This window comes from Mytilus californianus, unplaced genomic scaffold (genome assembly GCF_021869535.1).
Source record: "Mytilus californianus isolate M0D057914Y unplaced genomic scaffold, xbMytCali1.0.p SCAF_4, whole genome shotgun sequence".
NCBI classification, from domain to species: Eukaryota; Metazoa; Mollusca; class Bivalvia; order Mytilida; family Mytilidae; genus Mytilus; species Mytilus californianus.
The window spans coordinates 48127967-48272145 of record NW_026262690.1 but is presented as its reverse complement, the minus strand read 5'-3'; the positions used below and the strand labels follow the sequence as shown (position 1 = coordinate 48272145).

General features: G+C 32.4%; 4 protein-coding genes across 8 annotated transcripts in view; 2 read left to right on the top strand and 2 right to left on the bottom strand.

Annotated features, from left to right (window-relative positions):
• The window catches only part of LOC127738183 (uncharacterized), a 22940-nt gene extending 9062 nt beyond the window's left edge, over positions 1 to 13878 (top strand). The window contains exons 2-3 of the mRNA XM_052249339.1: positions 11775 to 11957; positions 13307 to 13878. Of these exons, the coding sequence (XP_052105299.1) occupies positions 11775 to 11957; positions 13307 to 13782 (659 nt within the window). The 3' untranslated portion in view covers positions 13783 to 13878. The remainder of the gene's footprint in view (positions 1 to 11774; positions 11958 to 13306) is intronic.
• Positions 13879 to 21300: 7422 nt separating this feature from the next.
• Positions 21301 to 25516, bottom strand: LOC127738180 (uncharacterized). 3 transcript variants are annotated; one of them, XM_052249335.1, is made up of 3 exons: positions 23999 to 24531; positions 22092 to 23477; positions 21301 to 21423 (listed from the first exon to the last, which is right to left on the bottom strand). In XM_052249335.1, the coding sequence occupies exons 2-3, from the start codon at positions 23463 to 23465 to the stop codon at positions 21421 to 21423; spliced, it is 1377 nt and encodes a 458-aa protein (XP_052105295.1). In that variant the 5' UTR covers positions 23466 to 23477; positions 23999 to 24531; the 3' UTR covers positions 21301 to 21420. The 3 variants fall into 3 exon arrangements, with proteins under 3 accessions (XP_052105295.1, XP_052105293.1, XP_052105292.1); XM_052249333.1 differs by lacking the exons at positions 21301 to 21423; positions 23999 to 24531 and adding an exon at positions 25355 to 25516 and having other exon boundaries at positions 21430 to 23477; XM_052249332.1 differs by lacking the exon at positions 21301 to 21423 and having other exon boundaries at positions 21430 to 23477.
• A 12116-nt stretch (positions 25517 to 37632) lies between these two features.
• On the bottom strand, positions 37633 to 115401 carry LOC127738169 (baculoviral IAP repeat-containing protein 6-like). 3 transcript variants are annotated; one of them, XM_052249305.1, is made up of 59 exons: positions 115052 to 115401; positions 111341 to 111522; positions 110391 to 110525; positions 109252 to 109502; positions 108848 to 108976; positions 108102 to 108175; positions 106219 to 106268; positions 105173 to 105268; positions 99788 to 99900; positions 96340 to 96440; positions 94622 to 95863; positions 93453 to 93650; positions 91758 to 91977; positions 90564 to 91041; positions 89797 to 90020; positions 88234 to 88401; positions 87527 to 87652; positions 85844 to 86098; positions 84846 to 85515; positions 84274 to 84400; positions 83422 to 83636; positions 82110 to 82909; positions 81039 to 81178; positions 80544 to 80651; positions 79506 to 79765; positions 79057 to 79278; positions 77963 to 78146; positions 77440 to 77601; positions 76445 to 76688; positions 75763 to 75964; positions 75257 to 75400; positions 73769 to 74188; positions 73365 to 73492; positions 70069 to 71021; positions 69074 to 69238; positions 68378 to 68578; positions 65627 to 65903; positions 64373 to 64629; positions 63901 to 64006; positions 63099 to 63323; positions 62091 to 62662; positions 61497 to 61693; positions 61061 to 61208; positions 59870 to 60106; positions 59174 to 59290; positions 58550 to 58711; positions 58017 to 58145; positions 55260 to 55543; positions 53950 to 54154; positions 53405 to 53619; positions 52377 to 52577; positions 51370 to 51728; positions 50893 to 51071; positions 50052 to 50159; positions 49469 to 49683; positions 48816 to 48977; positions 46148 to 46225; positions 43042 to 43365; positions 37633 to 40227 (listed from the first exon to the last, which is right to left on the bottom strand). In XM_052249305.1, exons 1-59 carry the CDS (start codon positions 115230 to 115232, stop codon positions 40009 to 40011), a joined length of 14544 nt encoding a protein of 4847 aa, XP_052105265.1. In that variant the 5' UTR covers positions 115233 to 115401; the 3' UTR covers positions 37633 to 40008. The 3 variants fall into 3 exon arrangements, with proteins under 3 accessions (XP_052105265.1, XP_052105269.1, XP_052105268.1); XM_052249309.1 differs by having other exon boundaries at positions 59216 to 59290; XM_052249308.1 differs by having other exon boundaries at positions 79057 to 79257.
• Positions 115402 to 115435: 34 nt separating this feature from the next.
• Positions 115436 to 131415, top strand: LOC127738168 (tubulin-folding cofactor B-like). Its single transcript, XM_052249304.1, has 7 exons — positions 115436 to 115625; positions 118222 to 118365; positions 121686 to 121779; positions 124010 to 124154; positions 125484 to 125539; positions 128065 to 128137; positions 129512 to 131415. Exons 1-7 carry the CDS (start codon positions 115509 to 115511, stop codon positions 129633 to 129635), a joined length of 753 nt encoding a protein of 250 aa, XP_052105264.1. The 5' UTR covers positions 115436 to 115508; the 3' UTR covers positions 129636 to 131415.
• Positions 131416 to 144179: the final 12764 nt, after the last annotated feature.

Here is a 144179-nt window from a genome sequence, read left to right as displayed (position 1 = left end):
TGAACTTTTACTGCAAAAAGTAAAATAACAAAAATACCGAACTCCAAGGAAAATTCAAATCGGAAAGTCCCTTATGAAATGGCAAAATCAAAAGCTCAAACACATCAAACGAATGGAAAACAACTGTCATATTCCTGACTTGGTACAGGCATTTCATTATGTATAAAATTGTGGATTAAACCTAGTTTTATAGCTATCTAAACCTCTCACCTGTAGGACAGTCGCATAAAATTCCATTATATTGATAACAATTTGTGAACAAAACAAACAGACATAATAGGTAAAAATAGGGGTACAGCAGTCAACATTGTGTTATAATCTTAATCACTATAAAACGAACAAATATGTCAACCCAAAAAAAACAAAATGGCATATAGACATATCGCATAAGCAAGAGAGAATACCTATGGCATATAAGTATAAACTTTCCTACTGTGAAAACTCATTATATATTTTATTACATTTATAAATTATTTACCTATCTGAAAAAGAAATATATATGAATTAATAATTCTTTTCTGGTGTCTGTTTTCTCTCTTCTTCTTTAAACTTATACTTTTATTTTATTTTTTCACTATAAAATACAAGGCAAATATAGTCTTCACAGAGATAAACACAGGGTACGATTATATCTAGCATTTTTGTATCAGGCATTATGCGTTTTCAGTTTTCATTTCAAAACATATTTGCCGGTTTTATCTTTCATTTATTAGAAATTCATTGGTGTACATTTTTTATTATAAAATGTTATTTAGTTTTTAATCTTGTTTTCGTTGACTCTCATAATTGGTTTACACGAAATTTGTTTCAATGAAAGAATTCTGTTATGTAAGATATTAAATTATAAACAAAAAGGACACGGGAACAAGCAGCATTGCTTATTTTAATCTGTCTCCAAGTTCTCATAATTAACACTGAGTCATTTCAATTCGATCATATATGTGAATAAAATGTATCCCTGTTTCTAACGAGCTGGCGTGAATAATCAATATTTGAAATAAGGGAGTGTAAATATTTTAGTAAATATAGTAAAAGACTCATACCAACTCCATAATATTTATAAACATGTTTAGAACTAACATGTCAATTAAGTTGTATGGTAATGTTTATACGAACTATATGTTGTGCTTCGTATCAATATAAACTAAAAGGAAATATGTTTTTTAAAGGTTTCTGTCTTTGATATATACCACACAAGTGTAGAAATCTATAGAGAACAACAAGTGTTTGCACCTTGGAAATTCATTCAAATTTTAGTCTTCTTATAGTATTTTTGATTACACAAATTGTTCCCATATTTTGCTTGTATATCATTTTGTTCTATATGTTTTAATGTCCATCCTTATTTTTGCTTGTACTTGTATATAGTTTTTTTCTATATGTCTATATGTTTTAATGTCCGTCCAGTATTTTGCTTGTACTTGTATATAGTTTTGTTCTATATGTTTTAATGTCCGTCCTGTATTTTACTTGTATATCTTTGTGCTTTATGTGTTTTAATTTCCGTCCTTTACTTTACTTGTATATCGTATTGCTATATATTTTTTTAATGTCCGTCCTGTATTTTGCTTGTGTGTCGTTTTGTTCTATATGTTTTAATGTCCGTCCTGTATTTTGCTTGTATATCGGTTTGTAGAATTTAGACCTTTTAATTTGCTTTAGTGATAGCGTTTGAGTGTATTTGATGTAACAATCAATACTAAGACAGGATGTATTGACGAATGTCTTGATTGAATAAAGAAGCCTTGTTTGTTTTCACTATATCTAATTCATTTAATACATTCAATCTATGATATATTCGCACCCTTATGATCAAATTAATGGGTAGGAATGATTAAGGTTGTATTCTGATAATTAGTTTATTTAGTATTAATGATCCGTCTTATCATATGAACCAGGTCAGATTTATAGTACTTTAAAGTGTGTCAAAAGCGATAGATAATGAAATAGTCAATCTCTCACAATCAGTGTTCTTTCTAAAAGTGTATTCTATTATCAAGTTGTTGCTTGTCGTATATTTCGATGAATACAACCATCTGTGAATAAAATATTTCCTCATGTACTAGAATTGAAATGGTTCTAGGTCGTTTCGTTTTAGTATTAATTATGATTATTTTTGCGTGAACCCCCTGAGCATCTCACAAAAAAACGTAATTAATATTTTACAATAATCATAACAAAATTTAATTACTATGTTTATCATTTATACTGTTTTAGTAGGGATTTATAAGTCTCTGCTTATATTTTGTTAATAAGCAATATATTAATATAGTGGAATGTTAGACTTCAAGAAGAGATTGATTTGATAAATAACATGTCCATCCGTAAATACTTGACATTTGTGTTTATTGATATTATATTCTAACTTTTTGGAAACTTGAAAATCATAAATAGGAATGTATGTTAATTATAAAATTTAAGTACTTTTTTGGTTTGTTTGTTTTAATAGTTCAACATTATAGCATCTTAATATTTGCACTATGGTACGATTTTGAAAAGTTTATTCATTGTGTTGACCAGCTATCCTACACGTCTTGGTTCATTATATATCACCCTGTTCACAAGCACACTATCGGCATTCTCCTGTTTTCATTGGATATTACGATCACGTGTTTCAAATAATATTTCATGTATCTGAAGCCTTGTTTCTATTTTTAAGTATATTGACGCTATGTTTCTATTTATACGTATATTGACAGTCAATATCAAAAATATGTGACGTTACACATAACAATCATGGCGGAAGCGCCGCAGAGTACGAAAAGAAAATTTGCAAGTAAACTGAAATGAGTGCCATTTGAATTCTTATTTGTTCTAAACAGAAAAAAATGCTGTGTTTTTGTTTACAATAAAACAAGTTAATCTTATCTATTAATATTTTCAATAGCATATTAAAAATCTTGCAAAAAAAAAATTTAATAAAAACACATAAAGAACATTGAAGTCCATTTTTCTAATACATTATTTACATATGTCACATATAAATTAAGGACTTTCACTCAGTCAATACGTTATATATGGACCTGTTAGATTATATTGACACTCGGACTTCGTCCTCGGTCAATATAATCTGAACAGGTTCATTTATAAAATATTGACCTCGTCAAAAGTCCATAATTGATAAATAGGACACAGGAACAAGCAGCATTGCTTATTTTAATCTGTCTCCAAGTTCTCATAATTAACACTGAGTCATTTCAATTCGATCATATATGTGAATAAAATATATCCCTTTTTCTAACGAGCTGGCGTGAATAATCAATACTTGAAATAAGGGAGTGTAAATATTTTAGTAAATATAGTAAAAGACTCATACCAAACTCCATAATACTTAAAACATGTTAAGAACTAACATGTCAATTAAGTTGTATGGTAATGTTTATACGAACTATATGTTGTGCTTCGTATCAATATAAACTAAAAGGAAATATGTTTTTTAAGGTTTCTGTCTTTGATATATACCACACAAGTGTAGAAATCTATAGAGAACAACAAGTGTTTGCACCTTGGAAATTCATTCAAATTTTAGTCTTCTTATAGTATTTTTGATTACACAAATTGTTCCCATATTTTGCTTGTACATCATTTTGTTCTACATGTTTTAATGTCCGTCCTGTATTTTGCTTGTACTTGTATATAGTTTTTTTCTATATGTCTATATGTTTTAAAGCCCGTCCTATATTTTGATTGTACTTGTAATTAATTTTGTTCTAATACATTATTTACATATGTAATATATAGATTAAGGACTTTCACTCAGTCAATACGTTATATATGGACTTGTTAGATTACATTGTATATTGACACTCGGACTTCGTCCTTGGTCAATATAATCTGAACAGGTTCATATATAACGTATTGATCTCGTCAAAAGTCCATAATTGATAAATATGTGATGACGCAAATGCGTATTATTATTCAGAGTATCAGTGTGTATGCTTTCTATTTACTATTTCAATAAATACAACATGCATGCATAAATATTAATTTCACTCGCGAATGTGAATTTTCGCTTTTCTTATCTAAATTCAGGACACGACAGTAAGAGCTTGAGATGTGACTTTAAAGCACGGTCATCATTACATAGGTATTCTGAACTCTAACTGTTTCTCTTTTCTTTTCTTTTTTGAGTTACTGTCCTATTATAACCTTTGACATTTTCGAAATGCTAAGGATTTTCTACCCCAGGAATAGATTATCTTAGATGTATTCGGCAAAACCTTTGTTTCAAAATTTTGGGTCCTGAATTTCTTTCAACTTCGGACTTTGTTCGGCCTTTTAAACTTTTTTTATTCGAGCGTCACTGATGATTCTTTTTAGACTTAACTCGCGTCTGGCGTATAACATTTTAATCCTGGTATCTTTTTATATCTTCATATCTTTTTATATAAATTGTTTCGTTTGAGAGTGTGTTCAGGTATTCACAAAACTTCTGAAAATAAGTTATTCTTCAAAACCAAGTTTTCCTGTAGAATATTTGGATTGATTTAAGTAAAATCAGGAAATCTTAAAGTTTGTGATGTTTTGTGAGACCAAAATAAGTCTCTATATAAGAGGTACCAATGAAGCTGGTGTGTTACTCTCTAGAAATATATACGAAACCTTCTTATAAGTTGCATACCACAGGGTTTCACTTCACATGGAAATTGGACTTTAAATGTATCTATACAACATCTACCATGATTACAGACAGCTTCAATAACGAGTTAAGAATAATTAAAGGCATCCAGGAAACAAAATATGAAGATATGATAGATAGTATCGTTTTCATAACAGTGTGGACGAGACCATTTTTGGCGCGCTCAAGTCTGCCATTGACTGGGTTAAATTAGGTGAACTTTCGTCTGTAACGCCCACTTATCACGTCGTATTCATTATAGACATTAAACTGTGGGGTCACCAAAGGTTCTCAACGCCTGACTCAAATAATTCGAAAACTAGTAAAGGAATAACCTTTGTGTTTTGATTAAATTAATATTGAATACTTAAACGTTCTTTACTTGCGTTTTTTTTATGTTTCGATCAACAATTTCATTTTATGTATCGAAATGTGTAACAAGTGTTTATCTAAATCACCACTGGAAGGCCTCTGTCAGACTGTGCGAGCGTAAAATCATTGTTATCGATAGCCGACGACAAACAAGTTGAAAGGTAAATGATTCAGTAGTATTAACAACAAAAGTACTACATTTGCCCACACTGTTACGGGAAAACCTCTAAAATAAATGCATCCAGATTATAAAGCAAACTGAGTGCTTCAGTTTATATTGCGATTGGTTTGTGCAATTTTCATTAGACATCCGGTTTGCAGAAACTGGGATATACAATAGGAATATGAAAAATGATGTACACTTCCAAGTAATAAATAAAATAGTCGAGCCTTAAAATGTATATTCAGATAGTAGCTGTATAGATACACTTCTCTATTCACAACTATCCAACATTGCTTTCAACTGACTTGTGCAAGAATCTACATACAATTATATATTTTTGATAAAGGTGTTTTAACATCATCATTGTCTTATTCTATTCATTGACAATCATTTCAATTCAAAAGCAAACAAAAATTTAGCAACAATTTTGGTGACCTGTCAGCGGTCTTGGGTTCACGTATTGCTTTTCTTTTTTTCAATAGGAAAACCGTTTTTATTCTTTCAATTATTAATTTCCATATTTCCGCCGTTCCTAGAAATTTCCCTTATCTTTTTTTTTTATTGCATTCAATGTCCATTATTAGTGGTCTGTAAGCTGTTTTGCGGACACCCTGTAGTGTTAGCACTAATCCCCGCTTTAAATCTCGATTAGTACAAAAGTTACGTATAAATTTACAGTGGTATATATATTACAAACCATAAAGACTTTAACTCATGAATTGAGGTGATTTGTCTAAAACCTTCAAGCTGAGATAAATATCAATAGTCATTTTTACATTCTATGTCTGTACCTTTCCTTTTATAATTACTGTCCAAAACAGTAAAAGTAGAAGAAAAGCGAGTTGGGTCATCGTGTTAAGTCGTTAAAATCACAAGTCTACTACATTTGGTTCAAAGCTGGAGATCGTATACGAGTTATTCATCCTGGAATTATATCATTGACATATTTATTCACAAAGACAATCGAAGCCACAAGCAGAAAAGCCTCCTGATTAAAACCCTACTGGTAAGTTGGTGTACTACTGCTCTAACTACCAATGAGGGTCTGACGCGGTCGTCTGGAATAATTCCTCACTCAAAGGGAACACAGGGGTATAGAAATTGACTCAGATTTCCGACTGAGAGATACGCACAAACCTCCAGTCCTTCTTTTCAAAGGGCGTCTGTGAAATGTATCAATTAAAAGCCGGAATCTTCATTTATGGTTATACTATACGTAACGCTCATTACTTTCACTGCTCCAACATTTCCCATCAGAAGAGAACAAAATAGACGCATTAAGATTCCATGTTAATTTTTCTCCGTTTATCCGAAAAAGTCCTTCTGTATGTAAAAGTTAATTCGAATATAATATCATCTGTATATCTACACCAAGAAACCAAGTCTTAATGAATAGAAGGGCAAAAACATATGTTATGTTCATTATAGATATATAATTCCATAATGTATATGATATATATATATATATATAGGGGTAATGTGCCGTTTACTTCGGCAATGTGTATGTTTCTGCATTATAGCAGTGAACGATACTAAAGTTATCATGTTTAAATAGAAACAAATCATTTGGCACTAGTGAATACGACAGAATAATGCAACATTATATTTACATAACACACCCTGTGTACAAAGAAGAAAGATTTCTCTCATATAACTGCTTTAACAGGAATCAAATGTTTTCCAGTGTTATCTTAACTAATGTTTTGTAAATCTACATAAATACAGCTTCCATTAATCGAACATTTATGAAGTACATACATTTCTTAGTTTGTTTGATATACACGTGTTTGCTGTTAAGTCTGAGATTTAAATGAATGTTATATTTTCATTACTAAAGACTGTTACAAAAGGGATACAAATGATCACAAATTGCTCAATATTATATTACAAATATAATTTACTATATCAAAGTATGATTCAACTAACAGGATTTAATATTAAATCTGTGCATTTTGAATGTAAGTGTGTGTGTATTTTATAATTTTATTGCTGCTGTAAAGCTCATCGTATTATTTATTTACAGTTTGAAAGACGGTTAAATGTTTGAGTTATTTTTTTTACATCATCTAAATTCTGTACACCAATTTACTTCGGGCATTGCAAATACTATTTTCTGCACTATTCATGACATTGTTATATGAAATATATTCGGAAGTATAGCCACCGATATAAAAGTGTAAGAAATATGATTTATATCACAGCATAATAAGTAATCTGAGCTTGGCTTCGTTAACACAAAGTTTTCTTCAATACGTTTTTTTTAACTATGTTTTTGCCATCAGTAACGCCAATATTATAGAGTGTACATTCATCAAAACATATCTACTATAATTCGCTAATCGGGATAAACAAGGGAAGAGGTGACTTATGCAGAAATTGGTTAATACCCGGCCATATGTTAATGCCTGTCCAAAGACGGGAACCTTGTACCTTGTATGTGGATGTCTTTGTTAATATCTAAGCGTCAATTACATATGCTATCGATACTTTTCTGTAGTTGAATATAAAATAATAAGATGTGGTATGAATGCCAATGAGACAACTATCGAACAGAGTCCAAAATAAAGCAGCTTTAAGCAACTGCGGGTTTTCGTAAACAATGAGCAAAATCCGTGACGTATAGTCAGCTATTAAAGGGCCCGACATGACAAAATGCGAAACAATTCAATCGAAAAACAAATATGACACTTAGCAACTAACGACAACCACTGAATTAAAGGCTCCTGACATGGGACTGGCAATTATAGAACGTGGTGGGTGTCAAAATGTTTGTGAGCGCTCAACCCTCCCCTTATCTGGACCAGTGGTGTAACAACACAATATAAGAACGGACTATAAAATTGAAGACCTGTTGGTGACCTTCTGCTGTTGTCTGTTCTATGGTCGGGTTGTTGTCTCTTTGACACATTCCCCATTTCCATTCTCAATTTTATAAAAGTTAGCTGGTAATGGCTCGACTCATCAGATCGACACGAAGTACAAAAAAAAACCCCAGCTTAATGACTACAACTAGTTTACCTGTATGGAACTAGTTATCCCCCCCCCCCAAACCAAAACCTGTTTTTGTTTTTGTTTTGTTTTGATTTAGATATCATGTCTTTGTCTTAATAATGTGCTTGTCGTCATGGACATGGTTTTGCATTGGTCATGTGCCAGTCTTCGTGGCCGCGTCTTTGTCCCAATTATGGACTAGATGACTAAGTAAAAGTTCAAGTCGAATTCTAAATTGACAGATCGCAAAATGGTCATGTTTATTTTTTGTTTGTTATATACATAATGCAATCGTATAAACTTTAAAAAAAAACCAATAAAACTGAACATTGTAATAATATTTTCTTTAATTTTAAAGTTATGTCTTACGCTATATAAAGAGTGGCAAACTATAAATCGTTTAATAATCATTATTGGAGATTTTTATTGACATTTTTAGGGATACGAACGTTACGAGATTTTTTACCACCAATTTATATTTCTAGAACGGTAAACAGACAAGAAAATCGAAACTTGATGTTTTTGCATGGTAATTTGTTCAAATTAATGAAAATTAACGGAGATATGGGTTATTCGCTAATGAGACAGAAACCTAACGACGGAAAAAAATCATTTAGAGGTCAACATAATAGACACAATTTAAATGTCTGTATACTTTGTCGAGCTCTAAAAATAGCCCCAAATCTTGAAAAAATATGAAGATTTTCTGATAACACCATATATATAGGACAAAAATACTAAGATATATTTGTGAAGACATCTACTGACGAGTTTCCTGCCTTAGGACAGACACACTGGGTTTTACTCTTCTTTGAATCTGACAAAAATACGCGGAAGAACGTACAAAAAACGCCGCACTTAACAAAAATATCTGTATGATAGGCAACAAAAGACACAGACAAACACGTATGTTGTTTGTGCTGTATTTAGACCCTTGTACCAAGAAATTTGTTTTGCATGCACACGTATAAAAATTGCGTTTTCTATCCAACGCAATCATAGGTTTGAACGTTATTTTCAATCTAGACTTCCCGTTTGAATGGTTTTACACTAGTCATTTTCGGGGCCTTTTATAGCTTGCTGTTCGGTGTGAGCCAAGGCTCCGTGTTGAAGACCGTACTTTGACCTGTAATGGTTTATTTTTACAAATTGTGACTTGGATGGAGAGTTGTCTCATTGGCACTCATACCACATCTTCTTATATCTATTGTTTATGTTTTTTCGTTTGGGCTTGTATTATATTTGCCCTCGGGTTTATATGATCCGTTCATCCTATTTCGACTCTTCAAAATTCAAGAGTCTATCCTAAATTGAGGTAAATTATATGGTCTTCCAAATACCGTTTCTATTCCTAACATCACTGAAGAGGCATAAATTGTCGAAATCCGGATATGGTGTACTAATTTTTGCACCTTTTGTTTGCGGTATACCATCTTTTCCGCAAGTTTATTGTTTTCTGTTTGGTATTAAATTAAAAGTTAAGATCCATTTTGTTACATCTGGTGATCCGTTTATTTGGCAATCGCCAATGGCAGTCAGCATGGTTTAAGAACATCCATTTTTTCGACCTGCTAGTCAAATGCGTTTTGTTAAAATATTCTTTTTCACTTTTTAGGTCTTTTGGAAAATGTTGTTTGTGCTGTATTTAGATCCCTCTACCAAGAAATTTGTTTTGTATGCACACGTTTTTATCCAACGCAATCATTGGTTTGAATGTTGTTTTCAATTTAGACTTGTTTATATATATATATATATATAAGAGCAATGATAAATAATACTTATCAAAGAATGTATCTCAGTTACCGAAAGGTAAGAATGTATGCTATCCTACACTCTAATATCGATAGCTGTACTTCGGTGTATAAACGTTGTATAGCAACGTTTTGTGCAATGACAAAGCAATTTTTAAAGAATTGAATGACAGAAAAGAAATGGTAGAAACATTTCGGTTTTGACCAGCGAATTAATGTTAATCCCAAAAATACGCGAATGATTTAACTGGCAACAACGATATAATTTATATTTATATCATACAACAGTTGTGACATGCTGGTTGTTCCTTTACAATCAACCTAAAGTAATTAACGCTTCAGTATTTACTACATCGCAAATAAATTATTCAAATCGACATCACGTTGTTATACTTTCTTCAATTGTGTTTTATTATTGTTACCTTATGTAATATTTATAGAATCTATCTGGTAAGACAAGCGATTCTATAAGTATAAAATCCAAACAAGAAGTTTGCTACTAAATAATACAAATATGTTACATTGACAAAATACATTTTAAGTTTGTTTGGTTTTTGTCTTTTATTAGTTTTAAATGCTAGACATTATCCCTCTTCTCAAATTAGCATTACAATTAATAATTATATATGGAACATTTATAAAAAAAGAGGAAATGCAGCTTACCTCTTACATACTTATTCTTATATTAGGTTATTCAACAACAACAACAAAAAGTGTATGATTCGGAAAATGCGCGATGAAGGGCACGGTTATTTTTTTTTTATGAATCATTAAGTGTTAACTCCTTTGTCATGATAAAACATTGTATGCTGTTATAATTTAACTAGAATTGTTTTAGTGACTTAAACATATTTGTTCCACCCCCTGAGTTAATCAAATGGAAATAAACGACATCAAATGTAAAGAATGAAGCATAATATGTTCTTGTAATTTAGACATATAAAATATACAAAAGAAACAGTTCAAAGGTTATGTTCTGTTGTACGCGACACATCGTCTATAAATGATGTCATAATACCATATATATATGGTTATGTTCTCTTGTACGCGACACATGGTCTATAAATGATGTCATAATACCATATATATATGGCTATGTTCTCTTGTACGCGACACATGGTCTATAAATGATGTCATAATACCATATATATATGGTTATGTACTCTTGTACGCGACACATCGTCTATAAATGATGTCATAATACCATATATATATGGTTATGTTCTCTTGTACGCGACACATCGTCTATAAATGATGTCATAATACCATATATATATATGGTAATGTTCTCTTGTACGCGACACATCGTCTATAAATGATGTCATAATACCATATATATATGGTTATGTTCTCTTGTACGCGACACATGGTCTATAAATGATGTCATAATACCATATATATATATGGTTATGTTCTCTTGTACGCGACACATGGTCTATAAATGATGTCATAATACCATATATATATGGTTATGTTCTCTTGTACGCGACACATGGTCTATCAATGATATCATAATACCATATTTATATGGTTATGTTCTCTTGTACGCGACACATTGTCTATGAATGATGTCATAATACCATACTTGACTAAAGATAAAACAAAAGTTTTGGCCCGAACACAAAATGGTCCGCAAAAAATCCAGTATTTGAATTTGAGGTCATGTGTCATCTACAACGGTACGCGACACAACGTTTTGAGATGATGTACTTGTGTTCCAAATATCAAACGCCTATGTCAAAACAAAAAAAAACTATGACTCGGACAACTTAAATAAATAATAATTTGATCTTGAGGTCATAGTCATATGAAGGTCATAGTCCTATGTAGTTTGATTTAGTTTTTCACTACGTTGTTTTGACTATTTTTCTTCTTTCAGGTACATTATTATCGGGATTTTCGGTGCTATGTTGTTCTAAAGTGCGATTAAAGGACCAAACAAAACAGAAAGTTGTATTAGTGAATAGTTGGGTAGCATTACTTCAGTTTATTACCGCCTTCATTCTGTTACTAGGATGGATATGGAGTATTGTATGGGGAATGTCTTTCATCACATATTCTCGTAAGTTTAATCGGACTAAGCATTTAACTTTATATAGATATAAAATCCAAACCAATAATTGGAATCAACTGTGAAATGAAACATAATTGGACTAGATTTCGTTAAACATTTTTTCTTGATCGTAGATATCAATTCCTTCAGAGTAAAACATGTGGTTATTTAATTACTTCTTTAAAACTGTAATCTCACATTTCAAAGTGTTCAACATTTTATATCACTTGCAACTGTTTTCAGCGATATACTAACACTATTCTTATTTTTATCAATCAATGAAGGATATGTTTAATTTGATCGAAATAGATAAGGAAAAAACTGGAGAGACTTTAAGGAACAAAAAGATAAGCACCCGACATTTGATAATCTAGTACAGGTATCTCAGACTATCAAAAATAGGACGAATCAGGTCATTTGGCAACAGATGAAAAGGGAAAAATCTTTGATTGAATCATCCCACTAAAATTAATATAAAATCGGTACTGCTAGTATTGAATTTGTTTTCCAGATTGGGAGATATTTATAGTTAAATTAAAAGCATTGTATGAGATAAAGTTTTAATCAAAATATATATCGGAAGAGAAAGTGTGGTCAAGATGCCGGAGAGCATTAGCGCTTTGATATCGATTGATGTTTAATTCAAAATTTCCCTCTTTTAGTACCTTAACTATATTGAAAAGAGGGAGAATATAACAAGGAGGCTGTATCGAAACCTTAAGTCGAAGAAAAAGCAGATAACACCATGACCAAAATGAAAAACAAAAGAAAAGACAAACGAGTCTAAAACATACTACATAGAAAAATGAAGAGCTTTTCTTTACAGAATATCTTTTATTTCATTTCTTCAAAGATACGAGAAAAGGAAGAATAAGATACCGTATTAAGGGAGAAATATCAAACACCATAAGTCACAGAAAAAAAAACAGGCGACACTATGGCCAAAGGAAAAACGACGAATAAAACAAACAACAATAACCAAACATTACACACAAATCTAAATATTGGGCAACACGAACCCCGTCAAAAATCAGGGTGAGCAATTCCTTCTTCACATGTTGCACCCTTTGTGTTGCAAGTATAATTCCGATAATAAGTCTAAAACGGCAATGTCACAATTAGGGAAAAGATGTGTCAGTTCTAGTTAATATAGAGAAAAGTTTAATTTGTTTTTGTCTTGTAAATTTGCAAGAGATGAAGGCAACTGTTTAAAAAGTTCAGTAGTGATTTCCTCAACATGTTGTTCAGTTCTAATTTACAGATGGTAAAGTAGTGGGTTGATATTATAGTATCCGTCGCTTATTTTTGTAAGGATTTGTATTCCCATTTTCTGAAATATTAAGTTACATGTTTTGCAGGCGAATATTACAAAACAATCATCAAAGACGAGAAAAAGACTGCTATTGAAAAAGAAAAAGAAAAACAGACTGAAGTAATAAATAATAGGCCTCAAAGACAATTGTCTCCTCATAGAGAAGAAGAATATGAACATATTCAAAATGGGTCATATGCAAGTCATCATAGAACGCATTCTTTAAATCTGCCAGGTTCGGCTTCCGAATCGCAACAACCAATTATAGTTCTACAGGAACTCCCAGTAGTTAGCATGCCGGGATCTTTAACACAGTCGTCTTCGCGTCCAATTTTAAATGCAAGGACGAGACATGAAAAAATTCTCAGACGACAAATGTCTGACAATGAATTATCGCCATTCAATCTTACAAATGAACAATTAGAGGAAATAGTTATCCATGCAGCTCCATTGCCGCGACATCGGAGTAACCCAGATAACACCATTCCAGAACACGCAGGACCAAGCGCTAACCCCAAATAACGCTGGTTTTGGTCATTTTGTTTTGATGGTTGTGACAAATCTTTTGTGTAACCCTGTAGGAATGAAACAGAGAATAAACTTAAATAACCATAAGAATGTGTCTACATATTTAATATTTGTTGCTTTCCGGTGATATTTGTACAGGGAAATATGTATTTATGGTGGTATACAAGTCATGCAAATGATAAGATAACTACTGGCTTGGTCAGTGTACAAGCACGCTGACTGAAAGCATAGTCAACAGCATTTATAGAAAAGGGATAAAAAAAATCACAATTTACACTGCACACCCACGTGTTCTTTTCTATTGGTAAATATTTTTATTCTTATCAAGTTTGCTGGGAACGTAAAGTGCCCTCTTAATCCATAGTTTGGTCATTTTGCGTTTTCGCTTTTGATATTTCATAGGGCGAATAGGCGAGAGGATAAGGCTCAAAGGCTCATAATATGGTTACCAGATGTGTCCAATTTGCGTTTTCGCTTTTTCACTCTATTTAATACCAAAGACGTAACGCGAATGGACTCATCCAGCCATTATATTAATATGTATGCGACTTCTGCATATCATATCGAAAAAAAATTTCACAAAATGTATGACTTTTAGCGCGGTATTTAAAAGGTTCACAAATTTGATGTGAAAATGAATCCTCATCCGCCTCCGAAGAATCAGCTACTGTCATAATGAAATTTAGTTTTAGTTTAATTTTCCTACTATAAACCTTTCCCTTTTTAGCAACAGTCCTGTACCACCTAAATAAAGAGCATACACTAGCAGTAAACTGCATTTGATACGTTATCCAGTTTGTACTTATTCCCAGGATTCAGAATTTAGTTTTTGATAAAAAAATTAAGTTATTGCGTCAGATATTTTTCAGTCGCTGTCTTGATTATTGATTGTTAAAAATGTTCCATTTATCGCAGTTATAATATTGTCTTCTTATCTTCGTTCACAACTTATCACTGAATTTCTTTTACATTTTTACGACACGAGAGGTGCCACTTATGAAGCAGGCATTGTTTTTTATGTTTTTTTTAGCCATAGTGTTTTGATTTTTTCAACATATTTGTCATGTTATCTTCTTATTTTCTTGTAAGTTACATAAAGAGGAAGAAAGAACGTCGTTATAGACATCGATGCCATGTTTATTCCTCTGGGATAGCGGAAGATGGCATTAATCGGTGGTCATCATTACGTTGGTTGACTATAATGAGTTACATACGTTTTTTTCAAGTTTACATTTAACGATAACAATTTCGATCACGATTGGCACATGCGCAGAAAATCCATATATTCTCTTAATAGCAGACTTGATATAAAGCAGTTTCCTCTTTTCCCATATGTGATTAACATTCAATAAGACACTTTTCGCCTAAAAAGAATGACTTCCTTCCTTTTCCGATATAACGCTATACCTGCAGGTCTATATGGTATTTCGCTATTTCACAGCTTTTGGTTTAATTTTGCTTCATTGACGGGTACTCGTATGTCAGTTTGATTTAAAGACGCCGAAGTTTAGCAGCGTTAAATAAACAGGCATTTTGAAAACTCATTCAACGAATGCCTTCTTCCATGTAAAGTTTTTAATAAACTAACTTGGACATTTTGCGTGTAGAATTGTATCTAGAGGCTTGTACAACATACTTTTGTCTGTCAGACCCGTAAAAAAATTCTAGAATTTTAGCAAAGCTGATTTAATATAGCTCCTTTCTATGATGTTTTTTTTATAAAAAAGCGCTTCAAACATGCTTTGCTTGGTTACATCAGTAGAAAGACACACATAGTATGTAATTTATTGTTTTATGTCTATCTTTTAAAACAAGCAGTTAAAACATGTTAGGTTTTAGTTTAATGACGTAATCTGATAGTTTGAAAAGTCACGCAACCCGTAAACGATTACAATTTGTTTCATCGAACTGGTATGTTTTGTTTCCGACTTCAGTGTAATTGCCTTCTTCCTGTAAAATTGTGATGCTATTTACGCTCATTAAATATATTTTTTTTTAATTATATCGATTTCAGTTTCAGTATTCCAGTATAACTGTTTAGACCGGATTCAAGAAACATTAACGTTTTATTGAAGACGAGAATGGTTATGGGACGTGACTGTTTTTTAATGGTTTTCCGGTGTCACGTGAATGTATCATGATGGTTTTCCCGGTGTCACTTTAATGTCGTTTTCTGGTTTTGTGGTCTATACGTGATATTCATCAGTCACAATCTGTAAAGACAAGGCACAAATATATGATATCTCATTCTGTGTCTTTTTAGACTGAGGATGCATTTTTCGACAACCTGAAAGTCTATTTTTTAAAAGCAATCAATCTGTCAAAGATAGTAAGTGTTTATCCAAAGATATTAGAAGAGTAGATGGTTTAGAAACGTTAAACAAATAGAAATCGGAATTGAGATAAAACATGTACACAATTAAACAAACACAAAATAACCCTAGGAACCGAATTCAAAACTAAGGCAATACGCCGTAACCTAGCCAATGTGTGCTTATGTGGTGTTAAACTGCCATTAATATATCGACCTATACTTGCGTACATCCATACCCATTTGAACTCGGGTAGATAGTTTTTTATTGGCAATCATAACACATCACATTATTTTTATAATAATAATTGTCGACTAAAGTCAAGATAATGACAAGCAAAGAAAAAAGTAAAGTCACAAACGTGTCTTGACCATCAATGATTTCTTTTTGTCAGACACTTTTAACATGAATAATTGTGAATACCTTTGATAGCCAACTACTTAGATTGTGACATAATTCTAAAATAAAAACGAAGTGTCAATTCTTTATCCAGAATTACTTCTCTTTAAGGTGTCAGACCACCAATTCACTCATATGTAAAAGTAACCCTTCCTTGACAAAAAATAGTGCTTTTGATGTCATTGTTAACTTAAACTAACCAACACATTTGCAGAAATGAAACTGTTGATGAAAGAGAAATATATAGAAAGTTGATACATGTACAATTCAGGATATACCTGGTTTTTATGAAGTTAAACTTAAGGTAAAATATTTAGAAATCTCTGAAAATTGAAAAAAATGGTTGAATAGATAGGGATTTTGAATTGGTGGTCTGACACTGTAGAATAAGTAGGATCGGTAAAAGTACCCACACTCAAAGACCCCTTTCAACAACACACACACTTTCTTTACAATGAAACCACTCAGCTTCTTACAAAAAGATATCTGAATATGACATCATTAAAAAGCCTTAGGATTTGATCGACAACATAATGACAGTCGTCATTTCATGGGAGCCACCTGTGCTCCTGTTTTCGCCAGCCTTTTTCTTTATTCGTATGAGGGAGACTTCAAACGCGGCCTTTTTAATAGATATAGGAAGATGTGGTATGAGTGCCAATGAGACAACTCTCCATCCAAGTTACAATTTATAAAAGTAAACCATTATAGGTCAAGGTACGGCCTTCAACACGGAGCATTGGCCCACACCGAACAGCAAGCTATAAAGGGCCCATAAAAATTACTAGTGTAAGACCGTCAATGTAAAGAAATTAGGAATATCCTGTGTCTATTTAATGAATTATGTGTTAGTGACTATGTTGACCGAAATTATTCCATTAAAACCTGCAATAAAGTATACCACGGATACAAGTATCTCTACATGTAGTTAATATCTTTGGGTTACACATAGACCATGAGAGTGATTATAGGTCAAAGTACGGCCTTCAACACGGAGCCTTGGCTCACACCGAACTAGGCTAGTTTCATAACAGTTCTTCATGGGTGCCAAATGGATTTCTATCTAAAAGTTGCATGGTGATCCGATATATATTGATCATGTGATTTAGCAAAACAATAGGAATGAACTGGAATGTTTTGAGAAGAACCGTTTAGCCTTCAAAATATTCATTAGGAGGCAAAAATGCCCAATTTTGATATAGTTTGTACCATTCTCACAGATGATATAAGATGATCTGGGATTAACAAAATTAAAATGCTTTTGTTTTAAAATAGGTTTATATAAAAATAAGAAGATGTGGTATGATTGCCAATGAGACAACTCTCCACCACAGACCAAATCACGTACAAGTTAGCAAATATAGGCCACCTTACAGCCTTCAAAAATGAGCAAAATCCATAACGTATAGCAAGCTATAATTGCTCCCTAAATGACAAATATAAAACAATTCAAAAGAGAAAACTAATGGTTATGTATGTACAAAACAACAAACGAAAAAAAATGATATGTACAACAAACGACAAATACTTAATTACAGGCTACATATGTCTATATATATAACCATACATTTCAGTCTTTAACTAGGCAGCAACGTCTTTTTATCGGATACTAGTCACTTTGGCTAATCTACAATTTTCTGTAGATAAGAAAGACGCATTCATCCAAGGCTTGACACTTTACGATACATTTGATAGTACCAGACAAAAGGCAACATTTATTTTTATTAAGAAAAGCAAGCGATATCGAGTACAGCATTTATAGATGCCAGTAAATTGGTAGTAAGGAGCTGACATGTTTCAAATCTTCATGTGGTCACTATATATAACCAATTTCTTTATTCGACCATATTTACAAGCAAATTTTCATTTTTCAATATTTTTCGATGCATTTTGAAAATACAATCCACTTAAAATTTTTATAATACAGTATTAAATGATAATCGAACGAAGAAAATTGTAAACGTCAGAACAGGAAATTTGTTTTCATTTTCAATATTTTTCAACTCATTTTGACAATACAATCCACTTAATATTATTTATAATACAATATTAAATAATAATCGAACAAAGCAAGCTGTAAACGTCAGACTAAGATGTTACTGCAATTTATGAACGATTATAACCATCAGAATGATGTATGGCGTGAGATAATGTTATCTTTTTATGTTGATCGTAGTATAGTTTCTAAAGAAATAATAGGATCAAAATCAAATCGAATTTCTATTTTGCATGGATATTGATTTCGTTTTAATTTCAACATTGCCACCACACAGATGCGATTTGTTTTATTGTTGTATTATGTTTACGTCAAAAGTGTAAATTTTGTACGGAAGAAGTATAATTCTTGTCACGATTTGTATGAAGTTGTAACACTTGGAACCGTCTGTAGTATAATAAAGATGGATAGTCTTTATGTCTAAAGACGTATAACACCCCAAGATATGTCCCTACTCTCCAACGTGACTAGCCATCCCAAAATGGTACTAATTGAAGTTAATTGACGTCAATTTCGTACAGCCCAAATGTTTTAAATTTCTTTGTCGAAATGGCGTGTCTATTATTGTTAATAACCAAAACGTGCGTTTAATGTAGAAAGGCAACACTGTGCATAGAGTAATGTTAATAGTACAGTATTTTGAATCATAAAAGACTACAGAATAGAAATCCTGTTTGTCAAACAGTTAGAAGATTTTCAACATTTTTGGTCATCATATCTGTCTACTTGCCAAGAGTCATTGACTGAAAGGATTCTATTTCTAAAACGACTTTTGAAATTGCTTGATCCTTTTAAATTATACTTTATAGGAATGATAACTGGATACTCCTTTTTTTAAAGTTGTCAATTTCGTTCTGAATGGGTGAAAAAATGGTTTATCAAATAGAGAAAGCTACCACGGGGTATTCAAAATTCATAAGACAACACTAACAATAAAAACATACACCAATAATAAAAACAGACAACACCAACAATAAAAACAGACACCAATAATAAAACCAGACAACACCAACAATAAAAACAGACACCAATAATAAAACCAGACAACACCAACAATAAAAACAGATACCAATAATAAAAACAGACAACACCAACAATAAAAACAAACAACACCAATAATAAAACCAGACAACACCAACAATAAAAACAGACACACAATAATAAAAACTGATAACACCAACAATAAAAACAAACAATACCAACAATAAAAACAGACAACACCAACAATAAAAACAAACAACACCAATAATAAAAACAAACAACACCAAAAATAAAAACAGACAAACACCAACAATAAAAACAGACAAACACCAACAATAAAAACAGACAACACCAATATTAAAAACAAACAACACCAATAATGAAAACAAACAACACCAAAAATAAAAACAATGAAAAGACAAACAACCATAACAGAACATTACATTACATAGAAAACGCCAGATTGAACAACACGAACCGCACTATAAACCGGGGGTGAGTTCAGGTGCTCCGGAAGGGTAGGTATTTTCAGTTTCAAATGTAACATCCGTCGTACTGCTAATGGAAATACAAATCCGCTGATAAGTTATATTCGATGATGTCACTATCGACGAAAAGAAGACGGAATTGTTACTACGACAATCGGGACATTTGAATTCTATAAATTAATTTTCTTTCTTTATGAGCTTCGGTTGCTTCTAGGTGCAACGATTCCCTGTTTGTTTATTGGGAGGTATATAAGTCATATGTTTTTTAAGCCATATTATCACTATCCTCCCTAAAGCTATAAGAAAATGGTCTCAAAACATAAAAAATAATTTCTGGAATTTTCTGTATTGTTTCAAAGGTAAATTATTTGATTTGGTTCTTAGCATGTAAACCACAGAACGAATCTCTCTCTATATATACTAGACCTATTTGTCCAAACGTTTCTAAATACTAGCAAAATGTTGTACGAGTTTTAGTCCACAGCAAAATGCTAAAGCAAAGTATATTTAACAATATTTCGGATTTTGTTGAAATTTTGTATGCATTTAGAACTCGCTGAACTGTATCTGAATTTCTAAAAATGATGTATGTAGTATTTATAATTCCAGAGAAACAGTCAATTAACAATTTGTGAAAAAGGTCTAGAATATATGTCAAAAAGCGTGCTGCAAACATTTCTGTTTTAATAATATGAAAATATAAGAAGTGATTCGTTTTGCTGTCAAAGGCATTTAGGTATAAGTGATGTGTGAAAAAAACACGAAAAAATACGTTGCGATTATTTTGTCGTTTTTATCTCTTTCACACTACATTTTGAGGCTTATTGATTTCTACTGAAATACGAATAAGATAACCCATAATATTTTCACATCATTTAAACTAAAATGTTTACAGCAATAAAATATAATTTTTAAACAAAATTCTGTGGACGGATTTTCGAGAAAACGCAATATTTTTTGCCGCTTTTTACGTACACTATTTACGTTCATAGACATATTTCACAACTTTTCAATTAAATATATCTCTTGCTATAAATGCTACATACATTATTTTCGATATTCAGATGCAGTTAAACAAGTTCTAAATGGATACAAGATTTCATCAACGTCCTAAATATCGCACCTTCACTTTCTTTGCCTTAAGTCTTTAAACTACATATCTCTGAATGATTCAGATGAAATATTTCCGTAGATGTTAAAGCCAAAATACATTGAATGGGTTTTTTCCCCTTAAATCTGTTGAGATAAAGCCGAGAGTATATTAGAGGTAATGCCATTTTCAAATATTTCATTGTCAGCACAGAGTGAATAAATATGAAAGTACTATAAAACTGGGTATCAATACAATTTTTATTCTCAATGTGCGAATGTCACTTCAGTACTTCAGTCAAGCATACTGTTCGTGAATTTCAAAGACAGCATTCCAATGTAATGTTATTTTTTTGTATGCAGATGGTCACTGAAATAAAAAAAAACAACATATTTTAGTCTTTTACTACGAAATGGTAAAACACAAAAACAAAACACAACATTATGCTACAAATATGTTTCCGAAGCTGTAACAATTACTGGCCATTCTTAAAGTTGGGTGGATATGAATAGAAATAGATGTATTTGTCAACAGGACAGCAGCCCTTAAACACAATAAAACGGAGAGAAGACATGTACATGGCAACATACAGTTATAAACAACAGAAAATTGTTTAAACCGGATGTCGAACTTTAAATGTTTACATCAAGTGATATTGAAACTGAATATTCTGAAACTCATCAAAGATACCAGACTTATAAGTTGGTACACCAGATCATTTTCTTAATCTTTACATTGTTACCTAAACAAAAATTATTTAATTACTTTCTGAAAATTGTTTAAAATGGTTATAACTCTAATAAGATGTTGTTCTATGGCTGTCGACAAACATTACTAAAGTAATATACAACTCCAAATGACCAATAGAACAAGTTTCGTAATAATATCATTTGACGTTTTCATATAGATATAAAGTATATGTTTGAATGTATTAGTTACCGTGTAGCACTTGCAATCTTTTGATACCTTCACCTTTCAAAAACTAATGAAACTAAATGAAATCTAGCAATAATTGAAGTTATCTGTAACAGTTTTACCTGCAACTGGCGATGTTTGTCTTGACTATTATGAAGTTGTTGCTTTGACAATTGGTTATTTGTCGTTCCATTGCTTGTAGCATAGGGCTTTTCATTCAACTTTGAAGGGTACTGAACATAAGCCGGTTGGTTATGTGTTAAACATTTTCCATCGCTATAACCAGATACATGTTGTCTGTCCTTCCAGTTTATGAATGTTGAATTTGGCGTAGCATTTTGTAGGAAAGAAGAAAATTTCCTTTGGGTGTTTGGAGAAGACACGTTTGATAAACTTGGCGTAGACAAGGTCCCTGGGTTATGCATTGAATATTGCTGTCCTAAATTGTGAGAACTCGTGATTACAGAATTCCCATGTAAATTGCTAGATGACGTTGCTCCGCTGTACTGCAATGATGGGCTGAAACCCCATGTCTGATTACCATGGTAACCAGGACTGGTAGTTCTTAAAATGTTGCTAGGATTAGGAATTTTTGTAGCCAAAGCGTTGATTGGATTGGTTGTATTTCCCTGTACATTCGATGGATTTGGTAATACTTGTAACAGACTTTGCATCTTAATTGGGTCATTTAGAAGAAGTATCTCCCGGAATAGCAAAGAATACATTTGTGGTAATGTTTCTTTTATTACAGATTCTCTTATATGGGCTATCATGCTATCATCTACTGTCAATCTTTTATTACAGTATTCAGAACTTCCATTGCTATTTCTGTCTGGAGATCTTCTTCTCCTTGGTGACAGATCGGGTGATCGATTACGCTGTCGTGATGAGTGTCTTTCGCGTGACCTACTGCGTCTTCGGGGTGAATCGCGATGACGATTTCGAGATGAAACCGTGTCTCTACCATAAAGTCTTTCACTTGGATGTCGACTGCTACGTAGATTTTCTCCAGACTGTTCATAACTTCTGGAAACCCTGCCATTTGATCGGCTGCTTGATCTCTCTCTTGATTTTCTTTTTTTATCTAAAGTACTTGCAGATTCTAATGCATACTCATATTTAACGTCTGAATAATTTGTTTCACTACATGGTGGGTGCCATTTTTTATTTTCCTGTTTTGACAATTGAACGAGAATTTTTCCGCCGAAAAGTTCTTTACCGTTCATTTCTTTAATTGCCCGTTTAGCATCATTTGGATCTGCATAGTCAACAAATGCATACCCTCTAGAGAAGGGACTTCTAGCTATCCAAACCTTTACTATTTGGCCAAATTTTTCAAACTCTCTCTGTAGTTTGTCGTTCCCAATATTATCGATAAGACCTCCGATGTAGACTTTAGTTGATTTATCGTCGTCGACGTAATAGCCGCGTTGACTCGTACCGTCGTCGATATTACAGCCATACTGTCTTGTACCTGTACCATCGTTGAAATTCATACTTTAATGCAGCTGAAAAGTTAAATATGAATAAAAGGAGATGTAGGTTATACGTCAATGAGTCAGTAACCCAATGACAAAATAACCAAATTAAATCTAGTATTTAATTCTCCATGAAGGCCTTTTTATTATGACTTGTGGATAGATACGTTTGAAATAATGTTTCATATGCAACCAATTTGAGCCATTGAATACACATTGACTGTAGCCAAATGTTAACAAAGAGGTTGTTTAAGCATTGCTTCAAAACACCCTTATCTTTCCAGTACTTATCATGACTATTTAGAAATAATTGTAAATAGTCAGACAAAACATTGAACACTAAAAACATATAACAAGCAGGACTTTACTGTTTACTATACACAAGAATGTTATCCAACTTGATTATTTAATTTGAAGGATGTTCCTGCAATTGGAAATGAAGAGTACATTTTGCGCACCTTTCATATATTTGTTGAGAACACAATATTCAGAATTATAGTCGTTACTATAACAAACTATGCTAAAAATCGTCTACATTTAATCTACTCTACCTTAAATTTCTAATCCAATCCAACACCCATAAAGCAAAACAATGAAATTAAGAAAAGTAATATTACATATTCGTGCTACGAATATTAATATCGGGGAACAAAGGATGACCACATTTCAAGTACAGCCTTGTCCATTTATAATATGTCATCGATTTTAAATCGTCATGGGAGGCAGTATGACAGAGACAATGTTTACGAGGCTAATAATGTGCATTCTCTTAGTAGTTCATTTTTTATTGATTTGTTGATTTGTTGATTTGTTATATGTTCATGTTATTACCCCGTCCTTTTTCTGTGAACTTTACATTTTCTGATGCATGCCACCATCTAGATGTGAAACTAATTACATTTATTTCTCATAGTGACTATACAGAAATCCAATTATGCTATGAATTTATTTCATTAGATTAAATGTTAGGAAAAAGAACACAAAATAACACAAATCCTACTTTACAAATATTGTATCTAATGGGTCTATTTTACACGTTTGTTCACAAGTTATAATATATCATAATACAAAATCGATTATAGTTTATGAGTAAATCTGTATGGTGTGCATTTATTTATTAAACATGATCCACTTTTAACCAATATCATCGTCTACGAGTAAACTATTGAAATGACGGTTTAGAAACATGGTGCCGAGCGGGTAAGAGTTAAGCCCTACTGATACAGTGTTTTATACTTTATTGCAATGTTATGCTGCTTTGTAGATATTTAAATGCGTACTGTTTTTATCACGTTTGACTTTTAGTATTAGAGTTCTATTATCACCGAAACTTAAAATTGCTTGATTTGTTGATAAATATTTAACTCCAATGGCAAATATTAGATGTATATATTCAGGACGAAAACAAAATATATGTGATTGATATACCCTGCTTTGTACTAGACTGACACACTGAGTCGGGTTGTTAACGTGCTAGCGACATTTTCTTGCATTAGCAGTGTTTTGTTTGTTGGTTTGGTATGTTGAACGATACGTCGCTCTTATTTGTCGTGTTATTTACTAACTACTTCGAGAAGACAAATTACAATGTGAATGGACTTCAACGTTCCGGTTTCCGGGGATGTGGGCTTGTAAAGAATAGATACACACTAGGGTATTTCAATTTGTTTCTCCCCCACAGAATTTGTATATAGATTGACTTTCTATTATCAAGATTTTGTACAAAACAACATTATCATTATCATTATATCGAATATATATATATAAAAATAATTATAAATGACAAAACATATATTACTTCTTTAATTTCTCTTATTGAAATGGGATAATATCGAGTATTTTCAGATGAATTAAAACATTGAAAGCTACAAGTAAACATACAAGTAATCTTATTAAATTTTACTTACAATATATTCTTTTCGTTATATCTCGGTCCAAATGTTGTAAGAATAACGATTCTTCTTAGTTTTATCCGTTGAACACATAATTATAATCTTTGTTCATATAAGAAGAAAATGTATTTGAGATTAAGGAGGTTTAAGTTAACAACAGATGCTAGTAAGTCAAACTTCGTAGCTTAAAAATCATTAAATCAAATCAACAATTGTTGAAACTTTTGACGTATAGAAGAAAAACAAGGCAAACGGAAATGCTATTTAAACATGTGTATACAGTAAAATATTTAACCATGTTTGTTTCTTTTGTAGTAATGTACTTTCAAAGGTTAGGAAATTGTTGAACTATGTACAGGGAAAACTGTCCATATACTAAGCTGATTACAAATAACAATTATAGATGCAAATAATATTATCTAAATTTCTAAACTAGATGTCTCTTTGTTATTTGTGTCGTGGGATTGATTTCTCTTTGTTATTTGTGTCCCTGAGTTGATGTCTCTTTGTTATTTGTATCGTTGGGTTGATATTTCGCTGAGGTATCTCTCATCTCCGAATCATCACTTGCATTTACTAGACTAAAATAAATTTTGATGAAAATTTCGTGCACTGCTACATTAAAGCCTGTAGATTCATAGTTTTGCTGATATGTATAATATATATCGTTACTTTCATCCGCGTCTTTTTTTTTAATTGATAACTTTAGATTAAACATTGCCTCTTAATTTGAGTATCTTTAACCTAAAGGTTACCTACACACCAAAGACTAAGTCAATCGATTAAAGCTTGAGTGAACCATATATTAAAGGGGCACTAGCTGTCAAATTCATGTTCACCGATTTGACTCAAATTCTCATATTTGATTTAAAACATACTAAAACTTATGTTAACATTACAATAAGTCTGGAATAAACAGTTAAAAAAGCATGTACTCGATAATATATATAAGAATTTCGTGTATATTTTAGTCTAGACGCCAACTAATTAACTATCGAGATGACCTCCGAATACTACCGACGGTCACATAACCCGATATAAACATAAACATAAATATAAATAGATTGCGACCTCGTGTAATTGGATTATTATTGGTCTGTTTGATTTTATGTTATAGGTTAACAATAGAAGCTAATGAACGTTATTACCTGTATAAGAATGATTTTTTGTGGATCGAATCAGTCAACTAAATGGTTCACCTTTGTTTCACTTTCAATGTTGACATTCTTTTCCTTTTAATGGCTGAACACGACTTATGCATGCGTAACCAATCTCTAGCTAATGGGTTAACTTGCAAGTGAATAATTCATCAGCGATATTTCTTTGCTTATTTTGACAAAATTATATATAATTGGATGCTAAAAGCGAAATATTATTTCATTATTTCACTTTTATTAATGAACGAACCAAACGAAATTATATTCTAATTTTTTTCATATCTCGTAGCTAGTGCCCCTTTAATGCAACCTTTATCTGGCTATGAATGGTTTCAATAACTCACCGGGTTGTACAAATAGCGAGAAGACACAAAGGGCGGTATAAACCACAAGTCGAATAAAAGCAGAAAAGACCATGGCCTTAAACTTTAGCATAGCATTATGTATTACCTCAAACTATGCAAATTAATACAAATATACTGCGCAAAATAATTAAAGGATCTCTTCCATTTGAAAAAAAATGTTATATTAGTTTATAGAAAAAGTCCATTCTTTTCGATTCCAATTTTTTTTAAGACGGTATTCTTTAGATCACGTTTTTTTTTTGGATTTCACCAAAATTGAGTTTCAAGAGGGTTGACTGAAGTTTCTGAGAGAAAAAAATGAAATAACCAAGGCTTGACATATATATATATATAAGGATGAAATAGTTGTCTCTGTAATTTCAAAATAGTCATATTTAATAATTTTTTTGTTCATTGATATAAATTTTCTGTTAACAGTAAAGGGTGATTGGTTAACGTTCAGTGGCAAATATTTCATGCATATTAAGGACGAGAACAAATTCAAACCTAATACAAAACTAGCCACGGTCGACCGGGGTAAAGGGGAGAGAAATTTGGACTGCCAATGGAAACTTAAAAGTGTATTGTATATTTTCACCAACGAAACCCACCGCGATTTGTTATGATAGTGTCATCATTCCGAGCGGAGGTGTCGAAGTCCAGGAAGTACCATATTTTTATTCCACAGTCAACCCGGCCGTGAGGTACAAATTGACTGAACTTCAAATGTTTTTACCATTACAGAAAAAAACAGATACTAGTATTCCATATTTTTAAAAGCTCAAACTAAATCTAATTTTCCCAAAATACATCTAGCTTTGAATATTTTTTTTTAAATTCCATTAACTTTATTGGCTTCTTTTACGATTTCCTATCCAAATCCTGTAAATCTGCATATTTGATGAAAAAATGGAAGATATCCAGACCCTTTACTCGTGATACTTATACCGAATATTGGCTTGATATATTCAATAGTTTTTTCTTGGCATTTTTAGAAATGAGGTGTGATATGTTAGAAGTTTTATCACTGTACTTTTAATTTAAAATTTTGAACTTCAACCTTCTTCAGGTCAATTGAGCGAATAGATGACACGTTGGACCAATCTTAAGACAACTCGGACCACTTTTTAAAACAATTCGGACCACTTCTGAAGACATCGCAGAAATGTTTGAAAGAATGTCGTAATGGAGGTACCTTCACGATGAATAACAACGTAACAAATAAAAAATGTTGCCACTGAATAACGTTAACGGTATTTTTTTTCTGTTTTGACATTAACGATACATTTTGGAGCGTGACGATAAAGAACAACTTTGTGAAATAATTTTGATGTAACCATTTGGAAAAGATACACTGGAAGACTGTATTAGTTATCCCTGTAGGTCCTAATAGGCCCAAATAAGGAAATCACAGAAAACAATGTTACATCTTCTAAATAAAAAACAGTAGAGAGGTGTGTTAATCAGCTGGATCGGCTCATTTAAACATAAAAAATTTAGACGATTAAAGGGGCATTAGCTACGAGATATAAAAAAAATCAAAATATGATTTTACTTTGTTCGATCATTAATGAAAGTGAAATAGTGAAATAAAATTCGCTTTTAGCAGCCAATTTGGTTCAATTTTGTCAAAATAAGCAATGAAACATCGCTAATGAATTATTCACTTGCAAGTGAATATTTCTACCTCATTGAATCCGTATTCATGTGACCTATAATTTAACCCCTTAGCTGGAGATGGGTTACACATGTATCCAGCTATTAAAAGCAGAAGAATGTCAACATTGAAAGTGAAACAAGGATGAATCATTTGATTGACTGATTCGATCCACACAAACATCATTCTTATACAGGTAAAAACGATGATAAACATACTTTTCATGCTACAATTTGCAATCAAACAGACCTAGAAAAATATAATTACACGTGATCGCTATATATTGACATTTATATTAATATCGGATTACGTGACTTTCGGCAGTCTTCGGGGGTCATCTCGATGGTTAATGAGGGTGTGGATGAGGGATTACAGAATAGAGAATAATGGGCAAAAAATATAAAGAATAGAGAAAAATGGACCAAAAAGATAAAGAATAGAGAATAATGAGGTGCTAAAATATAAAGAATAGAGAATAATTGGCAAAAAGTATAAAGAATAGAGAAAAATGACCTAAAAATTCAAGAATACAGGAAAGAAGGACCCCCCCCCCCCCCCAATCCAGACCCTCGTTAATTAGATGAAGTCTAGACAAAAATACACACGAAATGTTGATACATATAATCGAGTCCATAATTTGGATATAAGTTTTAGTATGTTATAAATCAAATATGAGAATTTAGTCAAATGGTGAACATGAATTTGACAGCTAATGCACCTTTAAACAACCTCTCTTAAATGAAATTTTTAACTTTTAAGAGTTTAATGAATATTTCGAGCTATTGTCCTAATGCTTGTAGTTTAAAGGTTTGGTTGGTTTGCTTGCTTTGCTCGGGCTTTAGCTTGTATACATTATACTCTGCATTATACTTAACATCCAATACTATTTGAGTAAAATGTATACGAGCTGAAGCCCAGCCTATCTATTGATTGCAGATGTCAATCTTAATTACAATGCTTGCGAGCCAACCAAACCGTTAAACTACAACGGACAATAGACAATACTGTATTATTAAACCCCAGAAACATAGGTGTACAAGAGGACATCATATATACAAATAAACACATTTGTATACTCAATATATTTACACTTAACATAATAATGAATGCATTAGGAAAATAGCTCTAAACGAAATTCTTTGGGGTCTATACTTTGAAATGTTTGATTTAATTTCAATGCTAAAATGTTTATGTATAAAACAACTTCATTTAAATCAAGACAAAAACAAACAAAAATCATATTAAACGTTAAAGCCACGAAGAGCCACTGGTCTAAACAGTGGTTCAAAATGGTCCGGGTTGTCTTTAAATTGGTCCGTGATGTCTTTGTCCGATTTGTCTTTGGTCCGAGTTGGCCTGATTCTGATGGAGCTGACATTTTGTTATCAAAGCCAGCCTGAAATAAGAAAATGTTAACGCCAGGTCAAATATTTACTGCAAAAATAAGTTTTTAAGCATCTGCATTTTCCCTAAAAAGGACGACACTTATCGTGTCTACTGCATAGACTTTTTCAAAGATTTAAAGGCTTAGCAATCAATTAATTGATTGATTGATTGATTGGTTCATTGATTGTTTGATTGATTGCTGTTTGCTTAACGTCCAGTGTCAAACTTAGCAATTAAAGATCGAAACTTTTCCAGCTGTATTATTAAAGAGCATCCTTTGAAAAAAATTTGTGTTGGAAACCTTTAATAACAGAATTGCAATTCAACTTCACTTCACGTATAGAGTGGGTGGCCTCATATTCGCCGTTTTGCGATTTTCTCGGGATGCATGTCATGATGGGAGTTGTGCGCTATTTGTTCGCTTGGACAGCAGTCAGAGCTCAGACATAAACAAGTCTTTTTTTTTTGGTTTCTGACTCATAGAAGTCAAATCATGTATTTTGATAAAATTGTGTTTAGTTATTTAGTAAAATTGAGAATGGAAATGGGGAATGTGTCAAAGAGACAACAAACAGCTCAAAGAGCAGAAAACAGCCGAAGGCCACCAATGTGTCTTCAACACAGCGAAAAAATCCCGCACCCGGAGGCGGGCTTCAGCTGGCCCCTAAACAAAAATATGTAATAGTTCAATGATAATGGACGTCACACTAAACTCCAAAACATATAAATGAACTAAAATTAAAAAGCATACAAGACTAACAAAGGCCAGAGGCTCCTGGCTTGGGACAGGCGCAAAGTGCGGCGGGGTTAAACATGTTTAGTGAGATCTCAACCCTCCCCCTATACCTCTAGCCAATGTAGAAAAAACAAACACACAGCAATACGCACAGTAAACCTCATTTTAAAAGAAGTCCAAGTCCGATGTCAGAAAAGGTAACAAAAGAAATTCAGCAAAATGACAATGATACATAAATTAACAAAGGACTACGAGCAGTTACTGACATGCCAGCTCCAGACCTCAATTAAACTGATTGAAAGATTATGTCTTCATAATATGAAAATCAAGCACACTCCCTCCCGTTAGGGGTTTAGTATCATACCATCATAAAATATATGAGTAGAACATAACCCGTATCATGCCAACAACTGGTTTTAGAATAAATGTGTTTATTAAGTCAATTTATGCTTCGTATAACATGAAGAAAACACATTTGTTGACTCTGTGGTCAAAGTACATTACCTATGACAATACAATCTTGTATGAGAATTAACAAAGACCTGAGCACAATAAATAATCTGATCAAACAGTTTTTTCTTTAAATCTAAGTTTTTTTCCAGTTTTAGTGGTTATAAATGGTTTCAGCAGAAAGTGAATGAACATGATCTCCGTTTTTTAGAATCAAACTTCAGAAGACAAAGCAGTGCCTAACAATGTCTCAATTTCATATAGATGCTTGATCTTTTTATATTTGTGCATGTGTTGCAGGTGAAAACTAACTGTTTATGCGGCAAATATGGGCGCCCCACTCTATCTTTTGATTAACAAATAAAGGCCATGGTTTTTAAAAACAGATCATTTTTATTCATTGTATTGTATTCCTACCTACAATGAATCTGATATTTGGTAATAAGATAAGAATCATTAGGTTAATGAATGAAAGATATAGACTACTATAAGATACCTACCCCCCCCCCTCCAAAAAAAAAAAAAATAAAAAAAAACTAAGAAATAATGGCCTCCTTTTTCTTCAGAGCTCTCAAGCTCTTTGATTATTAAAAAATTGTCCATTTTGACAAACATCAAGATTGCGCAGTCAAAATCTTCCATTTAATTATTTGGAATTCATGTGTTGATCATCCTTAACATTTTTTGTTCAGTATAAACAGAGACATTTAATATTATTTTTCTCTGGTATATATGACCTGATGATAATCTTAATCTGATTTGCTGAAGTTAGTTTGATCTCCCTGGCTGAAGGCAAAATGTATAAAAAAAAGATAATAATCATTTTAATTCGTAAAAGGTAAGGTCTTAACATTTTGGATTGATTTTTTAGTTTCTAGTTAAACATACATAAAAAAAAACAGATTGGAACATGTGTGAAGAGTTGCACCATGTGCTTGCAACAAAAACTGCATAACAGTTGTGTATCTGATTTGCTACATGACCTTAATTTGTCAATATACAAGAACGAATATTAATAAATTGCTTCGCCGAGCGCAGCTGGATACGACCGCAGAGGTCCAACCCTGAACAGTTGGGGCAAAAATGGACACAATATTCGCGCTTGATACACGTCTGAATTTGAATTGTAATTAAATATTTGACACATAATAGGTTTCTGACACAGAATAACTGTAGTCAAAGAACTTAGAATTGGTTATATTTGAATTTATATTACATTTTTTGCTTTTGTGCAATACACTATGCTGTTGCGAATTGACCCCCCCCCCCCCCAAAAAAAAATGTACTCCCCCCTTTTTTTTTTGCTTTTGTGCAATACACTATGCTGTTGAGAATTGACCCCCCCCCCCCCTTTTTTTTGCTAAAAAAAAAATATTTGAAGAAATTTCTGAAATCTGAAATGAGAAAAAATTGTCCCCCCCTCACAATTTCTTTTTTATCCATCCCCCCCCCCCTTAAAAAAAAAAAAATTCTTTCCCTCAAGATATGGTCATAATCTCAATTTGAAATGGAGTTTGCAACCATAATTACCCATTTGAATACATCATAATAGTCTTAAAATAGAAAATGACATACATAATCATGGCTAGAATTAATATTCCTTAATCAGCATTTTTGAATAATAAATTGTGAAAATAAATTGACAGCTAATCACCTCAAGACAATACAACATTTCTTTACACATAATTTAAAAGCAGTGTAAGGGAGGTGATCCAAACATAACATTGTACTTTTTTTAATTGTCCTTTAACCAGGAAACCCTTGTTTTTCCCCCTTTTTTGCCCCTAATTCCTAAACGGTTTGAGCCATTACCCCCTAAAGTCAATCCTAACCATCCCTTTGTGGTATGGAAACTTGTGGTATAATTTCAGAGAGATCCATACACCGTTCCACAAGTTATTGTCTGGAAACTAGAAAAATGCTTATTTGGGCCCTTTTTGGCCCCTAATTCCTAAACTGTTAGGACTATATTCCCCCAAAATCAATCCCAATCTTCCTTTTGTGATTATAAACCTTGTGTTTAAATTTCATGGATTTCTATTCACATTTACAAAAGTTATTGTCCGGAAACCAAATGTCTTAAATGAAAAACAAAAGCACTTTAAAGGAACATATTAAAATATGAGAATTTTGGAAAGGAACTGGTGTTTAAAGTTAATTTGTTTATTCATTTTCGATCTTTAAACCATAATAATCTGAAGATCTCTGTTGTTTTATAATAAAATGCACACATGAATAATTTTACCAAGCACAACAGATATGCATACTACATGAAAACCATGTCAAGATGACCTTTATAAAGATATATGGTTCTGGACTTTTGGTTGACTGCTCTAGATCATTAAATCATCTTTTCATCTTATTGAGATTTGAGGTTTCTCAAACAAATACAGTACATTCAGTAATTCTTCTGCCAAAACTATTATGTGAAATGTTTTTGGCACCAGCAAACATGTTTAACATGCCACATTCTGTATGTGCCTGTCCCAAGTCAGGAGCCTGTAATTCAGTGGTTGTTATGTTGCTGTATATCATATTTGTTTATTGTTTATTGTTTTGTACATAAATCAGGTCGTTAGTTTTCTCTTTGAATTGTTTTACCTTTGTCACTTCGGGTCTTTTATAAATTACTTTGTGGGTATAGGTATTGCTCATTGTTGAAGGCCATATGGTGACCTATAGTTTTTAACTTCTGTCATTTGGTCACTTGTGTAGAGTTGTCTCATTGGCAATCATACCACATCTTCTTAATTTTATATTATATTTATTATGTGTACATGTTGAAATGCCTAGTCTGCTTTTCTGATCATGATAAAATTAATGATAAGTTTAACTATAGATATCACATACATTTAACATTATCAATGATCCAGGAAAATGAGGCCAAGGTCAGAGGAACCTTTCCAGACAGATATGAAAAACCTTTTTCCATCCACAAATACAGTTGACCTTTTGCTTATAGTATATGAGAATCAGAATTAATCACAAAAATTAAGTGATCAATGAACCTTGAAATTGAGGTTGAGGCTTCAGTGAAACCTGCCAGACGGACATGTACAGCTTACAACCATTCCATACACCAAAGTTGTATATTTTTTCACCCAAACAGAACAAAATAAGACATATTCACGTATGACCTTTCGATAATTATTTCTGCCAAATTTAGTTCAGATTCACATATTAGTGTAGAGTAGAAGATGAAAATGTGATGTCACACTGCATGGGTTCAATGGAACTTTTGTGGCACTAATGCTTCTTTGAATACCATTGAGTCAGCTTGAAATAAGGAATCATTGGAAATTATCATTCCTGAAATAGTTCAAAGGTTGAGCCAAGAATTTTCAGAGGAGAAGAAACTGAAAGTTAAACAATAAGAATACTGATTTGCTTCTGGTAGCCACATTTTTTATTTTTACTTGATTAAAAAGAAATGAAAAAAATAAATGTGGATAGTGTCCACATGTGGACACAGATGAAGCCCCTGCTTGCATATCATATAAATATAAAGGGACATAACTGAAGAACGGTAAATTGACGCTACCCAAATTTGAACTTGATCTGAGTTTTGTGGTAATAAGCATTGTGTGTAAGTCTCGTAACATTTGGTTGAGTCTAACTTAAGTAGAGAACAGAAACTAAAAATTCAGCAATTTTTATGTTTGTAAACACGCATAACTCTAGAACGGTTGTGTATAAGCTTTACAACATTTGGTTGAGACAAACTAAAAAAATCAGCAATTTTTATGTTTATAAAGGGACATAACTCAAGAATGGTAAAAGTGTCGCCCCCCAATTTTGTACTTAATCTGTATTATGTAGTAATAAGCATTGTGTATAAGTTTCATAACATTTGGTTAAAGGCAAACTAAAGTTAGAAAACGAAAACAAAAAATTTGTACTTGATCTTAGTTTTGTGGTCATGAATATTGTGTATAGGTTTCATAATGTTTGGTTGGGGCAAACTTAAGTTACAGAATGGAAACTAAAAATTTTGCAATCTTTCGATTTATAAAGGGGCATCACTCAATAATGGTTAAAGTGACACTACCCAAATTCAACTTGATCTGTGTTTTATCAGTGGAAGTCAAAATTAAACATTGCAATGTATAAAGCATTGATTGTAGTTGATTCAACTATGATCATGGACAAAGGAATATAACTCCAATTTTAAAAATAAAATGCGCCGCTGGGGCGCAGCTTGATACGACCGCAGAGGTTGAACCCTGAACAGTTGGGGCAAGTATGGACACAACATTCAAGCTTGATACACCACTGAATTTGGATTGTAATTAAATATTTGACACAGCAGACACAGAATGAATGTGGTCTAAGAACTTAAAAATTTTAAATTTACCTATTCAAACCATATCATTATTATTTGTTTTTATATATAAATCATAAATAACCAATTTAAAATAGAAAATTTTAAAGAATAAAGGGGGAAAAAAAATCCCACCCCAAATTTTTTTAACCCCCTTATGATTCATCACCCCCAAACTCAATCCCAGCCTTCCCTTTGTGGTATGGTACATTGCAGTACAATTTCAGAGAGATCCATACACTTGAACACAAGTTATTGTCTGGAAACTAGATAAATGCTTGTTTTTTGGCCCCTTTTTGGCCCCAAATTCCTTAACATTTAGGGCAATTACCCCCAAACTCAAACCCAGCTTTCCCTTTTTGATGTGGATCCTTGTTGTACAATTTCATAAAGATCCATACACTTACTAACAAGTTATTGTCATGAAACTAGAAAAATGCTTGTTTTTTTTGTCCCTTTTTGGCCCCTAATTCCTAAAACTTGGAGGCAATTACCCCCAAAATCAATCCCAGCATTCTTTTTGTGATATGGAACCTTGTGGTACAATGTCAGAGAGATCCATACACTTACACACAAGTAATTGTCATGAAACTAGAAAAATGCTTGTTTTTTATCCCTTTTTGGCCCCTAATTCCTAAAATTTGGACGCAATTACCCCCAAAATCAATCCCAGCAATCCCTGTGTGATATGGAACCTTGTGGTACAATGTCAGAGAGATCCATACACTAACACACAAGTTATGTCTGGAAGTTACAAAAATGCTTATTTTTGGCCCCTAATTCCTTAACTGTTGGTACCATAACCCCCAAAATCAATCCCCACCTTCCTGTTGTGGTATTGAACCTTATGGTAAAATTTCATAGAGATCCATTCCCTTAAACTAAAGTTAGAGTGCAAAAACCAATGTGTCTTTGGACAATGACAACAACGACGCCAACGTCATACCAATATACGACCGCAAAATTTTTTTGCAGTCGTATAATTACTTGATATTTAGAAGAAAATAAAAAATTTGCAATTTTTCCATTTATAAAGGGGCATAACTCTAGAACGGTTAAAGTGACGCCACCAAAATTCCAACTTGATCTGTGTTTTGTGGTAATAAGCATTGTGTATAAGTTTCATAACATTGGTTGAGGCAAACTCAAGTTAGAGATCGGAAACCAATTTTGGGATGTACAGACGGACGTACGTACGTACGTTCAGACAGACAAGGGTAAAACTTAATGCCCCCACCGCTACGGCGGGGGCATAAAAAATGTATACAAAGGACCTTCCATCAAACTTCTTTCTATTGCCACTTAAGTATCTGATAATGACAGATGATAGCTTGCAAGTGATGGTATGAGCTCACTGGCCCTTTGGGCTAGGTATGCTAACAAATAATACTTTGAGCTTGTTGTCAAGTACTGTGAACATAGTTTGATACGGTATTCTTTATTATTGTTTTGTTTGGTCTTGGGTTTTTGCTACATTGTATCTTTTATACCATTATTATAGTTTAAAGTGCTTTTACTATACTATAGTTACTATTATTGTTCATTATTTTATGTACCTTTTGTAAGATTAGAAAAGAGGAGAGTGAAGACCACAGAAAACTAGATTAACCCTGTGATGTGTCTATCCAAAGTAAGGAACCTAATAAATGATTTGACCCTTTTATATATCTACCCTGTGATGTGTCTATCCAAAGTAAGGAACCTAATAAATGATTTGACCCTTTTATATATCTACCCTGTGATGTGTCTATCCAAAGTAAGGAACCTAATAAATGATTTGACCCTTTTATATATCTACCCTGTGATGTGTCTATCCAAAGTAAGGAACCTAATAAATGATTTGACCCTTTTATATATCTACCCTGTGATGTGTCTATCCAAAGTAAGGAACCTAATAAATGATTTGACCCTTTTATATATCTAAGTATTATTGTCATTTGGAGAATTCAATGTTGAAGTTAGATCTTTGATTGCTGACAAATTATTAAACTGGGCAATTAAAAGTTTGTCAAATGTAAAGACATGAAAACGGTATGCTGACCTCTTATGTTTTTTTTTGTGTCTTCGGTTTCTGTCTCATTAATCTGTACCCCACATCTACTTTTGTCTTGTTGGGTTACTACCTAGCATAGCCAATGTATTCCACGCTTCAAATTAAGAAAGTAATTAATGTACAGAATACAACATAACCCCATTACTGATGCACTTAATCAGATGTTTTATATAAACAATAAAGACACAATGATAATTTCATATTTTAATAGAGATGTTCTCATCTTTGACATACAAGCCTGATAAAGGACAAAAAATAAATCAAAGGAAATGTTCACACAACAAGGTTCCAGTCTAAAACACTGGTTGATTATATACATCCTTTAGAATTCCTTAATAAATCAGAAGGAATCAACTGGTATTCTCAATATGAAGATTTTGTCCATACAGCAACAGCAAAATAAAACAAGGGGGATGTATAAGATAAATATACAAATACTGTACAATAAGAAATTCTTAGATATATTTCATGCACGAGTTTAATTATAGTACAAAATGGAAATTGTGCAAATGGGAACACACTGTAAAAATTCTGAAAACGAAATGTTGTTTCATTTTATTCTTCAGTGTGAAACAAATCCAAGTTTATGACTGAAATGTTGAATTATCTGTTGTTAAAAAATATTATTGAATGATTTAATTTTCTTTCCATGCACATTCTTATACACATATTACAATTTTGTACACAATTTTAACATTTATGAATTGTAAAAATGCATAAATTTACAAATAACAATTCAACAAACCAAATTATTTCAACTTGTGAACATCTTTTAACATCACAAAATAATGAAGAATGTGCATCAATATAAAATTCACAAAATATGTATGATGAAACATTTTATACAACTATTTAACATGAAAAAAAGCTGAACTATATTTTAATCACAAAATTATAAATCATCAACAAATGAGAGTTCACCAACAAATTACCAATAACACACATATACTCAAAAATACACAAAAAATTCAGAGGTTAATTCAATGTCTGAACAACTGTACACAAATAAAACAATAAATCTATCTATCACATAGAACATATGGACATTTGAGGATTGCATTTCTGAAGTTATGTATATGTAATTGAGACTATGTAAATTTATATTTGTAATCAATTTTCAATTAATAAATCAATGTGTTGTCATGTTGTTGTTCAATTATTTATAGTTTTCATAAAAGAAACATCTGTTTTTACAATTAAAACTTTTAATAAGAATTTGAGTGATTGTTACAATAAACATTTGGTATAAGTTTTGTTGGCAGAACGTATTTGATTCAAATTTTCTAAGGTAAACTTCAAATGAAAACAATATTTAAATATCCAAATATATACATTAATAACAAAACTCTATTTTAGCACTTTAAAAAGTCCTAAAGCACTTAGCTAATTGAAATAATACTCAAAGGAATATACTATTAAAGTACCTTTTAAGTTGAACGACTGATTGCATGCTTGATATATGGTTGTGTAATTAAATCACATGCAACTAATCTCACTTAATATTTAAGGAAGTGAACATTTAAATTTAATTATTTTATTATTTTTCTACTCTATGGATTTATTTCTACATCAGTATTCACACTAATCTCCCTTGCCAATATGATGTTATAACTATTATTAATTTTTTTTAAAAAGCTCTATGTCTTTGATTTTCAATTTCCCCATGTGTATTTTACATCAGACCAATCAATGCTACATTATAGTAAATGGTAGAGATGATTTTAATAATGAATAATAAATGTAGACACTTAGTAGTCAAACATAACATCATTAAATTTTTACAAGTTTATATATGATACTTTGAAATTGTTAAAAGCAAACTATTTTGAAATCTTTGTTTCAAAAATGCATTATGAAGATCATGGAGGATTTAAAATATACAAAAATAATATATATACTAGTAATTTTTTAGCCATCTAAAATTTTTCACAGAAATAAATATTGATTACTATCAACAATATTCATAATGATTAAAATATTACAATCTGCAAATAATCTACTGCAATGTAAAATAACAAAATCTGATATTGAAAAGCAGTAAAAATCAATGAAATCCAGCTTTTTTTTAATAAATAGTTCAACCATTAGTAATACACAGTCTGTTTTTCTGTTATTGAGACAGTACAAATGCAAAAAACATATGAAAATTTGCTACCTGAAAAACAATGTTTTGAAAGGCCCTTATGATTGGTGATGTCAACACACTCATATTATCTAACATAATTTAAATAATGACAATGATACACTCATACTGTCTATTTTATTTAAATAATGACAATGATACACTTGTACTGTTTATTTTATTTAAATAATGACAATGATACACTTGTACTGTCTATTTTATTTAAATAATGACAATGATACACTTGTACTGTCTATTTTATTTGAATAATGACATTGATACACTTGTACTGTCTATTTTATTTAAATAATGACAATGATACACTTGTACTGTTTAAACCATAGAAGTATAAAATGTGAACAACAATTTACTATATACCAATGAATCACAGAAAACATATTTGGCATCAATATTAGGTTAAATTGACTACTGTTCAGTAATTATCATAAAATTTCCACAACATCTTCAACAATAGTATTAGAATTAGAATCCATTATGCTGCCATCAATGGGTATAGAAGATCCTGGCATATCACATAAAGAAGTACTCATAGAAGACTCGGTTGAATAAATTCTCTCCTGTAGGTCAATTTCTGATTCTTCCTCTAAATCTTCAGGAGGTTTCATTTTTGATAATTCTTCTCTTAATTGATTATAATGTCTCTGAAATTCACAAATACAAAAAGATATTATATGACAGCTGCCTATACAAAAGGGTAATGTTTAAGGACACATTTAGAGAAGTTTATTTCTTAGCATGAATAGTCAGTTTACTATGCTTGGCACACAGAAATGGAAAAATGCCACATATATCTTGGTAGTGGTCAAGTTTTAAGTGTTGAAGATCTAAGGCAAAATATTTGTTACTAAATCCATTTTATCTTACTGTGAAAGTACTTGTATTTGTGGGTAACATTTTTCGTGGTTTGAGCAGAAGTTGCGCCATCAGAATCGCAGATTCTTGAAAATAATCATATGTTGTTTTACAATGATTTGTGGGACATTACAAAGTAAGGTGTACATTTTCAATTACTTGTTCATCTCTCCATTACTGACAACATTCATCAAATTTAAATAAAATAATTGCTATCGGAAATAAGCTGATTCATCTATGCTTTACAAGTTAACATTTGTTGCACACATTTAATCAGTAGTGATGACACTTACTAACCCAAGATCAAATGATCAACAGATTAACAATCATCAAAGGTGTAAACTGCGCCATAAACATGTCACTTAAAGAAAACGGTTACATAAAAAAATGTTACAAATGTACTTTGAATTGTGAATTAATCCTTATGACATATAAAGCAAGCCCAATATGAAATTATTTTTTTTTTTTGTATGAGAATTTTAGGAAATAAAATGAACACTTCATCATTGCATATAAACACAAAAAGTATGACTTTCTTCGATTAAAACTAATTTTTCAGAAGAATTACAAGGTGAAAGTCATACGGTTTATGTGTTTTAAAGATTAAATGGGTAAAATCCTGTCTGAAGTTGTATATATAGTTCATAGTGTGTTTGATGATAATTGATGTATTCTCTAAGACTCCATGTAGTCAAACTTACAAGGGAATATTTCCCGGTCTTGATTTGGACAACAGTTGTTATTTTCTTTGGACATTTAAATTCATGTATTAAGCCATCCACGAAAATTGGTATCTCATGAACAAAAGTACTTTCACAGTAGTTACTTTAAAAGAGTTCAGTCAAATGTGACAAAAAGTCCAGGGAGAAAATTTTCATTTGGAATCTATTTAAAAAGAACAAAAACATACGAACAAAATTAGGAAAAACCAGAAGTCCTTTTACCTTCCTTTGAGCTACAGCTACACAAGGCAGGGAAAAATAACAGTGTCTGTATGCCCTTGTAGTATGATTACTTATGGACATATAAAATGTGGAATTTTTGTTAGTTGATCAATACAGAAAGAGGTAGTTTCTACTTCTGTGAATCTTATTTAAACCCCCAATAGTAGGGCATCATTCCAGTAAATCTGCTCAGAAAAACATTCATTGTGAGCATCTAAATACTGTATGCATGAGAGCACTTACAACAACATTTTTCGACTTGATTCATATTTCAATGGATGCATACTACAATCAAGTTTTTTAAAAACCATATTTAGGATTTATTTTCACACTCATTGAGAAATTGTAATTTAAACCATCCTTATTCATTTCATTAAAATCCATCAATACTTGTAAGGGTGATGACATTCACCTTTACAAAGAATATTTCATACTTATAATCTATATTTCTAAGGGAAATAACTCCCATTTTTTCCCTACTTGCATTGCTTTTTGAGCTCAATCAAGACATTGTTGATATAAGCCATTTTAAATTAATCAAATTATGTAAAGAACTGTAAGGGTTCCTCGTAAAACTGTATTAGGTACAGAGATGAAAACAAGATAAACAATACTCCCAGTAAACCATGCCCACATAAAGTACATCAAATTTTTAGAAGCTCTCATTTGTAGTTCCTGAGAAAAATATAACTAAAAATTCATACATGGCCATTATGTGAAAGACTAATAAATACTCAGTTGACAAGAAGTTGATGTGGGATGAAGATGAAAATGCATCACACAATAAAGCATGCTCATATGAAGCTTTATACAAAATTTCAGGTACTCTGATTCATAGTTCTTGAGAAAAAACAAAATATCATACATGCCCAATACATGTATGAGTAAAAACAGGAAGTTGACGAGTGACAAATGTGAAAATGTTTCCAATTGTATATCAATGCTCATAAGAAGCTTTGTTCCAAATTTTTTTGAAGCTCTGATTTATAGGACTCCATTTTTATGAGATGGACAAACAGAGAAAAACAAGTAACCACTTTTTTTTGAGAAACCATTAATTTTTTTTAACCCTTTCTTTTGTTGAAATTCAAAAGTTTGGATTATGGTCCCTTTTGAACCCTTTCATCTAAGATACAACAAGAGACATCTCTATTTCACTGAAATATTATATAATGGAAATCTAAATGGAGTATAATGGACACAAATCAGTTAAATGTCAAGATTTTGTATCAAAATAAATGATACCTTTTTTATCCTACCCTTTGAGCGATTGTATTGTGAGCTTGTTTTATTTGTTTATCAACTATTTTAAGGACCATAGAACTAAGAGGTATAGTTTTTAATGAGCTGTTATCCTGCCTTCAGAGCCATTGTACTGTGAGTTTGTTTTATTTGTTTATCACCTATTTTAAGGACCATAGAACTATGAGGTATAGTTTTTAGTGAGCTGTTATCCTGCTTTCAGAGCCATTGTACTGTGAGTTTGTTTTATTTGTTTATCACCTATTTTAAGGACCATAGAACTTTGAGGTATAGTTTGTAATGAGCTGTTACCCTACCTTCAGAGCCATTGTACTATGAGCTTGTTTTATTTATTTGTCACCAATTTTAAGAACCATAGAACTTTGAGGTATAGTTTTTAATGAGCTGTTATCCTACCTTCAGAGCCATTGTACTATGAGCTATAGTTCTACCCGTCCTTTTATCAGTACTGTATCCTTCCATTTCTGTTATCCAGTCCTCACATTGTTTTAATATTTCTTTCCTTTTGATCCAAAAATGTCTCTGTATGATATCCTTCAAACTTGGACATGGGTTTTTGAGTTGCTCTAACATGGCCCATTTCACTGTAGCCTGTCTTATGTTGGCATCATATTCTCTAGAGTTAGCAGTCCCTGAAGGTGTTCCACGGGACCTTTCATATCCAGGTTCATTAAAATAAGGTTCAGAAACGAGAATTAAAGACTGTATTGATACAAGCACCTGAAAGATAAATTAAAAGAATAAAACTTGTATTTCATTTCTATGAAGGAGTAATTTGTACATATCTCTATAATTATTCTAATTAATAAAACATAAGAATTATAAAGTGATTGGCAGTTGCAATATATATTTCCTTCTTTTTCAAGAAAATAGAAAAAGAAGGCGATATTGTATGAATGCCAATGAGACAACTATCTTTAATTAACTCTATATAGAAATGAAATGAAATTGATCACTTGAAACAATATGACAAAGTTGAGGAAGTTTTGTGATAATTATTATCCCAGTAAATAGGATAACAGACTGAGTTTTCAACATTAAATATGAAAGAATAACTCAAGAACGGTAAAAGTGACGCTACCCAAATTTGACCTTGATCTGAGTTTTGTGGTAATAAGCATTGTGTGTAAGTCTCATAACATTTGGTTGAGGCTAACTTAAGTAGAGAACAGAAACTAAAAATTCAGCAATTTTTCTATTTGTAAACACGCATAACTCTAGAACGGTTGTGTATAAGTTTTATAACATTTGGTTGAGACAAACTAAAGTTAGAGAACGGAAACGAAAAATTCAGCAATTTTTGTGTTTATAAAGGGACATAACTCAAGAATGGTAAAAGTGTCGCCACCAAATTTCGTACTCAATCTCTATTATGTAGTAATAAGCATTGTGTATAAGTTTCATAACATTTGGTTGAGGCAAACTAAAGTTAGAAAATAGAAACAAAAAATTTGTACTTGATCTTAGTTTTGTGGTTATGAATATTGTGTATAGGTTTCATAATGTTTGGTTGGGGCAAATTTAAGTCACAGAATGGAAACTAAAAATTTTGCAATCTTTCGATTTATAAAGGGGCATAACCCAATAATGGTTAAAGTGACACTACCCAAATTCAACTTGATCTGTGTTTTATCAATGGAAGTCAAAATTAAACATTGCATTGTATAAAGCATTGATTGTAGTTGATTCAACTATAATCATCGACAAAGGAAGATAACTCCAATTTAAAAAATTACTTAATATTTAGAAGAAAATAAAAATTTTGCAATTTTTCCATTTATAAAGGGGCATAACTCTAGAACGGTTAAAGTGACACCACCAACATTCAAACTTGATCTGTTTTTTGTTGTAATAAGAATTGTGTATAAGTTTCATAACATTTGGTTAAGGCAAACTAAAGTTAGAGAACGGAAACGAAAAATTCAGCAATTTTTCCATTTGTAAAGGGGCATAACTCTAGAACAGTAAAAGTGACGCCACCAAAATTCAAACTTGATCTGTGTTTTGTGGTAATAAGCATTGTGTATAAGTTTCATAACATTTGGTTGAGGCAAACTAAAGTTAGAGAACGGAAACCAATTTTGGGACGTACGTACGTAGGTACGTACAGACGGTCAAGGGTAAAACTTAATGCCCCCTCCGCTACGGCGGAGGCATAATAAAAAATATATCATTTTTCAAAAAGTCTGGTAGTATAAAAGCATAGGATTGTTCATATATCTTAGTAATGCACACAGTGACTGTTTGACAGCAAGGCTGTCACCAAGTATATTTTTTGCTTGGAATCATCAGCAATAAGATATTAAGTTTATAAAGTAAGCAAAGTACCAAATAAATTGCTTCGCCGAGCGCAGCTGGATATGACCGCAGAGGTCCAACCCTGAACAGTTGGGGCAAAAATGGACACAATATTTGCGCTTGATACAGGTCTGAATTTGAATTGTAATTAAATATTTGACACATAATAGGTTTCTGACACAGAATAACTGTAGTCAAAGAACTTAGAATTGGTTATATGATTTGAATTTATATTCATTTTTTTGCTTTTGAGCAATACACTTTGCTGTTGTGAATTGACCCCCCCCCCTCCCCCTTCCCAAACAAAGAAAAAACCTTTTTTTTTGCTTTTGTGCAATACACAATGCTGTTGCGTATTGAACCCCCCCCCCCAATTTCCAATGGAGTTTACCCATAATCACCCATTTAAATTTACCATAGTGCTAACTTAATCTATTTTATAATAGAATTTAAAATATGGCGTTCTTACATATGGATTCTTTTGTAAAATAAAATATGCAACATTTGCAGATATTTTTACTGGTCTTCCTTTATAAATATGCATTTCTTCATACATAATTTTAAAGCAGTGTAAGGGAGGTAATCAAAACGTTGTGTTTGGATTACCTCCCTTACACTGCTTTTAAATTGTAATTGTCCATTAACCATTTCTTTATACATAATTTAAAAGCAGTGTAAGGGAGGTAATTCAAATGATGTGTTTGAATTACCTCCCTTACACTGCTTTAAATCATGTTTTGTACTAAAGTTATTGTCCATTAACCTGGAAACCCTTGTTTTTCCCCCTTTTTTGCCCCTAATTCCTAAACAGTTTGAGCCATAACCCCTCAAAGCAAATCCTAACCATCCCTTTGTGGTATGGAAACTTGTTGTACAATTTCAGAGAGATCCATACACCATTCCACAAGTTATTGTCTGGAAACTATTTATTTGGGCCCCTTTTTGACCCCTTATTCCTAAACTGTTAGGACCATAACCCCCAAAATCAATCCCAACCTTCCTTTTGTGGTTATAAACCTTGTGTTTAAATTTCATAGATTTCTTTTTAATTTTACTAAAGTTATATGGCCGGAAATCAACTGTCTTCGGACGACGACGTGATACCAATATACGACCGCAAATTTTGCGGTCGTATAAAAAACTGACAGAATCACTAATTCTGATCATTTATAAAAGACCATATGTAAACAGATTTCTAAATTACCTGTAGAAAACTAGATGTCTGGGAATTCCATTTTTCCTCTGGTCTGCCATGCCATGTATTCAACACACTTAAGCATACCTAGAAATGTAAAACATGGACGATACAAATATATCAGAGACTATTTTATATAGTCTCTTATAGCAAACCAAACTACAGAACGAAAAAGAATGTGTCCGTAGTATACGGATGCCCCTCTCACACTATCATTTTCTATGTTCAATGGACGGTGATATTGGGGTCAAAACTCTAATTTGGCATTAAAATTAGAAAGATCATATCATAGGGAACATGTGTACTAAGTTTCAAGTTGATTCGACTTCAACTTCAACAATCAAAGTGCTGGATAGCACCTCTACCTCTAGGAAGTTTGCAACTGTAGATGTGTATTATTTCAAATAGGTTATAGATGTGTTTTATTTCAAAAAGGTTATAGATGTGTATTATTTCAAATATATTTAAACACAGCTTTGATGTTTTAACTAAACCATTTTCTTTTCTGCAATTACCAAAAATCACATTTTTTCATATGTTTGTCATATAAAATTTGGATATTTTCTATTGCAACCTTAAACTGTAGATCTAAAATAATCAAATATACAATAAGCTCTGTTAATTTCTTTATGTGCCCATGCCATATCTAGGGCCTGTGATTTTATAGTATTTTTTTCCATATGTAACTGGACATAACCCTAACCATAACAGTAAAATGACTGCACCAAAATTCAAACTTGGTCTTGGTTTTGTGGTTAAAAGTATTGTGTATAAGTTTCGTAACATTTGATTGAGGCACACTAAAGTTAGAGCATGGAATTGAAAAAATTTGTACCGGTAAGCGTTCCGCGGAACCTGGTGTCTCGCCTACTTTTGCTGTTAATCACAGGCTCGACAAAAATGAGGAAAAAAAATAATAAAAATATTCCTCTCTATACTATCCTTTGATTGTATGAAGCTTCTGTCCAAGTTTGGTAAAAATCCAGGATAGTTTATGAATCTAATAAAAGTTTTAAAAAATTTAACTTCAGACTGTATATAAAGTTAACTGGAAGAAAAGCTAAGTCCATTAATAAGTAAAATACGGAAAAACAAGAACAAAATTTTAACTAAATTTCCTTCTAGATACTAGCTTTTGATCATAAACAAGCTTCTGTCCAAGTTTGGTACAAATACAGGATAGTTTAAGAAAGTTATTAAAATTTTAAAAACTTTAGCCACAGAGTGAATGTAGTGTTTTTTCTGGCAGAAAAACTAACTCCATTTATAAGTAAAATACTGAAAAAATGGAATTTTTTTTTACAAAATTTACTTCTGGATACTATCGTATGATCATAAAAAAGCTTCTGTCCAAGTTTGGTAGAACTTCAGGATAGTTTAAGAAAATTATTAAAATTTCAAAAACTTCAACCACAGAGTGAATATTTGTGGATGCCGCCGCCACCGACGACGAAATGTAGGATCGCTATGTCTCGCTTTTTCGACAAAAGTCAATGGCTTGACAAAAATCAGCAATTTATAAATTTGTAAAGGGGCATAACTCTAGAACAGTAAAACTGACGCCACCAAAACTCAAATTTAATCAGTGTTTTGTGATAATGAGCATTGCGTACAAGATTCATAACATTTGGTTGAGACAAACTAAAGTTAGAGATCGTAAACAAAAAATTCAAGCAACTTTTCCATTTGTTAAGGAGCATAACTCTAGAATTGTAAAATCGACACCACCAAAATTCAACTTGACCTGTGTTTTGTGGAAATAAGCATTGCGTACAAGTTTCATACAATTTGGTTTAGGAAAACTAAAGTTAGAGGACAGAAACGAATTTTTTGGGATGTACGGACATATGTACAAGTAAGTAGTGTTTGTGATTCTCATTTTCAAAATGAAGTTAAATTCACCTGAATTGTCGGTGAACATTCATTCCTTTTTTATTCAAGCTGTAATCTTTTCAAAAGGACTCAAAATTTCAAAAGCATCTTCCTAGAATCAGCAATCAAACACTAGTACTACATTATCTTGGAGCAGAACATTTGCGACAGTCTGTCACGGGAAGTTTGAGGCCGACGCCTTAGGAAAATATTGCTTTAGCAAACTTCCCAAAAACTACCTTGACCAAAAACTTTAACCTGAAACGGGACAGACGGACGAACTAATGGACCCACAGACCGAAAAACATAATGCCTCTCTACTATCGTAGGTGGGGCATAAAAAAGTGAAAGTTACTAAAATTCAAATTGTCTTTACGTTTATCTACTCTAAAATATCTTAATTGAAAAAAATTAGGGAAGCAAGCTAAAGTTCATGGCAGAAGTAAAATATGTTTGGAAAGAGAAATTATTATACCATTTTTATATATAGAGAAATTATTATACCATTTTTATCAAGAGTTACCCAAACTTGTCCATTGTTTGCAGAGATGTTTCTAAAAATTTAACAATGTATACAAATTTATTATGATATGCAGCTCATAATGGTCTGAGCTAGAAATTACCTAAATTCAAACTTTTATAAAATATAAATAAAAACAAAAAGTAAATAAAAGAACCAAGAATACCTAACTTCTGATAAGAAAGCAGTACCTTAGAAAATGTAGATCAAGTGCATCAACTTACTTTTTAATTGTTTTGAATGAGACTTTAAATCATATCTTAGTGCCCTGTAAAGGATTCTTACCTTTCCATCATTATATAAATTAGGATTAAATCTAACGGTATGATTTCCTGTTGTTGCCAGGTTTATAAATGGTGGTGAATTAGGATAATCCTGAGGGAAATATACATCAAATTCAAAACAACCATTAGCATATGGTGTTTCTGATGGTCCTGTTATTAACACCTGTAATATAAGAAACATACAATTCCATATAAACATCAAAATTTAAACCAGCATATGTTTCAGATAAATACACCTGATTTGATGTTGTTTTTATTGGTTAAAGATCTCCAGCTTCCACTGTTCTGCATTCTGGAGTTTTAATTCTTCTCTGTTGACTGACTGAGAGCCTTCACCTCAAGCACCAAATATCAAATATATATTCTGGATATAATGAAGTTTTGCATTTATAATTTGTGATAAAATAGCAAAGTTACAACTGAAAAGTACATAGTGGTGGATAGTTGTTTCATTGGCAATCATACCACATCTCCTCATATTTATATGGAAGCAACTGAGTGACACAGAAAATGACATGTTGACATTTATACAAAACAAACTTATATTGCAGTTCATTTAAAAAAAAAACATGGCAGTTTGTGGGATATTTAGTAAAATTTATTGTTTGTAGAAATAAAAATATCCATTTTATCAATCCAGATATAGCCACTAACCTTCATTACATCAAGTCGCTCTTCATCACATCGTACAAATACACTACTGCCTGCCGACAGAGGTAATGAGGTAGATAGAGTAACTGCCTCCTGAGCGAGTCGTCGAGTACGTGCAGGATTACTGTTGTCACCTGCAGTCCTGACATTGTTCTCATAATGATGTCGACAGTTAAACTTGATACCATTACCTTCATCTTCTACGATTTGGAAAACATCTAACAAAACATTAAAGAACAAATAAAACGTTATGTTTTTTATTAGACTTTATATATCACCTAGATAGACAATTCAGTAAAAGCAGAGAACAATAAAGTGTGGGACTCTTATATTCTAGGAAATTCTAGTTTAGTAATTACTGAATAATTTGAGAAAGTTAACACATGGTTAAGATTAAGTGCCATCTTCAGACCATACTCCTCTTTGTGTGAAGATTATTAGTCAATTTTACCATACTATGCAATTAGATGTAAAAGATAGGAACCATGTTTTCTTTGTTACTATGCTCAGTAATATAATTGGCCCTCTAGATCATCATCTAAATTTTTGACTCAAAACTACTTAAAAGTAATGTATATTATCTTACCAAACTGTAATGGTTTCATGACTGCCATATACTTCTCATCAGTATTATGTTTAGCTGCAGCAGAACTATTACCAGCTTCCATATCTTCACTCTTACTATGGTCTGCCCCTACAAAACAACATAACATTTAAGGATTTTTAGTATATTAATATCATAAATGATAATTATAGTTATGCACTATGAATGAAAATTTCTATCCCTGACAATATTTCTTTGCAACAGGATTTAACGGAAAACTGAATAAAGATTACATTTAAAATTGAACATCTTTATGAGAACAATTTTTGACAAACTCTGCAGTTAAGGTTTTTTCTATAATGCAATATAAGTTTTTATTATTTTACTATTTTACTAATGCAAGTAATAAAGCATAAAAAGAACACATGGTTTGTCCAAGAAAACTGATATCTAAACATGAGTAATAAACAAGAATGTGTCCATAATACACGGATGCCCCACTCGCACTATCATTTTCTATGTTCAGTGGACCGTGAAATTGGGGTCAAAACTCTAATTTGGCATTAAAATTAGAAAGATCATAGCATAGGGAACATGTGTACTAAGTTTCAAGATGATTGGACTTTAACTTCATCAAAAACTACCTTGACCAAAAACTTTAACCTGAAGTGGGACAGACGGACGGACTCACAGACAGAAAAACATAATGCCCCTAGGTGGGGCATAAAATCCTATTTTATGTTTACCATTAATAGTTTATGTGTGTCTATACAATAAAGTTTTTTTTATACATTAAACTAAAAATATATGCATTCCATATGTATATTTTTTATAATTTTAGTTTTGAAGAGATAAGTTTCATATAAGAATGAAGAAAACCTACCTGATTCTTGTTGTAATCTATCAGTAGCTATTTTAACAATTCTAGCTGTTTCCTGTATATTAGGTATCAGTAAAGCCAGACCCTCATTCTCTTCTTCCTCCTCTGTAGATATCACATTACTGACAACACTACTGGTTATTGTGTCATTACCATTTGACCCATTTTTACCTTTGTTTGATCTATCACAAAAAGAAAAGAGTATATTGTCATTTAAATGGGCTAAAAAAAATTCAAATCCTTCCTGTTTTGTATGTTGATATATAATAAATTTAGTTAATCATAATTACAAATAATACAATAAGACTGAAAATTATGGCAGAGTGATAGTAATATGCATATTCAATCTTGAAGGAGAAACTGAATATTTTTGAATTTATTAATTAGCAGCTGAAATCTAAAATATAGTGTTTTATAACGTTTATTACCTCAAACTAATACTTGTCATTAGTAATAAACAAAAAATAGCTATTAACTTACTTTAATCTACTAGCATATGTGTCAACACATTTTCTCATTTTCTCCAGTAGCAATCCTATGGATGCCGCTGTATCCTGGTTATTGTCTTTATCTAAAGGCAGTAACAGGGGTACCAGGGCAGGACATACAGCTATTCCTCTCAATAGTTCTAACAAAGATCTGTACATAGGGATGTGTCGTGCCATATCTAATACAGAATCATTCCGTAAGTATGATGAAATAGCTGGGATCAGACAGGATTGACTTAGCAGTTCTGGTATCATGTCGGGGAGCAACATTTTCTCCGACGGACAAGTGTAGCTACTATTATCAAATTCTGATGGAACCTCTCCACCTGGGTTCACATAGCTAGCTAACACCTAAAAAGATAAAGTTACATGATTCTGAATGTTGTGCATTCGTGCAACATATCTGTTTTAAAGCACTAAAAAAATAGGAACTTTTGTGATTAATTTTAAAAGTTTTTTTCAATTTTCAAAATTTACTTTCTTAAAACTAAATTTTTATTGTATAATTTATATTCTTATTTTATATAAAATATTATTAAATGTTAGATCTACATATCTTATTCATGCTATACAGTATACTGCCTTGTTAATTTTCAGAGGTTATGAAATCTTACAAAATATTTATAAAATATTTAAGTTGTCAAACCATATTTACTGTCATACTTGACAATACTTCTCAAGTTGAAATGACTTAACATTCTCTGCTTTTATCCCATAACTGTTTGTATGGTTGTAGTCACTGTTGATTTAGAGTTCACTATTTAGCAATGGAAGTGAAATATTCTTTATCACATGTTTTATATAATTCCTTTTATAGGTATAGCAATAACAAACTATGATATAAAGGGATACAAAAGACATCTAAAACCTAAGATATTTATTTGGCTCATTAGTGTAGACTGTCCATTATCTTTCAGGGTGAAAATGAAAAAGAAATTCCACTGAAATCTCCTTCTTTGCCAGTTATTTATGTAATTTATGCCCTTTATATCTAATTACCTGCAACAAACAAGCTACATGTTCTTCTTCTTGTTTCTGTCTAAGTAAAGCCTGTTCAGCATCCCAACTTGATGTTGTTGATCCTGTACCAAACCCGGTCCCCTTGGCCCAGTATTGTTGGGATTTCTCCTCTGTCTGAGCAGGGGCTGTTGTAGTAGTTGTTGTTGTAGCCGTCTGCATAGCTGTCAATATCATCTGAGCCTAAAAATATTAGTATAATTACATCTACCATTCCAAACTGATGGTTTGTACTTTTAAAAGAAGTTGGTAGAGAAAGCTTTAAACAGAACAATATTGGAGGCTGATATTTTTACAGCGAAAAATGTTAACAAATTTGCACTTTTGATGTTTTCATTTATCCTCGTCTCATAGGTTTTCGTGCTATTAAGAATGCATTGTGACGTCACAATTTTCATTGAAAAAGCATGCATAGTACGAATTCATATGACCTACAAAAACATATGACCACCATAGTAGTAAATGCTTCTGAGTTACTAGTTAGTGGACTGTAAATCCAAAACATACATCAGCAAAAGTGTAAATCAGCAAGTACTATTTTGACTGATTTGCTTAGTATGTTAAATTAAAATTTTCTTCACAAAGGCCTAATTGACTACTGTAAATTCAGAAATTATTGCAAGGTTTTTATTAATGCAAATAATGTGACTAGGTGAGTATCGCAATAATAAGAACTTGCATTTTGATAGCTAAAACATAAATCGGTATGTAGATTTTTCTGAAATCGCAATAAATAAACTCGCATTCTTGTCCTTTTTTGAAAAATCGCAATAATAAATGCACGCAATAATTTCTGAATTTACAGTATTAGTAAGACAGTATTAAAGCAAATTAATATTGGAGCCGAAGATACCTTGTTGAAGTGTGGTTTCTAAATGACAAACCCAGTGATGACAGGCTAGAGATCACTGAAGATGAACTACTTAGACCAAATGGCCACCAATGCCCCTCAATACAGAGAACAAAATGAGTACTAGATATAATGAACATGATACGAATTCTGAACTTACCTCTTGCTGGAAGCCTGGCATTGATACTCTGGGTAAATGGTGACTCAGTACAGATAAACAGGCTAATATTAAATGTATTGCCCAGATCTCTAGTGACATCCTCCTCAATAATACTCCATCATCAGTTGTCAGTGGCATACTATCATACAGAGATTTCAACACCAAGAAAGGCAGAGTTGGTAGTGAACTAGCTATGGAGGATGTCAATATATGTCCTGTATAAAATAAAACATTTTTTTTCAATACAAGATTCATATCTTATAGCTATCTTTCCCATCAATATTTATTTGAATATATCTGCTGGGATAAATACTGTCTAAAATATTGTAGTAAAAAGGCAAACAATGTATAAAATTAAGGACATATATTATTTGCTTTACCAGAAACATATTCAACTATGAAATTCAGTTACTATGAGAAGTGACAACTACCCACAAGAGTTCATATGACGTGGTGGTAAATTAAGCAATTAGCATGTCAACATTAGTTTTGAGGTAATATAAACATATTTGATAATAGACAACATAAACTAAGATTGGACAAACCTCCATCTCCATCATCAGTAACACCTAAGACAAGACGTAACAGACACTGAGCTTTCTTCCTCTCTTTAAGTAACACTTCAGCATACCCTGGTAGTCGTAAGAACAAACCAAACGCTATCAATGAATGAGGTGGAATTGTTGGGAAGGCTAAGGAGGAGTTAGCTGCCCTTTGTACTGTTGGAGCTGGTGAAATTGGCTCATATAACTGTAAAATAGAAAGGATTGAATTAATTGGTATGAAATATAAACAATACACCAACACAAGATAATGTAAGAACTGTAATTGTGATATGCAAATAAACTCATTCAAATTTGTAAACAGAATTACTTTAAATACTTCTGCAATTTTCTGCTTTCCTCATATCTAACTAAATGTAATTAGGCACTGTTAAGTCCTGTATAAAATCATGTTATTGTGCTGACATGAAATAGCATTGATATGTTCATTTTCTGTTAATTTACTGTTAATAAAATGTCGAAAATATTCAAAACGTTATAAGGTTTTCCTATCCCCTAGGTAAAGATTGCCTTATCCATATTTGGCACAATTTTTTTGAATTTTCATTTATTTAATGCTCTTCAGCTATGTAAGAGTGCCACTGATAAGTCTTAAGTAGACAAAATGTGCATCTGGTATACTAAAATATATGCTTGGTATCTTTGATGAGTTTTTCTTTAATGCTACAAAAAACACTTACGTATATGTTATTTATCTAAAAATAAGGAGATAGGGTATGGTTATCATGAGAAAACTACCCATGGACCAAAGGGTAAGGACATTCAATTCCTCTGGGAATGGTTCCACCCATCTCATAGAATTCCTGAGGGAACATTCCATTGTAATCTGATCATACCTAAAACATTAAATTCCTCATGGGATAGTTCCATTGATAAACAAGTTATATCTACCTCATAGAATTCCTCTGGGAATGGTTCCATCCATCTCATAGAATTCCTGAGGGAACATTCCATAGTAATCTGATCATACCTAAAACATTGAATTCCTCATTGGATAGTCCCATTGATAAACAAGTTATATCTACCTCATAGAATTCCTCTGGGAATGGTTCCACCCATCTCATAGAATACCTGAGGGAACATTCCATAGTAATCTGATCATACCTAAAACATTAAATTCCTCATGGGATAGTCCCATTGATAAACAAATTATATCTACCTCATAGAATTCCTCTGGGAATGGTTCCACCCATCTCATAGAATACCTGAGGGAACATTCCATAGTAATCTGATCATACCTAAAACATTAAATTCCTCAAAGGATAGTCGCATTGTTAACAAGTTATATCTACCTCATAGAATTCCTCTGGGAATGGTTCCACTGTTACCCAATCATCAACACCCATGGTATTAGACACAGATTTACTGGACTGTGTACTACCCTCCTGGGAAGTTGGCTGTCTAGTTAACTCAGGGTCATACAACAAGGGCAGGTGTTCTGCCAGCAGAGCTAGACCGCCTACACTAGCAAAGATCTGTAGTGCTGATGGAAAACTGGGTGTTGTCAATAACAAGGTATGTGACATTTCATTTTCCTCCTCAACAGTTTCTGTCCAATCATCTGGCTGATTGCAGGCTAAATTTAAAAGAATTAAAATTTTCAAGAAATAATTTCTTAAATGAATTCTGTTCAGCAATAAAAGTTTTTTTTACAAACATACTCTTAAGCATTAAAGGATGGAATACAATTGTGGGTACTGACATATATTAACCTCTTACTTAAGGAGTAATAATAATTTCTCTAAGCACAAGATTCCAAGTATAGTATGAATAAGATTTTTTTTTATAACCTTAGAATAAAATAAAATGCTTCGCCGAGCGCAGCCTGATACGACCGCAGAGGTCGAACCCTGAACAGTTGGGGAAAGTTTGGACACAATATTCAAGCTTGATACTGTCTGAATTTGGATTGTGATCAAATTTTTGACATGATATAGGTTTCTGACACAAAATAAATGTGGTCATAGATCTTAAAAATTTTGAAATGGGACATTTAATTTACCTAGTATGGTCTGATATCCAAAATCCTAACAACATTGTTAGATTCAGCATAAAAAAAAAAAACCAAAAATCTAATTTAGTTTGAAATCAAACAAAGTTTAATTTTGGACCCTTCAAACCTTAATATGGACTAATTTGAATACAGGGCCCAAAATAAAAAATCTAACTGCACATTAAGATTTCAGCATATCATAGAGCCGCAATAATTCAGTTTTTGTTGAAATCAAACAAAACTTTGGACCTTTTGGACCTCAATGTAGACCAATTTAAAAATGGGGCCCAATATCCAAAATAGTAATACAAGGTTAGAACCCCCAAAAATTAAAGACTTTAAATTAATCCCAATGAAATTGGTTAAAAGATTTGTATTTATTTTCAATTGAAGATTTCTTGCTATTGCGCAATACTGTGCTATTGTGCAATAGAAGATTTCTTGCTATTGTGCAATACTGTGCTATTGTGCAATAGAAGATTTCTTGCTATTGCGCAATACTGTGCAATTGAAGATTTCTTGCTATTGCGCAATACTGTGCTGTTGCACAATACTTAGTTAATCCGTTATATATAATAATTTACACACCCTGTTTGGTGTGTATCTCCTACCATATCAGTATTTGTTGCTTTTATATATAAATCAGAAATAATCAATGTAAAATTGGAAAATATTTAGGAAAAAAATCCCCCTAAAAATTTTTTTTTGAAAAAATTTGAAATTTTGAAAATCTTGAAGAAAAAAAGTATAAACCCACCAAAAAAATCCGCCCCCCCCCAAACTTTTTGAACTCCCCCCCTTGGATTAATTACCCCCAAACTCAATCCCAGCCTTCTCTTTGTGGTATGGAACCTTGTAGTACAAATTAGGGGAGATCCATACACTTAAACACAAGTTATTGTCTGGAAACTAGAAAAATGCTTGTTTTTTATCCCTTTTTTTATCCTAATTCCTGAACGTTTGGGGCAATTACACCCAAACTCAATCCCAGCCTTCCCTTTGTGATATGGAACCTTGTGGTACAATTTCAGAGAGATCCATACACTCACACACAAATTATTGTCCGGAAACTACAAAAATGCTTGTTTTTGGCCAATAATTCCTAAACTGTTGGTACCATAACCCCCAAAATCAATCCCAACCTTCCTTTTGTGGTATTGAACCTTCTAGTAAAATTTCATAGAGATCCATTCACTTAAACTAAAGTTATTGTCCGGAAACAAAATTTTTTGCAGTCATATAAAAATAATATGATGCAGTACATTTTCCAACTAAACAGCTCTCCATTAAAAACTATAGAGTCAAACCTTTACATGAGGTTACCCTCAGGACAACAGAAAACTGATCTTATAAGAGAGATGGCCTTTGAATTAAGGTCCAAAATGCATAAGCATTAATAAAGTGAGTTAAAAAAAGTGACATTACAAGACAGCAGAGCCACAAACAAAGATCCCAATCATCTGTTAACACTTTTTTAGATATCAGTATTTCTTTTTTTCTATAAATTTCCCAATGAAAATCAAAATAAATGAAGAATGTGTCCATGGGATACAGATGACCCCGCTTGTAAGTATTCTGCAATTTTTTAATTTACAAAGGGACATAACTCAAGAACTGCCAAAGTGACATCTCTCTAATTTGAACTTGATTTTTGTTTGGTGGTGATAAGCATTGTGTATAAGTTTTATAACATTTGGTTGAGGACAAGGGTAACACTTATTGCCCTCTATGTTTCCGCAGGATGTGTGGGTACAACACAAAGCCCACACCTCCCCAAACCCCTGCCTAATTGTAAAATGCTTATTCCTGGGAATTAAGGGCCTAAAATATGGGAAAGACTATACCTATGTCCTGGCCATTTGGTGGTTGGGCCCATTGTTGTACTTTGCTCAGTTCATCAGACTGATACTTTCAATTGTGATCAGCATTTTTCAGTTGGTTTAATTTGCTCAGCTCAGCAATCTTCACTTACAACTGTGACATGTTAGCTTTCTTTGCTCGACATATTTTATACTTTTAATTGTGACAAATATATCATAGAGCATGCTTGACTTACTTTGCTCAGTAGACTTTTTACTCTCTAACTTAACAGTAAACTCCAGTAAACTACTGCCATGCTGTAATCCTCTTAGATGTAAAACCTGTAGTAGCTGGGACAAGGTTAAATCTCCTGGTAGTGGTTTATCTATAACAAACAGTATAATTATTATAATAAACTATTTTCAGAGATATGTCTCTCCTATATAACCTAATAACAAACTTCAACAATTGTTGACACCATATGTTATCGCCAACACTTAATTCTCACTTCTAAAATAAAATGTCAGCTACTACACAATAATGGATGGATATGATAACGCATCACAAAATATAGCATCACAGTTCCTGATAAAAATGGAACAAAAATTACATACATGGGCATTGTGTGTAAGAATATATAAGGAAGTAATTTAGTAAACTAGTTAAATAAACCAGGTAATAATTTTGTACATCAGATGTGCCATTCATTTACATGAATCTAATTTTTTTTTTTTTACAAATGTAACAATCCTAACTTATCATTGAGGTTTTTGTCAAATATGTACTTACTTGGTAATAATGGATGATACAATGTAAAGTTTGGAGGCTGTAGTTGTGAACTAACGGTGTCAGCAGTATATCTTCTCCTCCGTGTTGGAGGGCGGGGAGGAAGACCTTTATTGCATAATTTATCATCTTTCTCACGCTTTTCTTTAGCAATCAGACCTGAAACTAGAGAAAGAAGACAGAGTAACAAAGAGTGTACATATACTGAAAAACATCTAATTAATGCTCATGTTTCTTAAAGGATGACCATTATCATAACTTTTACTGTAAATTAAAATATTCATACAGCATTATATTTGTTTTTGGTGAAAAAGCAGTCTTTAAATCTTTAAAAAAAATGTTACAAGCATCTTTTAAAAGTGAACTGAAGGTCCTGTTAAATAAATTATTGACACAGAGATATGTCTCATCTGTATGTTATTTTGATAGCAAAATGCAAATAATGAAATAAAAATGGCAACACTTTAACATGTAAATTCTCTAATGTACCTCAACAAAACACACACACACACACACACTAACTATGGTAGGTGAAATTTGAAACTTAGGCAGATAGGTCCAGGAATGAACTAAATTTTTGGATCACAATATATCAGAATAGAAGGAAAGCTGTGCAATATTAATTACCAACAGTGCTGGAGATATCTGTAAATTCAGAAGTAATGTTACCAAAATCTTTCTTGGCATCGTCTGATGGTTTCTCTGATGGTTTGTCTATAAAATGTCCTGGCAAAGAATAGGATTCTGAAAATATTAAAATTACATGTTGATTTATGAATGTTAAGGTATTTATTTGCATAAATCCAAGAATTTTAACATAAACATGCACCATGCAAGGATTCTAGACTTTGAAGTTTGTACATGTGACCTACTTTTCAATAAACAGTTTAATAAAAATCCCATACCATCAACCTTGGTGTATAAGAAGTGAACTCAGATATGGCTGTTGTATATTAGTTTCTGAGAAATGCCTGGATACTCATATAAATCTCCTCAACTTTGTTGAAAAGAACTATAAATATTGAGAGGACAAATGTCACAAAATTGATGTTAGAACTTTCACTTTTGCCCCTTTAACAAAATATCTATAGAGGCATGAGCAAGTCTTAGCAGAGCATCATAGTTATATACTCAGTAATACAGCAAGTTCCCAAAGTAGCCAGTATTTGGACATAAGTTTTATATCATACACCTCAAGGGTTATTACATATTTTATTCCTAATTCTATGGAAGAAGGCACCTGTCTCATTGACAATTATACCATATATTACAAAGGTTATAAATATATTTATCTAAAGTTCATTATATATTAACTAAACTTACCTGATAATTTCTGCAACAGTTCTGAACATGTTGTGTGTAGACTAACCAACATACATTGACAACTCCTACCACCACACAGCTTAGGATGTTCCATAGGCATGGCATTCTTACAAGTCTGGATTTTCTGTTGTTGATTCTCTAATTTCAATGACACTAGAATTTTTTCATCCTCTAGTAGAACTTGAAGAAATAAACACCTAGCAAACCCTGACAGAGGAAAGTTATTACTTGCTGGCCCTGTAAAGTAATTATTCTTTTAACATTACAATGAAAAAGACAGTGTATTTTCTAATACTGTGGATTCATTATTATTTGTGGGATATCAATTTTCGTTGATTTCGTGAGTTAAGGTGAATCATAAATTTAAATGTTCAAAGAAGTCAAATATCAACAAAAATTTGTACCATTGAAAATAAATAAATGCAAAGTAACTTTTGAAGAAAGATTAAACATTTAGAGAACACAGAACAAAACCAAGATTTATAACATTCCCCAATGTTTAAATATTTGAAAAATATGGATAAATAAAGAGCTGCGCCATGATACGCCCGTCGCTTTTTCAAAGAATAAAGTTCCATAACTCCTCAATGTCATATCAGAAATTTATAAAATACTAAAGGGAGGTTATTCTAATATAGATATAAACCAGTCACCAAAGTTTCATGAAAACTGCTAAAAGAACTTTTGAGTTATTGTCCGAAAACTGGAAAATCCCCCCTTTTAATGAATATAACCCCACACCTCCGAAACGTAAAATCTAAAATTTATAAAAATTGAAAGGGAGCTCACATCAATAGATATAAACAATTCACCACAATTTCATGAAAACTGCTCAAAGCATTTTTGAGTTATTGTCAGAAAACTGGAAAATCCCCCTTTTTTAATGAATAAAACCCCATAATTCGGAACATAAAATCCAAAATTTATAAAAATCAAAAGGGAGCTCACCTCAATAGATATAAACAATTTACCAAATTTTCATGCAAATTGGTTTAAGTGTTTTTGAGTTATTATCCGACATGTTGATGACGGAGGGACAGACGGACAACGGTATACCATAATACGTCCCGTCAACAGGCGTTTTAAAAAAAAAGCTTAAATCGCTTAATGAATCTGGGTGCACCTTTAACTTTTTCAATACAGATTACAAATCCTGACAAAAACTATTGCCACATATTCTGGCCCACTCACCATTTTTAGGACCTATAGATTGTTCTTTGATGACTTCACACATGACTTTAGCAAACAATAACTGATTGACTAGATGACAAGAGATCACATGATTAAAGAACTGAACAGCAGATGTTTCTATTGAAGTCCTATCTTCTACTGACATTGGCTGAAATAGAAAATTAATGTAATAACTTTTTATTTTAAATAACATTATAAATTATTTACTGCATCACACAAACATTTAGTTCTTCAATGAAACATGATGATTAGAACATCAACACTTAAATGGTTCCGTCTTAGTTAAAATAGCAAGAGAATAAAAATTCAACAGTTTTGACCAGTAACATTGCCTGCCATAACAAATTCTGATTTGTTTCCTGTTGTTTTAGACTGTCATTGTCTGTAAAGATTATACAGTAAAGTCGGTGATTTTTCATGTCGAAACAAATATTACCTCTGACTTATTTCCTGCTTGTTGAGCGACAGTGGCAGTTTGTACTGGAGCATTACATAACAATGTCAGTAATGACGGCCAAAAGATGTTGCCTTCAGCCTCCCCTAACCAATCTTTCATCAAAGGTTCAGCGGACAGTTCAGCAAAGAAGTGTAGCACAGCACCAACTAAATCTGCAGTTATCCACAATGATTTGTCTGAAAAGAGAGTTAAAACAATATGAATCCTATTACACTTTTTCTTGACCATTATGGTACAAACATGAGATGCAAAATAAATCATTTATCTTTACTTAAAATGACAAAGTAATATCTTGTTACATATGTCCCTAGTAATAGAGAATAGGAATTCTATTCAAAATAATATTAATCAGTCTAACTTAAATGTGAGCAGTGCTAAGAAATTATACCCTACTGGTCTCATATGTACAGATGAGGTAAAATGAATGATATGCTATAGGCAATCCACAAAATTATCTAAATCAAAAACTACAAGAATTTACAGTTATAAAAGTTTGATGGCTGAATGAATGAACAAACATAAATGCAAATGTATCCTTTCCTTTAAACAGAGTAAAAACAAAGTAGTACTTACCTAGACTGGTACCAGATGAACTATGACTTGTAGAGGCATTAACAGATGCAGACTCGTCACTCATTGTTTTACTGGTGTCAGTCAGACCTTCCATACTGACACAGTTATCTGAAAATCTGGATATCATCTTATTACAGAATTCAAATAAACCTTGTGCCAACACTGCTGGGAATCCAGAGTCTAATAACTGTCTAATAGCAACAGGTGATTTACATGTATTAGCTAATGTAGTTAAATGTGTCTCTTCCAAACTGATATGTCTGAATTCCTTTAGATATATTGATGGCAGGTCCATATAGTGATTTTCATGTATAACTGTTTGTATGTTATGACTATTGGCTTCTTTACTATCGTCGGTCATGGATTCTATATGGAGGTGGGAACTATCCTTAATATCATCAGATACTGATTCTGAAAAACCATTTCTTTCTGCAGTAAAACTGATTCCTACCCATGTTAGGATCTGGGTAAAGAATTCTGGACTAATATGACAACTAGAACATAAAACATCGTCCACTGCTTTCTTCAATGTAGATTCTGCTGTTAATGTTATGGACCATTCATACAAAGAACTGAAATTATCAACATATGTTTATAAAACAAATCGTACTTAATGATATCTCTTAAATCAGGTAAAACAATTTTACAAGTTTTGTTGACAGAATACAACTTTAACATTTGTCCCTTTTACAACAATATTTTCAATTTCTCAAGCATCTTCTGGTCATTAAATCAAACTGAATCTCATTTTTTTTTTTTAAATAATTAAGCAATTGCAAAGTTCAATATTGTATTATTCATCCTTTACACCATCTTCCAATTTTCACACAAAAAATGAGCAAAAGCATTAATTACGTTTTGTTACTGAACAAATGGTGATTTTCTTGTTGCATTTATAATGGATACATTTTTTTTTTCACTTTTGTTTTAACCCTTTGCATCTGCATCTAAAAGCTTCTATAGATCTGAATGAACATAGTTACTGAGCTTCCTCTTAATAACACCTACCTGATTAAATCTTTAGTAATAAGAGCATTGAGATTATATTCTACTGGTAGCTGATGACTTTGCCACAGTATAACAGCTACACAATGTATGTGTGTAGGTGCTGGACTAGGTAGAGACATGAATGTTGTATGATGAGGAATTCTGCTGTAACCATCATTAGAGTAGGCTGTTTTCTGTAAAGCAACCCTTGCACTATCTCCTAACCAATTCAATAATGCCTGAACTCTGTAAATGAAGAAAAAAATGTATGACAAAAAATAAGTCTATTTTATACTTAATTATAAACTAACTTGCTATGCCATAGTGAAATGCCCAATCTGCTTTGTAACCGTGCAATATAATAGGCTCAAGGATAGACTGCAGAACAATAGCAGACATTTAGAGGGTTGTGACACTTTCTTATATATTACCGTAACACTGAATGATATTAATAGTACATTGTGTTCAGCAACAGAAAATGGAATACATACTCATTAAAAAGACATTATAAATAAATAATTCATGACACGGTTGTAATGTTAAGATAGATTAAAAATGGTCAAATTAAAAAGGCAAGATAGTATGGTAAAAATAAGACATGATAGGTTTTGAGGAAATTATGGGACCTTGACTATTTTCCATTGATTGTAGCATAATGACATCTTGTGAATGATACTCTATGATACCATTTGACTGAAAGCTTCATACTTGGTAGGATTGTCCTCGTGTATTAGTATTTGGTAGATGGTTAACAGATGTGTCTATACAGGTAATGAAAGATAGGAAATAATGAAAATCTAAATTATATGTGTGAGAGACTAACCTCTTACTAGTGCCAGGATCCTGAGTAATGCCAAGCTGATATAGTAATTCTACTGTAGAATCATTAGCTAAACCACTAACTTTACCCATGAATGGAGTCCGCAGATCTACAATTCAAAAATCTAAATTCAGAATATTTTCCCAATAAAAAAAAAAACAGAATAAAATCCAACCTAAGAAAAAGAAAAATACTGAACAATTATACAGGTTTCTTTTTTAAATTCTGAACAATTATACAGGTTTCTTTTTTTTAACTCTAATCAGTACTTGGTATATAGACCAAACAAAATTTGTAAGCATGTGCATAATGTCTTAAGCTATAAGGACAGCTCTCTAGTGAGATGAACATTAATATAACTGTTCCCTACTGAACTAAAAGTCAAAGAGTTATTTGTTTTAATTCTTTTAGCATGTCTGAAAAATTGATCTTGTTTACATTTTTTATTGACCTTTATATGAATTAGACGTATTACCTCTCTGTTGTTGAACACTTGGACTCCTTAGTATATTATCAATCAAAACTAGTCCCATCTGTAATGAATGTAGACCTAACTTGAGTAATACAGCCTCTATGTTATAGTAGTATACTGATGAAGCTGATACAGGAGATACCAGGAGGGCAGAACAAGTGGTAAGTAGACTGGATGTTGTGGCTGCTGCTGCTGCAACTAATTCTTCTACTTCTTTGTGGCCTGTCAAACAATGGTGTAGAAGTCTGATCCATCTTACACTGTAATTAAAACAAGAATGATGAATTCTGACTGATGATAATAGAAAATTCAATATTTATACATGAACTCTAATGATAAAATCATTTAAAGTGCAATTCGTTCTCTTATACTTTTACGCAGATGGGTAATTAACTAATTTGTAGGAAGTACTTTTCTATATATTCTATGAATACCTTATTTAACAAGCATTCTGAGAGTATTGCATGGCAATACATAGTCCCCTACCGGTTAAAAATTCATTGTACTGGAGCAAAATGCTTACTTGATCTTTAACTTGTCATGGTGTAAACTATATAACAAATATCAAGTCAATATCTTCAAGCTTGACGAAAAATAGTGTTGAAAACTGATTATTCAAGTGAATTTTCTAAGTCCAAGGACCATAACTCTGCACAAAATCATCAGACCGGAACAAAATTTGAACTTGATCTGTAACTTGTCATGATAAAACCATATACCAATTATCAAGTCAATATCTTCAAGCATGATGAAAAAAAAGTGAGGAAAACTGATTATTTGAGTGAATTTTAGAAGTCCAAGGACCATAGCTCTGCACAAAATCATCAGACCGGAACAAAATACACACTTGATCTGTAACTTGTCATGATAAAACAATACACCAAACATCAAATCAATATCTTCCAAGCATGAAGAAAAAAAGTGTGGAAAACTGATTTGTCGGACTGACGGATGGACAGACAGACGGACGGAGTGCAAACCTAAAGTCCACTTCGACTCTGTCGGTAGGGGACTAAAAAAATACATATTGCAGTAGGAGCTAATCACCAATAGTTTAGAAGGGTAAAAAACAAGGTACCACCTTTAATGTAAGGCCTGCTTTCTAAGTTCCACACATTGTTATATAGAATGTTATTGAGTACTCTTAAACCATAGAAAATGCAATTGGTAAATTAAATGCAGAAAGTCAAAAGCATTTGTTACCCAATAATTATTTTTTGGTAGCATGAGATAATGTAAAAGAGGCAATATATGTACCTTGATTGAGAAATAAAGTCCACAGTTGGTAACAATATGTTCTGTGTAGAACTACCCGTATAACCAAATGCACTATAACCCATCAACATAAGCTGTGACAGACCAATAGTCATAGAGTCTCTAGCCTTATGTAGTCGGATCGTTAGTGTTGTAGCTATCTGTGGTCTCTGCAGTTGTAACTTGATGAAAGCAAGACTACTAGTCATCAATGGCTGACACTGTGGTGTGTTGGTGACTCCATCATGGCTGATCTCAAGAGAAACATAGGCTGGGCATGCTGTAAATACAATTAGGAGTCAGAAAAATGTTTAATGAAAGCATAATTTGCTTCTATGTCAAGTCTGGAAGGTAATAAGTCACCATATTAGACACAACTGATTGTTTCAAGATCCAGATGATGCTGTAGATTGTAATTTTGAAATGGAATGTTATAAATTATCCTACACATTGCTGACATTAACAGAGTTCGCGAAAATGGTCGGTCCTGTCGGTCAAAATGAGGCTCAGACCAGTATTTTGAAGGCTAGTGCCGGTCCCGACGACCGATGTAAAAACGGCCGTTGTAGTGCATATTTCGGCACTTTTTTACATCGGTTATTAGATTTACCGCAACTGTTTCCAATAAGTGTTTACATCGGTTATCAGATGTACCCGCTGCCAATTTCCGGTACTGGTTTACAGATTTATTATAAACAAACCAAAGCGGCGATCTACACGTGGCCTACTAAATTTGTTCATAGAGCCAATCCCACACAAACAATCGGCGATTGAACCCTACAATGGAGCAAACAAATACTGTAACAGCCGAGAAAGTGATTCATATGATGAAATGGATAGTGAAGATGACTTTAAATAAGAACAATCAGAAGACCTGAACTGGTCCTTCATTGTTAATTTGCCTGTGGGTGCGAAGAATAAAACTAATATTAATAAAGTTATTTTTCGATAAAATATGTTACTACTTTTATTTCAGGATAAAATTGACAGATTTTGTAGGACTAGCTAAAATTTTGTAGGACTGACAAATAATCATGCTTTGTCGGTCCCATGACTGACGGGTCAAAATAAGTTTTCGCGAACTCTGCATTAAGAGCCAGAAATGATTGATTGATTGATGCATTTTTGCTTGCTTTAAGTCCAGATAATTAAGGTGATATTATGTAACAAGAGTGCACACACTGAAATGTCTCGCCTTCTTTACTAATCATTGATATTATGTTGATAGTCCTAAATATAAAGCTTTATTACAACTGTCACATAAACTTAACATTAACCAAGTAAACTAAACATTGACCAATGAACCATGAAAATGAGGTCAAGGTCAGATGAACCATGCTAGGCAGGCATGTGCAGCTAACAATTCTTTCATACAACAAATATAGTTGACCTATTGCTTATAGTTTAAGAAAAACAGACCAAAACACAATAAAATTATCTTCAATCTTTGATCAAATCTTATTTCATATGTATCAAAAATTAGTAAATGTGATTCTGTTGTGCAAACAAAATTTCAAAAGTTCTTCAATCTGTACATATTCAGCCAATTAATCTTTATGAAGGGACTGGAGTGAACTGTATTCTATGTTAAACATTCATGCATGAGTGACCTTATTTTAACATTTTCACACCTTCCAATGATTTTGTTAATCACGGTTTAGTAATGATCCCTTAAAAGTTTTTATTATTTATTATCATTATTAATGTTATTTAAAGATTTTTATAAAATAATCTATTTCAATGTAAGTAATCAGCAGTTAAATAATAAAATACATTCCATACACCAAATATAGTTTACCAATTACTTATAGCATCTGAGAAGAAGACCAAACAACAGAAACTTAACATTGACCAATGAACCATGAAAATAAGCTCAAGGTCAGATGAAACCTGTCAGACAGACGTGAACACCTTACAATCATTCCATACACCACATATAGTTGACCTATAACTTATAGTATCTGAGAAGAGGACCAAACAAGAGCAACTTAACATTGACCAATGAACCATGAAAATGAGGTCAAGGACAAATGACACCTGCCAGACAGACATGTACACCTTACAATCATTCCATACACCAAATATAGTTGACCTATTGCTTATAGTATTAGAAAAACAGACCAAAACACAAAAACTTAACATTGACCAATGAACCATGAAAATAGGTCAAGGACAAATGACACCTGCCAGACAGACATGTACACCTTACAATCATTCCATACACCACATATAGCTGACCTACTGCTTGTAGTATCTGAGAAACGGACCTAATCACGTAACTTTAACCTTGATCACTGATCCATGAAATGAGGCTGAGGTCAGGTGAACCCTGTCTGATGGACATGTAGACGTTGCAAGGAACCCATATACCAAATATAGTTATCCTATTACTCATAATAAGTGAGAAATTCACATAACAAAAAAACTAAACTTTTTTTTCAAGCAGTCGCTGAACCATGAAAATAAGGTCAAGGACATTGGACATATGACAGACGGAAAGGTCGTAACATAAGGTATCTGCATACAAAGTATGAAGCATCCAGGTCTTCTACCTTCTGAAATATAAAGCTTTATACAAATAGTTTACGCCGCCACCGGATAGTAATACCTATGTCTCACTTTCTGCGACTTTCGTCGCAGGCGAGACAAAAATGAAAGAATTTATTTTTTGTCAAAGAAAAGACAAAACATTTACAATAATTACTTGCAGGTGACCAAAATCTACATATGAAAGCATTTGTAAAGCTAACTTACTTGTAAGAGAAGCACTATGAGGCTGGATTTGTACTTCACTCAGTAAAATTGCAAAAGGTAACTGTACTGTTAAGTCAACCCATGCTTCATCTGGATAGAAATGGTAAGACCATGCTGCAGAACGAGCTCTCCTGTGTGGAGGTGCTGCCTGTATTAATACCTCAGCTGGACTGGCAGTGGGACTACTTGAACTTACTGATCCTAAAATATTAACAAGAATGACACATTAGAATCTGACAATATCATGAGACATTTTTTCAAACTCATTTTTCAACAATAAAATAATGCTTTAATAAAAAAACATCCTTACTGTATAAAATACAGAAACTAGTCTTTTGATAAATAATCATTATTTGAATATCATAGCAAAAGTAACTAAGTCAAATAGTAAAGTCTTTTGAAGTTACTTGCTTGAACAGTTGATTAATCAAGTTATAATTAACTTCCATTATAAAGTTTCTATAAGTTATCTGGCCAAAACAGGCACTAGTAGAATCTGATCAGTTACATAATGAATTATGTAAGGAAACAGTGACATTTTGAAACACATGCTTTAAATGAACTGAATGCATGTTAGTTTTCACCAATTTGCATAATTTATAACAGATGTCCTCATTCAAAGATGAAAAAAAAAAACAAGTGACATGACGTCTATTTTCAATTTTTCACCAAAAGCAGATATAACAAATAATTTACCAAATGGCGCAAAGTTTTGAAGTCCATCGGCAGAATCTGAATCTGAACGTTTGTCTCTTGTTTTACCATTCAGATTCTGCATTATAGTTGAGATCAGGCTGGGAGAGGTATTGATGATACGACTGTTTGTATTGACTAGATTCTGACAAATCACTTCTATACCGTCTGAAAAATAAAGTATGTACATTGTATATATTTGTGCATTCATAAGCTCATCGGCTCTATTTCTACTGAAAAAAAAACTTCAAAATACAGTACACAATATGAGTCATCTTCCTAATTGTATACTATATCAGTGAGACTTAAAAAAAATATATATTTTTGTGATTTTTCACAAACTTTTTGTGAGAAAGAAACAGAATACAAATGATACTACATGTTCTTTTGTTTGCTGGATTGTCCCAGTCAAACCACTTTGTACAATTTCAAGGGACCTATTTATTGGTGTGCTCAAGATAAGATGTCCCTCTTAGGGTGATCAATGAAATCTCTTGTATTAAACTATTTTCAATAACATTATTATATTTGCCAATCTTTGTAATTGTTGGAAACGAATATACACTAAAAGTCTAAAACATTTTAGATTCTCTACTAAAACCAGTGTAGCAAATAGTATAGAAGGATTCAAATCTAAAAGAAAATTACATTATCTTAAGGAAAATTAAGTTAACTATCACAACATTTGTAAACATCTTTCAATAGAATTTGATCATATGTTGCTTGTTGTAACTGTCATGACTGTGTGTAATTCATTCTTTTTAGTTGTAAAAATTTAAGATTGTATGTGTTTCATCTGTATTGGATCATACAATGACTGTCATGCAAGTAAAAACATATGGCACAGTAAGACCTACTTTAACAATTTTATTTGAGATAATCTGTACAAAAAGTTTAGATAAGGGTAGTTATCATAAAAAGTCTTTATTTGTTAGTGAAGTTGTCATGTTGACAGGTCTCCTCTTTTAAGTGTAAATATTATTTCTTACTATACTTACTCATATCAAGAAACAAGCGAACAGCTTTTGTTGAATCTAACACTTTTAGTGCAAACCATAACAATGGTTCTGAAAGTCTACATAGTGACCCTGATGCAAGACCTAAGTAGCTACCAGACATGTATTGTAGTAACGATTCCAACACTAACTTTTGGTCTGAACAATGTCTTGATAACGTCACTAGTATCTGATAAATTCCATCTCCTACAGATATAGGATCACCACCTGTGAAGGTCTCTTGCATATGACTAGAAATTTCCCGACTACCTAAAATAGCTGCCATTGTATTACTGTTACAATAGCTGAGAGCTTGAATCAAATTGTTCATAATATGTCTATGCCCTAGAATTATATCAGTCAGATAAGTAAACATCGGCTCTACTGGTGCATTGTTCCGAGTTTCTGTTTTCTGTTCATCTGTTTGTTGACTTTTGTCATCATCACACATAGTAAGCATAGGTGTTGAAGTTGTCATAGAAACAACTGGAGTAGAAGTAGCTAGAGCCTGAGATAATTTAGTAGAATCTGTCACCGGTTCCGACAGACTTATGTTCGTTGGAGTATGTGGGTCTGATACAGCATCATGAGTCAATGTTGTAACTTGATTATTTCTTGACCCTAATTTGATTTGAATCAAACTATTGACAAGTTTCAGCAAACTGCACATAAGCAAATCCCTACTAGAATCTCCCATTGCTGTTTTAGAGTCACCCCCTCTTAGCAGACTTGCAAACAATCCACCAAAGCATGATCTAGCATTGATACTGTTCTCAGAAGAACTCCTACAAGTCACACGCTCCTGAGACATTAAATGTTGATCTACCAATGTACTAATAGACTCTATCACACTTATAGCATTACTAATATCAACTTGTTCAAAGGAAATCTCTAGAATCACATCCATGAATTTACACTGAGCATCTAAAGGTCCTAATCCACAATGAATTGCTCCTCTGAAATAATAAGTTCAAATTATGATATACAATTTGTAATTCATTTTCAAACTAACCAAGTACTTTAATATTGGAACATATTAGCATTTTCCTGACTGTCAATGATTTCTACATGATTATATCCCTGATCTAAAATCTTAAAAAATGTGAATGACTGATATAAAAGTTAGAAGTCTGATAACCTTCAATTGTCTTATATATATGTATGCCTAGTCAAGGATTTGACACTGATAATGCATGTGTGTTATCTATTGATAGGATATGTTGTCAGCAGTGAGTTCTTCAACTATAAATAACCTTGCAGTATAATATATCTGTTATTTTTTTTTTCATTGATGAAAGTGTACATTTCAGAACATCATCATAATTAGAGGACTTGAAGATAACATAAGTATTGGTCTGTGTGGTAGTAGAGAATTTTAGAATCACCACAGATCAACACAAGTGGACAGGCAGAAATGTCTCACTTGTATATTTGAATATGACTCAGTAATATATTGGAAGTCTTTTAGGACAAAGAGACTATTAAATGACAACACCATATTCTCCACCTCAGAATACAGTGAATGGAAAGGAATATGATTTACTTATTCATGACATAATAAAAATAAATTGCTTCGCTAAGCGCAGCTGGATATGACCGCAGATGTCCAACCCTGAAAAGTTGGGGCCAAAATGGACACAATATTCACGCTTGATACAGGTCTGAATTTGGATTGTAACTAAATTTTTGACACATAATAGGTTTCTGACACAGAATAACTGTAGTCAAAGAACTTCAAATCGGTTATATGATTTGAATTTATATTTAATTTTTTGCTTTTGTGCAATACACTATGCTGTTGCGAATTGACCCTCTCCCCCCAAAAAAAATTTTTACCCAGGTTTTTTGCTTTTGTGCTATACACTATGCTGTTGAATATTAACAACCAAAAAAAAAAATATTTGAAGAAATTTTCTTTTGATTTCTGAAATCTGAAATGAGAAAAATTGTCCCCCCTCCAATTTTTTTCACCTCCCCCCTTTCCCTTATTCCCCCCAAAAAAAAATCTTTCCCTCAAGATATGGTCAGTATCTCAATTCAAATTTCTAATGGAGTTTGCAACCATAATTACCCATTTAAATACATCATAAAAGTTTTAAAATATAAAATGAAATACATGGCTAAAATTAAAATTAATTAATAGTAACTGCTAAATATAAATTGACAGCTAATCACCTCAAGACAAGTGTTCTTTTAATTGATTTGGATTACCTCCATTACACTGCTTTTAAATTGTCCTTTAACCAGAAAAACCCTTGTTTTTCCCCTAATTACTAATTGGTTTGAGCCATAACCCCCAAAAGTCAATCCTAACCCTCCCTTTGTAGTATGGAAACTTGTGGTATAATTTCAGAGCGATTCATACACTTTAACACAAGTTATTGTCTGGAAACTACAAAAATGCTTATTTGGGCCCCTTTTTGGCCCCTAATTCCTAAACAGTTGGGACCATAACCCCCAAAATCAATCCCAACCTTCCTTTAGTGGTTATAAACCTTGTGTTAAAATTTTATTGATTTGTATTTACTTATACTAAAGTTATTATCCGGAAACCATCTGTCTTCTGACAACGCTGACGACAACGTGATTTTTGCGATCGTATAATCACTCACAAACTTAACAAAACAAAAAGCAAAATGTATGTTTGTGATATCGCCTAAGGTTCACCCATTGAAATGAAAATTATAGATGTTGTTTTTGAGAAAATAAATTACTTTCTGGTAATTTAAATTCAGTTTTAAATCTCCATCCAGTATTGTCAATCTTTTTTATAAGGTTTACCAAGTAAAATCTACGCAAGTTTACCCTTTTGCATTTCTTGCATGTAAAGTGTGAATACAAAGATCAGAATGTTTGAATTATTGTTTATTTTGCACACCAAGATTATTTGATTGGTGGATGTGTAATGTCTAGAGGCAAATATTTCATTCATATTCAGGAGAAAGACATGATTAAAGATGAATATACCTCGCTTTGTTTAAGATGACACACTAAGAAACATTCATAACATGTGCATTGACCAGTCTGCAGTAGACATTTAATCATACCTAGACAAAATTTTTATGACTCTAATCCAACTTGTCTTTACACTTGCTCCTGATTGCCACATTCATGGTGGATAAACAGCAAATACTAATTTTAAAGTCTTTGTTTTGACCTAGCTAAGGACTGAATCTGTGTCCTCTTTTTAATTCATCTATTCTAGATAAACAGCAATATTCAAACTTCAACTGCAAGATGAATTTCCAATAAATCACTGTTTAATAAATGAGAATGGACATCTCTAATGCAATAATTACCTTTCAGCTGTCAAGGTATAGACTAGCTTCAGCATTAATTCATGAAGATGTCCAAGACTGTCAGGAGAACATCGGATTAATAACCTCATTAAAAACTCATAAAAAAATTTAGTAGCAGATGGTCCAACCTGAAATAATTTAGCAAAATCATATAAAATATATAGATTTGAATTAAATTTATTATAAACACAAGCATTTTACTTCTATGTTAAACATGTACTAAGAAAAAATCCTAAATTTTAGCAACAACTATTTCAATATATAAGATCATAAACGAAAAAATATGCTTTAATATAATATATTTGTTATACTTTAAAACAAAAAATGACAATGTTTTAATTTCTAGAACAGGATTTTGGTACTATATGTCAGTTTGTTATGTACCAAAACTATATACAACCAACCTGAGTATATTGCACAGCTGAAGCTAAAGGACCATGTTCTGATGTACCAGATAAAAACTTTCTTATAGCTGATATCAAATTACTGTCAGCTATCATAGAAACTACCATTGACTTGTCACCTGATGGTGTCGACACCTTCTGATTGGCTAACAAAGACAATGTTTGGAAAACTAGCACCCATGTTGACAGCTGGATACTTGGTGTTAATGCCACAACATTCAATAAGTTTGCTACTGCAGTCTCACTAAGAGGAATCAGAGGAGTTCTTGTAGGATCAAAGGTAATTTGACCCCCGTCATGACCACTGTCACAATTTAATGTCACCCATAATTGTAACAAGGCATCCAGATTTATTCTGTTTGGTACAAGTTGTCTAAATAAATGTTCATAACACTGGCTCAGCATTTCAGGGGATGTAACCTGCAAGTAAATACAATTTTGTGTAGGTTGTTAAATTATATCATAAAGACTGACATAAAAATTAGCATAACTGATAAGGTTGGTTGTTAATTGCAGACTGAATTATTGCTTTTTCATGCGTTTTTCTCAACCCCCCCCCCTAAAAAATCATTAACATTAGATTAATTTGTATGAAGAAAGTGATGACTACCAACAATGTATCACTCATTTTATTTCATGATTTATTTAAATATCATCACTATTTGGTGTAAAATTTTACCAATTCAATTAAAAGTTTCTTTGTCAGAAAGAGAGCTTTAATTTTTAGTACACAGTTCCTCTGTTTGTATCTGACAATTTTAAATTCTAAAAAAATGGAGAATGTGTCCATGGGACACAGATGATGCCCCCTCTTACATATAACGTTATAAAGGGACATAAATAGAAAACTGTAAAAATAACGCCACCTAAAATCGAACTTGATCTGTGTTTTGTGGTAATAAGTATTGTGCATAAGCTTCATAACATTTGGTTGACTCAAACTAAAGTGAGAGAACGGAAACTAAAAATTAGCATTTTTTTCTTTTTTGAAGGGGCATAACTCCAGAACTGTAAAAGGGACGCCACCCAATTCGAGCTTGATCTGAGTGCTGTGGTAATAAGCATTGTGTATAAGTTTCATAACATTTGGTTGAGGCAAACTAAAGTTAGAGAATGGAAACCAATTTTGGGGCAGACGGACAAGGGTAAACCTTAATGCCCCCTCCGCTATGGCAGAGGCATAAAAAATTACTATTCTTTAAGCAGTATTTTTGGCTCTCCTAAATCAATAATCACTTAATCATTTACATTCATCATGACAGTATCAAATGTTATAATAATACTGGAGATACAAATGAGCATACATACACTTCATTTGAACTTTGGTGGATAGTTGTCTCATTTGCAATCATACCACTTCTCCTTATTTTTATATATAGGCTGAAAGAAATCACTATACTACTGAGTTTACTAATGTACTCAATTTTAATAAAATGTCTGTTATATACTAGCTCACTGTAGAGTGATTCCTAGTTGCAATGTAATTACCTGCTGTGTGATGAAGGTGTTAGTTTCAGTTAATTCATCATCCGTGGAAGAGTACAGATCAAAATGCTGATTGGTAGGAACATTTGTAGGCAAAGCAAAGGAGAAAGACTGCTGTACATTCTCTGTGTGTAAAGATACCATCACCTAAAGAAAGAAAAATTACGTTTATCTTCTAAATCATTGCATAGTCATAGTTACACACTATAAGAACTTAAATCTTCAGAAAATCATAAAATTCAAATAGCCTTCCTGAAAGTTATATAATTCAAAAAGCATTGTGACTTAGTTAGCATAGTAAGGAATGTGAAGTTTTTTGGTTTAGTATTTAGAAAATGTGTTTGATTTTTTTTCTAAACATAGCTTTTATGATTGATTAGTCCATTATCTTTTACTTCCATTGAAAACAAAAAATAAATATACAAACACACACAAAACATGTAACATGTCATACTAAAAACAAGTTTTTCTTTAATTAAAATTCAAAATTCTTTGTAAATGCTTCTCACCTTCAACTTTAGTTCAGCTTGTGTTTCTAAGCCTAATTCTAATCTTGCATCAACGGCTGTGGACATTCCTTGTGAGGCTGTCACTTGTTTATAAGGTGGACCAATCCCAGATCCCATTTCCATAGATATTATATGGTCAACACTCTCCTTTTCAGCATATATTTTTTTCAAATAGTTTTTCTTCTTTTCTGCTTCAGCAGGTCTACAATTATAATAAAACTGTTCTTAGTATGGCAAATTAGAATTGTAATCAGTTCAGACAAAGTGTATTTTTTGTTGAATTTGCAGAGTCCATGTTTTGAAACAAGAATGTGTCCATAGTACATGGATGCCCCACTCGCACTATAATTTTCTATCTTCAGTGGACCTTGAAATTGGGGTAAAACTCCTATTTGGCATTAAAACTGGAAAGATCATATCATAGGGAACATGTGTACTAAGTTTCAAGTTGATTGGACTTCAACATCATCAAAAACTACCTTGACCAAAAACTTTAACCTGAAGCGGGACAGACGGACGGACAAACGAAAAGACACACAGACCGAAAAACATAATGCCTCTAGGTGGGGCATAAAAATGAAATATGTTTTCTCAAATCATTTGCACAGCAAAAATAAATAACTAAAAGTCGTAATTTTCCTTACAGAACGTAACTTTTGTCCGTGAATAAAAGTAGACTTACATGTTAATAGCAGGAGAAACTTCTATGGTTCCATTCAATGATGTAGTTGGAATACTTGATTCATAAATCTCATGTGGTCCAGGGACATGAGAAGGTTTGAGTGTCTCTCCTGTAACATACTCATGTAATTTGGCTGATGTGTCATCATCATATTCACTCTCATCTAACAGCAAGTCCACCATTAGTGATGATTCTTTGTCAAAGTTCATCTTTGTTGATTCAGTTTTATAATCCGATTCATTATCTACAATGATTTAGGTTTAGAGATTACATGTATTACATGTTTATGTTTATGCAAGACCAATTTGCATCTTATCAGTTTTCAATGGGAATACTATATAACATTAAACTTATTGTTTACCTAATAGAAACATAAGAGTGTAACAGGAGAGCATGATTTTCATTACAAAATCACTTTGTCTCCTTCGGTACTCGAACCCGGGACCTCTGTGTTACAAAGCAGTGCTCTAACCGACTGAGCTAAAAAAGTACTTTGTCTCCTCTGGGACTCGAACCCGGGACCTCTGTGTTACAAAGCAGTGCTCTAATCGACGGAGCTAAAGAAGTACAGAGGTCCCGTTTTCAAGTCCCGGAAGAGACAAAGTGATTTTGTAATGAAAATCATGCTCTCTGGTTACGGCTACGCAGGTTATTCAATGTGCACCAAATTTTTGAGGTTATATCCAATAGGCAGAAAAAATATTACAGTCATTCCTTAATTAAATTAATCAGTAATAAAAATGAAGAATTCTTACACTCTTGCTATACAGGCATTTCTACAACACTTATGCATATGGTAAGAGAAAGAAATTTACTCTCTCTGGACTGCCATTGTAACCAAAATAAACAACATGACAACTTGAATTCACGTTACTCATAGAATACATTACAGCTGACAAAGGTATGTATAGACATTCAAACAGCATCACAACTAAATGTTATAGTTAGTTGCATAAGTTTGGAGTTTTTAAAACATGTAGGGTTACAAAACTGACCATTATTTTCTCCACTGGATTGATCCTGATCTTGTTCAGCATCATCTAAATTTGACATGGTAGGTAGACTGACACTGTGAGGCAAACTTTCATCTGTGACAGAATTGACTAAATCCTCTGTTAAATCTGCCCTGGCTATAGGTGCTGGATAATACTTCTCTCCTGTAATACAAATATTAAGCCTTAATTCAGTTGAGTCCACCTTATAGGATATAGGCTAAACAATTATACCGCCTATTGTAATATTGTTTAAACATAGTTGGTTCAATCCAAAACTGCATTTTATCATTCAAAAACAAAGTTTACTATCTATAGATCCAAATGATCCTAAATATACTTTTGTAATATTTGAAAGATAAAATTTTATCCCAATCCGTTCTCACAACTTAGACAATGGGACAGCACTAAGAACTTTTATTTAATCTTAAAATTTTCTAAGTAACCATGACTTGTTCCAAGGATATGTTGTATGTCAGACCAAATAATCTTCACTATAGTATACAGTACACTCTAATTTAATTACCATCTAGTATATCTTGCAACAGACATGTAATAGCATGCCCAGCCCATGGTCCTCCCCAACTGACATTGCCATAATTGAGGTCTAAGTTAGAGGCCAGTAGTATCAGTTTTCCTAACTGGTCTTGTGTCATTGCTTCTGACAGGGTAACAGCTGGTCTGGTCATTACACATACAGTGGCCAATACCTACAATCATAAGCATAACATATTTTAGTACACTCAGAAGAAACATTTTCTAGTTGCAATTGAATTCACTTTTTTAGTTCAGAGGATTTTGTCCATCTGATTGTAACTACCCAGTATGTTTCTAAAGGGCAGTATCATATTCAATAAATGGAGAATCTGTCCATAGAACACAGATGATGCTCCCACATGCATATAACGTTATAAAGGGATATAACTGAAGAATGGTAAAAGTTACACCACCCAAATTCAAACGATCTGAGTTTGTGGTAATAAGCATTGTGTATAAGTTTCATAACATTTGGTTGAGGCAAACTTAAGTGAGAGAATTGAAACGAAAAAATTCAGCAATTTTTCCATTGGTAAAGGGGCATTACTCTGGAACAGTAAAAGTGACACCACCCAAATTTAAACTTGATCTGTGTTTTGCAGTACTTAGCATTATGTATAAGTTTCATAACATTTGGTTGAGGCAAACTAAAGTTAGAGAATGGAAACCAATTTCAGGAAAAGTACGGACGGACAGACAAAAGTAACACTTAATGCCCCCCTCCGCTGCGGCGGGGGCATAATTAAAAAAATTCTAGCTCATTCACATGCCCAACCTATAGTTTGGACAATGTAACAAAGTTCATAGGTCCTAGAAAGAGTTTGTTTCAGATGAACAAACAAATAGACACACTTAAGCACTTAAGAAGCTACAGAAGGGGGAACAAATGAGAAGAGCATGCAGAAGTGTATGGATCACAAAATTGTCTGGAACATAATAACATGCATACACATCATACATGGATAAAAGATTTACAGCAAGCACACAACAAAAGAGACAATCCTTTGAACTAATACTTACTTTACAAGTGACTAAGAAAAGATTAATACTTATACAAGTGACTAAGAAAAGATTAATACTTACTTTACAAGTGACCAAGAAAAGATCAACATTACAGGTGAAGTCCATGTTCAGTAAAAGTGCCATCAGACCTCGCACCACTTTCAGAGTCTTCTCTTTAGATAAAACTAACATTCCTCCATTGTCATCGTCATCTCCTCCTTTGCCTCCACCATCACCGGATTTCGTCAGCTTCCTCAACACTTCAGCATCATTTCTTCTCATCTGAATTACATCCTTAAGATGCTATACAAAAACAGTAATAACTTCATACTAGATATTAACAATTATCTAATTTCCCAAGAAGAAAATGCTAGATTTAACAGTTAGTTTTCATTCTATATTGCCAATATCAAGAGATAAAGAATATTTTATTCAGGAAAAAAAATATTTAAGCAACCTGTTTCAATTATAATACTTAGATATATATGATAATACCAATAGACGTTTGCATTATTTTTAGTTACTCCTACCTTGGTTGCATACTGTGACAATTCTTTCCTAAACTGTTTTTCTTGTTGTTTAAGTAGAGTATTTGAACTGCTTGGAGAATCAAACTGTGAGGTAAAGAAAGTTTTCTGTGCCTGTTCTAAATCCATTAACTTTTTCTTGTGATGTTGTAAACGTTTCTGCATGGACCATCTGTAGGCCTTAGCTGATTTAGATTTGGATTTACTGGAAGTGTTAGCATGATCACCTTGGATAAAATTCCATCTGTTTGGTAGGTTAGAACCTTTGAAATAAAATCATGCATGATATAAAATTAAGTTGAATGTTAACAATTTTGTGTTAGGCACAGAAATATATAATAAATACTTATACAAACAAAGCAATACATTTTCATGGTTAATCAAGTTTCATGATTTTTTACACCAGAATTAATTCAGTATATGTTCTAAGTAGATATCAAGTTGCGTTTAAATCAAAGTACTACTATTGTTTTTATGTATTGTAGATGCTATTTAGAAAATGGCGACCAACTGATATGTGTATATGAATCTATTGAAACTCTAGCACAAAAAGATGTTTCTCCAAACTTGTGCTTTTTTTTTACAAAAAAACTAAATTTTTACCATCTTGACACCAGAAATAAATCTAAAACAGCATATAATTATACCTATATATCAACTTTCTATGAAGTCCTAGCAAACAAAAAATGTTTTGCAAAATATATGATTTTTTAATGAAAACTAACTTTTTACTGCAAAGTTGACACTACTAATCAATTTGAACTAGCATATTATATCTGCATATCAATTTTCATTGAAATACATGCACAAAAAGATGTTTCTCAAATTAAGTGATTTTGAAACAAAAACTAACTTTTTACTGCAATATTTTACAAATATTTTTAAAAAGAAAACTATAAATAGACCCTCCTTTTAAAGATATAAACATTGTGCATAAAAATCATTGTAATCTATTGAGGCAATCTTCACTTATCATAAGGCATAGAAATGCTGACAGAGGGACAGATAGACAGACTAGTTGGCAAGGCTCTAAGTAAATACCTGTTGGTTTTGCACAAGCTCCTTTGTCATCATTGTTCAGTGATGTATGTTCTAGGTTACGACACAGAAACAGCAGAATCCAACTCACTAAGGTTAAATCTATTAAACCTACAACAAAAAATTTGAAATACAGCATAAAATTTGGTTACAATTGAGTATTAACTGAATATAATTAAGACTATTTACCTTTGCAACCAAACTGTCAAAATAAACATTATCAAATTAATTACAGCTTACAGCATAAATATTTAGATTTTTATATTATTTGAGGTCTACTCAGACTGATTTACAACTAGTGTCTTAAGCACTGATAAACAAAATATGATCATTTCAGGTTTCAAGGAAACTGCATCTTACTGTAAAACATGTCTGACTGAAATTCAGAATATTCCCGTAAAAGGCTATTGATCTAAAATAGTATATGTTCATTACTTTTTTTTCTTGCTATCAGGATACTAGAGACCTTACATACTATGTTAACTACATCTAACATACCCGTTTGACTTGAAGAAGGTTGTCCAGTCAATATAGGTGATAACACTTTAGCTAGCATATCTAGTAAACTTTCTAGAATAGTTACAGCACATGGCCCTGACAATGACTTCTGTCCCATGGCAACCAGTAACACAAATACCCTGAAATACATATGTGTAATTGTACCACTAAAATCATTACAGCAACAAATATAGCAATTATTTCTAAGTTTCAATACAAAAAGTGGAATAATGAATTTTTGGACATATATGGCTTGTTTGATGTTATTATAAGATAACCTATCACTAGCAGACCTCAAACATCCCATATCTTTTGTTCTTGGCTTCTTTTTATCATTATTGAAGGAAAATATATTTTAAGTACAAATATTATTTATATCTAAGTTTCCACTGATTCACCTACTAAACTGGACTTTTTTTTTATTAACTGCAATACTGTTGATATAACAAATAAGATAAACTGGCCCAGAATCTAAAAGTAATACATAGCTTCTCAAATTAGCTGATTCTATCTATCAAATATTGAGATAACTACTTTTATAACTACACCATTAAATTGTTATGAATATATTATTTCCATGTCTTACAAAGCCATGAAATGCAGAAAAAATGGTACTATATGATTTCTTGCCTCAACAAATATTTCTCAAGATAGTCTTTTAATGATTATCTACACACAGGAAAATCCTTTTTTTGTTTGATTCTTGTGTTTTGTGTTTAAGTAGTCATAATATTCCAAACATATGCCTATTTTAGCTAAAATCTAGTAAATCTTCTTTATGGCATCCCATCTCATGGCTACTATTTTTTTAAGGGCTTTTTCAGAAATTTAAAATATGTGATTAATGATGGAGTTGTACATATTTTTTGGTTATTATTTTAGATGAACTCATAAGGTCACTGGTGCAAATGTAAATTTTCCTTGGTATTCCATCAAATTTCTCCAAAATGTACAGATATAAAAGAATACTAATTTTTAAGTTAAATATTACCTGCAAATTTTGGTGAGAAATACAAAAGAAATCAATCAAACAACAAAAGAAGAAACAAAGAGGATATAATGGCCACTTACCTGTCCTGTGGAAATATCTGAAGATTTTCTGAATGAAAGAACTCCTGTAAGACATTTCCAAAGAAGTTTCCCCACCATGGTTGTGTACCACAAACTCTCATTAACAGAACACCAGCGCTAATCTGGGTCTTCTTTTTACCATGAACACATAAATGTTTAAACAATGTCTGAGCTGTCTGTGGACACAGAATATTATACAAAGATTGGGGAGGTAATGGAATGCTCGGAGTACATGTTGTCATACTCAATAAAGTGTCCAATAATCGTTCTTGTAAAAATCGTAACTTGTCAGTACATGCATGCCTCAACCTTAATGAAAGACTAGCTTTACAGTCTAATTTCGGCAGTTTTACACCTAAAGCTGCTTGCAGTCTATCAATTACCCGCTGAGCTAAGTTCTGCTGCAACTGAAGTTGTAGACAATCATTATATGCCTGAAGGATTTTATTATCTTCATCATTGTTTTTACGACTTTTCTTCAGGAAGTATTGTATATGAGAACTAGCATAATGTTGACCATCTACTGAGAGTAATAAGTTTTCCAGTCTTGTTCTAGCTAAGCTATATCGACACTGAATGTCCTCTAACAAGGACACATAAACATCTAACTGTGCCAGTAACTGACTCTGGGTTGTCAGTTCCACTTGATTACCGGTGCTGCTTGATGACAAGCTAGCATATGATCTTTGTTCTAGATAACTGTTCCATTCCCACGGCAATATGTAACCATGCCCATAAAATGAACCAATAGGAATCTTTGACCTGGCTGATCCACTTCCATATCTTCCAATTGTTGTAATCTTTAATAAAAATGTTTAAACAAGGTTAGTTTTTCAGTTTAAGTTTCAAATATCAAGTTGTTACATTAAGGCATGTTTTACATTTCAACCCAAAGACTGCCTTAGAAAATCAGGCCATAAAGTACCAAATAAAACTTAAAGCACATAGATATGTCTATCCTACTTTGCAGAAAATCAAAAGCAATCCATTGATAGACATTTTAATGCATGTATATGGGACTGGATATCTACTATGTGTAAAAGTCAATCAATCAGAAAATTTTACATTGAACAATGGTTTTTGTTCAAATTGAATGTGAAATAGATTTGGACCTTACAATTTTCTTGAACTTGTCAATTAGATTTTACTTATTCAAATGTAAAATTTGTACAACTGACCTCCTTCATTTTCAAACTTACACACAAGAATTGTCTATATCTTTTAATCTATTTTTTAATGCAGTATATACATGAATATGTTAATTTTTTCCGTTTTGATTATATTTCTATTTAAACAAGTGAGTTATAAATACCTTCAAATATCTACAGACAAGTGTTGGTATGATATCATTCATTATCAATGACTTAACGCCAATATCTGTGGCCACAACAAATCTTTGTCCATCAATCTCCTCTCCCTGTACCCAGACATCTATAGACAAGGAAGCTAGATCTGAACAAGCTGGTATCACTACATCCGTCAACACTATAGGTTTACCAAAGTCTAATATCACAAATCTTCTTGCACCTGTAAAACAAATGTGTATTTTTATCATTATTTAACAACTAAGAATATGTTTTAATTGTGTTTCATATCAATATGTATATACTATGAATCCTCCATTCAGAAATTAAAACCCCTCTTTTTCACAAACAAAATTCACAACAAATGTTCATGTTATCTTAAAATTGTCTTCCAAAATGAAATAAAATAAAAGAACAGAGTTCCAATGTCCCCCGCGTTGCACATATTTTATCTATCAATGGTACAAGGGCAATAACTACAAAAACTCTTTTAAAAATAATTGATCGGCACTGATTTTCGAACTCGTCCAAGACATTGCTGATATAAACCTATGATATGAGTTTCATAAAAATCTGGCTAGAATTGTACACGTGAGAGCGCTAACAAGACTGGACAGACAGATGCATGGACGGTATTTCTATGTCCCCCGCAACGCGTTGCGCGTAGGACAATGAAAGTAAAGTATAATTTATGCTATCCTATGTAATATTTGTGACACATTCTCACTATAAATTTGTTACATTTTTCATTCCAAACTGTTTCTTTTTAAAGTTAAAGTTTTACCTTGAAATATAAACATCACATATCTAATTTACATACGGTAGAGTTATGTCAACAGAATTTTTGATAGACAACTCACCTGAATGCATTCTTTCAATGACCAAAGCTTGTAATGGTGGTTGTTGTAATAAGGTTTGTGCATTCTGCATACCAACATTTGACTTTGAAGGAAACAATTTATCTGCTTTATTCAGAGCTGCTTGGTTCTAAAATAACATTCAATTATCAAAAAAATAAATAACACTATTAACTTTCTCTAAAATCGTCATCAATAACAATAATACATAAATATAAATCTCAGTGAATTGCAACTGAACTTTTAATACCATTTGTGTTCATGAAGATGAAATTATTGATTTAATCTTACTATTAAAATAAATAACCAATCAAAATATAAAGTCAATTCAAAATACGAAACTCTTTTAAAAGGTTTACACAACCCACAATAGCAACTCAACTTATTTTTATCTTTTTTCTAAATATTAACAAAACTTTAATGCCAAATGAAAAGACTTTTTTCACTTGTTACTTCCATTTCTTTCTAAATAATGTAGTCCGTAATTGTAAACCCCCACACAGATTCAGATTCAAATATGTAAAATTCATCAAAGCCCATGATAACAAATTTTCTACTTAAAATCTATAACTTACTTGGAAATATTCATTTGGAGGTGTAAGCGGTGGTGTAATAACTTGAGGAGTAGATTTAGGAGTAGGAGGCAGTAGTTGATCAGAATTATATTTCTCAGCAGTTGGTAAACTTTTCCCAACTTCTGACAGTATCTGTTTAATATGCATTATCTTATGTTTAAACATTGGATAAGTCTTGTTGCTTAGTTCTTGTAAATGTTGCTTTGTGACAGCCATCTTCGATGATAACGATGAAAGGTTTGCTGCTGTTGCAGCTGCAGCTGAAGATGGTGGATTCCATTCCCCAAAATTAATGGTCCCTCCTAGACTTGAAGTATTGTTAGCTATTGAACTTATGCCTTGTTGGTCCATCTTTTCCATCTTAGTCCCATCACTAGTAGCATGGCAGGTAAAATGTAATGGTTCCACTTCTAACATTCCAAACACATTATTTTTAGCATATTCCAGTTGTACCTTGGATGATTTATCTGATGGAGGGTAAAACAGATCATAGAAATCAATCTCTTCAATGTAAGAACCACCAGAGTTAGTGTTACTGTTATTAGCAACACCAGTCATGGTACTGCTCACAGCTGAAGCATAGGATGATGAAGGTGCTGACTGCTTCAATGAAATAGGAAGTTCTGAGTCAAATAAATCACTGTCAAATGGCTGTCCATATAGACCATACCTGAAAGTGAAAAGGTCAAAAATCATACATTTCATACCAATTTCAATTTTCAAATCCAATACTATGTGTACTTAAATGCAAAGGATTAACAAATTTAGTATCATGAAAATAATTGAGAAAGTTTTACCCAAAATAATTATTCCTACACTTGATTGAAAAAATAATGAAAGTATACTTTCTGCCAACAAAGGAAAAAGCCTCAAAGTATAGCTTGAATGTCAATAACTTTTTAAAAGATCTCTTACTTTCTACAAAAAGATTAAATCAAATATATATCTTCAGTCCCCTAGAAAGCGATTTTTTGTTATTCTACTGTACATTAAACTACCTAGACTTCAGAAGAGAATGTAAAGATGAAGTCCTCTCAAAGCTGTGTTTAGATATTTGCATCAACAAATCTGTACAGCTCTCAGCCACAGACACGACGTCCATACATTTAACTCTGTTTAACAATGTAAAGAACCATCTGATGGCTCCCGAGGACTGTGCACTTGGTATCATTTGTAAGTTCTCCATCAGAGCTTGTAATAAACTGAAACTGAAAGCTGGTGCTAGGTCCTGGTCTGGTGACAACTTACAATGTCTACAATGTATAAATCATAGGGCTGAAGTGATCAAATACATGCATTCTACAGAAGTATAATGTAGCATTATCACCTGTTTTTTTTTTTATTTCTACCAATGTATTGCACAAACAGTTTTGTAATTCCGAATTTGGGTGAAATTTACCTGATTTTCGGTTGTTTTACAGTTGTTTGAAGAAAACATATCTTCCAAAATATTGGATCAGCATACAAACGGTTCCTAATTGGAGTCTACTGAAATTTTCTCCAAATTAGTTTTAAAACCTCAAATAGTCAAGTATATGGAAAGAGAGGCAACTCCTGTTATTCATCTCTGACATTGAAGACATAGGAAAACATTGTTTTTAAAGAATAAAGCTGTCGCACAGGAGAGCACAAAAGGACAAATCTAAGAAAACCTATGTTTTCACAACATTTTCATTAAACATTTAAACAATGTTTGAGCAAGTTACAATGTGTTTCAAAAAATCAATAATTTTGTTTAATGTCCCTGGTAAATGCATGCCAAATTGAAAGATGCATTTTAGAGGCAAAGCTCAACTCGATGATGTGTTTTAATACATTTTCATTGACTTTAAATATTTCTGTTTCAATTTTATAATTAGTTCTTGTCACAACTGTATGTCCGTACTCATAGACATTGACAAACCAACTAGTGCTGAGAAAGCATGACTATGTGGAATTTGTCTGTCACCGACAACAAAATATTCTTAAATATAATTATTCCCCTTTTGTCGCCAAGCGATAACTGTAAACGCTAAATAATGTATCCAAACAAAAAAATATTTTTACAAAGCAAAAACCATCATAATCACTGAGAAGTATATTTTGTAATATATGTAAAGTATTTAAAATGTAATAAAATATAGTTTTATAATGCTGTTTGTTAGTATGCTAACATTTTTATATAAATAACTTGTTGACACAGACATATGTCTTAACTATGTACTTTTGATAGTAAAATGTAAATGTTGAAATTGGAATAGCATTACTTTAACATGTAAACTATGCTTAAGTTCCAGCTAATGAACCATGATTGATAGAGGCAGAGCCATATAATCTCCATGAAAATGAGATGTGCAAATGCTTGTAACAAGTAAAGTAAGAAAAACATTCAGTCAGTAGACCATAACTGACGAGGCAGATATTAGTTTTGCTGATGGTAATACAACTGTATATCCAATATCATTGACTTACCATTAAAGATTACCTTAAAAAAAATCACAATTTTTAACAAATTGTTGAGGCCGCCTCCACAGGAAACAGTAAGCTAAAGTCTCGCCAACACTACTTAACAGAGGCAAGACAAAAATTCATTATAATTCTTAGTTTTCAATCAATATGATCCAAGACAAGGAATTTGATATATTATTTTTGTTTATCGTGTTACTTAATCAAATCTCTTAGGCCTGTCAATAAGAACTTACTCCATACAAAGTGCTGCCAATTTAGAACATTTATGAGCTGTTGTCCTGGATCCCTGTATAAAACATGACCTCACTAATTCTGTTAATCTCTTCTGTATTGTCAAAGACAAAGATTTGTTTATGTTGCTGAAATATTAAATATGTTATTGTTTAAATTGCCATACTAAATCCATATAAACATTTCAGAAACACTTAATTGTAGTCCTCTTATTAATGATCTATTATATGTGCAGATGCTAATACAACTCCATTCCAAATATCATGGACTTACCAATATTGGTTCCCTTAAACTGCCTTAATCACAAACTTTTATAAATTATTGACACCTTCAACAATGGAAATAGCATGTCTAAGTCTTCCCCTCAATCAAAATCAAGACATCCCCGAAGGATAGCATAAAATTCTACTGGAATTATACACATCTTTAAAAATTTTGAACACATCTAAAATATGATACTTCTGGGAATCTATCTGTAAATACTGTAAATTCAGAAATTATTGCGTGCATTTATTATTGCGATTTTTCAAGAATGGACAAAATTGTGAGATTTATTATTGCGATATCATGAAAATCTGTATACAGATATATGTAACAGACATCAGAATGCGAGTTCTTATTATTGCGATAGTCACCCAGTCGCATTATTCGCATTAATAAAAACCTCGCAATAATTTCTGAATTTACAGTAACGATATGCCTGATTTACCTTTTTTCTGGATCATTCAGCTGTACAGCAGTTATCCATAGTAATATGTCCAGTATCATATTCTGCCAGTGGTCAGAACTGACTCCATTGAACTTCTCTGTCACACTCATACCGTCCAACAATTTGTCATGGAATTTACAATTTTCTAACATTGAAATCCTCTGTATTCTTTAAATAAACAAACATGCAGAAAAATTAACCATAGCAGCAATATATGTAGTTTGTCTTATTTAACCAATTGGGAATTTTCTATCAAATTCAAGTTCTGTTTGTTATATAAATAAATGAAGAATGTGTCCATGGGACACAGATGATGTTCCCCCTTAAATATAACGTTATAAAGGGGCATAACATAAGAACGGAAAAAGTGATAACACCCAAATTCAAACTTGATCTGTGTTTTGTGATGATAAGCATTGTGTTTAAGTTTCATAACATTTGGTTGAGGCCAACTAAAGTCAGAGAACGAGAACTAATTTTGGGACGTAGGTACGGACAGATAAGGGTAACACTTAATGCGCCCTCTGCAGTGGGGGCATAAAAATACTTTACACAAATAAATGATTAAAATTTAAAACTTTCATTCACTTCTTTACTGTAGGGGTCCAAAAGGTTCATGCTGATACTAACACTAATCCCTTCCTGTATGGTATCCTTTCTATAAGTCATACTCTAAACCAAATGTGAACTCAATCATAATAATTAAGGTATCTTGTCCATTATCAAAATGTTAATTAAAGATTTGTAATTTAAAATAAATGGGGAATGTGTCCATGGGACACAGATGATACCCCGCTTGCATATAACGTTATAAAGGGACATAACTCAAGAACTGTAAAAGTGATGCTACCCAAATTTGAACTTGATCTGAGTTTTGTGGTAATAAGCATTGTGTATATGTTTCATAACATTTAGTTGAGGCAAACTTAAGTTAGAGAACGGAAACTCTGAATTTTTCCATTTGTAAAGGGGCATAACTCTAGAACGGTAAAAGTGACGCCACCAAAATTCAAACTTGATCTGTTTTTTGTGGTAATGAGTATTGTGTATAAGTTTCATAACATTAGGTTGAGTCAAACTAAAGTAAGAGAAGGAAACGAAAAATTCAGCAATTTTTCCAATTGTAAAGGGGCATAACTCTAGAATGGTAAAAGTGACACCACCAAAATTCAAACTTGATCTGTGTTTTGTGGTAATAAGCATTGTGTATAAGTTTCATAACATTTGGTTGAGGCAAACTGGAGTTAGAGAACAGAAACTAATTTTGGGACGTACAGATGTATGGCCGTACAGACGGACAAGGGTAAAACTTAATGCCCCCTCCGCTACGGCGGGGGCATAAAAACCAATCCAACCAGAAGTTATTGACTTTACTTTGGACACAATTAGATTTGCTTTACAAAAGCATTTTTCTAAATTTACAGAATATTGATGAAAGAAATAATTCTTGATAAATTACTGTACTGTTAAGTTGGTTCTAATAATACTTGTTTTGTTTTCTAAATAAATATAAAATTGTAGGTAAAAATATACACAATGCCAACATAATAAAATTTGACAAACCTTTCTTTTGATAATTGTGTTTTCTTGGTTTTCCTGATGGTTACAGATACCTCTGATAACCAGTCACAGCCCTTTAGGTTATCAGGATACTTTGGTCTTGGTAGTGAAGAGCTCTGTTGATCTTTGACAGATGATGGAGGCACAAACAAGTCATTGTCAAATGCCTTCTTCATTATCTTCAGTTTATGTGCTGACAGCTGTGAACCAGATTTCTTTTTAGCTTCCTGCAATGTTATTATTAAATAAATGGGGAATGTGTCCATGGGACACAGATGATGCCCCAGCTTGCATATCATATAAAGTTTTAAAGGGCCATAACTGAAGAACGGTAAAAGTGATGCTACCCAAATTTGTACTTGTAATTTCAAACTTGATCTGTATTTTGTGGTAATAAGCACTGTGTATCAGTTTCATAATATTTGGTAGAGGCAAACTAAAGTTAGAGAACGGAAACCAACTTTGGGAGGTACGGACGAACAAGGGTAAAACTTAATGCCCCTTCCACTTTGGCGGGGGCATAAGAATGGTTAGTGAAAAAGTAACTTGAAAATATGATTTAGTAGAATAGAATCTGCTCTATATTTTATCTTCATTAGTAGGACAAATGTTATCTTAAACATTTTAACGTCTTGAAAGGCTTTTAATAAATAAGAAACATGAAAATAGCTTCAAAGACAGCACAATTATTTGGACTAAGTATTTCTGCTTTAATACCTCTGGAAAGAGATTTTTCATACACTTTATATTTTTCCAATAAGTTTGCCTACCTTTGGTTGTTCACTACAAGATTCATCAGCTTTGGATGGAAACCCCTTCATATGTATGAGGAATGCCTTTGGTTTGCTGTTAAGTAATTGTGGACTAGTTAGAGTTATCAAGCCACTGTTCCCAGATAAATCTAAACAATTACTGATATTGACTGGACCACACAGCACCTCAGCATTGTGACTCTCAAGAAAACTGGGATCTAGAACATGATTTTCACTACTTTCTCCTTTCACAGGATTAGTCAAACTAGTTGTACTACTGTTAGCACTGCCAGGAGTCAGATTAAAGTCCACAACTCTATCCACATCATTAGAGCCAGACTGACGACCTATGCTGGTGATATTTTGTTTCAGTAGTGTAATTTGTATATCCGGACATGTTGTACACATTGGATGAAGGGAAAATTTAACGTCCACATGTCCTACACAACAGGGTCTTGTCAAAACCACCTCAAACATATGTTCTTCCCAGGTACTACTGTAAACAAAAAATACATCAAAACATATATAATCAAATTAACATTTCTTGTTTTCATTTGAGTCGTGTCCTAAAAACTGAAAGGCAGATCCTAGACTTTTTGTTAGAATGCATGCATACTGTGGATTCATTTATTTTTGTGGGTACCAATTTTCGTGGATTGAGGAAAAATTGTATAATCGTGGATATTTGATTTCTTTGTTTTGCCAAAGCCTGCACACAAACCTAGAAAGTTTGTACTTTGTCGAACATTGAAATTTGTGGTTCACCTATACCCTCGAAATCCACGATAATTAGTATCCCCCAAATAATAATGAATCCACAGTAACTTGACATTTTTTACAAAATAAAACTTTTTTTACTTATCATTTCAGAGGTTATGTACCCTTCAAATGTCTTAGCAAGAAAAGACATTAATCCATTTTTGCCTGTAGATCCTCAATATTTTTCTTCTTGTAAATGATATGGTAAACTTATTCCTACCTAAATCTATACTGTGGTATTTGATGACACTTCATACAACAATTTATCATTAATATTACTAATAACTGGTATTTTCTTCTGATATTCTCTCCTTAAAGATGTTAGGATGCTATGAGTAAACAAATATTATAATCGTTTGCTCCATCTCTTTTTAACATATATTCTCTAAGATGAATTACTAGTGAGTTTGAAAGATATGCCTAAATCAAGGGATTTCACACTTAATAAAGTACCTGTCTGGTTGTAATTTCCATGTTCGTGTATGCTGAGTTGCCTCTCCTTGTTGCTGTAAATGTTGTGGGTGTCTTCTCTGTTGTTGTTCTTGTTGTATTTCTGACCAACAAGGTGGAACTGTAGCAGTAAAACGTGGCATCAAGTTTTCAAACTGTATCAAATTATGCAGTATCATTAAATTTTCTACACTCAGTGGCTGTCTTGCTAATATATCTGACACTACAACAAAAATATATTATAAATATTTGAACATAACAAAATATTTTTTCTTGCACTTTACTCTACTTCATAAAGTATCTGAATGAAAGTCAAACTAGATGTGTTAACACAATAATACTTTTGTCATGTCAACAACCATGAAAGCAATATTCCAATCAAAATTAAACAAGAGGGAACCGCAACTTATAATTCTACCTACAAACACTCAAAATTGGCTCAATATCTGGAAGCATAGCAAAAACTAAAAGAAAGTGTCTAAGGACATTAGACATTATTTTATTTACTAATCATGGGCCCTTGTCAGGCAAGATACATAAACATCATAATACAATAATTATTATAAAACATGCAAGTTTTTAGTGAAAATACACAATACACAAAGAAATAAAGTAAAATATGAGCAATATAGGACATGAATGCCCTACTCAAGCTTGCTTACAATACGTGAAAATACTTTTTGAGAGCATTTGATGGCACTGCTAATGCAGAAACAAATAAATGGGGAATGTGTCCATGGGACCAAAATGATGCCCCTGCTTGCATATAACATTATAAAGGGACATACCTCAAGAACGGTAAAAGTGACGCTACCAAAATTCCTTCAAACTTAAGTTGGAGAACGGAAACGAAAAATTCAGCAATTTTCCATTTGTAAAGGTGCATAACTCTAGAACAATAAAAGTGACGCCACCCAAATTCAAACTTGATCTGTGTTTTGTGGTAATAAGCATTGTGTATAAGTTTCATAACATTTGGTTGAGGTAAACTAAAGTTAGAGAACGGAAACCAATTTTGAGACATACGGATGTATGGACGGACCTACAGACGAACAAGGGTAAAACTTAATGTCTCCTTGGCCACGGCGGGGGCATAAAAAATTTGCAATTTTCCAAGTTATAAAGAGGCATAAATCCAGAACAGTAAGTGACTCACTGCCAAATTTCAAACTCTGTCTGTGAGTTTGGGGTTTTAGCATTGTGTACGAGTTTTTGAAATTTTGATGAGGAAAACTTTAGAGCGGACTAGGATTTTTAGTTTTCCTATTGAAGGTCGTGGTTCCCTCTGGCTTCCTCCACCAATTAAAACTCAAGTCAAAAGAAACAAAATTTACAATCAATTTTGAACTCATTTATATGCAATTAAATACCTTCCAGGCTTGACACACTAAAATGTCTCTTCTGCTACAGTAATCCAACTTATTTTCCAGTTTAGCCTTTCCTAGTTGACTTCAAATGGGATTTTTTTTCACAATTTTCTAATGTTGTTGAAGCATTCCTATAAAAGCAGACCCCGATTTGACATATTCAACACAATTTATATTCCTGTTTTTTTCTCCTAGCAGAAGCCGTATAAATAAATTTTTCATAATAATAAAGATTTAAAACAATTTTACTCTTACTTCAGGCAAAAGTGATGATTCCAAAGACTTGCCCTAAAAATTTTTAATGAAAACTCTTGATTTATATTTCAAGTACCTGAACTTTTCTTGTCTAGTTTGTCAGTGACATCAGTTTCAGATTTGATGTGGTTGACATCAGGTTCATGGAAGATATCACCATTACAAACACCATCAGGGGAATCTGCTGTAAGTTCAATCTGTACCGGACTCTGTTCACATAACTGGTAGAAATGTAATTTTCCATTCTCAGAACTTAAACATAATCTCTCTATACCTTTTAAAAAAAGATTTATAAATTCATTATGTTGGTTTCATACATTTTTACAATAAACAAATCAAATTAAATGACCGAATGGAAATTTTTGAAAATAAATTTGTGAAAACCATAACCATGATAACACCATTCAATTTTACAGTATGATTTTCAGACACTTTTTTGCAACAAAGTTTTTCTGCTGATGGTTGTTGTTATTCTTGTTTAGTTTCATTGTTTATATATCATGTATATAAAAAAAGATCTTTAAAGGCTTTGCAAATAAGCATGTCTGAACATAACAATTGATCTCTTTTGATGATCGACTAACATTCCCTGATGATAACTTAAACCTCATAACTCTTGACTGTTTGAAATACTAATCACAGAGAACACAAATCTTACCAGTGGTAAAATTGAATATGAATTCCATTGTTCTATCTGTGTTTTTACTTAAAAATAATTTTGATTTTGCAAGCCTCTCTTCAAATATAAGTTCACTTGTGGTATTTAAATTATTGTGTCGCATACCTGAACTAGTCAGAGGTTTTCAAAATTTTTGTAGACTTCAGAATGGAATCAAGTTTGACAAAAAAAATGATATCAGGTTAATGAGAGTGTAATAAAATGTGACAAGAAATATTCCTTTATCTGTAGTGACATACATGAACAATATATAAAGATACTGATTGAATTTTTTTAAGTTATTTTGTCTTATCATTATTTTCTTGAACTTTCCTTTGACCTTTCTATGTGATAATTGTTCATATCAACCTACTTGACCGAGATGGGTTTTCTAAGTTGAGAACATTGAGAATATGATGACGACATGAGATAACTACATAGAATATGCAGAGAAAATAGCAATAAATCAATCATCTTTATATCAATGAGTTTTCATGATAATTTTGTTCTCTAAAGCAATTATTAAATTTACTCCACTTTATGAGTAATACTTTTGTTGCCTTGATTGAGTCGACAAGTAGACTTACCTGAGCAGTATGTTGATGAGATAAATTTATCATTTTCAGGTGGCAAAACTTCTGCAAGCACAACAAAATCACAGACATTCATTAACCAAAACTTTCCGCTAGCTAGAGTTACCACAATAAGTCCGTGAACGTCACACGACTTAGAATAAAGTTGTGAATTTGGCACATGTATACCTCCCTCATCTTCCTCTTCTTGTGATTCACACACATCTGACGGTAAAACTAATACATTTGTTACAGCATTGTCTAAACTGTCTATAGATTTGACAAATACTGGACTTTCCTCCAGCACAGCATACTCATCACCAAACTTATATCTATACAATAACATGCAACCTCCAGCAGAGGAAAGGTCCAATGTGGATTCAGTTCTACCATTACAAGAAACACAGTCTGATATCACAGATTTGGATTTTGGAATGACCATGACTATGACATGTTGTCGATCAAGAGTTGGGACTATAGATCCCACTTCTAGATCACTTCTCTGATACTCTTTTGGTAGTTCTATGTACTGCAGTATAGTTCCTGCTTTCACTTTGCTAGAAACTTTACCAGATGAACTGTTACTGATTGCACTTTCACTATGACTTTGGGTGATTTTCACATCACTCCTTGAAGTTTCAAATACAGCTTTAGACCCTGTAGTATGATCTTCATTCGGAGAGCTAATAGATGGGCCAGGAGTGACCCCAACAATTTGAACATCTGGATCAGTTTCAAACATTGGCTCTAATAATGAAAAGTCCTGGCTCATGGTTAGAGAACCTAAACTAGGCACATTATTATTTGTCATACTACTAACACGGTGTATAATTCTCTTATCTTTACACTTGATTGATTTCCTTTTTGTTTCCTTCACAGCTAACATAAGTAAGTGTGGTATGAAAGAGGCTGTATTTACCAATTCATCTTCACAACTACTGTTCTCATCCTCCTCAATAATTCTTGCACTGGAATTACAACTCACAACTTCATTCACTTGGTTCATAATCTGAACTTCTTCGGTTTTGGAGTCTAATGACCCATTAATACCATCATTGTTAGATAAAGGAGTTAATTTCTGACACCGCAAGGAGGCTCCACAGAGTAATGTCGGTTGAGGACTCCTCCATTTTTTGTTAGATTTTGATGAATTGCTCTTTTCAGTCAATGCTTTTTCATCAAAAGGTTTTCTTAACACACATAATGACTTAACCCTTATGTCCTCACATGGTCTTGACTGTGTCTTGGTTGGTTCTACTAAAATAACAGAAACAATCATTTTACTTGTACACACATTAAATGTTGATTTCACACAATAAACCTAAGTAATTTGTGTAACATCAAGTTCTAATCAGTTGACAGTCAGTACATTATTTTTTATTCATATACCACCACTGGACATATTCATGTCTCACTCAACCTCATGAATGAGACATCCCTTTCCCTTTAACAACTTTTAATCTGATCAAATGTTGAAAGGGTTGAGAAAAAATAATACAAACAATACTGAGAAATGTCAAACATCTGATGATAAAAAGAATAAACAAAGAGATTTGTCAAAAACTTTCCTGGAAATGAGTCACATTTATTTTCAAAAGAATAGATTGTAATACAGATATTAATTGAATAATTATAATTTTTCAATTTAAGATTTCCATTTGTGTTTGTTTTTAAGTTCTTGGAACTTACACAATACTAGTGAGGAACTTTTTTTCTTATATTATAGAACAAACCTGGTTTTTCTCCATTATGTATAGGTATTTCATACATGTCCGTTGTTTCCCCATTAACATTGTATTCACCTAACATAGCATCTGTCTCATCTTCATGTACACTAAAATACATATAAGCTCATAACCAATATTATACATTTGTCTACATAGATTCTATTCAACAAAATTCTTACAAGATAAATATGTAACATTCATAAAACAAAATTGTGTCCATAGTACACGGATGCCCCACTCGCACTATCAATTTTTATGTTCAGTGGACTGTGAAATTGGGGTAAAAACTCTAATTTGGCATTAAAATTTGAAAGATCATATCATAGGGAACATGTGTACTAAGTTTCCAGTTGACTGGACTTCAACTTCATCAAAAACTACCTTGACCAAAAACTTTAACCTGAGGCGGGACAGACGGATGAATGGACGGATGAATGGACGGATGAATGGACGGACGGACGAACGAACGAACGGACGCTACGGCAAAAAAATTTGAAATTGGACATTTACCTATTATGGTCCAATATCCAAAATCAAAGCACATTGATAGAATCAGCATATCAAAGAACCCCAAGAATTCAATTTTTGATGAAATCAAACAAAAGTTTAATTTAGGACCCTTTGGACCTCAATGTGGACCAATTTGATAAAGGAGCCCACAATCAAAAATCTCTAAATACATGGTTAGATTCAGCATTTCGAAGAACCCCATAAATTCAATTTTTGTTGAATCAAACAAAGTTTAATTTTGGACCCTGATTTGGACCAACTTGAAAACTGGGCCCAAAAATCTAATATTTAAATACAGGTTTAGATTCAGCATTTGAAAGAACCCTATATATATCTAATTTATGTTGAAATGAAACACAGTTTAATTTTATCCATATAATTTTCTGTTCAAAGGGAAATAACTCAAACTGAATAAATTATTAACACATAGTTCTCTAAAATTAGATATGATTTTACAACTATTTTCTAAAATTAGATATGATGTTACACAATGTATATCTATTTTCAAATCATAATCAAATATAATTAATAGTTCCAAATATTTTTTCTTTCATTTGTCACAAACTAATATAGATCTGCAACTTATCTATCAATGTCAACAACTTTATCTACACAATGTAATGTAATGAAATATATCCTTTAATAAAAATCTATTATTATCTAATTAAAGGAGTTCACTTCATCAAAAAAAAATTATTTATATAGCATTTAGAAAATTAGTTTATACAGAATAACAAACAAACCTACCACAAAATTCTTCAATTTACCAAAGAAAAGAAAAAAAATCCAAAATGTCATTTATCATTAATACAATGTCTTTCAAAAATCTTTTAAAAAATGAGTTATTTCCCTTTGAACAGAACGGAGTAATTAATAAGAATTTCATCAAAAATTGAATTCTTGGGAAAGGGCTATAACTCAACAACGAGAAAAGCTAAAATCGTGAAAATTGAACTTGACCTTCATTTAGTAACAGGGAACAACATATCTAAATTTGAAAAAATTTTGTCAAAGCGTTCTCATGTTAATAAACGGAAACTGTTTGGCAGTCAGCCCGCCATACATCCCCAAATCAATAACCGATTTTTTTCCTTCGAAAATTTGGTTAAAAATTCAATAATTTCTGAAAAAATATCAAAAATAGTAATTTGATAAACAGTCTTATTACTACATGTATATATTAAGTGTATATCCCTTTATTAGGTACTTTGTATCTGATCATTGATCAATACATTGACTGATGTAATTACTTCAAATTCAGAAGAGTATGACTAAACAATTATAGACCTTACAATATTTTTGAAATGAGTTACACGTGTAAAAATTTAATTTATTCCCCCAAAAAATGCTCTATTGACCGAACTTTGAAAACATTAAAACTGTTTAATAAAATGAATGGAGAATGCGTCCAAGGGATATAGATGCCCCTGCTTGCATATCACCTAATAAAGGGGCATAACTCGAGAACGGTAAAAGTGACACCACCCAAATTTGAACTTGATCTGTAGTAATAAGCATTGTGTTTTGGTTTCAAAACATTTGGTTGAAGCAAACTAAAGTTAGGGAACGGAAACCAATTTCGGGACGTATGTACGTACGGACTGACCTACCGACAAGGGTAACATTTTTAATGCCCCCTACTGTGACAGCAGGGGCATAAAAAACTTAAATTGAAGCATAATTTTCTTTTAAAGTGCATATTGATAAGTGATAAAGGTTGTAACAGCACTGTATATCAATGACATATCATTATGACATCCACATAAAAAAACTAATTAGAAAGCTTACCCTTTGAACAATATAAAAATAAATTGTAAAGATGATGCCGTGAACATTAGTTGTTTGTTGTTCTTACTCTTTGCTTGTGCACCTATTATTTTTAAAGAGTTGGGTGTTGGTGGTTGGTTTGGTCTGTTGTTTTGTCAATTTGTTCTTCCTAATTCCTGTATAATTTTGGTATAAGGCCAATTAAAATTAATTGATAGATTTCCCCTCTGAAATAGTCCTGCCCTGATATTTTTAATTCAAAAAATTTATGATTTCCTGGTTTAGTTCATTTCCGTTACTGATAACCACGCTGATAATTTCGTTTAATCAAAACCTTCCTGTAAAATTTCGTTTTCAAATTTGTTTGAGTAATTTAACCAAAATAAATAAGTAGATATATTCTGCTGCTTTATGGTGACTGCATTATCTTCCCGATACCAGAGAATGTTCACGGGAAGGACTTGAAATATTCGGGTTACGAGTAAAAAGCGGTGTCAAATAACACAAATTGCAGTACTTTATGTCACAGATTTTTGTGATTAGGAAAACAGTGGATTTTTTTATTCATACAAGTATATTTGCACGTTACATGTGAATCTTAAAAGCATCAACCCCAGTGATTTCATCACAGTTTGTGTTTTCATTTTATTCAGTACTCATAATACTTGTGTTTCATACCCATACTAATTCATATGCTTTATTTTATGGGCACTAAAGACCATAGCTTAGAAAGCAAAAGAAGGTAGTCTAAAAGAGAACTTTTCTCCACATTTTTATCATTTACTGAAAATAGGTTTCTACAGCAATGATAACTGTGGTTGCCAATTAGAAATATTTATTTTAGAATTTGAAAAAGTGTGCAGAATTCATTATATATATATATATACATATGATATAAGCTTATTATTACCCTTGCATATAAAGAAAACATTACAAATTCAGAGGGAATAAAAATAAAAATATAAAATACTCCCACCTGTCCCATTTTTTTCAACAACCTGGATGAAAATCTACTAATTAATTTTAGTTGGCCTAATGCTAATACAAGTTTACCAAATCTGTAACATAAGTATGAATTCTTAACAGGACCTGATCAGAAAACTTACTGAATGGTTGGTCAATTCCGTTGTAAATGTATTATACATTTTTTGTAAATACAGAAATTTAGAAATCTTACCCTTCAGCACCTTCTGGTGGGCTGATACTTGTTTCTGTTTCTATCTGTGTACCAGTCTTCATAGCAATGGTAGTATAAATCTCTGTTGGGTCAATATTAAACTGACAATGCCTCTGCAAAATACAAGAAAATTCAATAGTGTTTGTTTTAGTCATTACAGAAAAAGATACTATATCATGTATATAATGTATTAAAAATAATAAAAACTAGAACGGTAAAAGTGACACCACAAAAATTCAAACTTGATCTGTGTTTTGTTGTAATGCATTGTGTATAAGTTTCATGACATTTGGTTGAGGCAAACTAAAGTAAAAGAACAGAATCCAATTTTGGGACGTACGGACGGATGTATGTACGTACATACAGATGGACAAGGGTAAAACTTAATGCCCCTTCCGCTACGGCGGGGGCATAAAAAATAAATGGGGAATGTGTCCGTGACACAGATGATACCCCCCTTGCATATAACGTTATAAAGGGATATAACTCTAGAACGGTAAAAGTGACGCTACCCAAATTTGTACTTGATCTGAGTTTTGCGGTAATAAGCATTGTGCATAAGTTACGTTACGTTGGGGGCATAATAATTAGTCACATTTTTCTGGAACATAAAATGGGTGACATATACATTTTTAATTGAATATTGAATGTATATGCATTTTACTCGTTACCAGGAATTTAAAAAAAATAAAAAGCTCCGCAGTGCGCAGCTTGATACGACCGCAGAGGTCGAACCCTGAACAGTTGGGGGAAGTATGGACACAACATTCAAGCTGATACAGCTTTGGATTTGGATTGTGATTAAATATTTGACACAGCATAGGTTTCTAACACAGATTGAATGTGGTCTAAGAACTTAAAAATTTTAAATTGGACATTCACCTATTATGGTCCAATATCCAAAATCTAAATACATGGTTAGATTCAGCATATCAAAGAACCCCAAGAATTCAATTTTTGATGAAATCAAACAAAGTTTAATTTTGGACCCTTTTGACCTCAATGTGGACAAAGTTGATAACGGGGCCCAAAAATCAAAAATCTAAATACATGGTTAGATTCAGCATATCAAAGAACCCCATATATTCAATTTTTGTTGAAATCAAACAAAGTTTAATTTTGGACCCCGATTTGGACCAACTTGAAAACTGGGCCCATAATCAAAAATCTAAATACATGTTTAGATTCAGCATATCAAAGAACCCTAAGAATTCAATTTTTGTTAAAATCAAACTAAGTTTAATTTTGGACCCTTTGGACCTTAATGTAGACCAATTTGAAAACGGAACCAAAAATTAAGATTCTAAATACACGGTTAGATTCGGCATATCAAAGAACCCCAATAATTCAATTTTTGATGAAATCAAACAAAGTTTAATTTTGGACCCTTTTGACCTCAATGTGGACAAAGTTGATAACGGGGCCCAAAAATCAAAAATCTAAATACATGGTTAGATTCAGCATATCAAAGAACCCCATATATTCAATTTTTGTTGAAATCAAACAAAGTTTAATTTTGGACCCCGATTTGGACCAACTTGAAAACTGGGCCCATAATCAAAAATCTAAATATATGTTCAGATTCAGCATATCAAAGAACCCTAAGAATTCAATTTTTGTTAAAATCAAACTTAGTTTAATTTTGGACCCTTTGGACCTTAATGTAGACCAATTTGAAAACGGAACCAAAATTTAAGAATCTAAATACACAGTTAGATTCGGCATATCAAAGAACCCCAATAATTCAATTTTTGATGAAATCAAACAAAGTTTAATTTTGGACCCTTTGGACCTCAATGTGGACCAATTTAAAAACGGGGCCCAAAATCCAAAAACTAAATACACGGTTAGATTCAGCATATTAAAGAACCCCATGAAATCAAGAATAAAACCCCATTGAAATTGGTCAAGAAATAAGCAATTTATAGGAAGTATCTTCTTTTGCACAATCCTGTGCTATTAAATATTTCTTGCTATTGCGCAATACTGTACAATTGACAATTTCTTGCTATTGCGCAATATTGTGCTATTGGATATTTCTTGCTATTGCGCAATACTGTGCAATTGAAGATTTCTTGCTATTGCGCAATACTGTGCAATTGAAGATTTCTTGCTATTGTGCAATACTGTGCAATTGAAAATTTCTTGCTATTGCACAATACTTATTATATAATAATTTACACATCCTGTTTGGTGTGTATCTCCTACCATATCATTATTATTTGATTTTAAATATAAATCAGAAATAACCAACTTAAAATGGAAAATTTTAAAAGAAACAAAAAAGGAAAAAAAGAAAAAAAATGAAAAAAAAATAAATCCCCCCCCCAAAATTTTTTGAACCCCCATTATGATTCATCACCCCCAAACTCAATCCCAGCCTTCCCTTTGTGGTATGGTACCTTGCAGTACAATTTCAGAGAGATCCATACACTTGAACACAAGTTATTGTCTGGAAACTAGAAAAAAATGTGTTTTTTGGCCCCTTTTTGGCCCCAAATTCCTAAATGTTTAGGGCAATTACCCCCAAACTCAAACCCAGCTTTCCCTTTGTGATATGGAACCTTGTAGTACAATTTCAGAAAGATCCATACACTTACACACAAGTTATTGTCATGAAACTAGAAAAATGCTTGTTTTTTGCCCCTTTTTTGGCCCCTAATTCCTAAAATTTGGAGGCAAATACCCCCAAAATCAATCCCAGCATTCCTTTAGTGATATGGAACCTTGTGGTACAATGTCAGAGAGATCCATACACTAACACACAAGTTATGTCTGGAAGTTACAAAAATGCTTATTTTTGGCCCCTAATTCCTTTACTGTTATTACCATAACCCCCAAAATCAATCCCAACCTTCCTTTTGTGGTATTGAACCTTCTGGTAAAATTTCATAAAGATCCATTCACTTAAACTAAAGTTAGAGTGCGAAAACCAATGTGTCTTCGGACGACGACGACGACGCCGACGACGACGACGCCAACGTCATACCAATATACGACCACAAAAATTTTTTTGCGGTCGTATAAAAATATCCCAATATAAATTTTATGTATAAACCATATTATTTTAACAATAAAAAAATTTTAAGTCGTTGAACCCTAATAGAAGAGAAATGGCCTGATAAATTTGTCAAAACTTAAATGTATTGATGATTATGCAACTGTGATCAACATATCAATGACCTATCATTACTGTTTTTTCTGTTATTGTGTTAAGACTTATTAATGGGTGGTGACATTTTTGCCAACAGCAAATAAACAACATATTTCCTTCTGTGACAACCATTGTACCCATGATAATAAAATGCTCCGCAGGGCGCAGCTTGATACGACCGCAGAGGTCGAACCCTGAACAGTTGGGGCAAGTATGGACACAACATTCAAGCTTGATACAGCTCTGAATTTGGATTGTGATTAAATATTTGACACAGCATAGGTTTCTAACACAGAATGAATGTGGTCGAAGAAATTAAAAATTTTAAATTGGACATTCACCTATTATGGTCCAATATCCAAAATCTTAATACATGGTTAGATTCAGCATATCAAAGAACCCCAAGAATTCAATTTTTGATGAAATCAAACAAAGTTTAATTTTGGACCCTTTTGACCTCAATGTGGAAAAAGTTGATAACGGGGCCCATAAATCAAAAATCTAAATACATGGTTAGATTCAGCATATCAAAGAACCCCATATATTCAATTTTTGTTGAAATCAAACAAAGTTTAATTTGGGACCCCGATTTGGACCAACTTGAAAACTGGGCCCATAATCAAAAATCTAAACACATGTTTAGATTCAGCATATCAAAGAACCCTAAAAATTCAATTTTTGTTAAAATCAAACTAAGTTTAATTTTGGACCCTTTGGACCTTAATGTAGACCAATTTGAAAACGGAACCAAAAATTAAGAATCTAAATACACGGTTAGATTTGGCATATCAAAGAACCCCAATAATTCAATTTTTGATGAAATCAAACAAAGTTAAATTTTGGACCCTTTGAACCTCAATGTGGACCAATTTAAAAACGGGGCCCAAAATCCAAAAACTTAATACACGGTTAGATTCAGCATATTAAAGAACCCCATGAAATCAAGAATAAAACCCCATTGAAATTGGTCAAGAAATAAGCAATTTATAGGAAGTATCTTCTTTTGCACAATCCTGTGCAATTGAGTATTTCTTGCTATTGCGCAATACTGTACAATTGACAATTTCTTGCTATTGCGCAATATTGTGCCATTGGATATTTCTTGCTATTGTCCAATACTGTGCAATTGAAGATTTCTTGCTATTGCGCAATACTGTGCAATTGAAGATTTCTTGCTATTGTGCAATACTGTGCAATTGAAAATTTCTTGCTATTGCACAATACTTATTATATAATAATTTACACATCCTGTTTGGTGTGTATCTCCTACCATATCATTATTATTTGCTTTTAAATATAAATCAGAAATAACCAACTTAAAATGGAAAATTTTAAAAGAAAAAAAAAATGAAAAAAAGAAAAAAAAAAAAAAAAATCCCCCCCCTCCAAATTTTTTGAACCCCCTTATGATTCATCACCCCTAAACTCAATCCAAGCCTTCCCTTTGTGGTATGGTACCTTGCAGTACAATTTCAGAGAGATCCATACACTTGAACACAAGTTATTGTCTGGAAACTAGAAAAATGCTTATTTTTGGCCCCTTTTTGGCCCCCAATTCCTAAACGTTTCGGGCAATTACCCTCAAACTCAATTCCAGCTTTCCCTTTGTGATATGGAACCTTGTAGTACAATTTCAGAAATATCCAAACACTTACACACAAGTTATTGTCATGAAACTAGAAAAATGCTTGTTTTTTACCCCTTTTTTGGCCCCTAATTCCTAAAATTTTGAGGCAATTACCCCCAAAATCATTTACAGCCTTCCCTTTGTGATATGGAACCTTGTGGTACAATGTCAGAGAGATCCATACACTTACACACAAGTTATTGTCTGGAAGTTACAAAAATGCTTATTTTTGGCCCCTTTTTGGCCCCTAATTCCTTAACTGTTGGTACCATAACCCCCAAAATCAATCCCAACCTTCCTTTCGTGGTATTGAACCTTATGGTAAAATTTCATGGAGATCCATTCACTTAAACTAAAGTTAGAGTGCGAAAACCAATGTGTCTTCGGACGACGCCGGACGACGACGCCGACGTCATACCAATATACGACCAACAAATTTTTAATTTTTGCGGTCGTATAAAAAATGATTTTTGAAATAGGTTTCTGTTCTAATACCGAATTCTTGGTAAAAACAGGTACATTCTGATATAAAGAAATGTTTTGAAAATATTTGCAATATGACAATGAGTTACGTTAATTGAAAATATTTTTGTTGTCTATTTACCTTCATTATGTGTCTACAATTCCAAACAACTATATTTCCATTCAGTGTTGATGTTGCAACAAAATCATCAGATGTTGTGCTACTGATGCATTCAATCTGAAACACAGAATTAAAGGTAGAATTCATTAATATCTGCACCAGTATCACATAAGTTGTCACAGACCTAAGGGAAATGTAATGAAATGTATTCTTTCACTATTTGTTTTGTAATATTTGCTTCTAAAGCTGCTTCGAGACAAATTTTCATCTCTGTAACTATTTTGTTACATATTTGTCTTCCGTAGATTATTTTACTGATGAAATGCTTGCAAATAAGCAGAAGCTATGTTTCTCTTACTAAAAAGTAATATAGATTCCTAGCTGCTTCTATTTCTTAACTATCAAGCTGAGAAATTAAAAAATGCACACACTGATTAAAAAATATCTGGTAATAATGCCTACAAATATTTCCAGGTTAAATCAATTTATCAGAATTTTTTTAAATCAAAACATTTTAAATTATTAATTATATAAAGCTATTACTATTAACAATAAGATCAATACCAGGTATATACCGGCATCGGTGTTCAATTGATTCGAATTTCCAACTATCAGCAAACAGGAAGTAGCTACATGACAGATCTGAAAATTGCTTACACCCTACAACTCAATATTGTCAAGCTACAGACCAAATATAAAATCATTCCCTTACTTAGAAGCCAAATCTTTCAGACCAACTAACAGACAAACACAGTCAAGCGGTTACTAGACCTGCTTTCCCTGTTGATGACGCAGGTAAAAATAGTGGCAGTTGGCATACTGTTATAATTCAGCAACCCAATATAAACATTCTCCTCTGGACTAAAGGTTTCTGGTCACACCAGATATCTTTGCACTAAGAATATTGGTTCTTTCTAAAACTCTACCTATAAATCAGACTTAGAATTTTCACTACCAAGTTGTGGACATATGCACAAGTATATATATATATATATAAATTTCTTTTACACTTTGTATATATGATTTTATTTTTAATTTAGCTGCATACAAACAGAAGTTTTGTTTACCTTGTCTTTCTTGTCTCCATGTCTTTTAGCAGGCTGGGAAGCATAGGTGACTGAAAAATGAGTATGTTAACATAAAATTTCAATTACAAATAAAGAATAAAGCATTAAAATATAAATTTCCATAATATTTACTTAGAATTCATCTTGACAGACAGAACAATTGATAGTGCAAATAAATGTGGATAGTGTCCACATGTGGACACAGATGATGCCCCCGCTTGCATATCATATAGTTATAAAGGGACATAACTGAAGAACGGTAAACGTGACGCTACCCAAATTTGAACTTGATCTGAGTTTTGTGGTAATAAGCATTGTGTGTAAGTCTCATAACATTTGGTTGAGGCTAACTTAAGTAGAGAACAGAAACTAAAATTTCAGCAATTTTTCTATTTGTAAACACGCATAACTCGAGAACGGTTGTGTATAAGTTTTATAACATTTGGTTGACACAAACTAAAGTTAGAGAACGGAAACGAAAAAATTCAGCAATTTTTCTGTTTATAAACGGACATAACTCAAGAATGGCAAAAGTGTCGCCACCAAATTTCGTACTTAATCTGTATTATGTAGTAATAAGCATTGTGTATAAGTTTCATAAAATTTGGTTGAGGCAAACTAAAGTTAGAAAACGGAAACAAAAAATTTGTACTTGATCTTAGTTTTGTGGTAATGAATATTGTGTATAGGTTTCATAATGTTTGGTTGGGGCAAACTTAAGTTACAGAATGGAAACTAAAAATTTGGCAATCTTTTGATTTATAACGGGGCATAACTCAATAATGGTTAAAGTGACACTACCCAAATTCAACTTGATCTGTGTTTTATCAGTGGAAGTCAAAATTAAACATTGCATTGTATAACGCATTGATTGTAGTTGATTCAACTATAATCATGGACAAAGGAAGATAACTCCAATTTAGAAAATTACTTGATATTAAGAAGAAAATAAAAATTTAGCAATTTTTCCATTTATAAGGGGGCATAACTCTAGAACGGTTAGAGTGACGCCACGAAAATTCAAAACTTGACATGTGTTTTGTGGTAATAAGCATTGTGTATAAGTTTCATAACATTTGATTGAGGCAAACTTAAGTTAGAGAACGGAAACTAAAAATTTAGCAATTTTTCCATTTATAAAGGGGCATAACTCTAGAACGGTTAAAGTGACGCCACCATAATTCAAACTTGATCTGTGTTTTGTGGTAATAAGCATTGTGTAAAAGTTTCATAACATTTGGTTGAGGCAAACTTAAGTTGAGAACGGAAACTAAAAATTTTGCAATTTTTCCATTTATAAAGGGGCATAACTCTAGAACGGTTAAAGTGAGGCCACCATAATTCAAACTTGATCTGTGTTTTGTGGTAATAAGCATTGTGTATAAGTTTCATAACATTTGGTTGAGGCAAACTTAAGTTGAGAACGGAAACTAAAAATTTTGCAATTTTTCCATTTATAAAGGGGCATTACTCTAGAACGGTTAAAGTGACGCCACCAAAATTCAAACTTGATCTGTGTTTTGTGGTAATTAGCATTGTGTATAAGTTTCATATCATTTGGTTGAGGCAAACTCAAGTTAAGAGAATGGAAACCAATTTTGGGACGTACGTACATACAGACGGACAAGGGTAAAACTTAATGCCCCCACCCCTACAGCAGGGGCATAAAAATAATTAAAGATTAAAATATGTAGCCATATATATCAGCTTTTACAGCATGCATGGAACCCATTAACCTTTACTGATTTGCTATATATACAGTCACGGTTCTGATTGGTCAAAATGTCATTTACCAGGATGTTGAGAGTTGAATTTCGCAATTGTTTCTATTCTTATGAGTAATCCTTATGTGTTTATGACCCCTGAGTTCATCAACTACTTACCACTCAAAGGAACATTGTGTGTGTATTCGCCCTTTACAAAGGGACATGCTGGAGAATGTCGCTCATGTTCAGACCTAACAATATAAAAATAAAATTGTTTGAGGATAAAATACAATCGGCACGCTATAGATATTAACATGACTTTTGAAATATCCCAAAAACATAAGACTCTACCACTTGCTCAATGTTTACAATCTGACAGACTCAATTATTAAGAATAGGATAATAGGTCTATTAGAAACTTCATACATCTATCAACAAAGTTACTGCTTTTCACCATGATGTACCATCTGTCTAGGTCTGTAACTGTCTACATGGAGCTTACTAATACACTGTTCCCACGATGTACCATATAGGTCAAGAACTGTCTACATGGAGCTTACTGATACACTGTCTGAACCATTCATTCTTTGAATTATCTAATCTTTATTTGAGATTTACATTTGCAAGTGTATTATTTGTAAGCTGTTTACAGCAAAGGCAAAGATATTTGTAAGATCAAAGGAGACAGAAAGCATAAGTCAGGACAATGGTATATAAGAGAATGTCTTGAAATCTATTCTAAATGCCTGTCTGATCATCAGATGACATCCACAAATAATGTAGCAATCCTGCTTAAAGCATTGGTATAAATTATATGACAAATGATTATTCAATCATATGAAAACCTTAGATTAAGATTTGTATTTTATTACACTAGCTGACTTATCTATTTGTAAATGAATGTATATCTAATTTGACCATACCATGGTTCATCAGTTGGTTCCCAGCATACTAGACACACATTACAAGTAAAACACATAGCTCTGTCATCTCCAATAGAATTAGGCTGATGGTAAAATCCTGCTTGAGCCATTGGATCTGGAAGTGCCCATCTGTAATTAACAAATGATATTGTTTACTTTCAGAGTAAAAATTCCATAACAAATTACTGGAAATATCTTTATAAGTTCTCAACCAATAACAGATGATTGTTTCTTCAATTTTTTTTTATCTATGGTGCTGAAAATTTTTCTTTAATCAATTCAAAATAACATTAGATCATGCAATACACATGGAAATAGTTAGCAAACCTACAAAAGTATGCTATACCCTTTGTTTCAAACCCAGTAACGTCAATACAAAAAGTGATCATGATAATTAGTCTTACTTGTAATTCATATGAGGCCATTTCCTGAAGGTGTCCTGTCTGGCAGCCTCACTGTACATCAATAACCTTTCCACTGTAGAACTACTGCTATCAGCCATAAGGTTATTCATTAGGTAAGATAAACGATCACTAACAGCAGAGGCGGCCGACAATCCTGGGTTGAACAGACTTAATTTCTTCATTTCTGTCACTAAACTGGAACATACATTCTTCAAAATGCAATGCTGGATTTCTATACAAACAGTGGCCCACTAAAATAAATAATAAATATTGTTAAGATGAAACCATAACTTAAAACATCATATATGAAGGCTTTCTTGTTTCAACTATTTCTGGGTTTATAATGAATCAGAAAAAGCAACATGCTGATAAACTTGATGCATTGGTAAGAAACAAATGTCCATGCACTCAGTAATAAGATCTGAATAAGAGCCATGAATTGGAAAGTTCAAGGGCACTTTTTTCACTAACAGCACAATGTATGTCAAATACATACTAAACATTAAAAAAAAATTCATTGTAAAATGTACAACCTCCAAATATAAAACGTAAAATCACCAAAACTATAAAAAGTGACAGCCAAATGACAGCTCAGGCTTTGTAATTTCCAAGCATTTTTTGACTTGATAAACTATTTTATCCAAGGCACATCTTTATGTGCCCGATCGAATTCTTGTTGCAACTTTTTATGTTGTTCATTGTCAAGTGAGAATTTAGTTTTGGTTTCAGACATAAAGTCTGTTGAATTATTGACAACTTAAGACTTAGGGACAATTGAGTGCTTGTCATATGGTACTGTTAACCACTGAGGGTGAGTTGGTGACCTCTATATGTCTGGTTTGATTGACTTGTGTTATTGGATGATGGATCATTGTCTTATTCAGTTTTACCTTTGTCTTCCCTTTCATTTATATATGATTATGTCGTACTACACCTATGCAGGAAAAGATTAACATTTTCCTCCTAAGGGCTCAACCTGTCACAATATGAACAATTAAAATAAGTACTTTAGACATTTTCAGACAAAATTTATGGCACAGCCCAAAATGTAGAAGACTGGGCTACTTGACCCCAGTTTATCTGTATTCATGCAGTGTCCTCACAAATTTTATAACAGAAATGCAGCCTAAATACATTACCTTTGAGATCTTTAAACTGCCCTTTGTTGACTCCTGTGTAAGTTCAATACCCTTTTCCAATTCTTTTACTACTTCGTCAACATTGTCTACACCTGGAAGTTCTGCACTTGTTAAAGACTTCAGTAAATGTGTTGCCTGAAACAAATTAGTAAGTATAATATAATGCAGCTAGACATTAATATATTTCTATTTCTTATTTTTGTTATTGTACGTGTATCTACCCAAAGGCCTCCAAATCTGAATATTGCAGATGTACTGCTCTTTGTATTCTATTTTAAATTCTGACAGAAATAAGATATTATAATGATGTTTTCTTCTCCATAAACTTATAAATAGATTTGTATGGATTACTTATTTAAGTAAATTATTACGAGTTTTGAAAAGAAATAAGGGAACCCTCTACAATTTCAACAACAAACATGGCAGACCTTAACTAATGTCGCAAAATCAAGTTTTTCTTTTGTTTTTTTTTATTATAATACTCTATAATCCATACCCTGTCTGGTTATTTAAATTTAGGAGGAAAAGACTGTGGACAATTCAAGACTGAATTTGGGTATACCATATTTATTTCGTCAAATACATTTGGATAGAGAATTTTTCAAAAATCATGAGACATTGGGAAATTTTACCAAAATGATGGCGACAAAAACTTCTCCTTGGATCTTCTTTAGAGTAAAGTCGACAATCCTAGGACAATAATGTCGCTCACTTCGCCTGGTATGGTGACCCCTGATTTTAATATTCAAGTTTCACATCTTGATATGATTTTTTTTTATTTTCATGGTTAACTGAAAACACACATAATGATTACAGCAGATTTAATGTTCTATTTATGATTTCATAAAAAGATGGATCATTGAACCACTGAAAACTTTTAAGGTACATTGCATACTTGTTGTGTTGATACAATGTCATTTCTTACAGAAAATATCAAAACTTTAACTAACCTCAGCCAAAGGGATTTCTACTTTCACTTTTTCTTCATTTTTCTTTACTGGAGCTTGCAAAGCTGTATCCAGTAACAGCATCCCCTTCAAATCACTTCGCACTCCAATACATGATTCATCGCAGTACACCACTCTATTGCTTTCTGGTAAATAAATGCATCTAACAGCATCAGACCCATGAGCTAAAACATATAAAATCTTATCTAAATGATTATATTATATCAATAAATTTCATAAGCAAAACATTCAAATTATCAAAAACACATAAGTAGATTGAAAAGGTCCATTTTTTCTCTTTATTGAGTGGTAGTAGAATAAACAGCTGTTTGCCTGAAATCTAAACTTTACCCAATTTGTATTTTCTCTTCTCAAGGGCTATTTTCAAGCTTACATTGGTAATGATTGGATGTATGGTTTAAAAGATATTATCTGACAGCCAAAATTTTGCCAAATATCAATTTATTGATTGCTGCTGTGACCTTGAATGTGCTAGGGATCTTTCTGTATTATCCACCAAAGATTGAATAACATCAGATTGTGTTTGAAAATGAGACTTTTCCATTAATGGTGTATTTCCAAGGGCAAGGGACATTTTCAAACCAAGTATGGTATGTTTGCCACGGATCTGATGTCCACAGGGTTCTTGTTAATGTGCCTATGTTTGTCATGGTCTTGGACAGTGTCCTCCCCTCAAATATAGCATCCTAGTAAACAGGGAATCTTGAAAAGTGTTTTTATTTTTTTTGGCCCAGGGCTTCCAAAAAATTTTTGAGCCAGCCCGACATTTCTTTTGTCTTATCCCGATTTTAATCCCTTTAAGACTCAGTAACAAAAGGCAACCATAGTAGTCATTTGGGCATCATATAAATTATGATTGACACAAAAAATGATATTTAACTCGATTTTTTATATAAATTCAATGTTCTGGCTTCAACTGTTAAATTGACAGTTCACAATTCGAAGTGTGCAACATCAGCATACTAATATTTGCCTTAGACTCTTTATTTGTGCAATATTACGCTGTCAATAACTTCGCTTTCGTTTTTATAAAGTACATTTTCCTAATACTGGATGTTGACTTAATATTAAAACAAGGACCAGAGACGGATACGTAAAATCTGTGTATGTTTACAAAGTACGATTGAGTTTAAGTAGCTCTTACCGCGTTATTTCTTCAGGAAAATACTCGAAATGAACGTAGATAAACAGGTATCAATGATATTTCAAGCATTTTTGAAAATTCTGATACATAATTAAATCTCACACCTGCGCACAAATGCACTTGTTCAAACAACATGGTTCTGACGATTTTTCACTTAAAACCTTTATTACTACCTTTTTAAATTTTCATCAAATCATATATATATATACGTTTTCTGATAATCTAAATCTTGTTGACTAAATCAATTAGATGCAAACTGCTGGAATTTAAGAAAATAACTTTTAATAGAACGATCAATGTCCTGTACAAAATAGTTTACCTGTCGCCTGAACAGGTAAATTTCACCTGTCAGAGAACTAACTTACCTTGATTGAAATGAGAGGGTATTAAAGTAGGGTTTGTTTTGATAGTACTTAATTATTCATCATGTCACTTATATGACCGGAAATCTGTGGCTGTTTAAGGCAAATGGTCAGGTCAAAAAGATCACATAAACTTCAATTTTTTTTTAACTATGTTAAAATGTCCGTTTCAGCCTTGGCACAAGTCGTTTATATAATTTGCCAGACAAGCCAACCGTTTTGGAAGCCCTGGTTTGGCCGGTAAAATATTTAAAGGTCAAACAAAATTGTCCCATATGACATTCCAGGTGTCCAATATTATATAATTTCTGTGATCTTTCTATTATCCGGATATTCAGGTCCATTCCAGGTACCGATCACTGTATTAGTTTGTCCCAAAACTTTGGCATTCAGATTTCTTCACTCTTGTATATGATAAAACACGAGAGTTCCAATGATAAAAAAAAAGAAGTACATGGCAAAATTAAATGCGACATAAAGAGGGAAAATTACAACACGAGAGAGGGGTTGAACTGAGAAGTTGAGAGAGGTTGAATTGAGATGTCAGACTGAGAGTGGTAGGACATTGGAATTGGAAAGAAAGTGACAGACCAGAGACAAAGAGTTATATACTGACTTATAGTTGGTAGTTGGTAGTTGCGAAGACTTAAGCTCATGTTTATTGTACAAACATGTGTCTACTCTAGATAAAATTTACTTACTAAAAGTGAAGCAGGGAGGGACTGATAGTCAGTCAAATTGTGAACAGAATGAGAATGAGATATTATTGAAATGTAAAGATATCAAGAACATGAAGAATATGAATGAATTAAATAAAAACATGAATTAAACATTAGTTTTTTTTAGCAAATATATATACAACAAAAACTTTTTTTACCATAACATTTTAAGAAGTCTTAATAACTTTTCCTAGTCCTGTTGAAAAAAATTGGACTGACAAATTTTTTTATCAGATTTTCAAAAGCAAAATTAATTTCAGCCCAAATGACTGACATGATTTTTTTCAAGAACTATGCATTAATTTAGCACTAGCCAAGTCCTGTCAGAAAATGCTTTAAAAAAAAATATGTCAATATTTATTCCAGATATTGACTTCTGTTTCGTTCATTGCTTGGTATAATGGTAAAACCTGATATATCTGACTCAGGTTTTAATGAAGTAACAAGTTTCTTTTGCCGAAAAATATGAATCACTTGATGTAGAATTAAGTAATGAATGCAAGAAGTGATAAAAAATGCTTAGATTTATTTGCATAAAATATGGTTACTTTGAACTAACATACAACCAGTCTTTAAAGTAAAGGCTTTCATAATGTTCAAATTAAATGTTTATGTCTGTGAATTTCTTTACTTATAAATGAAAAATTGACATTTCATCAACTTGGTAAAAATGATAACTGATTACAAAACAGATTTTTCTTTTGCTGTTGGGAAAAGCTAAGTGATAGACAGGAAAGCAACTTCAACAGGTTAGGGTGGATCGTCATAAATGAGTACTATTATACCCCAAAACGGGTTTCAATTTTCAGTGACCAAAACATAAACTTTTGATTTACACAAAATTTTTCTGTCACAGTGCAAACATTCAGGTAAAGGACAACATTTTGTCTACAGACACCATGACTAAAATATCATCAGGATAAAAGTTAACACCCTTCAAAATGTTGGAGTTTTGGAGGCCATTATTTCTGGATTGGAAAAATGTTGCCATTTATATAAATATTTGCGCCATGGCGGCTATCTTGATGAAATAAATAATTTGATTTTATACACTGTAAATTGATACCCGATTTTGGGTATAATACCCATAAATGCAAATAAAATCCATTTTAGGGGATCTTCCCCAACCTGGTCAAAAATTCTTGAGAGAACAATGAAAACTTCATATTTTATTCAAATTCACATACTCTTTATTGATCAGTGCACATAGAAGGGTTCAATATAGATATATATCAGGTATACCATGTGGTTTTTGTGGGTAGTGCTGTGAGAAGACATGATCATGCATTTGTAAAACAATATTTTTTTCAATATTCAGTTTGCAAGTTTTATACTACAAGGCTAGCAGTTTTTTAGATTACTGCATATTTATTAATAAACTGATCCATCTGATGGTAAATGCAGGGTCAGATGACCAGGATGTGTGTGTAAAAACTTTGAATACAAAAAGGGGGGTGTTTATATGTACCCGATACATTCGATTTCTGGAGTATAGCGCCGGAAGCTACATCATAAATCTTCACTGATGGTTCCTTAGTTGATACAATAATTGAATTCAAGGCGGAATTGTATGTTACACTTCTTGTTGGTTCTCCAACGGATATACATCCATCTTCACCAACAAACCACTGTTTTTCAGTGGCCGCCATGTTCTCTAACGTGAATTCTCGTTCATGACATCATTTTGTCCTTTGGTTCTAATCGACAAAGCAGAATCCAAGTTATTATGTTAAATATAACGCTACATTATGTCTTAATACATCAAAATAACAGTTTCGCAACAAGAATTATTTCCTCTAGGTAAAAATAGAATGCAACGTAATGAGCTGTCATGTGATAATGAACGTGATCTCGTTTAGACGAGTTCAAAGCACATGTCTATGTTGTGATTATTCTAGAATATTGTTTCTATTTGATTTTCAAAAATGTCTCAGTTTTCTGTAATCACGCAAAGTTCTGTGACTATAAATGTTACAAGCTCAGCAAATTCTTTTGGAACAGAACGAAGGTTTCAAAAAGATTTATCAGTTGCAGATTTGAAGGTAGCTAATGTAAACAATAATTTCTTGATGATGACTTAGTCTTTCCCAAAATCATTTGATGTGAGAGCAAATGTTATTGTAATCAAATTAAGGTCCAAGATGATTAATATAATAAGATACACCAGATAACTTGTTTTCTCTGTCCCACAACTACAATCCTCTTGTTAAGTTCAGTGGCAAGTATTAGATGCATATCATGACAAAAACATTCTGATGTGACATAGATAAGAAACCTACTTTGTTCTAGACTGAATGGCTGGCCCATTCTATTAGACATATTTATTCTGACTGAACTGAATAGGAAATACAATATTCACATCTTTTGACATGTTAGGGGATACTTACTACCAAATCAAGTTCGCTCCCATTCACGTTTGCCCCCTTTCACGTTCGCACCCCACACGTTCGCACCCTTTTGATTGGTTTTGTGTTGGATAATTTTTAATCGAGTTTTAGTAAGTGTTTTGCAATAAATAAGTTTCTTTATTGTTTCAAAATAAAGTGCCATTCTATAAACAACAACGAAGAAAAACAAAAACCGGGCCACAAATCACATGTTTTTTAGATGTTCATGGTGTTGTATATCAGCTATAAGTACCTACTGAGCTTTTATTTCCATGTGTATAGAAGATTGAAGTTAGATCATGTAGATACATGTATGTCCTATTTTCGGTGCAAAATATAGTTAGCATATATGTACTTATAGATACAAAAATGTATATGCTTATTAGGTGTTGTATTACAGCTATCCTGATTTACAATATAGAGCATCTATTTCCATATGAAAAGAAGCTTGAGGGTAAAGAAGAACTTGTTATAAATTTAATTTATTTTTATTCACAATGATATCATACATTCAAACAATTATTCAAAATTAATATTTATTCATCAAATCATTAAAAAAATATTTCATTTATTAATTCCGAATTTTTATTCATGGAAATATAAACTAAATATACATATATACATCTAAAAAAACATCTGATAATTTTACCTGTATTTGAATAAAAATAGGGTGCGAACGTGTATTGGGAGCGAACGGACCCTATACCGTCACTACCTCCCGCACTCTATGCCAGCTCCCTAGATCATATAGTTGACAGAAGTAAAGTGTGTGATTTCCTTTTTATTGTATATTTATCTCGTGACTAAAAGTATCATGTAAATATTATGCACTGCATACTTTCACATTGGTTTACTGTTACACCTGCCTCATATTATTTTTACAGGAATGCAATAAGGTGAATTTTTTCTTGAAATAGTTGTATAAATTAATATATTGGTAACACATTTCTTTGGTTCTACTGAACATTAATCAACAGCTTTACCCTATTATTGTTACATCCGAAATAGTATTTTGATCTGTCAGACACTTAATTCCTGCTTTTCAGTTTCTGATGCTTTGAATTATGAGTAGGGATATGCATAGCATGACAATGGGTGTAACTTCTTGTTCAAATATTGTAAAAAGTAGGGTGTCTCATGGGCGGGTGGATCTGGTCCCAGATCCCGCTTATTGTATTGTCAGAATCCTGTATCCCGCTTATCATTATAATAATAGCGCTTGTAATTTCACATGTCCCGCCCGACTTCGTTTCCTGTTTTCACGCAAAATAGTTTAACTTGCATATGTCATGCTTACATTTTAACGTTTTGACTTACATGTACATATTAGATCAGGGCTTCTTAAACTTCTTGCAGTTACTGCCAAAATAACCTCATTTTGAGATCTTGTCATTAATATTTAGATGTAAGCGAAGACTTTACCCAAACAGATATTTTGCTGTTTGATAAATATTTTACAAAGATATCAATGTGTTTACAATATCTTTTATGGTAAGGGCCTAGTGGTGTCCCAATGATCGACTATAATAGAAAATCAGATTTATGCTTAACAATAAACCTGTGTTAAAGGTCACAGGCCCTATTAAATGAGATGTCAGGCTGCAAGGTCCCCTGACAAAGACTCCAAGGTCAAAGGTCAGATTTGACTATGTTAGAGCCACACAACTATAGGTCATTATATATTGAAATTTAGTAAAGGCTCAGGCATGACAAAATGTTAAATAATTCAAAAGAGAAAACCAACAGCCATGACAGCCTGATTTATGCTAAAACCAACAAATGAAAAACAAATATGGCAGACAACAACCAAGGATAACCACTGAATTACAGGCTTCTGAATAAGAACAAGCACTGTGATGATGAACGTGGCAGGGGCAAACATTTTTGTTAGCTCAACCCTCCCTTAACCATGTTAACCTGAGATAGTGGTGTAACAGCATGACATAACATTCTTTATATTATAAGGCTACTTTGTTCCCATAAGTGAAATGAATTGATCAGGATGGAGAGCACTGTAAAGATATGTGAGAAATAGATCATTATGACTCCTGTATATAAAATTTATTTTAGAATGACAAGTAACTTTCATAACAGAGGCATTTGTGAACTTTTTTTTATCATTTAATGAAAAATATTCTTGAGATATAACTGTGTTGTTTACTTATTTATTAGACAAATTAAAATGATATAAGTTTGTTAATGTACAATGAATAATAGATTTCACCAGGAACATTTTTTCATTATTTTTTAGAACAAATTAGAGCTTTTAACTGGTTCCCAAGCAGCCAACATGAAGTTAGAGCTATACAGTAAAGACAACAAGCTTCTGAGTAAAATAGACAATGATGAAGTTATGTTTGGTTCGTTTCCTGTAGATGATGGTTGTCGTCTTCATGTAAGTAACAAGGAAACAAGGAAACATTTTGTGTACATTTTAGAAATGCTAATATATCTGTGACTAATACATGAATAATTCCATACATCGTTTACAAGATTTTTACAAAGACATATATATTCAACCAACCTGTACATAATACTGCTCAGTACTGTATCATCATATGTTATTCAGGATCTTCACAGTTTTGGTGGGGTTCGTGTTGCTCAGTCTTTAGCTTTCTATGTTGTGTTTTATGTACTGTTGTTTGTCTGTTTGTCTGTTTCTTTTTTAGCCATGGCGTTGTCAGTTTATTTCAACTTATGAGTTTGAATGTTCGTTTGGAATCTTTCGCCTCTCTTTCACAGGATTATGGGCTCACATGTCCTGTCAGTGTCTTATAAACCCCTGAGCCACTCATCTTTTTTAATGATGGCATGTGTTTTGAGTTCCCAAAAGCAGCTGTCTTCTTCTAAATATGTGATTGACATACATTGTACAGTTCTCACAAGGTAATTCTTTGTAAAGTCACGTTTGGAGATGATTATTGATGAAGTGATACACTCTGAAATATCTCTCTGGTTAGTTGACATCGATATTGGTCTTACATTGTACCTTAAATAAGAGTATTTTTTATAGTGATTCATTTAACACGAGCAAGAGTGATTGATGAAGTCACCTGTGGTTACCATATTTTAGACATACTATAGTATAAATCAGATGCCCATTGGCAGAGTGCTACTTGACCTAGGAGTTAGGTTTAAGTTTTTAGATGAGTACCTAAACATGTGCACCTTACATGTTCCAGTTGACCCTAGTTTCAAAGTTGATTGCCCTTTAAATTATTCCAATATTACAGCATGCCAGACTTTTTAATAACTCAACAAAGATACTAGACTACTGGGCAGGTGATACCCTTGGGAGTGAAACGTCCACAAGCAGTGGCATTAAACTCATCAAAGATACTAGACTACTGGGCAGGTGATACCCTTGGGAGTGAAACGTCCACAAGCAGTGGCATTAAACTCATCAAAGATACCAGACTACTGGGCAGGTGATACCCTTGGGAATAGAACATCCATGAGCAGTGGCATCGACCCATTGGTTGTAAAAACTTTTTAAAGATACCATTCTTATAACTTTGTATGCCAGATGAGTGTTTCATCTACATAAGACTCATCAGTGTTGCTCAAAATTAAAGCAGTTGGTAGGCCAATTCATATATGAAGTTGTAGAGCTTTAGATATAGAAAAGATGTCACTGCTGTGGCAATCTATATCTGGGGTAATGTGTAACTAAAAGTAAAAGAATTGGAATTTGATATATGATGATATTATATTTGATTAGTAATGCACAAAATATGAAATATATCTCATATTACGATGATGTAGTCATGCATGTGTCATGTATTATTTACTTTGATAAAAATGTTTAAGTACAAAATAATTTGTTATGCCCCCTTCCAATGATCTGATAAGAGCATAATGCCATATAGATTTATCCTCATCTGTTCATCCATCCTTACTCTGTCAATCATATGTACCAAACAGTGGTATTCAAGGCCTGTGGCAAGTAATACAATGTATTAATACTTTGATATTTACAAGTGAAATCAGATTTGTCTTAAGGAAGAAGTTTTATTGGAACTATACTTGAAAATAAAAAGTTTATGCTAACCATGTGCTTGATACAGGCTCATGTGGGCCTCTTGTTAATTTAAAAAATCAGTCATCATTATGACATATTCTGATGTGCCAAAGAATAGATACATTTAACAGGAATAGTGCTTAAAAATTTATACCCAAAGTAACCCGGTGTCAATAGACTTTTCATTTCCTATCGTTAATTATCCATTTTTAGATGGTGACGTTCCCTTGTCACCATCTTACGGTGTTTATATATCTCAACTTGTACGATTCACTCGTGTATGTAACAATGTTTTAGATTTTAACGAGAGAAATTTATGTATTACTGAAAAATTATTACACCAGGGTTTTCGATATCACAAACTAGTCAAAACATTTACTAAATTTTATCATCGGTATAAAGACATCATTCGTAAATATAGCTCAACATGCAGACTTCTTATACGTTCAGGTATTTCACATCCAATTTTTTATGGAAATATTCTTTATAAAGCACAAAAATGTCAGTATTCACCTCTGAAGCTAACAAAACCTTTAAATAGACTTATTAAGAAGGGATATAGTTACGATACTGTTGTCAGGTCATTAAAGATTGCATATTTTGGCGCTAATATTGATTCACTTATAGGGTCTTTGCATCGGCACTAAACACATTTTTTTTTTAAAGCCAGTTGTTGGCATGACACGGGTTATGTTCTTCTCATATATGTTATGATGGTATGAATCTAAACCCCTAACGGGAAGGATTGTGCCTGATATTCATATGATGAAGACATAATCTTTCAATCAGTTTAATTGAAGTCTGGAGCTGGCATGTCAATTAACTGCTAGTAGTCTGTTGTTATTTATGTATTATTGTCATTTTGTTTATTTTCTTTGGTTACATCTTCTGACATCAGACTCGGACTTCTCTTGAACTGAATTTTAATGTGCGTATTGTTATGCGTTTTCTTTTCTACATTGGCTAGAGGTATAGGGGGAGGGTTGAGATCTCATAAACATGTTTAACCCCGCCGCATTATTGCGCCTGTCCCAAGTCAGGAGCCTCTAGCCTTTGTTAGTCTTGTATTATTTTTAATTTTAGTTTCTTGTGTACAATTTGGAGTTTAGTATGGCGTTCATTATCACTGAACTAGTATATATATTTGTTTAGGGGCCAGCTGAAGGACGCCTCCGGGTGCGGGAATTTCTCGCTGCATTGAAGACCTGTTGGTGACCTTCTGCTGTTGTCTTTTCTATGGTCGGGTTGTTGTCTCTTTTACACATTCCCCATTTCCATTCTCAATTTTATTTTTTCATATTACCGACTTTTGACTCCAGATTTTATAATTTTTCCACATGTTACCTTCTCTGTGGTAGGACATCTTGGTACTCGGTCAAGTAAGAGCAAACTTAAAAAGTCAAATCAAGCATACAATCGATACAATTTAGGGGGGAAATTAACTGTTGGATGTTTTCTATACATGACAAAATCTTCGAAAAACAGTAAACTCCCCCCCCCCTCCGCCAAACTGCACCGATTATATGTTTGATTTTACTTCTTTTGGTTGCTCCTACCAGGATGTCCTACCACAGAGTAGGTAACCTATCGAAAAATTATAAAATCCGGAATCAAAAGTTGGTAATATGAAAATAGTCTATTTGTCATATGGAGTGTTTGAGTTACTCCCCTTTGAACTGTTGCTTATTTTATAGGTGGTAGATTCAACAATTAAATTGGGAGAATTTGAAGACTTATCTAAAGTTGAGAAATTTGAAATGAAAGAGGATGATTATGCTAAAAGAACAGGTAAATTATAATTGAAAAAGGCAGTATTATATTAAAAGTTACAGAGATTGAACCATCTCTAAATTTGTACATGTCAGAAGGTTAAAAATATCATGATACAGATAGATGCCCCTAGTTTAAAGTTCATTTGACCTAATTTCCATGGATCATTAATGATTTTGTAGTTATGTAATTCTTGATCTTAAATTTTTTTTAAATTAAATTCAAATCATTATTCCAGATGGGACAGTTCAGTACTTTGCCTGCATGGACAACACATAATTTTAGCCCTTCATTGCATACATAACATCTTGCTTACAAGCATATTCATTGAACATGGGTTAACATATGCTACACAAAAACAACTCTGTACAGCCATGAGATATTAAAACCAATACCATGGTAGACATAGGGATGTTGCAGCATCAATATAATCAATTCCATGAAATATTTACTTTTATATCTCATATTTTGTGTCCAGTGCCTTATGATTTGAAGTTTCTCTCTGGCAAATATTTTTTTCATAGTTCAACATGTCCAATTGCTGCATAAAACAAATGTTCAGTTTCCATGTGGTTACTATAAGTAATATAACTTTATTTGCTCCATATATTTCAAGTAAGATGTAATGTCCGTCAGACAGGGTTCACCTGGTCTAACCTATTCTGGTTGTTAATTGATCAAGTTTTTATACGACCGCAAAAAATTTGTATGACGTTGGCGTCGTTGTTGGCGTCGTCAGAAGACACATTGGTTTTCGCACAATAACTTTAGTTTAAGTGAATGGATCTCTATGAAATTTTACCATAAGGTTCAATACCACAAAAGGAAGGTTGGGATTGATTTTGGGGGTTATGGTACCAACAGTTAAGGAATTAATGGCCAAAAATAAGCATTTTTGTAACTTCCAGACAATAACTTGTGTTTAAGTGTATGGATCTCTCTGAAATTATACCACAAGTTTCCATACCACAAAGGGATGGTTAGGATTGGCTTTTGGGGGGTTATGGCTCAAACCGTTTAGGAATTAGGGGCAAAAAAGGGGAAAAAAACAAGGGTTTCCTGGTTAATGGACAATTTAAAAGCAGTTTTAGGGAGGTAATCCAAAAACAAAATTGTACAATGTTGTACAATGTTGGATTACCTCCTTTACACTGCTTTTAAATTATCTATTTAAGAGATTATGACCATATCTTGAGGAAAAGAAATTTTTTTTTGGGGGGGGGTGAGGGGGGGTCAATTCGCAACAGCATAGTGTATTGCAAGAAAGCATAAAAATGAATATAAATTTAAATCATATAACCAATTCTAAATTCTTTGACTACAGTTATTCGGTGTCAGAAACCTATTATGTGTCAAATATTTAATTACAATCCAAATTCATTTTATTTTCTTCATGCTTGAAGATATTGATTTGATATTTGGTATATTGTTTTATCATGACAAGTTACAGATCAAGTTCGAATTTTGTTCCGGTCTGATAATTTAGTCCAGAATTATGGACCATTACTCTGGACCATATCTTATGTTAGAGTACTATGTAAAACCATATTTCTGTACAAAGGGAGATAAGTCATTTTTTAAAAGACATTCATTGTTAAATTATTTGAAGAATTTTTTAGCAGGTTTGTTTGTTATTTAGTAAAACTAATTTTCTGAATGCTATATATATATAAAGAAAAATTTATGAAGAGAAATCCTTTAATTAGATAATAATCTATTTTTATTAATGCATATATTTCAATACATTACATTGTGAAGATAAATGTTGTTGACATTTTATAGATAAGTTACAAATCTATATTAGTTTGTGACAAATGAAAGAAAAAATATTTGGAACTATTAATTATATTTGATTATAATTTGAAAATAGATATACACTGTATTACATCATATCTAATTTTAGAGAACTATAAAACATATCTAATGTTTTTTTCACTCATATAATCAGTTTTCCACACTGTTTTTAGTCATGCTTGAAGATATTGACATGATATTTACTTTTTGTTTACACCATGACAAGTTATAGAACAGTAAAACGAATTTATTTTGTTCCAGTAAAATGAATTTTTACCCGGTAGGGGACTATGTATTGCCATGCAATACTCTCAGAATGCTTGTTAATACAAAGATGAATGTGATAGAATTCAAGAAATGAATTTATCTGTTAAATTGATTAGTGAAATAAAGATCAACTATTAGAATAGTTTACTATAATCAATCACCAGTTCAAGTTATGTTCTGACTTTAGATTCTGTAAGAGCATTTAAAGAGAGAAATAAAATGGGTCGCTTTGCTGAAACGGATCCTGAAGAACAGAAAAAAAAGGAAGAGGAAAAGAAAGAAAAAGAATTACAACAAAAAACTAAAGCTGAAACCATGAAAGTTGGTGACAGGTATGGAAATGTTAAAAGCAATCATATAATGATAGCATATACAATATATTTCATTGGTGTTTTTTTCTCTCAAATTATATGAAATTGAAAATGTATTTTTCCCTGTGTTTTGTCAACCTATGACTTCACAGGTGGTATCACATATTGGTGATACAAAGGTGATTCACTGATGACATCACAGATTGGTGAAAAAAAAGGTATTCGCTGTTGACATCACAGGCTGTGGTACAAAGGTGAATCACTGGAGACATCACAGTTTGGTAACAAGAAGGTATTCATTTGAGACATCACAGATGATACAAAGGTGACTCACTGATGACATCCCAATTGGTGATTCACTGGTGACATCACAGGTTTGTGATTTAAAGGTGATTCACTGGTGATATCACAGATTATGATTCAAAGGTGATTCACTGGTGACACATATTGGGAATACAAAAGTGGTCCACTGGTGACATTACAGATAAGCAAAACAAAGGTATTCACTGATGACATCACATATTGGTGATACAAAGATGATTTACTGATGGTGATACAAAGGTGATTTAGTGATGACATCACAGATTGTTGATTCAAAGATGATTCTCTGGTGACACAAAGCTGATTCACTGATGATATCACAGATTGGTGATACACAGGTGATTCACTGGTGACATCACAGGTTGATGATACAAAGGTGATTCACTGGTGATTTCACAGATTGGTGATACAAAGGTGGATCAGTGATGACATCACAGATTGGTGATACAAATCTATTCACTTATGACATCACAGATCGGTGATACAAAGGTGATTCACTGGAAACATCAATGATGGTGATACAAAGATGTTTTAATGGTGAGACTACAGATTGGCGATACAAAGGTGATTTACTGGAGACACCACAGATTGATGATACAATGGTATTCACTGGCGATATCACCTTCTACAGGTGTTGATACAAAGATCATTCACTAGTGACGTCACATATTGGTGATATTGTTTATCAGTATTATACATGTTATAAGGGTCTTATCAGAACTGTATGTTAAGTTTTGTCATTAGGCTCATTTTAGATCAATTATTTGTGATAGATTATTGCTATTTCTTATACATGTATGTCACATTTAATATATAAGGGCCTGATCTCTCACTAGCTATCAGTTAATCTTTTAACTGTTGGATTGTTTATGATTCCATGTGAGTTATGAAAAAACCTATGATAGTAGACCATTTATATATATGTTATTGTATAATTTTCCATACATTTCAGTTTGTAGCAGACTCTATGTCTTCCTTAACTGGTATTCATGTTTAAGAAATGTTCTATTTAATAAATTAATTTTTCAGATGCGAGGTTAGAACTCTTGGTCAGCCTGCCAAAAGGGGGACAGTAAAATATGTAGGTAAGGAAAATAATATGTTAAATTTTTTGTGTTAAGCAGCTGGGGGTATGAGGGAGTACTTTTATCTATTACTGTTATCAGCTTCAATCATTATCAACATTTATCGTTCTAAAAGGAAGAAAACCACTAATTCATAGCCCCATTGCTTTCTATGTTGAATTCTGCAATTTCAAGTATTAATGGCTACTTTGTCTTAAGTTCAAATAAAGTTACAGTCATTTCAATTTAAAACTATACCTTATCCTGACTTGTGCTGAAAAATTCAACATACATTTAATTGTATATTGGAGCACACTGGTTCCTGGAAGTTTAATAATACAAAACAGGTACTTCTAATTCTGTTATGTCCTCAATACTTTAGACATATACTAGGTAGGAATTGACACTTTTCTTGTTTTCATCTTACAAATGACTTTATTTTTAGAACTGTCCATCTGTTGGGGATAGGATATCCATTTCTTAGGGTGTTTTTTCTTTGCCAATGTAGAAATATTGTGTTTTTTTCATTTCCAATATAGGAATATTTTGTACTGTGAAAGTACTTTTATTCGTGGTTATCAATTTTCATGGTTTGAGCAATTACATGTTCATGGGTTCTTAAATTAGTGGATTTTAGTTTTGTGAAAAAAATCAAGTGAAGAATTTGAAGCCATCAGAAACGAAGATTCAAGAATAAAATAATTGCTTTTGGAAATAAGCTGATTCATCTATGCTTACACATTGTCTTGATTGAAGGAAATTGCAAAAGTTAACATTTTAATTGTTGCACACGTGTTATCAGAAGAGATGACACTAATTAACCCTTAGATCGAATGATCAACAGATTAACAATCATCAAAGGTGTAAATTGGGCAAAAACATGTCACTTAAAGAAAAGATTACTTAAAAAAATGCTACAAATGTACTTTGAATTGTACAATTAATTCAAATGAAATAAGAAAGCAAGCCCAACATGAAATTATTATTTTTTTGTCATATGAGAATTACGAAGAAAGAGAGACAATGAACACTTCATCATTGCATATCATCACCGGAAGTCTGACTTTCATCAATTAAAACTAATTTTTCATGAGAATTGAAAAAATAAAAGTTGTACAGTTTAGGTTTTTGTCGAGCCTGCGACTTTTGTCACAGAAAGCTGGACATAGGGATAGTGATCTGGATGGCGGCGGCGGTGATAGCTAACTTATTGAAAGCTTTATATTTTAGAAGGTGGAAGACCTGGATGCTTCATACTTTGTATATAGATGCCTTATGTTACGAAGTTTCCACCTGTCACATGTCCATTGTCCTTAACCTCATTTTCATGGTTCAGTGACAACTTGAAAAAAAAGTTAAGATTTTTTGTAATGTTAATTTCTCTCTTATTATGAGTACATAGGATAACTATATTTGGTATGTGCGTACCTTGCAAGGTCCTCACGCCCGTCAGACAGTTTTCACTTGACCTCGACCTCATTTCATGGGTCAGTGAACAAGGTTAAGTTTTTGTGTTCAAGTCCATATCTCGGATACTATAAGCAATAGGTCTAGTATATTTGGTGTATGGAAGGATTGTAAGGTGTACATGTACAACTGGCAGGTGTCATCTGACCTTGACCTCATTTTCATTGTTCAGTGGTTATAGTTAAGTTTTTGTGTTTTGGTCTGTTTTTCTTATACTGTATGCAATAGGTCTACTACATTTGGTGTATGGAATGATTGTAAGGTGTACATGTCCAACTGGCAGCTGTCATCTGACCTTGACCTCATTTTCATGGTTCAGTGGTCAAAGTTAAGTTTTTGAGTTTTGGTCTTTTTTTCTTATACTTTATGCAATAGGTCAACTATATTTGGTGTATGGAAATATTTTATGATGTACATGTCAGTCTCTCAGGTTTTATTTGACCTTGACCTCATTTTCACGGTTCATTGCTCAGTGTTAAGTTTTTGTGTTTTGGTCTGTTTTTCTTAAACTATAAGTAATAGGTCAACTATATTTGTTGTATGGAAGGTTTGTAAGCTGTACATGTCTGCCTGGCATGGTTCATCTGACCTTGAACTCATTTTCATGGTTCATTGGTCAATGTTTAGTTTTCTTGGTTAAGTCTGTTTCTTAGAAACTATTAGCAATAGGTCAACTATATTTAGTGTATTGAATGATTGTAAGGTGTACATGTATTTCTCGTTTGGTTTATATGCCGTTGACTTCATTTTCTTGGATCATGTTAAGTTTATGTAATAGTTGTAGTAAAGCTTTCATTTAGGACTATCAACATAATATCAATGGTTAGTAAAGAAGGCGAGAAATTTCAGGGTGTGCACTCTTGTTTCCTGTTTATACAAAGTAGAAAAATTGTGCATTTTCATGTGAAATGTAAGCACAAATTAAAACAGAACCAAAATATTTTAATGTCATTAATTGATCAATAGAGAAGTACAATAAATAACAACAGAAGTACTGAAAGTGATATTTAAGATCACTTATGAAATATCATTTTAACTGCATTGTTCCTGATATAATTTATTTTCATAATTATTTTCAGGTTTAACTGAATTCCAGTCAGGTTATTGGATAGGTGTTCACTATGATGAACCATTAGGCAAAAATGATGGAAGGTTTGTTTTTTCATATAAGACTGACTCCATAAAAAATTATCAGAATTTTGTCCACTGGCTCTGCTCATGAGCTACTAGAGTAAAGAATTGTATTATACTGACTGTGATGAGATTTTTAATACCTCATAGTAAATGGAGTTTGAATCAAAAATTTAAAAAAACAAATCACACACAACAGTCATGCTTTCATCATCATAAAAAAATTACATCATGCAACAAGTAAGTAAAGTTATATTTAGACAATACACATTCATTTTGAAATTGTTTGACATTTTATTAATAATTAGATCTAGTCTCATCCTACTTAAACATCATGAATTCAGACTAGATTGAGCATTTGTTTCTAATTTTGAATATAAAATAAAACATGAAGCAGTTGTCAAATATGTAACAATGTCATTTCAGCATTAGCATATGAACATAATCACTAATCCCCTTAAATGACATGATGAGGACTAGTTACATCTTGTCTCTTACTTGTAATGTAAATATTGATCCAATCCTACTGTTATATCATAGTCCTAGTAACCTTTGTTTAAAAAAGATCACATCATTTGTATATAGGCTGTTTTATTAGGCATCGTCAGTGAAATTGGTGAACCAAAAAAATCATTTTGAATGTATTTCTATACAAAAGTTGACACTAATGTCCATGGTTTAAAGAAAGCTAGTGTTTAGATGTTACTTAAGTTAGTGGTTTTACTGTTTGATCCAATTAAAGCAGCTAAATATATATTGTTTGCTTAATAATTCCTTTTTCCCTGCCTCCCAGGAAGCCCAAGTGTCACCAGAATAGATGTTCTCCTTTATTATTTAAGATCTAATTAAAGTCAATAGATTGGTCCAGCATAGAATGCATGAATTAAGAATACCTTAAACTGTAGTTTGAATCAATTTTGATTAGTTGCAAAAAAAAAAGAAAAAGAATTGAAGAGTAGTTAATCGTCCATCTAGCAATGTAACTAGCATTTAAGGATTTTTTTTTAATGGAAATTCCTTTGGCAATTTCATCACAAATCTAAATTTAGCATTTTTAATCTGCCTGAAAAACTGTTTGTTCATACGAATCATAGAACTGATCTATCTTTTTTTTACATTATTCTTTTGAGTAAAAAATAATGTTTTAGGAAGCTGTATTCATTGGCCCAGTTTGTCTTTATATTAGTCATGTTAGTTTTACAAATATTATATAAGGGTATATTTATTGACCCGACTGTTGAACCCCATTTATGCAAGTATTACTTAGTATTTGACTAGCTTGATAAGATTTGTGCTGCCCTATAGAGTCAGTCCTGTATTTAACTTTCTGTTTCTCTGTTTTCAGTGCCCTATAGAGTCAGTCCTGTATTTAACTTTCTATTTCTCTGTTTTCAGTGTTAAAGGTAAAAGATATTTTGAATGTCCAGACAAATATGGAGCATTTGTGAGACCAGAAAATGTAGAAGTTGGTGACTATCCTGAAGAAGATTTAGGTTTCAGTGATGAAGATGAAATATAAATGTCTTATATAAACAGTTATCCAATGATCTGTAGTTTTTAATATTATTTACAGTAATATGCAATCATAAGTTGTGCACATGCAATGAAATTAATTGATTACTATTGTCAAACCATTGACCTGTGCAACAATTTTTTGTCTTTTTTTGTGAATTTAAAATGCAGTTTAATTCTTTGTAGCAGCATGTGAAATCCATCTACAATAGGTATGCATGTATATGTCATGGCACATTTATTGATATAATCAAATTTAAGCCACATTCACAGTGAACAGAGTTTATCTTAACAATTAGAATTATATTTAGTTTATTTACAAAACGATTATCAATAATAAAAGGAAATAACATATAATATTTTGTTTAAATCTTTGCACATAATTTCAAGAAATCACAATTTAAAATGCATTTTTACATACATTCTATACATTTATAGATCTTTTAACTTATTTATTGTCAATTGTATATCTGGAAGTATAAATGATATGTATATCTGTTTTTCGATATTCAAATGGAGTTTAGCAATTTCTAAATGAAGACAATTTTCATAAAAATCTTACTGTCCATTAATATAATCAATTCATACATGGAATTTTAACTTTTAATTTGAGGAATTCTTTTTATATTCTTTTGTTCCTCACTTGGTTAAAAATCTTGATAAAGACATTTAGAAATTAAAATTCTATCAATGTTTAGTCGTTCTACAGCTTCCTGAAATATTTTATGGACTTTGTTATATTGGAATTAAATTATAGAACTGTAAATAGAAATTAGGATATAAAATTTGATTTAAGTTGAACATTGATCAAATTGATTGCATGTGAATGTGTAAATTAGATAAACTTTAAAAGTTAATGATTTTTCCATGTGTTATAATTGTTTTACATATTTCTGTTATTCAATTTGCAGTACATATTATCATTTGAATGCATTGGAAAATCTCTTGACGATTTATATAACGGTATAAATTTCTTACTGACAAAATATTTGATTTGATTTCAAATGGATCGGGAACATTAATATAGAATTTTGTAGCTTGATATTTTTTTTAACATGTAAGAAACTTAACTTTTACTTGACATTCTTAGTAAATTATACTTAGGTACAGAGACAACTTGGTGTGAAAATTGGTAAACATATTTCCAAAAATACACAATAAATTCCTATAAGGAGTGGGAAAATATTGCTCGGTTTTATAGTCATTCCTAAAATATTGTAATTGTTCATTTTGAGCATCTTTACTGAAAGAACATCATAATTACATCATTGATTTCTTGTTTCTCATTTTTATAACAAATATTTTCCATTATGCTAGCTTTTGAGTATATAGATGCTTCATTGTTGTTTAACCTAGGCTAATGTTTTATAAAAACGCAATTCAGCTTAAATATGAATGTTTTGTTGCGAATAATAATATAATTTTGTAGGAGATGCTGCACTTCTTATATCCCACTTCTTTTAACCTTTCCTAGACAGGAAGTGGCAGCATAGCAGATATGAACATTGCTTATATGATACAACTCACAATTAGCAAGCTCCTGGATGGTTATTGTATTCATTCCTTTGTATGTCAGAAAATATTTCTCCAGCATTAAATGTTGAAAACTACATAGTAATTAGGTTTGGTTGTAGAATCATGTGTGTTTCTTTGTGTTTTTGTAATTTATTTTTTTCCTAAAATACTGGTGTTCAGTAAAATTGTCATTATGCAAAGCTTACTGCATGCCAAGATTTTTGTTTCTAATATCAATATCTTATGTATTTAATAAATAATGTTACACACAAGTTTTAGTTTTTTTGAAGAATTGAGTGTTATCTAAAATGAAGTAACAGAAGTGAGACAAAGGTTATTTTTTCAGACGCTAAACACACTTTAGATTTTGCACCCATTTGGGTATGCCTTGGCATAATCTTGTGTTTTTATACGACTGCAAAAAAATTTATGGGATCGTATAATGGTATGATGTCGTCGTCACATTGGTTTCCGGACAATAACTTTAGTTTAAGTGAATGGATCTCTATGAAATTTTATAAGAAGGTTCAATACCACAAAAGGAAGGTTGGGATTGATTTTGGGGATGATGGTCCCAACCGTTTAGGAATTAGGGGCCCAAAAGTGGCCCAAAACAAGCATTTTTCTAGTTTCAGGATAATAACTTGTGTATCAGTATTTCGATTGCTCTGAAATTGTACGACAATGTTTAATACCACATGTAGAAGGTTGGGATTTATTTTAGGGGTTATGGGGCCAACAGTTTAGGAATTAAGGGTCAAAAAGGGGCCAAAAACAAGCATTTTTCTAGTTTCCAGACAATAACTTGTGTGTAAGTGTAGGGATCTCTCTGACATTGTACCACAAGGTTCCATATCACAAAGAGAAGGCTAGGATTGAGTTTTGGGTTAATTGCCCAAATATGTAGGAATTAGGGGCCAAAAATGGGCCAAAAACACGCATTTTTCTAGTTCCTAGACAATAACCTGTGTTTAAGTGTATGGATCTCTCTGAAATTGTACTACAAGGTTCCATACTACAAAGGAAAGGCTGGTATCGAGTTTTGGGTTTATTGCACCAAGGGGGGTTTCAAAAAGTTGGGGGGGGGGGGGGGATTTTTTTTCCAAATTTTTTTTAGAGGATTCATATTTTTTTTCAAAATTTTTCAAATTTTGAATTTTTGAAAAGTTTCAAGAAAAAATCTTCAATTGCACAGTATTGGGCAATAGATTTGTAAGATCTTTGACCACATTTATTTTGTGTCAGTAATCTATATTATGTCAAAAATTTGATCACAATCCAAATTCAGACAGTATCAAGCTTGAATATTGTGTCCAAATTTGAACCAACAGTTCAGAGTTCGACCTCTGCAGTCGTATAAGGCTTCGCTCAGCGTAGCATTTTATTATGTATTGCTTGTCTTTGTTCATATGTCTGTTATTTTATTTCATTTTGTTTGGAGGAGCTGGTGGTTGATTGATTGATTGATTGATTGCTGTTTAACGCCACTTTTAAAACTATTGTGCTATTTCGTGGCGGTCAGTTTTTATTGGTGGAGGAAGCCGGAGAGAACCACGACCTTTGGTAGGAAAACTGACAATCCTAGTCAATTAAGATCGGAGTTGAGTGCACCTGGCACTTGTGGAATTCAAACTCACAACCTCAGTGTTGACTGGCTATTGGTACAGTAGTTTGACTACTTAGACCACTTGGCCATAGAGGCCCCCAGTTGGTGGTTGAGGTGATCTGTTGCACTGTTCAGTATTTTTGATGATTCCTGTTATCCTTTTTATGTATTATTGCATAAACACATAACAGGAGACCATCCTTTATGTCATTTTTCATTTATTTAGATTTTGACATTTTTCAAATATTATGAACAAAAAGAGATAAAGGGTTAACATAAATGAGTCATCAACTCAATGACGCTAATACCAAAAAAAACATCTAGAGGTCAACATACAGTGGTCAACATTATAGCATGCAACATATCAAACTCTAAATTGCTGAGTCTAAAATAGGGTGTGAATAAATTTAACATTGAATATGAAAATATACTATCAACACAGAGATCCTTTAAGATCTCAATCCTCCCCTTTTTATTCGACCGCAAAAAATTTGGGGTCGTATATTGGTATCACGTCGTCGTCAGCGTCGTCCAAAGACATTTGGTTTCCAGACAATAACTAGTAAATGTATATAGAAATCTATGAAATTTAAAGACAAGGTTTATAACCACAAAAGGAAGGTTGGGATTGATTTTGGGGGTTATAGTCCTAATAGTTTAGGAATTTAGGGCCAAAAAGGGGCCCAAATAAGCATTTTTCTAGTTTCCAGACAATAACTTGTGGAACGGTGTATGGATCTCTCTGAAATCATACCACAAGTTTCCATACCACAAAGGGATGGTTAGGATTGGCTTTGGGGGGTTATGGCTCAAACCGTTTAGGAATAAGGGGCAAAAAAGGGGGGAAAACAAGGGTTTCCTGGTTAATGGACAGTTAAAAAAAAGAGTACAATGTTATGTTTGGATTACCTCACTTACACTGCTTTTGAATTATGTTTAAAGAAATGTTGTATTGTCTTGAGGTGATTAGCTGTCAATTTATTTTTAGAAGTTACTATTTAAAAATGCTGATTAAGGAATATTAATTTTAGCCATGATAATGTATGTTATTTCTATTTTAAGACTTTTATGATGTATTTAAATGGGTAATTATGGTTGCAAACTCCATTGGAAATTTGAATTGAGATTATGACCATATCTTGAGAGAATTTTTTTTTTTTGGAAAAATGAGGGTGGAGGTGAAAAAAAAATGGGGGGGGGGGGGGGGGGGTGTGTATAAAAGAAATTGTGAGGGGGGACAATTTTTTCTCATTTCAGATTTCAGAAATTAAAAAGAAAATTTCTTCAAATATTTTTGAAAAAGGGAGGGGGGTCAATTTGCCATAGCATAGTGTATTGCACAAAAGCAAAAAATTGAATATAAATTCAAATCATATAACCAATTCTAAGTTCTTTGACTACAGTTATTCTGTGTCAGAAACCTATTATGTGTCAAATATTTAATTACAATCCAAATTCAGACCTGTATCAAGCGCGAATATTGTGTCCATTTTTGCCCCAACTGTTCAGGGTTGGACCTCTGCGGTCGTATCCGGCTGAGCTTGGTGAAGCAATTTATTTAGTCTGTCAGAAAGTAATTATGATAAACCTGTAAAATTTGGTATGTTTTATTAGCATTCTTACAGTTGGAAAAGAATATGATTCCCAACCAACCCCAATACCTTGGATATTATACCATGTTAAAATGGTAAGGTGCCTGATAAATTGTGTTTCATAGAGAAATTTTAGTTATACACCCTTTATATTTGTATATTGTTGCATAATTTTTGTATATCATTTGAAACTGAATATGATGTCCTGTACTCCCAGAAAAGCTTCAGTGACCTTGAAACTTGTTCAAATAGCTTTATGAGGAACACCTTACAATTGGTTAATTGTTATTAGAGATAACAATTTATTTTACCTCCTATACATTTCTAGGAGTATCATTGGTTACAAGCGACCACATGGAGACTGTATATTTCATTTGGGGTTATTAGGCATGGTTTGTTTTAATACACATTTAGTAGTGGTGTTACATCCCTTTATTAAAACAACACAGCGCTGAGGAAAAATCTGAAATGTTTCAAAAGAAGAAGAAATTGATGATAAATGATTGAAATAAATGCAGAAAACACACTAATAGCCAACAACTTGTTGGTATTTGTTTTTGTATAGACCAATGAAAGTAGGTTCTTTATATTGAAGACTTGATCACTTTGATATTTTGTATAATAGTTAAATTAAGTTATTAAGTTTATTAAGAAATAAAGTGATGATACACCAATGGTATTTGCTTCTCTGTTGCATAAGGATTTACATACATATGTGAGGTCTTAATAAGTCATAAAGTCATAAAGTAATTATGTTCAGTTTGTTCATCAGTTTTGTATTGTAAGTAATCTGAAAGTCATACACACACCTATGAAATAGCATTTGTAAATGCTGATATACAAGTCAAAAGCTTTATCAGTTTTTCTGACCTGAAGTCCATGTAAGTTAAAGACACCACTGGTGTTTGTCATCATTCTAACTGATCTTTTTTCATATTCTTTGCAAAAGCTGAACTAATTTTAAACTTGACAGATATGATGTATGAAAAGTCCTCTAAATAATTCTCATATGGTTTCTATCAGATTACAAATATGGTTGAAGGAGGCAGCCTTTGATTCTGATGGGCTGATTTTCAAAAGCTATCTCATCTAAAACAACATGAAGAAAAGTTGGAAAGGTTAGAGGATTGTTGATGCAAGACCCTCTAAAATGATCTTCGTTTGATTTTGATTAGGTGGAAAACATGATGGCATTGGCAGCCCATAGTTCCCATTGAAATCCTATAGAGAGTCAATTTTTCATCATCTTCTAAGAATATACTTGGCTAATTTTAAACAAACCAGTAACAGGAATGATGTGTGGAAAACCATTTGCTATATACTAGATAAACAGGTTTCCAGAGGCAATTTTGATTCTGATTGCCCATTTGTTTTGAAACTTAACATGAATGACACACTATAGGTGTTCCTTATTTAAATTTGATCAGTTTGCAAACATGATTGTACATAGTTCCCATGGAAACTCTGGAAAATCACATTCAACTGGCAACAATTGTTGCACTGGTGGCACATGAATACCAGTGAAATTCAATGGAAAAATCATATGTTAACCTGCTTTTCTAGACTTACCAAGTCAAGTGTGCATCAATCTTTACAGAAATATTTTATGGATGGTCATTTTCAATTAAAGGTCCCTTGATAAACAATTGCCATCACTTTGCAACTATTTTTTGTAAATGGAGAAGGAGATACAGAGACATGCAGACTTTGTATTTGTGTGTATAACTATTTTGTTTTCTGCAACTGATTTGCAAATATCAGTTAGACTTTGCGGTTATAACACATTATTGTCGAGCCTGCCACATTTATTTCGTGAAAGCGAGACACAGCAATCCTAGATTCTGTCGTCGGGATTGTCGTCAGCAGAGTCAACATTTAGGTTCAGTCTGTGGTTAAAGTTTTTTTTAGACATCAATAACTTTGTCAAACCTTCATGGACAGAAGCTTGTTTATGACGACCAAAATACAGTACCCAGAGCAAAATTTTGAAAATATATATTTTCATTTTTCCGTATTTTACTGATAAATAGACTTAGTTTTTTTTACAGTTAACACTGAGATTTAGTCTGAGGTTAAAGTTTTTCAGTCATCAATAACTTTGTCAAACTATGGAAGTATTATGTTGACAATACAGTATTCAGCGCAAAATTTTGAAAATATTTATTTTTATTTTGATTTTCCGTATTTAATATGATAGATATTAAAAGGATATGGAGTAAATGTACATGGAACAAAATCGCACACAATACATAGAAAACATAGAAAATTATTAATGAACAGGGCTTTTATTCCTGTTCTTCATCTTGACAGTTGATGTAGGGTCTTCAACAATGAACGAATCATTCATACCCTACAACAAGGTCAAGATTTAATTTTTTTTACAGTTAACAAATAGATATATACAGTCTTGGGATAAAGTTAAAGGGTATTATGTATTAAACCAAGTTTTCTTCACATGAAATTGAACCCTTTCTCACTACCACTAAAATCTGATCAGGATATTATCATTCATATTTTAAGTATACTATAAATGTACACATTAATGATAAAAAGCGATGGCCATCATGATGAAATCCCTACCTTCTCCTTCATACAAGGCAGTATATTAAATATATTACGCTGGACAATGTTTTGTTTTAACAATGACTGTCGGGACATGCATTTATGTCAAATAGCTGCTGAATTTACTAATTGTGGTATTTCTATGTGAAAGTTTGGTACTATCCAAAGCTTTGGATTTTTATGTTTTTTCTTTTTTCCTTCTCTTGATTAACACTACGCTTGACATGTTCAAATTGCTAAACACTTTTCAGGCTTTAAAATAGTTTTTGTCAGTTTTTTCCACCTGATAATTCCCTAAACAATGCCATGATCATGCTACATCGTGGATAAGTTATAGTAAGCATATCGCTAACTTACTGACATATTTTAAACATCTTTCACATATTAAGTAAGTTACTGTAACCATGGCCATATCTTTAAAATACAGAAAAAAAATCATGTGACATCATGAGTCAATTACTGTTACCAGATCGCTCAAATACCGAAATAATACATAGATCATGTGTCATCATGAGTGAGTTACTGTAACCATATCGCTAAAATATCGAAAAAGACATACATGATGTGACATCGTAAGACAGTTTCAGTAACCATATCGCTGACAAACCGAAATTATACACACATATCATGTTATATCGGTAACAATATCGCTAACATTTTTGTCTGGTTCAGATATTTCATGATTGTTGAAGCAATATCTGGTTTACATAGAAACGCAAAAATTTTGGAACATACCATTGTTTTTGAAACGTTAAAATGATTTCTCCCAACAGAGAATGCATTTCAATCTTGGGCACAAAGTGTTTTACTTTAGCAAAGTTGAGCTAGGATATTTCAAATGATGTGGAGTTTACTTATTTGTAACACTGTGAGGCAAGGTGATCAAAGCAGACATGTTGACAAAACTATTGGCGACAGTTCGGACTTTTAATTTTACTTCTCGTCTTCTTTGCACCAGGGTTACTGTGCACTCCAGTTGTTCTGTTATTCTGCATGTAGTTAATTTCATAGTGTCATTATGTATATTATTTTCATTGACTATAAGTACTAAATGTATACAGTTTAGCTTTGCACTTCTAGCCTTCTGTACGCCAGGATAATTGCACCCTCTATTCCATGTCGTTAATTTTATAGTTTCATTTATTTTCTTTGAACATTAGCACTTTTATATGTAGTATCTATAAGCTTAATTTTTTGTAAAATCATTTGTGTTGTACTGATTCATTGCTGATCTCTGATTATATTCTAGTCAGATGTTTCTGATTATGTTTTAATTCCACATTGCAGCTGGGTCTTTCAAAAATAATAGTGATTATTTAGCATTGTAAAGTTAAACATTGGAAAGTAAATCGATACACCTTCCTTTTTCTATATGGTTAATATAAAAATAAGAAGATGTGGTATGATTGCCAATGAGACAACTATCCACCAGAGGAATAAGTTGTGTACAGATTTTGCATATGTCGAGAAGGAAGTTGACATACGATCTTCAACAATAAACAAATGTCGATACAAAATTTCAAGCTTTAAATTGGCCGGGGTCTAGAAATAATGGCAATATATAATTTATATTTAGTAGACTATCATAACATATGTCATCAACATTTAACCCCCACTACCACCAATTGACAACATTGACAAAATCTAAGATATAATTAAAAGCAACGTCGGTCAAGGTTCCAGACAAGGGACAGACACATGAACATACGGCTGAGTTAAACTGATTATTTAAGCGTTCTTTTGTGTGTTGGTATGAGCTATTAGTGGGTGCGGGTGTATATTTGTATATAGTGCATTAGCCATCCTACCATGTTGAGTGCGCCGATATAGAACGCGATTCATACCTGTAGAAAGAAAGATTGACAAGGCTACGTCAATAAAATTTGATTACGCAACGTCATTTTCGGGGCATGTTTACGACTGCAACTTCAACTGCTAATCAAGTCCTCGAATGCCATGGCAGACAGATTCACGCAATAAATGTTTCCCGTATACTGAATTGTCAAAGAATCGACGACAGAAATATATTTAAAGTCCTAAAGTTTAAACCGTATAATTGCCAAAACATACTGTAATGGGTGGGACAGAGGAGGATATTCAATCTAAAACGAGAGTTCATATAAACTCTTTCACGGCGAATTATAGTAAAAGTTCCCAGCGTCACTTTTCTTCCGGTAAGATTTACCACATTATTTGAACATTAAACATGGCGTAATCAATTCAAATTTCGAACTGCGAGCATTTCGTGTGTATTTTAGTCTAGTCGCCATCTAATTAAACATCGAGGTGACCTCCGAAGACTGCCGACGGTCATATAACCCGACATAATTTAAAACAAACATATAAATATAAATAGATAGAGACCACGTGCAAATGAATTTTTCTATGTCTGTTTGATTTCATATAATAGGTTAAAAAAATATGTTAATCATCGTTTTACCTGTAAAAAAATGAGTTTTTTGTGGATCGAATCAGTCAACCAAATAGTTTACCCTTGTTTCACTTTCAATGTTGACATTCTTTTCCTTTTACTAGCTGAACACGCCTAGTTTATGCGTAACCCATCTCTAGCTAAGGGGTTAAATTGAAGATCATATGAATAGGATTCAATGATGCCGAATTGTTCACTTGCAAGTGTATAATTCATCAGCGAAGTTTCTTACCTTATTTTGACAAAATTGAGCCAAACTAGCTGCTAAAAGCGAATTATTTTTTCACTATTTCACTTTCATTAATGATTGAACAAGAACAAATCATATTTTTGTTATAACTCGAAGCTAATGCACCTTTAAGCTGTTTTGAACATCATGCTATGCCTTATTTAAAAACCTGCTGCATGTCTAAACATTACATGCAATAATAATTTCTGTGATAGTAACACACCATGTTATAATGGTGTACACTGAGAAAGCACATGGAAGTATATTAACTGCCGAAAATTAAAGAATGAAAGGAAATTATTATTTAATCCCTTCCCAACAAATTCCTTTTTTATTTAGAATGCTGGCGACACTGAATGTTTGAATAAAACACATTTAATGAAATTATCAGATGACACCTTACGTTTGTTTAGAAATTAAGTGAAAATAATTAAATTCTAGACATTTATTATTGGTTTTTGTAGGATTATTCATCTCTTTTTTTGTCATTAAAGGTTAACGTTTGATCAGAATCAAATACCAATTGAACATTTAAGGAGATACTTATTGGCAAAATGCCACCGCAATAGCGGTTCTTGTATTCCTTATATGTACTTTTGTGATTCAGGCTTCCAGTTTACTGACCGACGTTGGAATTTCGATCTCTGATACATGTAATCATATACTTCTTTTATGTAACTTTAATCATTCAACTTATTAGGATGAAATGGGGAGGGTTAGTAGATCTAAAAAAAACATGATCTTTCTCTTTTTTCAAAGTTAGTAACCCTGACAGTAGTCGTCTTTAGAAGTATGTTATTGACAGATCTTTGACAGTCCTTTTTTACTTATTCACAGCTTTTCTGAATTCGGTGTTTTTAGAGCATTAATGATAAACTCCAGGATATTTCATTAATTGAACAATACAGTTACTATAGTAATTTAGACGTTTTGTAATTTTTAGGTACATTCTTCCCCTATACATACCAATATTTAGAATTTTTAACTCATTTTCTACCCGAACTTGACCTGGAAGACAGCAGAAATAACTTTGTATTTTGAAACAAACAAGGACATTATGTATATATCAATATATTTTGAAACAAAAAAGGACGTTATGTAATACCAATAAATGGAAATGTTGAGTATATGCATTAAAACAGCAAACCAACAGCAGAAATAATCCAAAAAGAAATCTAGAGGATAACATTCAATCTTGTTTTGGTCATATTAGTAACGCAAAACCCTTTTACTTCAAACAACGTAGGTTTTTAGCAGTGAGTAGCAGGTGGAAGGGCGAGTGACCCAATTAGCATAAAGCAACTTCATTACAATGTAATTGGAGGCATCTCTCCTCCATCTTTTCGATGTGATTACTTTATTCAACCATGTTTTACAAGAATGCAAAGAGTCTGAATTTGTTTTAACTGTAGGTTCTCATACTGAATAAATTTGTTTTAACTATAGGTTGTCATACTGAATAAATTTTAAGGTTGGATGATATCACGCACGTTTTCTTCTTTGTTTCTTTTCTTAGTGTTCTTTTTATTTGCCTTTGTATATTTTTGGTAATATCCTTTTGGCGTGTATCGGTTTTTATACATCCCATCGTTGTGTTATTGTGCTATGGTCGTTTTTGTATTATTGTCTTTCAATTTTGCTTATGAGTTTTGTCTATAGAGTGTCTATATGCCATTTTGTTTTTCTTTGTTCACATAGTTGTTTGTTTTTATAGTGATTAAGATTTTAATACAATGTTGACTGTTGTACTCCAATGTTTGACATTTTTACCTATTATATATATATAAGAAGATGTGGTATGAGTGCCAATGAGACAACTCTCCATCCAATTCACAATTTGTAAAAAGTAAACCATTATAGGTCAAAGTACGGCCTTCAACACGGAGCCTTGGCTCACACCGAACAGCAAGCTATAAAGCGCTCCAAAAATGACTAGTGTAAAACCATTCAAACAGGAAAACCAATAACAGGTTCCTGACTTAGGACAGGTGCAAACAAATGCAGCGAGTTTAAACGTTTTAACAGGCGCCAACCTTCACCCTAACCTGAATGTAACATACACACTATAAAATATCAACTGAAATGGCTTAACTCAATCATAAGACATATTAACAAAAACTAGTAAACATACACTGAACGAATAAATTTGATCTATGACACAATGTAAATACATTATTAATCAAAAAGGGGTGAGATGTAAAACAATATCAGAAAGACTATAACCGTGGACAAAATGGCGTTTAATAAAATAACGTTCACAGGTAAATATAATAGTTTTGTTGTAAGGATCGTGTACATGGAGTACGGAAATACTTTTTACAAATGTCTGTGTGCTTGGCTTACACATTGTTGTCAATATAGTGGAACTGTATGCAACTGTCATACAAGTGAGAGGTTTAGCTAGCTATAAAACCAGGTTTAACCCACCATTTTCTACATAAGGAAATGCCTGTACCAAGTCAGTAATATGACAGTTGGAAGTTTTCCATTCGTTTGATGTGTTTGAGCTTTTGATTTTGCCATTTGATAAGGGACTTTCCGTTTTGAATTTTCCTTGGAGTTCGGTATTTTTTGTTATTTTACTTTTTTTTCAGCCCAGTTGGTTACTTGTAAGAAAATGTTATTCAGAGTTACAAACCATGCAAAGCGCCCCTGTCCTAGTTACTAGTAGTACATTACAACATCAAATGGACCGATGAGGATACTTAATCACGGGTCGTATTGAATATACAGAAATCGGTATCAACAATAAAAAGTTAAGTACTATCAAATTTATAATGCAAAAACAAATATGCACTGATTTTCCCTCGTTAAAAGTGTGATTACACATTTTTTTAGAAACTTAAGCTTTGATTACATAACAGAGCTGAAATTGATCTTTTGTCTAGATGAATGAGTATTTGGAAAATAAATTGGCATCAAATAAAAGTTAACTTCACAGAATTTACCAGTCAGATATAACAAATATGTATTCTGACAATGACAAATTATGCTGCGGAAAACCATTTATAATTGGGAAATTGTATTACTAACAGTGCATGCAAGGACAGTGTAAACTACATGTACTGCTTGAAAAACAAAGATTTAATCTGTGCTAGCACAAAAGATGCATTGATCACGCTTTTTATTATCATCGACGAAATAAAGCTAAACAAACTTCATCTGCATAAATTGCCAATACAAAACTCTAAAATAGATAAAAAAAAATCGGTCTCTAAAAACACCGCAAAGGACCTCCTTTGTGCACAAAGGAGCACAATGTAGCACAAAGGACCACAAAGAAGTTCTATAAGAGCACAAAGGACTTAAAATTGTGTAAATAATGGGGAAAAAAGTCATTTCATATGAAAAAAAAAAATATATTAAATACTAGCGTAAAATCGCTAAATTGAAGATTTACGAAACCTTGTTAAAAAATCGGTATGCATAAGATTACGGCATTTTTTAGATTATCAATTATCGAAGATTTTATTATGTATTATATAAACGTATATTTTAAAATATTGCAAAACTTGAACTTAAAAACAAAGTCTTTACAGAAAAAAAAGTAGCAAACATTGTTTGTCAAAATTTCAATTCCACAAATAATACAAATTGTATAATGAGGACTTTATTACACTTGGCATTAACAAAGAGGAATTCTTTACAATTTATTATCAGCGTTGATAAAGTCAGTCTTTAAAAACAAGGAAACTGTTTCAAATACAATTATTTGTACTTAATATTTGAAAATAAAACAAAAGGAAACTTCAGACGTATGCAAAATTAATATAGATCACACAAGGGGTGATCAAAGACATCGTCTATTGAGGTATTAAATCTGATAAAACAAAGTGCATATTGACGTTTATGAAATACGGATTAAAAAATCATGACAATTTCATAGCCTAAGTGTTGCCATTTTCCTTACGCAATTTTCCTTTTTGCGTCTTGTCAAACATTTTCGTCGTAAATCTGATAGATTCACAAAGTAAGAAAAAATTGATAGATACTATTTTTTTGTCCAGAATAAATTTTGATAAAAAAAAAATGAATATTAATATTCCTGAACTACTGATTACCTTAAGGGAAAACGGTACTATTTATTCCGTCATAGGCGACAATACTAACATTTTCTAAATTTACCACTTTTTATAATAAAAACCGGGATAAAACAATTATGTGTGGTGTTAGTACTTTATTATTCTGTTTTAAAAATTGAAGCCAACTAGTATCATGACCAACTTCCAACGGAGCTTGTTTATGTTATCCATGCCCACCGTCATTTTACACCAAATTTATGAAATTTTGGAAGTCTTTTCGAATAATTCTCTAGAAAATATTTCAATGGGTTTCAAAATTTATATTGTAAATATACACACTGCAGTTATTTATAGATAAATAAAAAAATATATTGTACCCTTACATCCAATCACAGCGCTCCTAAGTTGACTTCCTTCACCTGCCTTGGGTACACAAAAGGCCAACCTAATGCTGGGAAAATGTAATAGTACCGTTTTCCCTTAACATTATGTGATATGACATAAACCGGATGTAAAGTCGGTTCCAATCCGGTACCGGCGATTACACAATGTCGTTCACAATAAAAATCGCAATTTTCATGATTTTCAAAATAT

What these genes read in the sequence shown, in the direction of transcription:
- LOC127738180 (XM_052249333.1), bottom strand. Translation starts at nt 23,465, where the DNA reads ATGAATTTCAACGATGGTACAGGTACAAGACAGTATGGCTGTAATATC.
- LOC127738168 (XM_052249304.1), top strand. Translation starts at nt 115,509, where the DNA reads ATGTCTCAGTTTTCTGTAATCACGCAAAGTTCTGTGACTATAAATGTT. An exon ending in ACCATGAAAGTTGGTGACAG is followed by an intron (nt 124,155 to 125,483) that starts GTATGGAAATGT and finishes TTAATTTTTCAG; the next exon opens with ATGCGAGGTTAGAACTCTTG. An exon ending in GGGGACAGTAAAATATGTAG is followed by an intron (nt 125,540 to 128,064) that starts GTAAGGAAAATA and finishes AATTATTTTCAG; the next exon opens with GTTTAACTGAATTCCAGTCA.
- LOC127738169 (XM_052249305.1), bottom strand. Translation starts at nt 115,232, where the DNA reads ATGGCGGCCACTGAAAAACAGTGGTTTGTTGGTGAAGATGGATGTATA. An exon ending in ACATAATGGAGAAAAACCAG is followed by an intron (nt 95,864 to 96,339) that starts GTTTGTTCTATA and finishes CTGTTATTTTAG; the next exon opens with TAGAACCAACCAAGACACAG. An exon ending in ACACAATTATCAAAAGAAAG is followed by an intron (nt 88,402 to 89,796) that starts GTTTGTCAAATT and finishes GTTTATTTAAAG; the next exon opens with AATACAGAGGATTTCAATGT.